The sequence below is a fragment of the Argiope bruennichi genome, chromosome 6, assembly GCF_947563725.1.
Source record: "Argiope bruennichi chromosome 6, qqArgBrue1.1, whole genome shotgun sequence".
In the NCBI taxonomy this organism is placed as follows: domain Eukaryota; kingdom Metazoa; phylum Arthropoda; class Arachnida; order Araneae; family Araneidae; genus Argiope; species Argiope bruennichi.
In genome coordinates this window covers 35,374,761-35,518,939 of record NC_079156.1, presented here as the reverse complement: position 1 = coordinate 35,518,939, position 144,179 = coordinate 35,374,761, and the positions used below count along the sequence as shown (strand labels likewise).

At 28.6% G+C, this 144,179-nt stretch overlaps 2 protein-coding genes and 1 non-coding gene across 6 annotated transcripts in view; 2 read left to right on the top strand and 1 right to left on the bottom strand.

The window, feature by feature from the left end:
- LOC129972797 (formin-1-like) overlaps positions 1 to 76,358 on the top strand; it is an 81,791-nt gene extending 5,433 nt beyond the window's left edge. Inside the window, exons 1-22 of one of the 3 annotated variants that reach the window (XM_056087068.1) lie at positions 11,660 to 11,728; positions 25,763 to 27,600; positions 54,188 to 54,363; positions 56,041 to 56,185; positions 58,865 to 58,926; positions 59,650 to 60,232; positions 63,084 to 63,584; positions 63,710 to 63,800; positions 66,134 to 66,272; positions 67,370 to 67,457; positions 67,553 to 67,614; positions 67,847 to 67,926; positions 69,206 to 69,335; positions 70,166 to 70,238; positions 71,089 to 71,162; positions 71,244 to 71,303; positions 71,564 to 71,684; positions 72,228 to 72,320; positions 73,354 to 73,405; positions 73,842 to 73,991; positions 74,796 to 74,883; positions 75,745 to 76,358. In XM_056087068.1, coding sequence (XP_055943043.1) covers positions 26,190 to 27,600; positions 54,188 to 54,363; positions 56,041 to 56,185; positions 58,865 to 58,926; positions 59,650 to 60,232; positions 63,084 to 63,584; positions 63,710 to 63,800; positions 66,134 to 66,272; positions 67,370 to 67,457; positions 67,553 to 67,614; positions 67,847 to 67,926; positions 69,206 to 69,335; positions 70,166 to 70,238; positions 71,089 to 71,162; positions 71,244 to 71,303; positions 71,564 to 71,684; positions 72,228 to 72,320; positions 73,354 to 73,405; positions 73,842 to 73,991; positions 74,796 to 74,883; positions 75,745 to 75,801 — 4,236 coding nt within the window. In that variant the 5' untranslated portion in view covers positions 11,660 to 11,728; positions 25,763 to 26,189 and the 3' untranslated portion in view covers positions 75,802 to 76,358. Of the gene's footprint in view, positions 1 to 11,659; positions 11,729 to 25,762; positions 27,601 to 54,187; positions 54,364 to 56,040; positions 56,186 to 58,864; positions 58,927 to 59,649; positions 60,233 to 63,083; positions 63,585 to 63,709; positions 63,801 to 66,133; positions 66,273 to 67,369; positions 67,458 to 67,552; positions 67,615 to 67,846; positions 67,927 to 69,205; positions 69,336 to 70,165; positions 70,239 to 71,088; positions 71,163 to 71,243; positions 71,304 to 71,563; positions 71,685 to 72,227; positions 72,321 to 73,353; positions 73,406 to 73,841; positions 73,992 to 74,795; positions 74,884 to 75,744 lie in introns of those variants that run through there. The other 2 variants (XM_056087069.1, XM_056087067.1) reach the window with 2 other exon arrangements.
- Positions 76,359 to 89,739: 13,381 nt separating this feature from the next.
- Trnar-ccg (transfer RNA arginine (anticodon CCG)) lies at positions 89,740 to 89,812 on the bottom strand. Its single transcript has one exon. It is a non-coding gene; the product is annotated as a tRNA-Arg (tRNA).
- A 15,230-nt stretch (positions 89,813 to 105,042) lies between these two features.
- Positions 105,043 to 143,113, top strand: LOC129972425 (uncharacterized). 2 transcript variants are annotated; one of them, XM_056086562.1, is made up of 3 exons: positions 105,043 to 105,400; positions 118,022 to 118,064; positions 137,422 to 143,113. In XM_056086562.1, the coding sequence occupies exon 3, from the start codon at positions 137,437 to 137,439 to the stop codon at positions 138,562 to 138,564; it is 1,128 nt and encodes a 375-aa protein (XP_055942537.1). In that variant the 5' UTR covers positions 105,043 to 105,400; positions 118,022 to 118,064; positions 137,422 to 137,436; the 3' UTR covers positions 138,565 to 143,113. The 2 variants fall into 2 exon arrangements, with proteins under 2 accessions (XP_055942537.1, XP_055942536.1); XM_056086561.1 differs by lacking the exon at positions 118,022 to 118,064.
- Positions 143,114 to 144,179: the final 1,066 nt, after the last annotated feature.

Below are 144,179 nucleotides of genomic sequence, written 5' to 3'. Positions count from 1 at the left end.
AGACCTGTTATTTGTGTTTCGTCGTTCTACTTGATATATGTAATAGACCAGAATCTACTTTGCATTTTTCTTTCTTTCTTTTTTTTTTTTTTTTTTTTTCATTATTATTTTCTCGTATACGAAATATAGAGAAAATATGGTAATTATCAAAAAATTCGAATTCGAAATTTTGACAAATCTTCACGTTTTAGACCTCCTCGAGTTCGAAAAACATATTTTTTTTATAATTATGTCTGTCTGCCTGTGAACATAACTCCAGAATGCTCTGAATTAGACGAATGAAATTTGGTGCCATTTGGCAAAATTTGCCATTTGGCGAATTTTGGTGCCATTTGGCGAAATTTGGTCCATTTGGCGAAATTAACGATCAAAGTTGTATATTCCTGTCAAATTTTGAACGGAATCCATTCAGAAGTAATCTGTCTGTCTGTTCAAGTGAACACGATAGCTTCAAAATGTAAACAACTAAAATGATAAAATTTGGTAGATAGGTTTATCATCTGACATGTAAATTCTTATAAAATTTTGAACTAGATCTGTCAGAAAAAACATCAATCTATCTGTACTCTCATATGCATGTAAACTAAATAACTCATAAGCGCGATGACTTAAATCCATGAAATTTGGTATTTATTGTTATGACTACAACTACATCAAATTTTAGATTCAATCGGTTGGGAACAAAAACATCCCAAATTTATATTTGCATGATAGATTCAATAATAATTCTGGATTCATGCTTAAGATCTATGTTTCGTTACTATAGTTCGCGAATACTATGGCACGGCATTCGTAGCGTTATCTGACATCCACAGTTTTATATGGGAGGGGGGGGGAATGGAATATTTATTGGAAAGTATGCGAGGCAGTTTCATGAAGACCTCTCCAGCTATTTTATTTACCTTTTCTACTGAAAACAATGTTTTTGCTTTCTCAAATTCAAAGTATAATTATTAATAAAATATTCGAATTTGGTTTGGTGGTATGTGATGCGCGAGGATAGAACCTGGGACCTTGTGGTTCGCAGTCCAGTAACATGACCACGATACAAAAGCAATTGCTCGTGCAGCGTAGTTGTTAACTGGCTTATATGCTATTCTCCACATTGATATGTTGACCAATCTCTATATTTCAAATCTCCCCTAGGTCTAAAAATACTTTGAGGTAAACGCATGAAATTTGTATGAGGTCTCCTCAGCAAATTTATAAATTTCTATTAAATTCTAAACGGAAGCCATTCATGCACGTGAATATGGGTAATTATAAAACGCAGAAGCTAATGGATAAAATTTGGCGCCATTTCGCCATCTAAAGTGCAGATTGGCTATTTAGAGGTGCCTATATTCGCATGCATATAAACGCGATAATTCAAAAACTCAAATTAATGAAATTTTGTACGTAAATATATATGAATATGATAAAGCAAAAAAGAGGGGATAGCTGGGATTGAATGTGTTATATGATTAAACTCTTCCAATTTTTTCATACGCTTGAATATTGAATTTCTATTTAATGCTTTTTACTTTTTCATATGCGAAGTATATTGTGATTGTCAAAAAATTCGTCTTCAATATTTTGACCACTCTCCAAGCTTCAGATCTCTCTGAGTTCTAAAAACATATTTTTAACTTTATGTCTGTCTGTCTGACTGTGAACACGATAACTCATAACGCTTTGATCTAAAATGACGAAAACCGGCATATATAGAATTTACACCCGAATTACTTTAGTTTGTAAATTTCTTTCGAATTTTTGAACGAAAACCATTCACAAAAAATCTATCTGTTCAAGTATAAGTGAAACTATGATTTAAATGTAAAGAAAAATAGATAAAATTTGCAATGCAGTTTAAGCATCTAAAACTTAAATTTGTATCTAATTTTGAGCCAAATCTGCCAAAGGGTTCACCGTTTGCCGATTTATATTTTCGATTGCATGTAAATGCTATGACTTAAATAAATCAAGCTTGCTATGTGATATTATCTCTAATATTTTAGTTCTGTGTCAAATTTCAACCGGTTAGAAAAAAAGTTGTCCGAAGTACACATTCAGTTTTCTGGTACTTCTGTATTAACCGCATGCTACTGATTATTTGTCAAGTAAATGAATTGCTTATAATTGCAAGTTAGATTCACGCCAAAGATCGATATTTCGTAACTGTTGTTCCCTAGTGCCATACAGTTGATACTCATATCCCAGTTTTCTTTACTGTACAATGAAGCATACAACTCCCACGTGTGGGATTCTGAAAATAAAAATCTGAGCACTCGCGATATTAACACTCCTGGCCTATAACTCACAGTTTTATACTTAGGGTGTGTGTGAGATAACTTTATTAGAGAGTATGCGAGAAAATTTTGAGGAGACTACTCAAGTCTTTTTCTTGCACCATAAACATTCTCTTCTAGTGAAGGCTTGAGTCAGCTATGATTCTAAAAAAGAAATAGTAATTTTTCATTTAAATTGCGGAAAATTAAATTATGTGTCTCAAAAGATAAGTAAGAGGATCATTAAGTTTTTTAACGTATATTACTATTATTTGTATTGGGTTTATTTACAATATTAATTTCATTCTGAGGCGTTTGGAATTTTTCTTGAGAATCTCTAGATATGTATTCCTTATTAGAGATAAGGATTAATTCTTTTATTATCTAGAACTGTCATTTTTATGACGAAGTTGACACTTTGTCGCCAATGCTGGAGTCACTGACCTCACAAACATTAATTATCCCTGTGAATCTAACGATGTTACTAACTTTGCAGGGAAATTATGTTACAAATAGTAACAAAACAAAGTTACAATAGTAACAAAATAGTAAATATTACAAAGTACAATTCTAGATCTGACCTTTGAATGGATTTTGTTCAAAATTTCATAGAAATCTCCGCATTTGGTCATATGTCTAATTTTATTTGTCTAGTTAAAAGCGCTTTTGAATTATCGTATTAATAGAATTTGTACTGACTAGCGCCCTCTATGTACAAACTCAAAAAAAAAAAAAAAAAAAAAAAGAAAGAAAGAAAAAGACTAGAACGAAAGAAGCTGTGATGGAATGACGTGAGGATGAGTGGTGTTATGTGGTAAGACGATGTGTGTGATGTGTTTCGTGGAATATGGTATCAGAAAACGTTTAACATACGGCCCATCTAATGCTGAAATAACTTTATATATGTGTACCTGGGATACCTGGGAATTAATTACTTATTAAAATATATTGCACTAAAAGGTTGTTGACTATTATTTGCTCTTTAGAGACGTCACAAATTACAGACGCAGTAGCAAAAATGTGTTTTCCGAGCTTGGAGAGGTTTGAAATATGAAAATTCGTCAAAATCTGGAGCTCGAATTTTTTTGAGTTTGCAATACTTCGTTAATGCTTAGAGTACGAAAATATATTTAAAAAAAAAAAAAAAAAAAAAAACTCCGAAGAAGAAATTGCAGTTTATTCTTCGTTCAGTACATGTACCGAGTGTTCATAAAGGAAAATGCTTCTTAGGGATGCCCGACTAGGTCGATCTGACTGAGTGACAGGATGCATTCATTTCTCGTAGCAGGTGGAAGGGATGACACTTCTATTCACGTATTCGCCGCACGACGCCGTCAAGGTTCAGGTGCCGGATTAAGCAATACGTGTAAAATTTTCCCTTCCACTGACTCCGCTTAAATATGGATGCCGCGCGTTTTGGGCGCAGAACTGAAGTGATCGAGTTAAGTGCTTGTGGCCACTGCCTCTAAAGCAAATTATCTTAAAAGCAGGAAAAATTTAATATTTTTTTTACCTTTCTGTAACCTCGATTTATTCAATAGATTGGTTTGTCCAAAATTCAGTGTAGATTTAAATGGCGCGAAACTATCTTTTTTTTTCCTTTTTAATTAAATATTATAATAAATATTAAATTATTCACCTAATTATTAAATTAAATTATCACCTATTGAAGATTTGTTTATACATAATACAGTATATGACATAAGGTAAAAAGTCGAGCCGGCGTCCTGGCATAGGGGTAGCGCGTCTTCCTCGTGATCTGGACGTCCTGGGTTCGAGTCCCGGTTCGGGCATAGTTGTTCTATCTGTGAGATGTGTGAATGTGCCCTCCTGTAAAAAGAGGTTGTGCAAGCGAATGAGTGATGCGTGAGTAGCAAAGTCGTGCTTTTGGTCCTAGTTGGCGCTACTAAAAAAACAAGAGACGCCCCCCCCCCCGGGCTTAAATCGCTGTCTTCGTAACAACGGGCTTGTCCATGGCAAGTGCCATAAGAAACAACAACAATAACAGATAAAAAGTCGTAATTTATTTTATTTAGCAATTTAACATTTTTACTTTCTCATACATGTAATATAGAGAAAGTATATTAATCGTCAAAAAATTCGAACTCGAGATTTTGACGAATCTCACTATTCTTAAAAAAATGTCCACCCATCTGTGACAAAAATAACCCGAAAACACTTTGAGCTAGATGGTTGAAATTTGGCATACCTAGACCAAATTTACAGATTTCCATCAAATTTTGTGCAAAATCCATTCAGAGGAAGACCGTCTGTCCACTTGTTCGAATAGAAATTAATGTGATAATTACAAAAAGAAGAGAGCTAGATAGATAAGATTCAGTACACACATTTAACATCTATAGTGTAGACACCTGTCAAATTTTCAGTCATATCCAACAACAGGTTGACTGTCTGTCGATCTGTACTTTCAGAAACATTTAAACGCGATAATTCAAAAACGCAATAACTTAAATATATGAAATTTGGTATGGGATTTTGTGACAACAAATTCAATTTTGTGTCAAATTTTTATTTCAATCGGTCGAGAAAACGTGTCTAAAACACAAATTCGATTTTTGGATGCTGTTAATCGCATGCCAAGAATTAGTCGCCAAATAATTCGCCAAGGATGACACGATAAATTCAGTAAAAATGCTAAATTCACCCGAAAAGTTAATATTTTGTAACTATTGTGTGTCAATGCTATGCAAGGCGTTCTCTGTTATGACAAGTTTATTAGATAACATGCGAGAACGTGTTTAGGAGACCAAACCCGCTGGTTTTCCCTCCATATGCTGATGCTTGATATATTTGCACTATTATGGCTGCTCTAGCAATAATAGCAGCATGGTAATAATCTGCTTAGGTATAATTATTCATTTTATTCAGATGTGTGAATAACGGATCTCTTTTCATCTTTCTGTTTCTTGAGTTAGTTATTTAATTTAGTTATTTAAAAATAAACTTCCTTTTATAAATTAATTAAAAATTTTTTAGTTAATTTATAAAAGGGGAAAAAAAAGACATTTATTAAATGATTAATTTAAACGTAACCGTTTTTTACTCTCTTTAATTCTTTTTTTTTAAATTCCAATAATCTAGCTGTTGCCATTCCTCGGTAGATATTGTCTCTAATAACAATAAATAAGTTATATTCTTCTATCAGGCATAAATAAAATATGCTTGATATCCATCATAAAAGGTAATCTAAAAAGTTATACTTTAATATTTATCTATGTTTGAAAATTACAAAATAAAATAAAATAATAATAATAAAAAAATAAAGCGAAGCAAAACTATCTATATGGGTAATTTTTAAATTTTCTTTTATTATCATTTTTGCATTTGTTTTATATTAATTTCTTGAGGGTGTTAATTCGAAGTCATACAATTCGATTACAATAAATCGAATGCTCAGTTCCTTAATATATATATATATATATATATATATATATATATATATATATATATATATATTTCTTCGAATAAATCAGAACTGAAATTTTGAGAGAATTCTGATTTTTTTTCCCTTTCTGATATCCAAATGATGAAAAGTCTCTTTTCTTTTCTTTCCTTTTACTAATTACTGAATAAACAACTCTTGCTTTTGTTTTAACTAACTCTCTAAGTCAGATAAAATCAAGTCAGCTTCCAGTTTCAGAATGCTTGGTCAATAGACATTGTCAGCGATTAGTGATGTGAAAATATTAATTGTCTTTGAAAATGCTAAATTATATGTTTTTACTTAAATGTTTTGGGATGTTTTTCCTAAATAGTTTAGAATTTAACGGATGGTTGTATTCAAGAAATGGTAATTGCTTTGTTATCTTTCTTTACGACAGATGTTCCGTAATGAAAGATGGCAGACCAATTATCGCAGTTGTTTTAAGGACATAATTTGCAATTTAAATTAATGGCGGATTGAATCGATGAATATATTATTTTCGTATGAATCATCTGCATATAAAATGAAGAACATTTCATTATTATTTTTTTTTCAAGCATCGTCGTAGTAGTCCAAAGAGTCTTCCTTGTTATAAAAAAATAATTTAAACCTATCTGTCAACATTTTACATTTACAAGGAACATGATATGTTTTTTAGTCGGACAAAACTGTAACATGATAATGTTTAAAGACTAAAAGGCAATTTGTTAATTTTTATCTGTGTAATGTATATGCATTCTTAAAAAAGTCTTTCGAAGCATTCTATTGGGAACAAACCATTAAACCAAGAGCTACCTAATTTGATTCCCAATAATTTCTTGGATAGTAGATGCGCACTAATAATTTTTTTTCAAATTTTATTTAGATTTATAATAAAAAGTTAATCAACGTTTTAGAATTTTCCTCAACAATTTCTAAGCATATTATTATATAAAATATCATTTTTACACCATGTTTAAATTGAAAAAATAAGTTTTTTATGTCACCAATTTTATTAAATCAAAAATATTTTTAAGTACATTTTAAAACAAAACTTTTCATTATTTAATTTCGGGGTTTATATTCTTACGCATTACTAGGATATTAAATACATTTTTATTTAGTATACGCGTTATCAGTGCTATATAAAGAAGAACAAATTTTAAAAATAAAAATATGCAGATTAAGGCTAAAACATTAATTATCATGCTACTAAATCGATATAAAGTTCTAATCTACTTTAAATTTCTTTTTTTAAATATAATTTCTACCATCATTATCAAATTAATGTATGAAATAAGCAAATAGTAACTACAAAAATTATTTAGAAATTCTTCTTTTTTTCTTTTTAATCTGATTTTCAATTCGTTTGGTTCTGAATATGTTACAGTGAGATCAATTTTCCATCAATAAATACTTATTTTTTCTCAAAGACTAGTCTCGATTCTTGATGATTAGGTGATTAAATCTCAGGAAAATCAGTTACGGTTGAACGTTCTTAGCACCTGGGGATAGCATTTTGGAGATGAAAGAAAATTGTTATTGAAGGCAGCTAATTAGAAATAATCAATCATAGAAGGTATTTGTCTTTTTGTAATGTTCGTCGCTAATTGACAGAACAGAAGTAGATATTTTTTCTTTTTTGCTTCGTTATCGTTTGTAATCATTTTAACTGTGATTTTTATTTTTTTTTATTGCAGACGATAATTGAACTACGTATAAAGGAAAATTAACTTTTCTCAGACAGTTCTTGCTTCACACAATAACGCAGTCGTACACCTTTTTTGCAGAGGCTCTTGTCCCATTATATGTTTTTAAATTATCAATGTTAACTTCGAATCTTGAGAATTTGTGCTGGAATTGAAAGTTGTGATTATCGTGAAGTTTTAGTTTAAGGTAAGATAAATAGAAAAAGTAATTAAGCGAATTCTCATATTCAGTTGAAACAAAGACGAGAAACTGGTAAAGTATCGATTTTCTGATAGCTTTCGCTTTCTTTCTGTTTATCTGTTGTGTGAAAAAGAATTTTCTTTAATATAACGATTTTGTTCCTTGATCATTCATTCCAGTCTAAGCCTATTCGTTTTATAATCAAGTACAATTATTCAAACATCTTTAAACCTCAACTAGAAAATTATTTTTTATACAACTTTAAAAAAATTGAAACAGTGTTATTTTTTTAATTAAAAATGTTTTAGTGTGTTATTTTTTAATATTATGCTGTAATTTCGCAATTACTGTTATATATGCATGAAGAAGTTTCATTCTATTACTGTAAAATAAAATAAATATAAAAAAAAAATACCTTTTCGAAATTTTTTTTTACAATTAAAAATAAAGTAAATTAAGGTCTTTTGCAAATTATGTGTTATTTTATAATAAGGAAATTATGATCTTGTAGATTCAAAATGCTCTCTGGCCAGAATAATTTCTACGGTTATTTGTTTATTCTTAACTTGATCTTTAAGTACCGTTCTATGTGTATTATATGAACTTGTACTGCAACTGACAATCTCGGTAAATCAAATTATTGTTTAATTTTAAAATCATTCTAACTAACGCAAAATATTAGATTGTGTATTTTGAATTTGTCAAATGAATAGAAACCGTGATAATCAATATTATTAATGAATGCAAGATCCATAATCCTCGTATTTTTTTGTTTTAATTAAGAGAAGAACAGAAAAATCTCAAATCATCCATTAGTATTTTAATGCATTTTTTTTTATTTTATCGTCTGCAAATGATGAATGAGATTTGCAGTGATTTTAAAGTGCTGATTTAAAAACATCTGCCACAGTTCTCTGTCTCAGAAATAATGTTATTCTGAAAGCATTTGGAAAAAAAATTTCATCTATCAAAACTGAAAATAAATAAATAGTTCATATTATCTAAGCGAAAACATTTTTCCTATTAAGAAGATACTATTCATGTCTTTTTTTCGGGGGGGGGTCAAAAAGTTTACTTCATCGAATTAAATGTCATTTTTAAGTAGAAAGCTCTTCTTAATTATTTTTAGAACAATTTCTACATTGAGAAACATGATCACCATAGTAAATGATGATATTAATGATAATATTTTCATTTGCATAATGTGTTTTAAAAATGTTAAGCGATAATTCACATATTACTTTTGATATTATTTTCTTTAACAAATATTCCCCCACCCCATCTAAATTGCTTTTTTTTTTACTTACCTCATGAAATCTACGAATGAATTTCACGTTAAGCTATTAACTCTGCAAACGAAATTAGAGAAAGTTATAAGTAATTAGAAAAAATAAAAAGGTTTTTATTATTGTATTTAATTACCTCACTTTATGGCCTAACTGTGGGTTAATTACTTCCTTAGTAAATTTAATTTCTCGAAAAATGTAATTTGCTTTCTTATAATAATAAAATGGCTGATTCATTAGGTAATAAATTATATTCCCAAATTGAAAATATTAATGGGATGTGTATGGGTGTTATATGAAGGTATTAACAGGTAAATAATGAAAATGATTTTAAAGTTTGATTTTAAAATAAACTTACTGAAGTTTAATAAAATTGCGAAAATTTATCCATTATTTATAAATGTATGTTTACATTATATTTGATTGTTATCAAATCTCATTTTTTAAATTTCTTTTATTTTTTTTCTTATTTTTTACTTTATTATTAATTTCACGTTTTAATTTCGTCTTCACCGTTTTCCTAGGATTATCAGTGAATTTTGTATTAAACATTGATACATTACTGTATTTGTATGCCTCTGTATCAACAAACTGAGGAAGTCTTTAATAACATGTGTTAATGCGATAAGATAAAACTTAGCGGAAATAATTTTTCAGCGTCTAGAAACTGTTCCATTAACTTAAATTTGTTTTACTAATATTTTTATTAACAGATAGATGAAATTCTTACTTTATAATGTGTTTACTAATTTTCTTCAGAGCCAAATTCTGAAAATTATTTATACTTAACAGTTTTATAATTACACATTAAAACTTCCATCTTTTAAAACTGAAAACAGCAATTTGCTGAGACATTATTATTGAAATATTGATTGATTTTTTTGCCTAGTTATTGAATTGTATGGTATCATTTCTATAAATATTGAAAGTTTCTTTTTTTAGCCTTAAACATCTTTTTCTATAATTTTCATTACAAACACTTGAATTCTGGAAATATTGCATTTAAAAAATTTCTTTGCGCATTTAAGAAAAACTTCAATAATTATGATTTTGTTAGCTCAAAGAAATACTATTTTTCTAAACAAAATGTCAAAGTTCAACATAAATAAAAGCGCTTTTGTCGTTAGCACTTAATGAAATGAATGATTTATTTTTGAATGATTTCTCATTGTTTATTATTATAGTTTCTCATAGTTCATATTGATTTTTTAAAAGAAACGCTAGTTTATTTTAATTTTTTCTTGTTTTGTATACGTAATATAGAAAAAAGTGTTGTAATCCTCAAAAGTTTCGATCTCGGGATTTTGACGAGTCTCCACAGTTTGGACTTCCCCGAGTTTGAAAAACTTTTTTGGAAAGTGTCTGTCTGTCTGTAACAAAGATAAAGATAACTCTAAAACGGCTTGAGCTAGACTGTTGAAATTTGGTGTACGGCCTTTATACCGAATTCGCAGGATTTCTATCAGATTTTGAGTAAATTCTGTTCAGAAGAAGTCAGTCTATCCGGATGTTCGAATATAAGTTAACACGATAATTACAAAATGTAGGGAGCTAGATAGATAAAATTTGGTACATCGGTTCGAGAGATTTAACATCTCGCAAATAGTGAGCCACATCCAATAGTCTGTCGTTCTGTACTTTCAGAAACATGTAAATGTGAGAACTCAATAAACGCAATGGCTTAATATATTAAATTTGGTATATGATTTTGTAACTACGAGTGCAGTTTTATATCAAACATTTGTTCCAGTCGGTTGAAAAAAGCGTGCCTAAAGCTCAAATTCGATTTATTCGAATACTATTAATATTCGAATAATTCGAATACTAGTATTCGAATAGACATTGCAAGTTTATTAGAAAATTTATGAGAAAGTTTTGTGGAGATCACCCCCGTTTGTTTTTAATGACTATTGAAAAAATTTCTCTTTCAATATTTGTAATGCAGAAAATGCGATCATCTTGCTGCACTGAAAAACACAAAAATTCTAAAAGTTATTCTTTTGAAAAATACTAATTTTTTTTATAAGCTGATGTTATCTTTAGAATCATGGCAAAATTATCGAACGCACGCACGCACGCATACACACCCAAAACGTATTTACTTTAAGTAAGAAACAAGGCAATACAGGGAATTTTTTTCAATTCAGGACAAGGAATGAAAAAATTAAGTAGGTTAATCCAGTCATTTCTGGTAGAATAAAATAAAACTCATTAGTTGTAGTGGTCAGACTTATTTTAAATTCACGCAGCAAGCTGTGTTTTAAGATTTAAAAGCTTGAAATCCGATGTAGTATTCTTTTATTTAAAAGCAGCGCACTCTTTAGTTGTTATCAACATTTCATTTTTATATAATCAGTTTTATTTAAGATTCTTTCTTTCTCCTGTTCTGGAAGTTACCGATTACCGGTATCTTCAAAAGAATTACCGCCGTCTTTTAATCAGCTAATATTGACATTTAATCTCCCGACATTCAAGAATTATTTTGCTTTGAATTGAAATAGCATCTCGTTTTATCTTTCTTTTACCCTTTTCCTTTATACCGGACGAACATCTTAATCTATTTCTTGTAATTTATGTGAATATATTAATATTTTTTTTATCAGATTTTGTAATGTCCGATCAGGTTATGTGAAGGACGCCGACGGAGATTTAAATTAGTTAAGCATATCATTTCTGGCCAGTGAATGCAATAGCTTGGTGCGTGAAGATTAAGTATTATGAGCATCACCGGTTTGATTTAAAAGGGTTAAATTAGTGACAAATTGATGTGTTTATTGAATAAAAGCTGGCAAGTTCGGAAATATTTTATTTGGATTTCTAAAAAATGGATATAAGCAAGATTCCAGTTTGGGTAATGAACGGTAAGGTTTCAATTTGTACAAATTTTGCTGTTCGTTTGAATAATTTCAAAGCAATTTGAAAATTATTTTCTTCCGAATAAAAATGACAAAGAAATCAAAGTCATTTTGAAATTTTGTTAATTACAAGAAAAAAAAATCATATCTATTTTGTATCTGACTTTTAAATAATTTTTCAAGAAAATTTTATATCGTTTGCTTATATTTTTATTGTACATTTATTTCAATGAAGTTTAGCTAAGTTTCGTTAACATAATTGCTGAGAACCTAATTGAAGTTTCTTTTAGTACTAACCTTGTAGTTTTAAACCGTGGGCAGTTGACGTTATGGCACTTCAGTAAACAACTCGCCAAATTTCCACAGCACGTCATTGGACAATTGATTGCAATGAATTTATTGTGTTACAGGCCTTGTGTGCATGGTGAATCTTTGCTGTAAACAAGTTTCGAATCTGTTAACATTGATTTCCAGACCCAATAATTATTGTGATTCTCCTACCAAAACATTCTGATAATATGTAAATGATTTATCAATGATAAAAATTTTACAGTTTAGAATCAGTACACTAGAAATAGAACCATTTGTTAGAATATACAAAAAAAAAAAAAAGTATAATGTAAATGGGGCTTTGTTTCCATGAGTTTAACAATATTAAAGTTATTGTAAGGAAATTTTCCAAAAATTTAATGTTAGTTTGAGTCAAATATTATGATATAATAATAATAACCTAAAAAAAGTGTCTACCATTAAATTTCAAACTCTGAACCGTGGATTTATATTCACACCTGAAATGATTTGTGGCTGTTCTGAATCATTCTGATTATTTATTGCTGAATTCTTATTTTAATACTGATGTCATTTTCTATTCTTTGAGAATAATGTTTTTATTTTATTATTTTATTTTACATTTTGGTAAACGAAGAACATTTGGAAAACGAACAAAGAAAGTATTTCTAACAGCAATTTGATTTCTGAACTTTTCTTGAATCTCCACTTTTTAGACCTCTTTTCAAGTCTGAGTAATCTAGATGCAAGGACTTTGATTTGCCGTACTTACATAAAAATTATGAAGCTGTACGATATGAATACTTTCGTCGCAGAAATAGATTTTATCTAAACATGTATTCGGTTATTGGCTATTAATTAATAAATAAATTTAATTTTTTAAAAGAACCCTATTTGGAAATAAAGTTTTTACCACCAATCGAGTGAAATAAAAATACTGATTGCAATTTTAATTATTAAATCTATGCATTGCTACGCGCATCCAAATAAAGTATTAAATGCACTATTATATATTGCATTTATTTTTATTCACGATTGCATTGCCACTTTAGCCAGTGAAAATATTGTATATATTTTATATTTTCGAACGAGGTCGAAGTTATTTAAAAATTAATTTGATTTTGTATTGTTTTTGAAAGTATTTAGAACATTTTGTTGCTGAAGGTTAAAAATTTGGTTCCGTATCATATCAAATTTCAATTTTGATCATTTATTTCTAGCGCTATCAGCATGCTGGAGTGTAATTTGAAAGCTGAAAGAATATTCCGGACATTAATTGCTGGGCAAAAGAAAACAAAAATAATATCTTTTAAGCCGTTCAGCTATTAGAACATGTAAGAATAATATAAATAAATGCGTAACTAATTAACAACATTACAAATCAGGTGTAATGAAGGACTATTATTTTGTTTATTTCGGAAGTAAATCATTCAAATACTCAATTACTCCTTTTTTTCCCTCCTAATACATGCATTTATACAAAATTTCATTTCTCAAAATTATGCATTTAAGAATTAATTTTCCAGATGTGATTGCAACGTAGGTGTTTTAGCTAATATTTATTCATTCCAACTACATAATTATAATATAAAATCCATAATATAGGCAAAATTAATTCTTATTATTCTTATTATGGATTTTATTTGTGGGATAACGAGTTTAGAAAATGGAGTTAAAATATGTTTTGCTTTTACATGTCACATTTTTAGAACTAAAAAACTACAGATAAAGAATTCATTCAGAAATTATTTTGTGAAATCATATTTCTATTATAATTAAACTTATTGAATTTTTCTTTCTATAATTAAATCGAAAATTTGTCTTTTTAAAGAAAACATGTTTTTAAATGATTTAAAAGATATTTTTTAAATGGTTTTAAAAGATGATTATATTCTTTTACTCTAAAAGAATATACTTTCTTTTAAATTACTTTCAGATAATGTTTGTATGATTTTTTCCACAGTTCTAAAAAAAACTATCAAAAGTGTATGTTGGTAAAACAAAAGCCAAATAAATTTTTTTTATCAAAAAAAATGTTAATAAATTAATTTTGCACGCATTTAATTGTTATTGTTCATTTACATTCTTTTCGTTTTTATTCTAAATAAAAAAGAAAGAAAATTACTTTTTTTTATGTTCACGATTTTTTTTCTTTATATTTAACAACTATACCTAAGCGCACTTGAATAGAATTACTTTTGGCTCGTTAAAAATGTGACCTAACATAGATATACATAAAAATTACTGCAAAAATAACTACATAATACAAAAAGAGAGTAAGGTTTAAAAAAATATTGAAAACGGTATTATCGTTTGTATGACTTTTTTTTAAAGAAAAATAATTCTTATACTGGAATCGTACAAAAATAAAATACGTTAAGGGAAAAAAATTGCTAAAAAAATCCTGTAAATTGAGATTATGAATGCTTTTAGTAACAGCATTTATTTTCTGAGAAGTAATTAATGCTCTTTTATTAAAATTGAATATTCTTTTTTCATCAATGGTTGGAGAAGGTAGTGTTAAAATCGTTTTGTATGAAGAAATGTTAAAAATTTGTAATCGTCATTTTATTAATTATTTTTATACCAATATTTAAATTAATTTTGTGAATATAATTTTGTTGAAGAATTTTTTAAATATAAATATTAATTACAACTTTAATAATTATCGCTAATAAACTGTTCTATTCTTTTCCGTGCCTTATTTTTTAATGTCTGTCTGAATTAATTTATTTTCGCAATATTAAACTAGTAATTTTAAGTGGGATTAAACTAAGTATCAAATAACGTGAAATATTTTTAAAGAATAATTATAAAAGTATGTATTACGAGATAAAACATTCTTTACCATTTGAGAGAAATATCAGCAACAAAATTCAACTTTCAAACACGAGTCTAGAAGAAAGGATATGCAAGTTATATAACAGGATGGTGGTAATTATAGTACAGCTACAAAGGACTTCCAGCTTTCATTAAATGAATATAATAAACACAAATTTAGCTCTCAGAGAATAAGATATATTCTATATACATTAAAACTGTGTATGTAAGATGATCAAATGCGCTTCAGATGTTACAATAGAAACGAAACCTACTCAATTCACTCACAGATTTTATTATAAGATAGAAATAATAATAATAAATGGGAAGAAGGGGCATTTGTTTAAAAAAATACGGCATTTGATTTTTAAACTAATTTAAATAATAAATAAATAAATAAAATAATTGTTACCGGGGGATATTGAAGACCGTATTCTTAACATTTCTAATTTCATAAAAAGCTTGGCCTCTATGGCTTGGTAAGGATTTGGTTTCGGGACCGAGAGGCTCCAGGTGCGAAACAGGATTCGACCAAAGAATCAGCATTGAAACTGTAAGTCTGTCAGGATCAAACGTCCTCGTATTGCTGTTATGTGGCAGTTTCGAGATGGAGATGCTAACACGGGTATCGTTCTCGTTATCTGATCACTGTTCAAATTTTGTAAGTCTCTCTCAAAAAGGCCCTAGTATTGCTTTAAAACAAGACATTAATATAATTAAATTGAACTAAGCTTCATAAAAAGCCCAGACATTCCTTAGGGCTTTGTAGAGCTAAAATGTCATTCTAGTTGAAAAAATACTAGGAAATAATTAACAGTTTTACCAATTCAATGAAAATGAATAATATCTGCATATAGAATACTCAGTTGTATGGCTTTTTATAGCTTTTATTAAAAATGAAGGAAATCTAAGGCTTTCTTCTCAATTTATTTAGAAACTCAAAAGGAAAATATTATAAAAAATTTTATTCATATTTTACCTTTTATTCGGTTTTCGGTGGCATTTTTTTTTATCATATTCTTTTATTTTCTCGTCAATCATATTTGATCACGTTTAAAAAGGCATTTTTATGAGTTAAAAAGATTTTTCAGCCAAAACATATGGTTTCCCTTAAAGAATAAATTGTTTTCTTTAGCTATTGTGATTATTTCTCTAAACTGTGCGAATGGGCGATTGTACAGTTCGGATTTTATTAAAAAAAAGTATTGAAAAAAAATAAAGAAAGAAATTAAATTTTTTTCAGAAATGTCATCAAAAAATTGTGGGGTTATTTTTCTATACATCTAATACACTGAGAAAATAAATAAGTAAATATATTATCTGAGAAATAGTTTTAAAAAGTGAAATTCATCGGAAGGTACTGCGAGCTTAAATAGCTTCCAAAGGGAATTCGTCCTTTGTAGTCCAGAAAGAAAGGGAATTCGTCCAATTAGTAGAGGTTCCAGAAAGAAATTAGAGAATATATATGTGTGTGTGTGTGTAATGATGTTTTAAAATCTAATTTAAACTTAATTTATTTCTTAATTTTTAGCTCAGTTTATCCTATATTAACTTCATTCTAAAATATTCTCTTATTTCCTGATCCAATTCCACTTTTTCTAGTTAATTAATTCAACAGAAGCTTTGTAAAATTGCTGAATCGGTTAAAGACCGACGCTTTCCCACACTTCGAGTGAAGGGATAAAATATTGCTGATATAAACAGATTCCACTAAAAGATCCATGTGTTTCTTTTTCTTATGATGGATATGTGTTAGAAATCCTTATTAAAATCTCACAGTATATATTCACAGGGATAAAATTTTCATGAATTTTCCCTCATTTTGCTCTGTGTTGTGTGCGTGCTCGTCACGTCTGCTTGTACATAATTCGTGCCTCCCCGGGATGAAATAAAACGACGTCAAAAAATCGAAAGTCTCTTCACTGTCTTCGAAATTGTCTTTTGCTTTCAAAAATTATATGCACACACACACACACACACACACACACACACACACACACACACACACATATAAAATCTTACAGCAATTATTAAAAAGAATAATTTTATGAATTAATAAAAATACTGTATTAGTTACCTTCGGATGTTTTCATTTTCATCAAAGCAGTATAAAAAATTTTTTACTCTGAAACGCGCCGTTTTTGTTTATTAAAAATATAATATAGACAGTCTAATTCAGCAAGCAAAAGAAACTATTTTAAGAAATTATAAAAATGTAGAACTTCTAGATGGACAGTGTGCTTATAGCTAGCTATACAAATAATCAATAGATTGATGCTCTTAGAATTCTCGAAAACAATTGATATACATCTAAAAAATTAATACAGTCATATGTCAAAATATAAAATGCTTACTTAAGACTATACTTATTTATATTTAAAACTATCTTATGAGGGTTATATGAATATTCACATAAAATTGTCCTTAGACAGTTCTCCTCAACGTCATTGCATTGACCACCCCCATATGCAAATATCTACTCCTTCTTTCTGAACACCTTTCGAAACCTTCCTCGATTTATTCATTTCCTCCTTCTTTCATGTTTTCATGAAATTTTATAGCTCGACTGAGATTCATATTTAAGTTATAACGGTAAACAGCCAGGTAGAAATAATGTTTAAAACAAACTTGCTTATACACGTTTCAACAAAGAAGTCACGTGATCAAATCTAAATGTGTTGATCAATCTTCCAGCTAAATATTGCGTTTTTTAGTAGCCCAATAAAAGAATTATATATATATATATATATATATATATATATATATATATATATATATATATATATATATATATACAGTGGCTCAAAAAATTGAGAGTACACCTTACGTTTACTTGATAAATGCAACTTTCAATATAACTAACACATTAACGGAAAGTGCAAGCTTGTTTTTATTTTTACACATAACAAATGGTTTAATTTAGAATAAAAATAAAGAAAAATCAACGAAAAATTTCTAAATTGAAAATTTTCAGAAGCATTTTAAATAAACATACGCAGAATTTTGCCTCAAAAAATTGAGAATACACCAATGAAATTTTTGCAATATCACGCATAGAAATAAAGTGTCACTATTAAATTGCATGTCTTTTGGCTCTTATAATGGCCTCTAAACGTCATGGTACCGATTTGACCCATTTTTGGTGGTATTTGAAGATATTTTACCCCATTTTTCTTGCACCATTTGTTTTAAATGGGTTTTGTTTTTAATTTTGTGTTTTTGAACCCCTTTTTCGGGTATGGCCCACAAATATTCAATGGCATTGATGTCGGGGTACTGTGGTGGTGTGTGTAACTGCTATTTACAATGAAAAAGACACCATATTTTGACGTTACGTGCATTCTGTTTGGGGTCGTTGTCCTGCTGGAAAATGGAATTTCCATCTAAACCCAAATTTTTAACACTTTCCTTTAGATTGCTGCGAAGTATATCCAAGTAAACCGTATCATTTATAATGCCATCTATAAAAATTAAATTTCCTACCCCGGATGAAGCCATGTAACCTCAAATCATCACGGAGTCACCATCATGTTTAACTGTAGGAGGTAAATTTTTTGGATACAAAGCAGTATTAGGCTTTCTCCATACAGTAAGATGGTTGTCACTGGCAAAAATGTTGAGGTTTCTTTCATTACTAAATATAGATTTCTTCCAAAGGTTATTGGTCTTCAATCGAAGAGTTTTTGCAAACTTCAAATGCTTTTTCTGAATTTTCAAGCTGGTGAACGGTTTCTCTCTAACAATGCGACTTTTATATCCAGCTTGTCTAATGGCATTTAGCACAGTTTCAGCACTTACACTTCTGCCTATGATTTGAAAAATTTCTGCAACAAGTTGGATGAACCATATGGCAATCTAAAGGAAAGTGTTAAAAATTTGGGTTTAGATGGAAATTCCATTTTCCAGCAGGACAACGACCCCAAACAGAATGCACGTAATATGGTGTCTTTTTCATTGTAAATAGCAGTTACACATACCACCACAGTACCCCGACATCAATGCCATTGAATATTTGTGGGCCATATCCGAAAAAGGGGTTCAAAAACACAAAATTAAAAACAAAATCCATTTAAAACAAGTGGTGCAAGAAAAATGGGATAAATTTCTTCGAATACCACCAAAAACGGGCCAAATCGGTACCATGACGTTTAGAGGCCATTATAAGAGCCAAAAGACATGCAATTTAATACTGACATTTTATTTCTATGCGTGATATTGCAAAAATTCCATTGGTGTATTCTCAATTTTTTGAGGCAAAATTCTTCGTATGTTTATTTAAAATGCTTCTGAAAATTTTCAATTTAGAAATTTTTCGTTGATTTTTCTTTATTTTTATTCTAAATTAAACCATTTGTTATGTGTAAAAATAAAAACAAGCTTGCACTTTCCGTTAATGTGTTAGTTATATTGAAAGTTGCATTTATCAAGTAAACGTAAGGTGTACTCTCAATTTTTTGAGCCACTGTATGTATATATATATATATATATATATTATAGCATAATAAACAAAAGTTTATTTAGCATAAAACTGGCACAAATAGTTCGATATTTCTCATGTTTATTATATTTTTATTTTTGTTATTTATTTTATTGTGCTTTTTCATCATTTGCATTATCACTTGCGTTTTACGACCATTTTACATCCATAAAATACACTTCATGACATTAGTAGGAAAAAAAATGTGCATAGGGCAAATGACTGTGGGCTATATTTTCGCTGAAATATTTCTTTAAATAACGGTGAACGGTGTGGCATTGCCATATATTTGACTGCAACACTTAAGTAAATCATTTGCTGAATTTTTGTATGATTTTTATACCGAAACGGATTCAGTGATCATGTCATAAGATATCCTGTTTTGATTGATTGGTTGAATGATAAGTTCTGTGGTTTCCTCTATTTAATGGCATTTTCCTGTGCCCAAAGACTTCAGAATCCTAACAACTGTTCAAATATTTTGATGCCAGATATTCGTTTCAGAAATGGAAGAGTTGACAGTTAGCCATTTTCTTTTTAGTTCTTCACTTTGAAAAATGGAGTCACATTAAACTTTTCGCAATAAACATTTTTTTGTTTTGTTATTGTTGTAAAAATATATTTATGAATTACAAAAAAAATTCTTGTACGGTGAGTAATCGATATTTCCTCCTCCATATTTTCAAGATGGACATCAGAAATTAAATATTTTTTACAAGTGTATTATTACTATTAAATGCATTGTTAACAAGATATCAATCCTTTATTTGTGATGATATATGTATTTACAGGTTGATATATCCGACGTTATTTCGGATTAAAATTCTTTCATGTATAATTTTATTGTAAAAATTAATTTTGATTAAATATTAGAAATGCAAAATCCTTTTATCGTCTAAAATCTTTATCTTCTTCTTTCATTTAAAATTAGAATATCAGTTAAACCAGACGATTTTTAAAATCCAATGCTAGCGAATTGTCTCTATTAGTTATTAAAATAAAATAATTAAATTATTGCATTAATTCTGTAAATTTTGTTCAAAAATGTTGAAGTATAAGAAAGGTTGCTTCCGTTTGATCGATTGATTTTTAAGCGTAGTTAGATTACTTTAAGAAAACAAAAAAATAAGGAAAAAGGCATATTAAAATAAAAGAGAAATTTTAAAAAGTAGTGGTAGAATAGTTCAAAGTATTAAAAAATGTTACTTTCTAATTAACTTAATATTAAATTTATTTTGTATTATGAAATGTTAACAATATTCTTTCTCATATCTTATGTAATATATGTGCAGAATTTGGTTGAATTCGTAGGAAAATGTGAAGCATTACATATATATGTACATACCCACAATTACTTTTATTTATATTGTGATATATGTATATACCCACAATGACTTTTATTTTGGCATTTGCAATTCATAATCACAAAAACACCTCGAAGGCATAGATTTAACCCTTTGGGTACATTTGACTTATCAGAACGTCCTGTATTTGAATTTATGTTTCAATTTCTTTTGTAATGCTAATTAGCTTAAATTATTTCAATATCACTCAGCAGCACATATTCTGAATAATGTGAAACAAAAGATTTTTTGCATGAAATAATATACTGCCTTTACATGTTCAAAAAACTAAATGCTCTTCAAATACATAAAAACCCTTTCAAATAAATTTGTAGTCACAGAGTTAAACTACATTTTTTTTGTGAGTGATAAAAGATTCTTCAATTTTCTTAGTTCTGAAATCTTTATTCTTTCTACAGAATTGCTATCAGTTTTTTTTTTTTTTTTTAAATCTTTTATGAAGACTAAATTACTACATCTCTTCTGCAATGAACGGGGAAATTCTTTAATTCTTTAAAAGGAAATCCCCCCCTCCTCGTAAAAAGTCCCCACAAGAAGTAATGGATTCGGAATTTTTATAGTGAACTTATTTTTACTAGCCGCCTTTGGCGACCAGCCGGTTCGCCAATCTTAATGTTCGTTTAAATTTTAATAATTAAATAGGTTGAACCGGAGTTTAACCCCCTTCTTCGCCAAGTTGCGATAACGCACCAAAGCTGGCAATTTTTATTATGCACTATAATTGAACATCTGCTTCTTTGCTTTTGAACATTTCGCAAGGCCGTTGTTTGCGATTTTTAAAAATTTCGCCAAGCAGGGGATAAAACTCCGGTCTACCATTAAACATTTTACGCAATTCCAACTTTAATAGATTCTTCAGCAAAATATTTTAAAACTTCAAATTTTGATAGTCATATAATTCACTCATAATATTATAAAGGCCTTCAGTTATAGCGTGATATATATCTCTCTAATTTTCTGTTACCCCTCGTAGAAATTATGCTTTAAATTAAAGTGCAAATGATTAATCTGCAATTAATATAATAATATTTTTTACAGAAACAAAGCATTTTTTTTAATAATATGATTACTGATAATAGAGTCACTGAGCGTTTAAACTTTATGGTCACTAAAGAATATCTTTCTTAATTTATGTAATATCTCAAGAATTTGCCAACAAAAATTTCTCAGATTCATCATGAACAGATCGATTCATTAACAATGTTTAATTTTAAATGCATCAAACACTAAGAAAATAAAATGAATCGTTTAAAATAATCCGTCGAAAACAGGTTTAAAAAAAACTACTTAAAAAACGATGTACTTAAAACTATAAGCATATACAAAAAATATATAACTAACATAAATACATTTTACTTACAAAAGCATGCAACTAACCTAAAAATAATTTAAATCGTCCGTTGGTTGTCATGCCAACAATCAGAACACAGTGCGCATGCGTGAATTTTCTTCGCCAGTTACGTTAACGCAAATGCGTAAATTTTTCTACGCCAGTTGGGGTAACGCTATGCAGATTAGACATTTTTAATTTCCTTTATTCTGTGTTATTTTAATTCAAAAGTACTTCAGAATGAATCTGAAACATGGATTAATTAACAATGTTTAATTTTAAATGCATAAAAAATTCAGAAAATAAATAGAATCGTTTGAAATAATCCGTCGAAAAATGTTAACCCTAGCCTAATTACTGTTGGGAGAAAAAAACAACTGATGCCTTACTTATTTGGCGATGGGGAAAATGGAAGATTTTTTTGGCGGAAAAGTTAGTTTTTAATTAATAATTAAAATTCTAATTAAAATTTCAAAAAAGGGACCCCAGGTGCACATTCCCGACCTCTAAGGTATACATGTACCAAATTTGATAGCTGTATGTCAAATGACCTGGCCTGTAGAGCGCCAACACACACACACACACACACATTGAGCTTTATTATAAGTATAGATGATTAACGAACCATGGTGAATCTTTTTAAGACTATGTCAAAATATTAAAAGACTGCTTTGTTTTTAAAAGAATGATAACGACAAAAATTTTTATTGCTAATTAATTTTTATGAATTCTGTATTCTTAGATTTTTTAAAACATTTTAATGATTTTCATATATTGTTTTGTTCTTAACAATATGAGAAAAAAAATTAGTCTCAAGATCTTCTGCATAAATTGTTCGCTTTTTATTCTATATATTTGTTCTATCATTATTTGAATTTATTACAACGAAAGTGATTTGTAAGGTATTCCTTTTTGGAATACTATAAATTTACTTGTTTTGATAGAATAAAACATTATAGAATTGTTTATAAAGGATCCTACTGCAGTTTTATTTAAACTATTATTTTTTATCGCACAATGTATCAGTAAGGCAAATTCGAAAGTTAAATCATTTCTGACATTCGTTTATAAATGCAATTCCTTATTTCAAATCTCAAAAGTTGCGGTTCTTTTTACAATAATTGTTTTGAAAATATGTAAAATATTTTCTCCATTGCTTTGAGAAATCTAGAGCCTTAATATATTTTGTAGCATTTTAAACATATATTGATTAAATATATTAATATAATATGTATATGTTAGTATAATGTAGTATATTAATGTACTAATATGTTGTATGGTAGTATAGTAAATCTTTTAATTCAGGTAATCGCATCTTTTATTTATTACAGAGAAATAACTAGTTTTAAAGGATTTATGTATAATCTTTTTTAAACATGGAATATGTTTTTTAGTTAGAGATGCAGACTTTCAACATTTCAATTACTTGACTGTTTTTAATATTTTTGTCATGACAGTTTACTTAAAATTACCGTGATGCAAATAAGCAATTGGTAAAAGCAAACTTTACTGTAAAGAGTTTTATAATTTGTCAAATTCACCATGCTAGTTTTCCTAAAAAAATTAGTATAAAGAATAAATCGATATTTTTTTAAAAATAAAAAAATTCTATTCTTTATTTTTATTATAAAATTAACTGATCTTTAAAATGTAATAACTAAAATTATGTCGACTTTAAAATTGGTGAAACCGAACTTTATTTTAAAGAATTTAATATAATAAAAAATTCATGATTTACGTTCTTGTGAAAAATATATTCAGTGCCTTTTTCTTGATAGCATCTTGAGGCTTTTATTTTTCATTTAATCTTTGTTTTTAATAAATGGTTTTAAAAAAATTCATTGGTTTATCAACTTTCGTATATTTTTGATGTAAAATAAAAACAGCTGTAAGATTAATTGATTTCTTTTAGGGATTTCTGTGAGGGTTTTTTTGAGGTAGACTAGTAATTCTTTTTGTGGAAATATGTAAGCAGAGAACACTTCAAATTGTTTTTCTAATGAATATTTTTTGAGGTTTTTATTTGGTTGTTTTCTATTTTTTCCCTTTAATATCTAAGCACCGTTCCAATAAAGAAATGTATTATGTAAATGTCTTGAAGTAATACACAGTATTAAATAATGTTTATAATTTAAAGTAATAATTTTTGAAAAGTATTCATTCTTTCGTTCAGTTTTATGTAGAGTGGATTGCCCCTGTTTTGAACTAACTTAAAAAAATATTGATAATAGGCCTGATGTATGATTGATATGATTTTTACTGTATTATGACAGTTATTATATGACTTATATGTTATTGAAAAAAAATTCAATAACACGTATATGATATCTCATTTCACAGCTGCTAAAGTCATTATTACACAGCTGCTGAAGGTAAGATGTTCCAGCTATAAGGATTTCTTTTTTCCGTTTTTTTTTTATGATATGTATCTTGAAATTTTTTTTTTTTTCTCTGGAGATATATTGTATCTTGAAATTTTTTTTTTCTCTGGAGATATATTGGCAATAAATTCTCTAGTGTTATGGAATATTACCTTTATTGGCTGATACTTTATTGATCTGGTACTTGAAAAACAAAATGCTTAAGTGTACTGTCAATATTTTCAATAACTTGAATGAGAATATGTTGAAATAACAATGCAATTAATAATAAATTGAAATTTAAATATTTTTTTGTAATTTTCTGTATGATTTTTAATTCAATTAATTTTATAATATTTAATTTTTTATATTTTTTAATCATATTTTTAATATAATCGAATAAAAAAATTAAGTAAAATATGTATTTAATTTTCTTGAAATAACTTTTATAAATAATGATGTTAATCTTTTAGATACATATTTCGGTTACGATATCTTTTGGGGAAAAAAAAGTTTAAAACTTAACATAAAAGTAAATTTAAAATTTATATGTATTTTTAGGTTTTTATAAAAATCATTTGTGATGTGTGTGTGTGTGTTATTAAAGATTAACTTTTCTATGATTAATTCAAAAGTTATTATAAGTAGTAACTATATAGGAGTTTCTTTTGCTAAATGCGATAAAAATTACTGGCGTTGAATATGATACTAAGAAAATTTTTTTAATAATTAAAAAAAAGACTCAAAGAATAAACCTTTAGATATAAAATATTAAATATATTTATTATTTATAATAAGAAAATTCATAATTTTTCGCCAATATTTTTATTTAAAAGATTGTGTTTTATATAAGTTTTACTTTTTTTGAGATATATTAACCCTATATTGTGCAGTTACACATTTTTGAGTCATATTTTTGTTTTGTTAGAAATTAATCTTGAATAATTTACGAATTATTTTCTAAACTAATGTACTGTTTGCTTTTTTTTTTACTTGCAGAACGGGTTTTAATTTAATATCTTTATTATAATTAAAAATTAGGTGTAATGATTTAATTTTTCCTCATGCATTTTTTTAATTCATAGTTGTATTAAACATCTACTATTGGACTATAAATAAAATTGGGTAGTTAAGATTAAATTATATACAGTACTTGTGATATTATATTGGTAAATAGCTTTATATATATTTTTTTTAAAAAATGTGTCTCTAATTCAGACAAATTTATACATGTAGAAATCCAGAGAAAGCTTATTTTTAACGTTTTTAACACTCTTAAATTTTTATTCACTTACTTTTATAAATTTTCATTTATATATTTTTGTATTGTTCTCTTTATTGTCAGTAGTCGATATTTCCCAAATACTAATGTTTTTTCCCCCGTTTTTCTTTTATTTTCAGGCTTTTTATTTAAAAACAAAATACAAGATTCACAATGATTAACTTAAATCATCATATTATAATCAAGTTTTTATCGGACACAACACTCAACTGTACTCAAAGAACTTCATTGCTAATAAGATTTTAAATTCCATTTTAATACATTTCATCCTATCAATCAAATTTTATTCTGAATTTAAATCATGCGAAATTGCACTTTTTAAATAATTATTTACACAAGATCATAATTGGCACTTTCTAAAGAAAATATTGTCTACGATTTCATCATTCATTTGTCAACTTTACTTTTCAAAATAATTCCTAAATTTGAAATAATTAATTAAAAGAAGGAAGGAGAGAAACTCAGAAAAAGGGACTTTTTCCATCTTTCGGACGCAACACCGGCGACATGGATGAGCAATGACCCGTGCTTCTGTTACCTGGCCCGATGAATACGAGCGACCAGAGTCTTCGTTCCACAATCGGACCCGACGGAACGTCGCAAAGATTCAACGGATGGCTGTTCTGGCGTTTCGAACTGCCCCCTGTCCAAGACGACGAATTCTCGACAATCCTCCAAAACATGAATGCCACTCCCGGCACACCCCGTTCCCTTGGCAACGGAGAACGACAGCACCACGCGACTGATGCGAGGTTTTCTCCCCACTCCGATAGTGGACTCCGCCAGGCATGCTTCTCAAAAATCGATGCGGCAGGAAATCAGTACGGGTGTCGCAGCAGAAGCGATCGCCCACTTTCGTTCTATGGAGAACTCCGCCTGCATCCTCAGTATGAGGGCTGGAAGTCAGACGAGGATTTACCATCGCCCGAAGAAGAGCACGTGAGCATGGGCAATCTCAGTAGCCAGCAAGGCGACAAGAAGGGGAAGGCGGGTTCCACCGATGGCGCCAAAACAGGTGCTAAATTCCGGTTCGGAAAAGGAGGAGAACCCAAACAAAAAGGCAAAAAGCCACTGCATTCTGAACCGGATCCTAATGGAGCTGCCGCCAGACCAAGGTCCGATGTCATCGTTGAATCCACGCCGAGTCCTGGCAGTTCCATGTCCAGCTCTGTATATGTGGACACTCACAGCCACTTGCCAACTCCCAATGAGGGTGGAGGAGAGGATGACTCAATACTGGATGGGGATTCCCAAGTGTTGGACGATGGTACTGCGACTCTGCAAGACGCATCGCCTGGCAGTCTCAGTGACATAACTGTTTTCTGCGATGATGCTAAACAAGACGTCATGTCCACTGTCATGAAACGTCCGACACAGTCCCTACCTTGCACGCCTGCTGCGGATACCCATTCTGAATCCGGCTTTTCCACAATGGGTTTCCCGACTATCTACGAATCCAGGTATAGGGAAGCTGAATCCTCTTCCTACAGCAGTGGCGGTCGCGATCTGAGCACCAGTTCCTCTAGTAGCAGCATGGATATTCATGATCTTAATGGACACTATAGGCAGCAGAGGGGATCAGTAGACTCCTCCACCTTACCATTTACACTGACCCAACATCGTAAGGTGGTTCTGCCCCCACACAAGTTTGTTGGACCGTCAATCTCTGCTTCACTTCCAAATGGAAAATCAGCTATGTCTGGTTCGGAGGAATGTCTGAGGCCAGCAAATCTGTACGGGAATGGTAGTGAACAACAACAACAGCAGCAGCAACAACAACATCAGGCATCCCCTGCTCGAAGACATTCTTCATATGGGGACGTGCCCCCGCTGGATGGGAACGTACTTCGGAAAGTAGCTTCGCTAACTCTCGATAAGGCTACAATCGATTCTAAGGTTAACCGACCGAAATTCGTACCGGAGAAGCTGGACTTCAGCCTGTACGAGAAATTCGAAGGTAAGTTCATTATCTACATTTCTTATCAAATGTTGATTGATTTTGAATGTACATAAACAATGCATGAGGAAAACATCTTGGAATTCATTTGTTCTAGAAATAATTTGTTATCTTACATAAATAAAATAAAAAAAAAACTCTCATTTCTAATTCGTTAATATCACCTGCTCACTTTTTTGGGTTTTATAATCAAAATCTTTATAATTAATTTTTTTCTATTGTTCAGAATGGCCCCATTATTTGTTGGACAAATAAATCTACAATGCATACATTTTTTTTTTATATCTCACAAAAACACGATGCGCTGGAGGGTTAATTTAATAGCTCCATGATTTTAATAGATTTATATGATGTTAAATTTTTAAGTGAATTTTATTCTCTGAATTTTTTATTTGTATTAAATACGTTTAGTTTAGAAATTATATATATGTATTTAGATAATGTATTTTTATTTGTAAATTAATAAATAATACACATATATTGCTGCATCTATAAAGCAGTCTATTTAAATGAACTTGTAAGAGAGCGTAAGTGCAAGTTTTGTTTTGCGGTCGAAGGTCTTGTTCTTCAATTCTGTCCCATGTATTGACATCTTTAATTTTTAAAAGTTCAAACTTTGTTATATCGTTTTGATATAGAAATCAGAAAAGTGTATACTTTCTTCATTATTTCATCGGTGCTTAAAACTTAGTTAAATATCAGTGCTTAAAAATTTCTTTTTAATTTTATATATAAAAACATGGGATTTAATTGAAAATTAAATCATTATAACGAGCTTTTGTGTTATACTGTATACTAAAACTTAACTTCTGCACAATAATATCATGAAAATGCATTAATTATTATTTTAAGCATTTGTACATTTGATTCTTCATTTTGATAAAATTTTACTTCCAATATTTTCAAAGCTTTTACTGAACACAGTTATTATGCACACATAAAAAAAGTAAAATTTTTTGCTTTTCGAATTCACTTTCATTAACTATACATTTTATTTGTTACGCAAATTTGAATTAATTCCGAACTATTGTACAATAGACTATATATAATTTTGAAAAAAAAAAAGCTATTAATTAATAATTTGTTTAAAAATAAATAATACAATAATTTTTAATAAATTTTTCATGTGTAATTAATAATTTTTCTGTAATGTTTTTCATAAATTGCTATATCTCAAAATGTGCATTTTTGAGATAGTAGTGCTTGAAATGTGTTTTGCATATTTCTCGTTGTTAATTACTTTTATTTTTTATTGTTTTTTTACCAAATATTTTATTTCCTGTTATCCTTAATAAACTTTATCTTCATTGACTCTAAGTTTCACGTTTATTTTGTTTACTTGCATTAAAGTTGATGGTAAAAGTTTTCTTTATTTCAAAAAGAATTTTTCGCCGCATAAATCTGTAGGTAAATTGTTCTATTCTTCGCCGAAATAAAATTCTACTTTTGTAAAAAAAAGGACTCGTCTTTTAGTGCAAGTCGACTAAGTAATATTTACATAATTGTGCCCGAACTAAGGCAATAAAATTGTTGAAAATATATTAATGCTTTTATTTATTTATTTTTAGAATGGCAACGTTACTTAAAAATATTTTTATTTCTCTCATTTTGCTGATGACAACTTGAAGTTCAGCTCCAAGATGGATTAAATTAGGTTAAATGTATTTCCGTTGGGAAATTGTTTTTCTTTTTTGATTTAGAAAGAGAAACGAAATGGTGATTTTTCCTTAGGCAACTTTAATAAAATTCTCTTTGATATTATCTGATAATGCATCTTATTAATTGTTGCATGAATTTTGTTTAATTCTGTCATTTTATTTGGGATTCACTCATAGTAGTAGAAAATTATGTTTTTTTAAAAGAAGACCCATCTTTTAGTGCAAGTCGATTAAATAGAATTTACATAATTATATTCAAACAAAGGCAATAAAATTAATATTATTTAATAATGCATCTTATTAATTGTTGTTCAATTTTGTTTAATTCTGTCACTTTATTTGAGATGCATTCATAGTAGTAGAAAATTATGTTTTTTTAAAAGAAGACCCATCTTTTAGTGCAAGCCGATTAAATAGAATTTACATAATTGTATTCAAACAAAGGCAATAAAATCTCTAATATTATTTAATAATGCATCTTATTAATTGTTGTTGAATTTTGTTTAATTCTGTCTCATTATTTGGGATGCACTGATAATAATAAGAAGAGAAAATATCTTTCTGCTTCTTTCTAAAACAGTATTCTATATTTTCACATCAGTGAGCAAGATCGCGTGTGAAATGAGACTAATGTACTTCTCCTGTCTACTCCACTAATGATTTTCACTGATTCTTCATGGTCGAACAAAAACAGTCATTACCCCTTGTTTTCTTTCATTCTATTCTTTTCGGGAAGTTAAATGAAAAACTTTCTTACTTTCAGTCTTATTTTCGTCTTTTTCCATACAATATCCTTTCTTTATTTTATCCATATTAGTAAAAACATTCATTTGTCTAAAAACAAGCATCGCAACCATTATTTTGAACTCGCCTCTGTATTGTATGGAAATTAAATTGCATATTTGTTAAGAAATAATAGATATTATTTGAGGAATTGATGGGCATTAGAATTTGAACAATGCCAATATAGTAGCGTCGGTTGAAGAATCGAGTATAGATTTTGGATCTCTTTTCAATCACTTAATGAGTCCGAAATTTCTTACAGATGTATGATTTTAACGTTAAAATTACAAATCGAATATCAAAATTCTCCCGCGATTCCCGCTTTGAAATGATAAGTAAGCAGATCTATTGATTTATCTGACACCACAAAAAAAGAAAAGAGAGAGAGAGAAATTTTAACGTATTAACTGCCTTTTGTTAAAATTTTTTAGCCGAATATGATATATATATGCAGAAAAAATTATGATCAATAAAATCATTTCGACAAAAAACAAGACTGAGAAAATTACAGATCTTTGTTATAACCTCTAAATTACATATTTATGTGCGATATTTCATTATAATGTAAAAATCAATCCAAAAATGCTTTCATTGTAATCCAAATCCAACACTTCAAGTCCTGTTCTGTTCAACTTACTGACGAATTTCAAATTTGGTCGCTTTTTGTAGTGAAACTAAAGCACATAATATACACTTTTTGCTAAATACAATATTGACTAATATATATATTGGTGCATGCAAAATTCCAAAATCCCCAAATGGAAATCACGGCAGCTAATGGGTTAACATGGAGATTTTATCAAAATCTTAAAATCTAATTTTTTTTATTGACTTCACTATTTTCTCTTCGAATACATCTTATACGAAAAAGTAAAATATATTTTTATAATTATCAACGACAACATAATCTTGATTGCTTGATATACCCATTTGACCTGATAATAGTGCCAGTTTCGGGACTAGAGGGTTTCAGGTTCGAAACATGATTCCATCAAAGATTTGTCGTTATGCAAACTGAGTGCATATCAAATCGGTTAGCGACAAACCCCTTCCTTCTTATGTGTTGTCGTTGTTTGGAGATGAGGATAGTTCAGGTATCGCCCTCATCATCTGACTGCGATTTAAAGCGACAAGGTTTGTCCCAATATACCTCACGTGTTGGTTCAGAATGAGACATTAATCTTATGGAGAAAATGAAAAAAATAAAAGTACCCATTTGCAAACCTTAATTAACTTATACTGATAACATTTAATGCAAAAAAATTGACTTCTAATACTTTATTTGATATCTGTAAGACCACCTTTTGCAGTATCATTCATTTTATAGCACACATAGAAAGCATGTGAATGTAAATAAGCATTTGATCTGAATTTGTAAAATTTTAAAAACTGCGTAACCACTTGAGATTTAATAATAAGTCAAGCACGTGCAGCAAATGATCGAATTTTTAAATTAGTCATGGCTAGGGTTTATACAAAAACCGACTTTTTGAAAAACCGGTTTTCGAATTCCATATTTTCAAAAAAACCAGTTTTAGCCGGTTTTCGAATTTTTGTCAAAACAGTAGAATAGGGAAAAATATTTTCTCTAAGCTATATAAAATAACAAAAAACGAAATCAATATCAAATTCAATGAAATTAAAGATTACATATACATATTATTTACACAAAATAACGAAAACTTAAACAAAAATTTCGAATAATATTTGTATTGTTTTCACTAATTTTAATTTCTCCTAAGAAAATAGAATTTTAAAAAACATAAAATATCGGCTGACGATGGCTAAATTTTAAAGCTAAGTCTAATTTTGGACACAATATTGCCTGAAATTGAAAATACTCGTTCATTAACTACTGGTTTTATAGTTTTAATGGCATCAAATAACAAATTTAAGATTTTTGTTCTTTTATCTTTGCCTCAAATAATGAAAATTCAGCTTTTAGTGTCTTTGGATTTGCAAGTTTTTTTTCAGGGTCTTCAAGAAACTTATGAATTGATTTTTCCATGGCTTCTTTTAAAAAAGCATTACTCTGACGAATAGTTTCTAAGATTTGCTCTTCATCAGAATCGGTTTCCACATAAGAATTTGGAAATAATCTAGACAATATATTTCCAGATAATTTAATAATTTCGGTTTTTGAAACTAAAGAAAGTACACTAGATTTCTCCGATGAACTAGAAGTGTGCGAGTACAGCAAAAGAGTCGCTAATTCTACTTTCTTGAATTCGTTCTTCTAAAGCATATAATAATTTGAAACTTATTTCCGTGTTCAGTTTTTTTAGTTCATTTAACAGAAATTCAAATATACCTACACTTGATAATAAATTCGCATCTCATCGCTTAAGCCCCCAGCTGCTAGACAAATCAGTTCCAACCAATACTTTTTTTTTTTCCTTGAAAAATTGGTATATCCAGGCGTTCCGGAAAACCGGTTTTCTTATTTTAAAAACCGGTTTTCGAATGTGACAAATTTACTTAAAAAACCGGGTTTGAAAAACCTCAAACCCTAGTCATGGCTGTTTATTAAATTAAGTCACTTAAAACTTAACCAGATCGAAACATTAGCATGTTCTTGAAATTTAACGCGTCATGCAATTATTTCAAGGGGTTTTCAATTATTTTATCTAATATATGTTTCGTGAAAGTGCACGTGCTTAAAAAGCAAAAACTGAAAATCCATATATCACAATACTAACTGTATGTTTTTTCTGAAATTGGAATAATTATATTGGAACTATATAGGATATGTCGATAATGCATGCTTGAAATAATTATTGTAGCAAAAATAAAGCCACAGATTAAAATCTCATAACTCAAATAAATTAATACGAATGGAGAAATTTTTATTTCGAAATGGTTGAGATGATAATTGCTTTTATAAGCAAACACTATTGATGCATTGGGAGGTTTCATTACAAATATCACTTGATACATGAACGCATTTTCTTCCAATAACCGTGCTTGTTTGTAATTTATTTTCAGTTGTAAACATTGTATTTCATATGTCTGTCAGGTGTCAAGAAAGGGGAGATTCATTAGGAGAGCTATTTGATTCATATGTGAAAAGAGAGAATAATTTTCTCCTTTTCACCAAGATAGATCTTCAATTAATTCATTCTTCAAATTATTGAATGCGCCATTTCTGACCGTAATTCAGATATATAATTTCAATTGTTACTCATAAACATATTTTGTTAAATTGTTTTTGTAATAGTTTTTAAAAGTGTGTTTATATTTTGCTTTATATCTTTAAAACCAAAGTATTTTCTTTAATATATATAAAAAAAATTTCCTAGTTTCAGTGTTTTTCAAAATTTAATGAATGACAAATAAAATACGATTACGCAAAATTCGCTATATTTGGCTATGAAAAATTGTTGTTGGAAGAATTAGTTTAGCTGTAAGCTTTTAAATTCTTCCATTATGGCAAAAAAAAAAAAAAAAAAAAAAAAGAATAAAATTCAGATTTCTTTTCATAGAGAATTTTTTTCTAATTATGTGAATTTTTTCTATTTAAATTCTATTGAAAATTAAAGATTTTTATTGAATTAATCCTTATTTTGTATTGAATAAATTGAAAATTAAACATATCCGGAAGAAATAACAAAAAATTATTGCAATATTCATTCTCACTTTGGGATTATGTTTCAATGTATCCCATTCAAATTTAAAATTATTGTTATTGAATTATTTCCCAAATTAATCATAAGAATATTTACAAACAAAACAATAATAAAAAAAAAGGATACTCATGAAAGTTGTTCAACATCTTTATTAGCGAAGCAACATAATAGGGTAGAGTGGTGGTCAAAAATAAAACAATCTCACTTTGGAATTATTTTTCAATGTATCTTATTCAATTATTTTTGTGAAATTATTTCCCATTTTTGCTGACAAGAATATTTACAGTCGAAACAATAAAAAAGTATACTCAAGTAAATCATTTAGCTTCTTTATTAAAAAGCAACAGGAAAAAAATATACCAGTGCATAAAAATAAAATAATATTTAAACTGCTTAATTTCCCTTCATAAATTCTTTCCTTTATATCCTATTCAAAATATTAATTATTTTTATAAAATTATTTTCTATTTTTCCATGAATTACGAATAATTGAATAAATACACAAAGAAAGAGCAATAAATCCAACCCATATTCTTAATTAATTCTGAAATACCAAAACAAAGTAAGGGGGGAATGAGGAGGGGGGGAGCTTTGTTCGTTTCCGTCAGCAATAATCACACAAATGGAGCAAAATCCCTTGTCGAATTAACTTTCGAGGGAAGGAGAGAAAGCCCATTTGCATTCGCGTGCGTCGACGAAGGCGACTCGGAAATAATTCATCTTCTTTTCATTCAGCCTTGCTGTGGACTTGCACTGCCATATTTAATTCATCAACATGTAACGGCTTCATTCGGGAAAATGCTTTCGCTTATACGGGGATATGAAGGTTAAGCCTTACCTGCGATTTATTTTACCTTCCCTCGGCATTGTTACGGTCGACTAAATATTGCCTTACTTTTGTTTCATTTACCAGTTAACTGTGTTTGATGTTTATATTCGTCGAGTTAAAAAAAAATGCGCTATTTACTATAAAATCTTTCAATTTTCTACAAAAATGTTGTGTATTTTTTGAAGATAAACTGGATTTTTTTTAACTAATGGTTAACCCGATATTTACAAGGAAAATTGAATTATGTGGTACTTTTTTTTCCTTCACGATGAATTTTATTTTTTATAGCAATTTTGAAATTCTTATTAACAATTTTTAGAATAGTAATTTAATAACATTTTTCTATAAGAACATTATCTTCCTTCTTTTTCTTTAATGCCGTTGTAAAAATTAATAATAGAAGCAATAAATCTACTTTAAAGATGTATGTTCATCGTCACTTGACTTTAATTAATTTACGTAAAAAGTTCTTTATAAAAAAGCAATTCTATTCCTTCTTTGAAAAGATATCTTAGATTGCCCCCCCCTTTTTTTTTTTCCAAATATGTAGTTCACCTTTTAAAAATGAAATAAAGTCTTTGTAATATTTAATTGCATATATATATATATATATATATATATATATATATATATATATATATATATATAATGTAGACAAATAATTATTTAGCAGTTTTCAAAGAGAGAAAAGACATTTTGAATTTTTAAACTTCGCTTGTATTTCATCCCGAGAGGCATAATCTATGTACAAGCAAGAAGCGAAAAGGTCTACATCATAATACAAGAGTGAAAAGAGAAAAGAGCTAACGAAATATTTATTCTAATGATTATATACTGTGAGATTCTGATAGGGATTTCTTTACACGTGTCGATTTAAGTAAGGGAATTATAGGGATCTTTTAAGAGAATTTGGATAGATCGACGAATTTTTATCCCTTCACTTGGAGTTTGGGAACTTGTCGATTTCAGCACTTTTACAGAGCTTCTGTTGAATGAATTAAATAAAAAAAGGTGGAATTGAATCAGGAAATAAGAGAACATTTTAGAATGGAGTTAATATGGACTAAATTAATATAAGAATAAATAAATTAATTAGGATTTAATTTAGGTTTAAAAATATCATTACGTAAATCACACACACAATATAGGCCGAAAAGAAGAAACTTTTGGAATTTTAACGTCCATTTATTTCAATCCATGAGGCATAATTTTTGTACAAGGAAAGAAGCGATGATAAACTGGCGTCTGTTTACATCGCGATCTAAGATTAAAGTAGCAGAAATTTTTCTCTTCACTGATTTTACATTGAGATTCTATTAGGGTTTTTTTTGCCATGTGTCGATTTAGACAAGGGAGTCTTAGGTATCTTTGAAATGTATGTGCAAGTGCTAGGAATTTTTATCCTTTCACTCAGTGTGTGAGGAAATGAGTAGTCATCAGTTTTCTAGAACGCGTGTTAAAAATAATTAAATAAAAAGTAGTTGTTGGAATGAAAAATAAAGTTAATTTGGACTAAATTAAAATAAAAAGTAGAAATGAATTAAGATTTAAAAATATCATTACATACACACACATATCAAGAAGTCTCCTCTTTTTCCTGACTTATGAATAATTTATCCGAAGAATATGGTCATCTTATTTTAGTAAATGATGGGAAATTTGTAATTGCAATTTCTTTTAGTAGAATAATTAACTTCTAATCTGCACTTCTTAATATATTCGTTCGTTTTTAAATATTGATGAGATGAGAAGTTATCTGGGGTTAGTATGATTTTTGTCTCTTTTCTCACCACCACCTATATTTAGAACTTCCGAAATTGAATCTTGAGAGTCAACCCATTTCGTTTTCATTGCGCAAATTAATTTTTCTCAAAAATTTTGCTTTGAAAAAGTTATTACCATAGCTAAAATAGCTTGCTAGATTGAAATACTGGTTCAGTTTATCAAATATATGATGCTTGCCATTTAATCTTTCAATTAAGTTTGCATAAAGGAATTCATCTCATTTTATATATAGATAATCAATTGGCTGTAAGCTAAACACAAAATTTGGAATTTTTATTTTTGACTCATTTAAATTTGTGATTTTTATTCGTTTTTGTTATAAAAAAAACTTTCTATACAAATAAGTTTAGCTTTGCTAACATCCTATTTCGAAATTACCCAAGGGCTGTTTTGGCACGACTTGGTGACCTGACAACTATTAAGAATTATGTGCAATTTCCTGTTGTATAAATATTTTTCTTGGAATAAATTCAAAAGATTAAATGTGATGGATTGTAAAATTAAAAAGTAACACTTTAAAGCTAAACTTTCTTTTGAAAACTGAACTTTTTTGTCATGAATAAGAATACACGACAAAATTTTCTGTTCAGTGAGGGTTTATTTTTGTAATTTTGAATAATATACTATCATTGCCAATAAACATCTTTTTTGGGGCACAATAGATTTGAATAGGTGAATTATTAAAAAAAATTTCATTAGAACACGACTCTTGAATTTTGAATGTATATTTTTTTCGATTATAAAAGGAAGTGTTAATTAGATGCAAACAGTTAATATTTTTTGGTATTCAATGACCCTCAAAGTCTGAATTTTAAAATGTGATATGACATTTTTTATATAATATTTTGTATTATCTGAAGTGATTTTTTTTTCGTGTCATTTGTAATAATCATAGAAAAAAATGGCATCACCATTGAATAGAAGAAACAACTTTTGTTCTAATGAAATTTGCTTTGAACGTCTGATAAAACTTCCTGAGTTTTGAGAAATTTTTAAAAAATATACTATCATTGCCAATAAACATCTTTTTTGAGGCACAATAGATTCGAATCGGAGGATTTATTTTTAAATTTTAAGAATTGAAAATAAAATTCCTACGTTAAACATTCTAATTTCATTATCTTTTCAAAAATTTTCGAGTTGGCAACATTTTTACTTAATTTAGAACAAGTACAATCGAAATTTCTTTTTTCATTAATTTTTAATTTGCTGTTAGAAGATAACTAACAGCAAATATATTTGCTGTTAGTTATTTGCTCAAATATTTTTTTTTCTCTTCTGTAAACTTACCTTCATTTTCAGTTATTTCTTTTGCTTTCTATCATCTGCAGTTCAATATGCGACCTTATTGTGCCGTAGAAAAATAATTGGGAAAAATCAATGCTATTTTATATTATTATGGTCTTTTTAATTTCTCTATCACTCGTCACGTGACGACCACCGTTGTGCGGGTATTGCTAATTGATGATAGGATAGTAAAGAAGTTGGCTTGATGCGGGCTGGAATTAGATACATTCGAATAGGTATGCTGTTAGCAAGAATTTAAATCGGAGAAATATCAACATCTTTCACTAAAAGCATTTAAAAAAACCTTCATTAAAATGAAACTTCATACTGAACAAACAAGTAAAGGCCCTGGTTAAGAATACACTTAATATAAAAGTGAAAGTAGACAAAAAATGGAAACAATAATTCGGTAAAAATTAGTATATCATAAGCTTTGCAGTGCGATGAAGATTTAAAAAAATCATTTTATAATATATAGATTTTATGTAAATTATTGTTTTGGTGCTTAGGAATTATATTTCGGTTTATAATATTAATGAGGTATCAAAATTCTACACAACTTTTGAGAAATTTTCCAAAATTAAAATATTAAATAGTTTTTTATGGCTTTCAATTTAAAATTTCTAAATTTATGACAAAAGTTATAAATACCATTTTAAGATAAAATGAAAAAAAAATGAATACAATGCATTCATAGAGAATTTAAAAATTAGAATTAATGTCATTGCTTTTATAACCCTTTAAGATGTTCTGTGAGGTGAAAACTTTTAGAAACATCTATTATTGATTTATGGAGTTACCATAAACGAATAACCGGATTTTAAAAAACTTATGTCTTCAAAACTATTACGCATAATATAAATAATGAATACATGAAAATAAAGAAAAATATCTTAAAATTGTTTTTAAATCGTTCAACAAGTGACAATTATCGAGATATTTTGGGAATATGGTTATTTCAATAGCTACATTAGGACAAAAGGAATTTTATCTTTCAATCAGATGGGACCTCATACTGTGTGGAGGTTTGGATGTTTGTAGCCTTCTTGAAACGGAGAGCTTCCACAACATTGCTTTGGACGTGCAAGTAACATAGATTTGTCTTCCTTCTTATTGGACACAAGGATATCGGTTTCTTATTTAATCTGATTTCTTTTCGTTTTTTGGATGGGTGGATGCTGTTTAAGCACTACTGATAGTGTTAAACTTCAAAACCCATGGAGCAAATTTGACTATAGATTAGATGTTTGCCTTGTTACGAAGAGTTCACGCATCGACCATTTTTAACTGAAATAATAAAAATAATAATGTAGCTTTTTTATTTTTTATTTTCATGTATCACTGGTTATATTCTGCGCAATAGTTTCGAAAATATAAATATCTAACATCCTGTTATTCATTCATGCTAACCCTGTATATCATACTCATCACTAAGCAGAGCTCATACTTTGCATATCCATATTTAAAAATATTCTTTTGTATTTGGATTTTTAGTTTAAAAAAAATATGAATCGTATTTGCAAAATTTAGAATACAAAATAAATAAATCCTATTTACGTTTATAACGTCGATTTGTCACCAGTTCATTTTTATTTCGAACAATGGGTTATGTTTATCCCAATTTCTACAAAGAGTTATTGTAAGCATTGCTCTCTGATGAGTCGCGTTCTTTTGGCGTGGTCTAAATTCTAGCTGTGACTCATATCCTGCTAAAAAAGGTTTGACGGTATTTTGTCATTTGAGTAAAAATGATCGTTTTGAAGGTTTAGTACACCCGGTTTCTTCTTAACTGCCGGTGAGTAAGTTTGCATTCCAAAATTTTGTTCTAACCTGGGTTTGAAAAAAAAAACCTATCTTAAATAATAATAATAATAATAATTATATATAGATATTAAATGTATCTCTTTACTACTATAAATATTTTTTTATTTCTTTATCTTTTAGGTTTTCTTTTAAATATACATTGTCCTTTGTAATTTAAAATAGTTGAGAAAAAAATTCTGCAAAAATAACTGAAGAATTTGATATATCTAGATTTCTTTCTCCCCCCCCCTTTTTATGCTTTATCTTTAGTTTGTTTCTTCCATTTGGATGTAGAATGCCTGTATAATGTTTCTTTTTTATTTCTGAATTTTAAACCATTGAATAGCACCGATAGATGTTAGTTTAATTAGCCAGTGATCATATAGCGCTTTAGTAAGGCATTTTAGTTTTCGAGAATCTCTTTAAAAAAAGATAAGGAATATTTCAGCTAAATTTCTAAAAATTATACTTCCGCTGATAAAAGAAGTGGCAACAAATGTATTAAGCCTTCTAATTATTTTTACGAATTCTTTTCATTGCTTGTATTACGAATTATTTTTCATTCAGATACTTGTATTATACTGCTTTAAATGCACACAAATTTTGTATATATTTTTATAAATAAGCATTAAAAAATAAAATATTACGTAATTTCTCCAAATCTTTGTATCCCAGGCTTTGAATTGATATGGTTTCATTAAAATTTTTCCTTTTGAAATTTATACTACTTTGGAATTACTTTGACTTAAGTAATTCAAAAACCCAATATGTCTTAATTCATTTTTTACAAACATATAAATGGATTCTTTTCGTAGAACTCTTCAAATGAATAATGCTAAATGTTAATTCACTATATTGCAAACAGTTATAGTAGTTAATATTTTTTTCCCTAACAAATAGTAAATTCTTGAAGCTGAAAAATGATGTTTTCCAATCAATTATTTTGTCGGCTATGTTTCAACTATTTAAACATTATTGAAGGTTTTGCAATTTTATGATATCATTAGAATTTATTTATTACAGTGCCTTGTGTCTGACATGACATTTTAAATAGAAAGTACATATATTTTCCTTACAACATCTGTAAACTTTGAAAGGTATTCTGCCCATTTTTATTTTTAAAGCTCTTTTTTGCTTTAAAAATAGATTTTCCTTCATTTTGTCAAAGTCAGTTTAGTTTAGTTTAGTTGTCTCGTTATAAAGCAACACTAGGGCTATTTTGGGATGGATCTCGTAATTTTGAGCCGCGGTCAGATGACGAGGATGACATCTCAGCTGGCACCCCCCCTCTCCACACCACACCAGCGGGAAGACAATCAAAGTCAGTAAATACAGACGTAATCATGTGTTTAAAAAAAGACGCATTATTATTCATAATTTTTTTCTTTTTTGACTTACAAAAGAAAAATTAAATATCTTGACACTCCCCTTCGCAAAATTTGATTTAAAAATGCAATATAAGTTCACTTACATATTATATTTTAAGTTTTCAAAAACTGTGTTTTTATTATTATTTATCAATATATTATTTCAGTTTGAAAAAAAAAGAGTAGAATTAAAAGCCAAAATTGTTTTATACAATTTAATTACTGATGTAATTAATGTAGTATGGTCTACATTTAAGACAACCATTTAAAAGATTGTAGCTTGATAATATTTTAGACTAGATTCGTCTTGCTTTGTTTTTAAACTTTGTTCTTGATTATATAGTAGTGATAATGGGCACATAAAATGTGTAGTTTCATGTCTTCGCAATGCATATGAATATAAATCCAGTAATTATGTAAAGTATTTTTAAGAAGTTATAAAAATAAAAGGAAAAATTGTATGGAAATTAAGATTGTTATCTTTGAAAAACTTAATTTTTTTTAGTTTAGTGGAATTTGAAACTGGTTATTATGCAATAATATGTTCCGAAATTATTGAGAATAAAAACACAAAAAATTTGATTAATTTTTAATTTAAAATTAAATTTTAAAAATACATTAATTACATCAATTTTGAAATTTTAATTAAAAATAATTTTTTAAAAATATTTTATGCGCATATATTGCTCTAGCTTGATGATACTAAATCCAATGGCTTGCCTCTTTTTAAGTGTTTAAAAAAATCATCATATATGTTGCAGTTTAAAGAACTTTATTCCAGCCTCTAAACATTATCATTCTAAAATCAACAAATAAAACTGAAAAGCTGATCGAGTTACACAGGAAGCAAATGCAAACTTTTTATTTTTTCTGCGATTTATTTAAATTTTAAAATGGACTTGATGAAACTCTTACGTCAGTCTTGCTAGTACTTTAAAATATGCTTCCGAAATATATTTTGTTATTCTTTGCTAACACTGATATCAGTGATACAACATAATGCTGATTCATTGATCACACTTCGATACAGATTAAGATTCGTTGCCAAATTTCCCAAGAAAATTCTCGACTTACTTATCGAAAAACACGTATAAACGAAACTAGTTTGAGAACTACACTATCGGAATTTAAATACTATGATTCACGGCAGAAGCTAGCGGATACATTCTATCTTGTAAGAAACCTTAGGAATGGAATTTCCATACATTATAGACGGTAAGAATTTGAAAATCGATTTCTTGGTTGCAACCCTGTACGTGTAGAAAGTTCCAAATATGTGGATTTATGGCCGAGAATTTCGATGTAACCGAAATATTTCTTTATGGTTTCCGTGATCTAGAACTTTTAGAACTTTTTGGTTTGTCAGTGAAACTGGCTTTCTTTGGATATTTTTGCTATTGTTATGTTCGTAATCTTGTATTGCGAATGTTGGTAATACTTAATTAAAAAAAATTTTTTCCTTCCAAAATCACATGAACTCTTTTTTTGCTTAACTAGACTTCATTTAATTCATTAGATATACAAAATTATAATAATATATTTTGCATTTGAAAATTCTGTGTCAAAACCAAATATATCTGATTGCAGAATGTAAATATCGTGATATTTTGATAATCATTTCATTTGTCATACTGCAATTCTGTGTATCTTTTAAAATCATTCTCAACAAAATAATATATGTAATGATAATATAAATAATATATGTCGAATGATAAAATGATTTCTAGATATGGAAGAATAAATTGATTATTAAAATTTTTTTTTTTCCTAGATGGAATTAGATTTAATTCGGAATTCAAAATTTAGTTTGAACAAAGTAGTCATTTTTAAATTTGTTCTGACGTGGATAATACTGAAAAAATATTTCAATTAAAATTAAACACTTAACGAAGCAAACATGAGCACTTTTTTGTCTGGATTCCTGAAGATATATATAAAGAATAAGTACATAGATTGTTCGATGCTAAATAATATCTGAAGCTTTGATGTGAAGAATACATTTCTCTTTATATGGAATATATATATATATATATATATATATATATATATATATATATATATATATATATATATATATATATATATATATATATATATTCCATATAAAAGTTAATGCTGCAAGATAGAGGGGAAAAAAAAGATATGTATCAGATTTTCAAAGCTTAAAAATTAAATGAAATGTAAGTAAAAATTATATAAGGTTTTGATGTTTTTTAGCCATTTTATTGAAAATATTCTCTTACAAAAATTATTTTTGCGCTATCGTAAAATTTAAAAAATCTCACTTTTTTATTATGACACTTTCTTTTTTCCTATAATTTTTCTCTAATTTTAATGATTTGTTTAAATTTAATTCGGTACATAATCTGGAACAATATTTTTGTTATTATGATGAAATTCAAACTAACTTCATTGTTCTGTAAAAACATTAGTGACAGACTTAAAATTAAGGGGAAAAAAACAAAACAATGTTTTTTTTTGGATATTGTCTTCGAAACAGAATTTTCATTTATGCTTTTATTTCGTACCATATACTTATTTTTTATTTTCACATGATGTAATTTGTAGTTGGTAGATTCCATTAAATTCAGATTTCTCAATCTTTTTAAATAATATCATGAGAATTTAAATAAATGCATTCCATATTTATAGTTTAAAAGTCAAGAAAACAAATTTTCAAAGCTGGCAAGTTGATCGCCGAAGGTAGCTAGTATATAATAAATATGATGAAAACATTTTTTATTTGTGTACTTAAAAATAAATGTTTTTAATGGTTAATTTATAATTTTTGATTTAAATTTTGATAGAATCTTGCTATCAATATTTCTTTTCAAATTAATTCCAGGTGTCATTAATCGTATGGAATCGTATTATTAAGAAATATTTCCAATTAGCTAATAGATAAGTTTTGAAAATATTAAAATAATATACTGTTATTTGGAACACGCACGTCTATATCTTTTGAATTCTTAAACTCATCAGTAAAATATCAAATATAAAATTCCATCTTTACAAATAGGAAACTAATTAAATAAAAGTAGGATTTTTTTTATACGTATATATTTTATGGTGCTTTGTCAATTCTTATATTCTGGTTTCAAAAAATATTGGAGCCATTCATTTAATTTATTGCATTATCGAACAAAAATTTAAATTTCCAACTTTTTATAAGAAGGAAGCACAGAATATAATGTAATAACAGAGGGGGGGGGGAGGATTCGAAATTTTTATGCATCTGCGTCTTTTTTGTACATTTATTCATGTTTTGTGAACTGTGAAATGAAACTAACCAAAGAAATGAATTTGAACATGAAATTATTTTCTTAACTCCCTCTTGAAATTCTTCATTTTACTAGACACGAAACTATATGATAAATATTCTTATTTACAAAGCTCACTTAATAAAGGCATTGCTATGTTCAAGGAATATTATGTGTATTTTAACTTTCTGGTATGCGAAATATACAAAGACCAAGTCAAATAAATCAATCTCTAGATTTTGACGAATCCTATGTTTCAGATTTCCCCAAATCCAAAACATACGTTTTTGGAATGATCTCTGTTTGTCTGTGAGCATGCAACTCATAAACGATTGAACTAGAAAGATGAAATTTGATATGTTTTCTTGATTTCACATTTGTAGATTTTTGCCACCTTTTGTATAAAATCCATTCGTAGAAAGTTTATCTGTCTGTTTTTCCTACTGCATGAGAACTGAATAATTTCAAAATGTGAAGAGATAATTTGATAAAATTCAGCGCACAATTTCAGCATCTAAAGTTACGAGGGATGATCCAAAAAAAAAAAAAAAAAAAAAAAGTTTACAAGCAGCAGCATTTGGAAAGTAGCAATTGTGGATGGGAATATTGTTACCCAGAGTGGAGACAGATGGCGCTAGTTTTCTTATACCGGTTCCTTGGAAAGTAGCAATTGTGAATGGGAATATTGTTACCCAGAGTGGAGACAGATGGCGCTAGTTTTTTTATACCGGTCCTTCGAGCAGATAGTGTTAGTAGTGAGACCTGGAACAGCGACAATAAGACGTCTAGAGAAATGGCTTCGCACATAGCCATGATACGATCTTTATGGTCCAAGAATGTGTCCTCATCGAACATTCACAGACAAGTCGGCTTGTACGGGGGCGAAGAAGTGTACAGGGATGAAGCAATGAGTAGACAAAGGAGGCGAAATGGTGACATTCTTTTGAAGCGGGCAGAGAGATTGCTGGAAACGTTTAGGTGGGAGGTCTGGAGCCACCCCCATACAGCCCCGATTTGGCTCCCAGTGATTATTTCCTTTTCCCGGCATTGAAGGAACACGTATCCGAAACAAAGTTCATATCAGACGGTGATGTTCAAAAAGGTACGAAAACTGGATCAATAGCCAGGGACCTGATTATTACCAAGACGAGTCAAACAAATGGGTCCAGCGCAGTGATAAATGCCTCAACAGGTTTGGTGATTATGTAGAGAAGTGACCACCTCTTAATTACCATTTGTATCCTGTGTCTATTGTTGATAAAGCATTTTTCCTTTGCCTTCTAAATTTTTTTTGGATCACCCCTAATAGATCCGTATCAAATTTTAAACCATATCCGTCTCTCCGTCTATACATTCGCACGAATGTAAATGTGATAAGTCATAAAACCCTGATGCGTAGAAAAATGAAATTTAGTGTATGATCTTGATGTTAAAATCATAGCTCTTTGTCAAATTTAATTTTAATTGGTGACATAGTTCCATAAATACAGTACATTCCCGAGTATCCGGCCTTATGTGGCGGAAGGATAGGCTGGATATCAAAAAAGCCAGATAGGTCAGAGTTTTATGAACTCATTTCTTTGCCCACCAATACCAGAAGACAAAGATTTTTACCAAAACTCACTGTTATAATGCATATTTTCTCATTTCTTATTGAATTTTAAGCCCTCCATTTATTGCAAGCCTCGTAGAATGTAAACACGGCCGCTTCCCTGTGAATTATTGAAGCAAGTTGCCAGTAACGTGTCGAGTTATAATAGAAGGCTCTGCACTGGTAGTTTATATATGTTTCTATACTGCACTGCAAGTTTCAAGAATTGTGTAGAGAAAAAGTAAGTTAAAGGATGTAAACTGTTTACTTTTTAACATAAATTCCGCAACGCCTAACTTAAAGGTAGGAAACATAAACAAACGATTAACTTAAATCGTAGGCATGATTCTTAAGAAAATTGACTCAAATTGCTTTTATTTTTCACTGATAAATGATTACAGAGATATGAAATGTAACTCTAAGATAAGATTAAAAACTCACAATTTTTTAGTTTTTGAAAAAAGTCCTTAATAGATGATTGCTTCTAAATTTTAGCCCGCTTCCAATGCCTTGGCAATGTTGCCAATGCAACGCCTTGCTTTCCTCATTTAGTAATGAGAAAAGAAATCTACGCCGGATAGTACGGAAGTCGGATAATCGTGAACCGGATACTCGGGAGTGTACTGTATTTCCATTTAGCTTTTATATTTTATTACATAACATTTCTTTCTTCTCAAAAGTGTATTTCTATGACCAATAAACGTTACCTCAGGAATTCGTAATTAAAGCGTTGTTTTCATTTACTTGAGCTCTGAAAACCAAAAACAGAAAAAGGCTGGATCAAAAACCTTTTTCATTTTCCCAGACTGGTATCATTTTATTCTTGGCTATCGATTCTTCCTGAAATAGTTCACTAATTGCTTCAAGAAAGGGACGGGGAAGGGGGTGAAAAAGAGAAATCGAGGTTTGAAGAGGCAATTGTGTAAAGTCGATTACTGAAAATTGTAAAGAGCTTAAGAACAATAAGAAATTATTTCTACCTTTAAATAGGATTTATTGCTCTTTTGAAATGAATACAAGTTTAAATGATTTACCTCTATTTTGCTGAATCCCATTTTTAGTCGACATGGAACGTTTTAATTTTCAAAAAAATTCTCAGCTGAGCTTATTTCTAAATTTCAGAAGTTTCTCTGATCTTTTACTGACGTTTTTCCCCTCTTTTTCCCCAGCTTATTTGTATAAATTTCTATGTTATTTTTTTCCATGTGTATGTGTGTTTGAAATCTCTACCTGGATTTATTTCAAAGTTCAAAGTATTTCTTGTGTTTTAGTGCTTGTTGGTGCAGTGACACTCAATGCCAATTCAAATTTCGCCATGTTTGTGACTTTGCTGCTCCTTAGATATTTGAGGCTCTTTTTTTTAAATAAATATTTTTCTTTTTTCAAATAAATTTTTTTATTTTTATCAAAAATTTCAAAATTGGTTAAAAATTGGATTCCGGGAGTGTCTTTTGGGCTTTGATAGCCTAGTTGTAAAGTGGTAATTTCGGATTCATAAACTAGAATTTCGATCCTGCCGAAAATCCGCTATGTATCCGCCGAGTTTGTTGCACATTAAACCCGCTGTTAAAGCTTTTTTTTTTGAAAAAGTACATTTAATTTTTAAAAAAAATCTTCTATTACTATCGGATAATTCAAAAATAGTAAGAAATTGTTAAGTTTCTAAAAAGTCTGTTGGGCTTTGGTGGCCTAAAGGTAGAATTGCAGCTTCGGTATTTGAGGACCGATTGCTCGTGTCCTGAAATTCCATGGAAAACTCTACTGTATATGTTTGTCTAGTGCTTTTTAAATTTGCGGTTGAGATTTTTTTTTTTTAAACAACGAATGACAATTGTTCTTTTTTATTTCTATCGAAATTTCAGCTCAAAATGGTAAAAATGCTTTTGGAAAATCTGGTCTGCGTTCGCTGCGTTTTCAAAGAGAGAAAAGACATTTTGAATTTTTAAACTTCGCTTGTATTTCATCCCGAGAGGCATAATCTATGTACAAGCAAGAAGCGAAAAGGTACGTCTACATCTCAACACAAGAGTGAAAAGAGAAAAGAGCGAACGAAATATTTATGCTAATGATTTGAGATTCTGATAGGGAAATTCTTATGCCGATTTAAGTAAGGGAATTATAGGGATCTTTTAAGAGAATTTGGATAGATCGACGAATTTTTATCCCTTCACTTGGAGTTTGGGAACTTGTCGATTTCAGCACTTTTACAGAACTTCTGTTGCATTCATTAAATAAAAAAAGGTGGAATTGAATCAAGAAATAAGAGAACATTTTAGAATGGAGTTAGTCTTTTTCATTTCTATCGAAATTTCAGCTCTAAATGGTAAAAAAATGTCTGCTTTTGGAAAATCAGGTCTGCGTTCACTTTAAGATCGCACTGTTGAGCACACATTCCTGCATATGATTATTCTGCTATGCAAGAAATGATTTGCTTCTTCTGTTATTATTTTATGAGGCTACTTCTGAATATACAAAGAATATCTGCATTCAAAAAATGTGCAAATAAATGCCTTGTATCTGAAGAATTTGACAGTACTTCCCAGTTTTAGAAATATTTGCATGTATATAAATGTCGATATAAAATGAAGTACGTTAGTTAATGTCACGAAATTAATTTACATCTTTCTTGAGCTATTTACAAAATTTAAAACTTTAAGAAATTATGACGTTTAAAAGAGTTTTTATTATTATTATTGTTACGTGTACATGAGAAATAACGGCATTAAGGTGTAGTCCAGTATTTCGGTAACTTTTGATTGTCATTTCGTTCAGAAACACCTGGAGTTTAATTTGAAATGAATGCTTCCGTCATGCTGTCAACTCAACAGCTATGCTCCATTTTTCTCCAATCAGAAACCCGAACTGAAATTGGAGAGCGATAAAGTTTAATGATATATTTTATTTTAAAACTTTGTGATAAATTCACGAATTTTTGAAATAAAAAAGAATTTTTTTTCTTTTAAATTTATGAATGCGAGCTTATATTGCTAAAGGAACTCTTTTTTTAATAAATAAAATTAAATTAAAAAACACCAGATGTAAATGGATTAGGAATAAGGTTTCAATTATTTTATTAAACATAAAAATATTTTTTCTCTTTTTCTCTTTCTCTTGCACATAAACATGCAATAAATTCAATTTATCCGTGTTCTTCAAATTAATTTTTTTTCTTTTATTTTTCTTGAATTCAAATTTCGCCTTCATACGTTTCATGGAATCAAATTTCTGTAACTTTGTCCAAGTTGGACTGCAATATCACTTCAAGTACTTAAAATAAATGCCAAATTGTAATAAAAAGCTCTTTTAAAAAGAGGTGTATAAGTTGTGAATGCCTTTCCTTTTTCATATATCGAATAACTGGACATACTTTTAAAAAATAATTTTAATTGTTTATATATATATATACATATATGTAACATGATTTAGAAAAGCAATCGTAGTATTCTTTATTTTTCATAATTTCATAGAAGTTTGATCTATTATCAAGATTCTTTGTTAAAAGCCATAACGAATTCAGCATATAGAACCAAATAGAAAGGCAGAAAGTTGGAAAGAGAGACCGCGAGTAACTATTCTGAGCTTATATAGTTTTATAAAACAATTTGACGTTTCAAATGTTTTGATTACAAAATAATAATAGTAGCTTTATAATAATAATAGCTTGCACAACTCAGAAGTTTAATTTACAATGAAACCGGGCTTCGAATGATTAAAAAATTCTGTTTAGAACTTAGATTAATTAGAAATTATCACATTAAAAGAGATGTGGGGATAGTTAGATATAGAATTAAAAGAATGAAACCTCGAATAAATTTTAATAAAACAAATTAAAAATGAATAAATTAGTGACTCGGATATTTCATTAGCTAAAAAGATAAAATAAAGATCGAGTATGTTATTGCACAAGCACATTTCCCTTTTTATTAATGTTTGTTCTTTTGGCATCTTTATTAATTCTAATTTTTTTTAAAGCTATCTTCTACTTCACTTTTTGGATCGTCGGTTTTTACATGTGTTTTTCTATATATATTTTCTAAAACAACTTTCAGTTGACTATTACACAGTTCTAAAATTTTCAATATGTTTATATTTCCTTTTCTGAAATCTATATCAGATCGATAAAAATGGCTTTTATGATAGCTATTTCATTTTTTTTTTATTAAAACAATGCCTTTTAAACGACCTTGTCTTCGACGTCCTTGTAAACGGCAGTTAATAAACCAGCAGGGAGAACTTTTCTCGAAAAATGAAATATATTTTGATGACACCACTCTATGGCTTGGTTTTCGTGCCAGCTGGTTTTCGTGATGTAATATTAAATCCTAAGGATAGAGAGAGGAGGGATTGTTGATAGTAAAAAGAATGCGAAGAATTCGAATTCCGGTATTGAAGTGAATCTTATATTTGTAGAATTTATTACTGATAAAGGATTCTGAAATACTTTGGATTTTCTTTGAACAAAAATGATATAATAGGAGAGCTTTTAAATTTTTGTCATGACTAGAACAAAAGGGTGATGTCATAAAAATATTAAACTTGGACAAAAAAAATTTTTTATTATTTTTCTGTGAGATTTTGGAACTTGAATTTCGAGAGTTTAATATCAATTTTGGTTGTCTTTGTATGCCAGTTTCAATGTTTATTTCATAAACCCAATCAGTTCTGTTGTAATCCAATTTGTAAAAGTGTACGTTTTGAAAAAAAAAAAAAGAAAAAGAGCGAGCAAATGAGATTTTTGTATCAAATAATCCTATTAAATTTATTTAATAATTTTGTTATTTCAATGTTCTATTATAAAAAAAGATCCAAATAAAATAGTGATACAAATTTTAGTATCATGATATCTTCAGCTCTTAATAGCAGCCTGGCCGTTTCTCCCATATTATAAATTCATATTTTAATTTTGTTTTTTAAATCAGAAGGTCTGTTTTAACGTTTTTGTATTTCAACTTTTATTTCTATTTCTATTAGATGTACGGTAGGTATTGAAATGTGATAGTTTACGTCGATATATTACTTTTTGTTAACTGAGCATTGAAAATAAAATTTTATTTGAAGTGACAAATAATTATTTTATAATTTGAAAAAATAACGATATTAAGTTTGGAGTGAAATCACGACTTTTATTAAAATGTTTATGTGTAATTGTTTTGTCAATTTAATTTTATACGATTTTTGTGGTTAAATAGATTTTGGCTGAAATTAACCATGTAATCGGTAAGCTTTTGTTATTAAAAATGCACATTTAAAAAAAATAGGTAAATTTTAAAGAAAGCATATTTTGGTTCTGCATGAGTTTGAATAATCACTTTGAGTTTTTAAGTGGTATATCTTGTTATAAATATTAATTTGATGATTTCAAAAATCCTTCATAAAATTAAAATCCATTTTGAGTGAAGACAATTGAATTAAAATGTTTCTCTGCTAAATATCGTTTATCAAAAAGATTAAAGAATAAAGTTTTCCTTTAATTCTGTTTTAGTTGTTTCAGAATTATATTTGAATATAACTAAGCACATTTCTGCAGCGTTTCTTCTTGCTGCTTTTGGGAATCTACTAACTCTAAATATCTTACGAACTTTTTTCTGATAGACTGCATTTTAAATGAATTATCAAAAAATAGATTTCGACTTTGCACAAATGGGCATCAAACAGGTAACTCAGATATACTGCTAATTTTAAAAAAAAAAAAAAATTACAGTCCCTTAATTGTTGATATTATTAACAAGTTTTTTTAGATATCGCCCATTTTATACCCAAAATTATTAAATGATTGATTCATGAATAATATTTAATCATTTAAGGAATCATCATTTTTCAGAATTCTTCATATAGCTTTTATTTTACGACACTTTTTGCTATCACAATTTGTTTATTGTTATAAATGAAACTTCCTACCTCAAATAAAGGGGAAAAAAACCCGAATTGCTTCAAAAAGCAATAATGCGTTGAACCAAGTTAATGCGAAACCATTTATCCCGATATTCAGCTTAATGTGAAATCAATGTATTCTACATTCAAAAGAATAAAAATTCTAGTATCAAATTATACGCTCAACAGCAAATCTGTTATGCGTAAAATCGTTTGACGCCAAGTTTTGATCTGAGTGAAAAATGATATGACAGTTTTATATGAAAGCTTCTCTTTCGGTTTCCCCCAAGTTCTTTCTCACAGAAGTCGAAGGAATTATTCAATATTCTGAAAGGGAGGGGGAAGTAACAATTTGTTTTCGAGACTGAAATTTATTCTTCGGAATGGATGAGAAATTTCCAATCTGTTCAGTTCCAAAACTATAGTTTATCACCTGACAATTCTTAACATTATAGACTATAGTCAGCGACATCTCAAGATAATAGTATGTTGAAGATTATGAAATAATCTATACTTATATAAAGCTCAATGTGTGTGTGTTGGCGCTCTACAGAAAAGACCGTTTGACCTACAGGTACCAAATTTGGTACGTGTATACCTTGGAGGTCGGGAATGTGCACCTGGGGTCCCTTTTTTTGAAATTTTAATTTGATTTTTAATTATTAATTAAAAACTAACTTTCCCGCCAAAAAAATCTTCATTTCCCCACCGCCAAATGAGTAAGGCTTCGGCATTTTTTTCCCTCGCTAATGAGGCTTAGGCTTAACATTTTTCGGCCGATTATTTCAAACGATTCTGTTTATTTTCTTAAAGTTTGCATTTAAAATTAAACCTTGTTAATTAATATATATTTAAGTTATATTTAATTATCATTATTTGTTATTGAATTTATTTAATTTAAATTCAGCATTCACTTTCAAAAATGAACAAAAACGGTTGATGTAGTTGGAATTTCTTAAGGTTCGAAATCTTTCTGTTGATGATTTTATGATATTTTGACTTCAATTTTGATGTATTGATTATTTGAATATTGTAGTTTACGACATTTTAGTTTATTTCTTAAATCAAAACGTGACTAGGATGTCATTAATAAAATTGCATTAGATTTCACTAATTTATTTTCATGCAATATAGCAATCCGCCCAGCTAGCCTAATAAATGCAAAATGATCTTCAAACTTTAATGTAAGATATTACTGAATTTGAATTCCATGATTTCCAACTAAAAAAAATTATATAAAGTTGTTTTAAATTACCTACAATAGAGTGGTAAATATGCTTACCAGTGAACATTTGGTGATATTTTTACCCTTAACGCTCAGTGACAAGAATGCTTATCATTTTCAGTATTCCCTGAACGATTTCTGGCAATGTATTTTTCAAGATAATTGTATTTAGAAAATGGCGATCTGTAAGCAAAAGACTTTAAATGAAATGTATGATGAAATGATATTAAAACAGTGAGTGTTCTCAACAATTAATAACTGTATCAATCAGCAATTCCTAAATAAATGAAGTTTAAGGAGTTTCGTACTTTTTAATCAGAAACATCGTAGCATTACAATATTTTTGATCTCATTTGTCTATTTTTATTTTGTTTTTAAAGTTTTCTCTTGATTATAAAGTAGCGATAATGTGCGCAAAAATATATTTATTATCGTCGCAATACATATAAGTATAAAAAAAAAAGCCAGTGATTATTGTAAATGTATTTAAAAATTTCAATATATTTACAATAACATTTAAAAATAAAATATTTTTAAAAATTTGTTAAAATTAGGGGACAAAATTATACGGTAATAAAATTTATATAACTGAAAAGATTTTTTTATTAATTTTAAAAATGATATAAAAGTGGTTGTTATATGATATGGTCCATAATATTTGAGGGAAAAAAGTAAACATTTTGTTTAGTTTTTATTTAAAAATTCGGAAAATCGTCTTTTAGTGAACACCTCTTACTCAAGAAGTAATTACCTATCAGATTTGGTAGCTCTAAATCCAGCCGTGTACCTTGTTTAGCATTTTGAACGATTTTAGTGTCATTCGTATCTCTTCATGCATATCTCAAAATGCAGAACGCTTGCCAACTTACAAAAATTTCGATATTAAAAATATGTAAAGATGTTTTAAATTCCAACGTATGTAGGAAGTTTTGTTAACTCCAACTGCCTTTTTTTAATCTAATGTTTCAATTCCTCGTATTTACATGTTATTAAATGACATAAATGAATGTTTATTATTTCGAATAAGATACCAAATTAGAAGAAAAAAAGAGGTTCCAATTCTTAAATTTCTGTATCATTGTACGTTATATTAGGTAGCAAGAAGAAACTCTTTCGTCATTTTGAGTCAAGATTTTCACAAGCATATTGTGTATGTAAGATAATTGATTCTTTTTTCATTTTTCATTTCTTATAATTTATTAATATAAAATTTTCAAGTAATTAGAGGGAGGGATGTTTGACAGAGAATGCCGCTGTGCTTAATGCCACTAGTTTAATAAACAATTATATTATTGTAGCAAAAGTTTTATATCTTGTTAATGATTTTTTATGAGATATCTCTTATTTGCTCACCATTTCATTTATTATTGGTATTAATAATGGCATACTAATGAAAGTTAAATGCCACTAGTAATATCAACTTGAATATTTACCATATTCGAAACAATTGATGGTAGTTCTTATTCCTTTATTTATATTTATATATTTGTTCTTTCTTATAGGTCAGATGCTTCTTCACTGGCTGTGTTCTGCCTTTCCGGATGACCATTACTTACGGTTCCTTCTTTCCAAACAAGATCTCAAAATCCTGGCTGCTCAGTTTTGTACGAACCTTTTGGCTGCGGGGGTCTTAAGGCAAATCGAAGATGAAAATGCACCCCTCGCCAATCTGTTTCGTGTAAGTTATTATTATTATTATTATTTCTTCTTCTAAATCTGTTTTTGTTTTCTTCTTATTTTTAACGATTTCTTTTAATATCGTTTTCATATAATTTTATAATAAATAATTATATCCAGATATGCATGTAATATAGGTCGCTTTTACAAACATTCTAGGGAAAAAAAAAAAAAAAGGTTTTATTTTTCAAAATCAGCATAATAGACTTGTAGCGTTAAAGATAAATGATCCGCTGTTATCTCCTCCAATCAATACCAATGAATTCAATAAAAATAACAAATTAATTAAATGTATTTAGTTAATATAATTAAAACTAAAACTCGATACAAAATATAAAATGGTTGACAATCCATTTTAAAAGAAAGAGAGAGAAGATACAAACACAATCTTTGAGTTCTTTATATAGAAGAACAGTTCGCAGGCATGCGCACAAGGCAATGGCAAAAAGAGATAATGATTATTATATAGATTGTTATAGACTATCAGTAATCCGGCATATATCAAACCAGAGCATTATCGGATTATTAAAAGTTCATTTTAAGAAATTTTTTAATTGCAAAGCTTTTATTTATTGCAGAAAATATGTACAAAACTATGCTGAAAACCATACTATTTATAATAAATATTACGTCATACGATTCAGTATTATTTATGTCTGCGCCAAGGTCACAGAAATCCGCATGCAGCGATTTATTTTCCCTTTATGCACCCCTCCCTCCTTTCTGAAAATGCCAGACTATCAGACTAGAGGGGCTGGCGCAGTGCCGGGTTTATGAGGTCTACTGCAATCTGCTATTTGAAGAATTGGCCTTGTTTCAATTTTGAATTGCCAGTATATTCACACTTTGATAAAATTTGAAATTTTGAATCCAAAATCCATAAAAGGTGATTGATTCCTGATTACATACCTACGTCCATTTATTTTAACTCCTTGGAATTTTCCATTTGGCATCCATTATGAGGTGTAATGTGTTAATGGGCTATTCAATTGGCTCGTATCATAGATAATAATAATAAAATAAACTTATCGAAGTTATAACGAAAAACAGGATGATGATATATATTTTTTAAATCTCTTGCTTTGAATCGTAATAAGAGTTATCAAAAATCAATTTGGTTCTTCTTTCTGCTAAAAATTTTTCTGATAATGTTCCCCATTCATCTCTAATCATAATAAAAATTCCTATTAAATGATGATGATAGCTAATTATGTTTGTCAGATCCCAAACGTATAATTTATTAAAATTACTTGAAAAAATATTTAGAACCTACGGTTTAATCTTATTATACACGCACTGCTTTCTTGTTTACACATTTTTATTTAACTTGTCTTGTTTTATGTTTCTAACAATGGAAATTTGTAATTGATTTTTTATTTAGTTTCTGATGTGTTAATATTCTGAAATATTGTACCCTGGTAAGCTCTCAGTGACAATACACTGTATTAATATTATCATAAATTAATTGAAAGTTTAAATTGTAACGATTTTATGCACATGGCGTCCTCTGGGGGATAATTTGAGAATAAATTGATATCCAGATTCTGCTATTTTTATAATAATGAGTTATAAATTGTAGATTAATAAATAGAAAACAATTAAAATTTTAAACATTCTCCTTTTGAATATACTAATAAAAGTCTATTTTTTAAAGTATTAAATGTATTTTTCTCTGTAGCCGGACCTCATGTATTATTGGACGCATTCTGAATCCCGAACTTCAAGTGCCCCGCCTCCTGGGAAACTGCCTCCGAGCGTGTGGCCCACGACGACGGCCTCTGATGTATCTGAAAATAAATCTGGACAAACGTTTAGCGAAGCCGGTAGGCATTACTTTATTTTCTTCCTTTCATTTTTAATTAGTGTTAAAAATTCAATTCTTCATTTTTAATTGACAAAGACATGGATATTTTGAACTTCAGAAATTGGTACTATGTATTGTATGAAGGGTTATTAAAAAAGATTTAACACTAGCTCTATTGTCAAGATACAATTTTATTTATCTGCAAGGATAGACTTTCATCTTCAAAATATAGTCTGGCTTTGATTAGTTGGCGAGTGTGACGTAAGAATTTCTTGATGCTGAAGGAATCTCTTTTGATTGGGTAAGAGACAGATGCTAATGTAAGTTTACCAGATTTAACTACGTTTCGTTCGTTTGTAGCACATGATTGGACATATATTAGTCAAAATATCAGAAAACAATGCTCTAAGTACACTTATTTATTTATTTTTACAATTCTACCATTTATCCGTGAACCATATTCTGTTTCATATTATAAGTTATCAAGTAGATGAATGGTGAATGAAATTTAATAATATTGATAATGAAAAACTACTCTTAATTACAAGAAATACGAAGCCTAGGTAACAAAAATGTATCCAAAATGGATCACAAAGAATAGCACTTGGAGCGACAAATATCACAAGCAGTCGGCAAATCTTAAATTAAATAGAAGAATAGTGCTGTTAATAGCATTCCATGTTTTTCTAGCTCTACGAATTGATTACTTTGGTATTTATACTTATTAGTCAGTATGTGATATCATATGTAATTCTTCAGAATAATCACCAGATCTCTGTTCCTATTAGAGATAGAGCCATAATTCTTGTATTTTCAAGAACTTTCAGTTTAATCGCCAAAGTCGAGGGTCATTGGCCTGATTGATATTCGTTAACAATCTCTATTGGTTCTTCCAGATATAAAACTAATATAACAAAGAAACAATATTGCAATCTCCTAACAGCATTTATTCGAAAGTCAACTGCCAACTTAACAGAGCCATGCTAGTCTCTTTGCGCCGTAGTAAAAATATAGATGCCATTTCTGAAAATTCACTTCTTGAACCATATCAAGTATCTCGTACGGTGCGTGGTGGATCTCTGTGATCTTATTTCGTTCTTTAAGCGCGTGTTCTATTTACGATACTTTGTTCGACTCATGGCTTCATCGTAAACTTGTTGAATCTTGCTCTATGTCTAGGTAATAAGTTTATCGAATCTCACACAAGATTTCAGATTCGCACGCAAAACTAGTCTCGAAATTTCTGCAAATCACTTCCTACATCATTTTATCATCTTTCATTTCCATTACTTTTCATTAGTTTCAGTCATTTAACACAATTTAAATAATCATTCGTATATCTTCAATCAAGAAAATGAAACCTTTTTTAGTACATAATAATCGCAATAAAAATATTCTCACTGTTCAAATTCCTTATCTATGAAATCGCACAATTCTCTATAAGCATTCTGGAAGTATACTGAGTATAAGCCTTTATAGTGGGTGTGTTGTGATTTTCTAAAGAACTGCCCAATTTTAAATACAATATTTTTAATCTTCACAAACACAGCTACACTACAAAATTTACAAACACACATAGAAAATTAGGTTAAAGAAAACAGTTTTGTGGAGGGATTCCACCGTTTCCAGCCGAAAGCATTCGGCGTTAGCACAAGGGTTGCGCATAGGGAAAAAGTCGACCTCAGGATGCAGGTTTCCCGTTCAACTTCTTGTCTTCTGTAAAACGCCACAAGGGGGGCGCTCTCTAAACAAGGGGAAAAAGAGGTGCTACATTTTTAGATTATGGATGTATGCAGACTCGTTTTTGTCAGTCATTTGTCTAACATGCGCAGCATATCTCAAAAGTTTGTGTAGCATACAGTGTGTCTTTCTTCAATCTTTATTAAAATTTCTTTTACACTTTTAGAAACACTTGCAATTGCATTTTTATTGATTTTTTTCCAAGAAAAGTTAATCTGTAATTAACACCTTTTTTTTTTTGTATTTGGAATTTTATTAATGAATTCATTAAATTCTTAGTCAATCGCTATATGCGCAGATATATTTTTCTTCTACCTAAGAAAAATATTTTTAATATTAAGAAAGTTGTGAACATATTTAAGATTATATACATTGCTGTTAAAATAATGGTTAATGGTTGAAATAAGGATGGTGAAAAGGGGCGAGAAGTCAGTTGAAATTAAGTGGCATGAGAGCGGCTTCGCTTCCAGAACTGAGTCTGAATGTATGTACTCTATCGATGGAACCGAATAATTTCCTCCTCCTTTTTTTCAGGTCTCCTCCTATCTATCATTTTTTGGACCCTATGGGGCAGGAAGCTTATATTAAAAAAGTGATTAGAACTTTAGACAGTATAATTTAATGAAATGATTGAAATTCTAATGCTTATAACTTCTGACAACCAGTATATGTATGTGATTTAGAATAAATTTATATAAAATTTACAAGCCAGAGCTTTAAAGTCAAGGGGGGGGGGAAGGAAAAAAATTCCAAATCAGAAAACTACATAAACGAGGATTCTCCGGGAATGGCTACCTCTGCAATGGTTCATTCCTTATAAAGGATTACGTAAACCGGCTGGTTGTGATTTTGCAGCATCTTTTGGTTATGAATAAAGTTATGTATCGAATAGTATGAAAATCATGTTACTCATTTCTTTGAGATGTATTATTTATTTTTATGAATATTTTTTTTTCAGAGGTGCAAAACATGATCTTAAATTTGAAGAAAGAACACAGGGAAACTGTGGACAGAATACAAGTAAGATTGCTTTATTTTTTTCAGTTAAAATTGTAATTACAAAAGAATACTCCTACAAGGATATATTTAACAAAAAGCGAAAAAGATTAACCCCTTTGTTCGAAAATAACATTTTAAAAATATAAGAACTGTAATTTCATAGCTTCTTGAAATGATTGCACGGCAAACCTGAAAGATATTTATTTAATTTATAGAAACACGCTCTCGATTTGAATTAATCGATGCTTAAATGATTGAAAAATGTTTGCTGTTTATAGGCTTTCGTTGAAATGTAAAACCAATATTCCTTGTTGATTAAAAGCTAAAACATGACGACGTTTAATCTGTTGCCAGTCTTTTGAAGTTGCAATTTTTTTTCACGTGTCTATAAGCAAGTGTGTACTTTCTTGCTAAATGAAGGAAAATTCGGACATATTAGCATAAAATGCCCAACAACACTGTTAAGATATTTTCACAATATTGGCCAGTATTTAGAATGTCGAAGAACTGCTTTCATTATTATATAAATGACATGTCCCTATTACACGATTGTATGATATCTTTATGATATCGTATAAAATATTGTGCTAATTGAGGCATGTCATTTATATAATAATGAGAGCAATATAAAGTGTTTTGTTCTCGAAAATGTGTAATCTTAAATAGTTGGAATTTCCTTTTATGTTCATTTTTTATTTAATTACTTGTATTATTGATGTCTAATAAACATTTTCATCCATACAGAAAGAACGAGAAATAGCACTCTTCAACCTTCGTGGCGAACAAGCATCCAAGATGAACGAGTACGAGAAAAAAGTAAGCCGTCTCCAAAGAGAGGTCGAGAAATACCAAACTCTAGCCGCTATCGAAGAACTCACTCGCAAAGCTAAACGGGATTTGGATACAAGTCCTCTTTCACCTTCATCTGACCTTAAATCATTTCTCACATCCAATAGCCAAATACCAGAATCCTTGGTGCCCAAGTCAAGGTATTGCCAAACTGAACCGTTTTACCTGATTTCCACATCAGCCCAAACAGATGTCACTGCAGTCACAGACACTGCATCTTCTCCCATCAAAGAACTGTTAAGTGGTCTGAACCAGAAGTCAGCGAAACCTCTTGTTCAGACTGTTTCACCGTTGCAACAACAGACTGTGCAAGGCGAGGACCAGTCTAAAACGGGCGAAACCGTGGCTGGAGTGGAACCATCTCCTGGCAAGACTGTTCTGTCTCCAGGTGAGGTACAACCAGTTACGACTTCTGGCATACCACCACCACCACCTCCTCCACCACCACCGCCGCCGCCTTCATTGTCATTTACTTTGGGTAATTTTTGGTTATCATTTTGATTCTTTCAAATTTACCGTTTGCACGGATTGATGGACACTTATTAATAGGATCGTCTGTCCGTTTGTTAATTGGAGCCGCCAAATAATGTCTTCTAATTTATTAACATTTAAACCTAAATAACATTGGAACAGTTAGTGATCGATCGCTGTTGGAAAGCCCATGATCTTCACGGTGATTGCTTGCTTATTATTTCCCTTTTACAACTGTTGTGTACAGTAGACTCCCGTTTATCCGCGCCTGCCGCACTATTTTTTTTTTTTTTTTTTTTTTGCTTCCAAGCAAAGAGAAAATGCTTCCAAAGCAAGAAGCAAACACAAATGACTGATTTCTTCAAAAAGGTGTCGTTTTACAGTTATGCTTTTGTAATTACATAATACATTACAGTATTAAAACAGTACATATGTATTAATTTTTCTGTATTTCTTGACGCCTCTCGTAAGTACAAAGCACTTTTCTGTTTTCATTATCAAAATGCATTTTAAGTTAGTTTTTGTGATACACTAAAATGTTACGCGTTAGTTAAACATTTCCTGCTGTTTATTTTACGTTTTATTGTACATAAAACGATTTTTCAAAGTTGGAATGACTGTTTCCTCTTTTACTATACCCGTTTTTAGCTTTTTTCGGATTATCCGCGATTTTTGTTATCCGCGGCGGCCGCGCCACCCAATTCCGCGGATAATCGAGAGTGTACTGTATTTGTTGTTTATTGGTAGGGTTGATGGGTACAAGATCTCATTGGGGGGTCGTGTGGCTTTTTGTTTCTCTCAGCAAGTGTTTTAATATATCTGTTCTAAAAATTTCCGACATCAGTTTTTGCGAAAATTTCTCGGACAACATTGTATCTAGCGATGTTTCTTTTTTCTAAATTTGAATCAAATTTATAATCGTTTGAGAATCATATTAAAATCTATTCGAACTTTACTTTTTTTATGTGATGACTAGATTGTATTTTAAGTTAAAGGTAACGCTTTGAATCTTAATTTAATTATATTAAGAGTCCTATTTTGAAACTATAGTAGTATCAATATGCTTCTGAATTCCGTAATTTTGAATCATTTGCTGATTGTGAAGATAGGTCAACCAGTATCCTGTCTGAAAATTCTATCGCAAGCCTCAAAAAAAAAAAAAAATCTTTATTAAACTAACCTATATTAGCACAAAATGCCAATCTACAAATGCCGATATCTATACGATGCTGACTGGCATTCAGAATATCGGATAACATCGTGGAGATATCGTACAATATTTTGTGCTTATAAGGTCACGAACCAGACTTTGATATTAAGCGATTTTTATTTCGAGCTATAATTGTGCCTCGACCCTGTGATTCAGATTATTATTAGACTTTGGTGGCTCCTACATTAAATTTAAAATATTCTTCTTTTTGAAAGTTTAAATTTTTAATTCGTTGTAACGTAATAAATTTTAATTTAATATATATTTATATAAATATATATATTTATTTAATATATATTTAATATTAAATAAATATATAAAAACGTGATTGATCTTGAGCCCCCAGTTGAAAATTAACTCCTTTCACTGTTTACTGCAGAATGAGGACCAAAAGGGGGACTGCTCGAATGGAATTATGAATTTAAGCATATCTAAATTTTCCGACTGGATTCTTTCTAACATAAGTATTAAAAGCTTCGCGATGTTTTTTTTTTTTTCTTATCTAATGCAAAAAACATAAGAATGCAAATTTGCATTTAACTTGTTTATTTTGAAATCAATTAAATTCGATGCTTGTTAATATGGGGAAAGAAAAAAAAAGATGACTGGAAGCAACTTAAAAACTTCCAAGTCATCTCAGAATATCAATGCAGATAAGATTGATTTTTAGTTACACTTTTTGCTTTTGGTATATGTACCACTCATTCGCCAAATCGATTTAATCTTAAAACAGAAAAGGGTGAAAAGAGTTAAGATAATATACTTTGTTTTTTTAAAATTTCATTTATATGTAAATTTAAATAAATATGGTAGAATTTATTATTATAGTTTTTATTTAATGGATTTTAAAAGTATATAAAATGATATATATTTGGAATGATCGTTATTATTATTAAAAATGTGTATATATATATATATATATATATATATATATATATATATATATATTAAAGATTTTACAATGATTATTATGATTAGTTTGGTCAGTGGTTTGTTTAAATAGCCTTAATCTTTTTATTGTTGGGGAAATGTATTATGAATATAAAAATTAGAAGTGTATCAAATATTTTGATACTAAAATATGAAAAAATTCGAAAAGCAAAACTAATCGACTTAACTTGCGAATGGCTCATATTTAGAAGGAACTATACAAATTTTATTTGGATAAAAACACATATTTCTTATTCTTAGTTTGGATTTTTCATTTCTGATCAATAGATTAAATTCAGTTGTAAGAGAATATATGAAGTAGGAAGAAAATTTTAGTTGCAGATAAATTATCAGAATGAACCTTTAACCTTTTTTTTTATGTAAAATGTCCCATTTTTTTTCCAAATTTGATAGACATTATTTTTAAATGGTTGGAAACATATCTCTTAGTATATGGAATGCTGTTAGCATATTATATCCATTTTGAGATTTAATTTCTGATGTTTATGATGCACCGAATAAACATAAATATGTGAAATACAGTAATATCAAGGTCATGGTATGAATCTTAGCAAACATTATTGTTTATGATAACAATCCAGTAAAACGTACGTTTTATTCTAACATATTATTTTATTTTCTTGAAACATAATTATGTTGAAATATTTTTTTTTGTCCAAGAATGCTTTATTAGTTTAATTTTATCACTCTTTTTCAGCAGCTGCATCAGGCATTCCTACTTCATCATCACATTCTTCATCTTGTACAGTACCACCACCACCTCCCCCTCCTCCTCTTCCTAGTGGTAGTGGAATACCGCCGCCACCACCTCCTCCACCTCTACCCAGTGGCAGTGGAATACCTCCACCACCACCTCCTCCGCCACCGCCTTGCAGTAGTGGGATTCCTCCTCCACCCCCACCACCTCCTCCTCCAAGTGGTAGTGGTATACCGCCTCCTCCCCCTCCACCACCTCCTTGTGGCAGTGGAATACCTCCACCACCACCTCCTCCGCCACCTGGTATTGGGGGAGGGCCTCCACCTCCTCCACCACCACCTGGTAGTTTTGGAATACCACCACCACCTCCCCTTCCTGGTGGAATGCCACCCCCTCCTCCACCACCTGGGTCAGCAACTACACCAACTAGTGGAATGCCAGTGTCACCATCTCCATTACCACCTCCTCCACCTGGGGGATGGTATGGGGCATATAAAACAGGTGATCAAAGTTTTTCCCTGCCTTAATTACTTTCTTAAATAACGTATATCTGTAATACAAAGTAATTCAAAAAGTATGTAGAAGAACACTTATTAAGCTTTATTTTATTCATTTCGTTATTAAAGCTCGCAAACCTCCTGTTAGCCCTAAGGTTCCCATGAAACCCCTGTACTGGACCCGAATTCAAGTTCAGGATCCACCAGCTGCTGTTCCAGAGTATGTACTCAATATAATTTTATTTCTATTTATATTGATGCTTCTGTGTAGTCCCATTCCATTGACGAACTTTTAACTTAATCCCATGCCATTGCCAAACTTTTGTCTCAGCCGATGTCATTGGCGAACCTAGTTAATAGACTAATATTACGCCTTTGGCAATTTTTTTGACGATTAATCACTGATTGCAATGAACATGACAACCTTCGCGTTTAATCGCTGCCATGCTGTTCATAGACAAAGGCCTTTAAATTTATATGTTTATTTAACTATTTGAGAGAAAATTCTTTTGCGCTGTTTTTCTCGGTCTGTCTATGTAAAGTACCTGAAAATAATACAGCATTGCTGCTTATACTTCGACTTGGTTTGATCGTTTATTATACTTTTTACACAAAGAGGACTCTAATGCCTTGGAGAGAGACTACAGCATTGCGCCAGCTGAATTGGTTCAACATTCTTCTCTGTGGATGAGAAAAATCTGCATTCATTTCCTTCTATCTAGTGTAGTCATTCTTATTTTTATCTCGTAATTTTACGTGATTCATGTGCAGTTATAGAATTAAAGAAATGTTATGTATTATAGAACTTGAAAGGAGTTTTATCGTTCTTAAATAATGTAAATGAAGACATGATAGATTTCCGCAAAAACGTGGATTTCAACGTTTTTGAAATCGAATTTTATTATTCTTAAGATAAATTAGTTTTTAATAATTCTACAATATTTTAAAAAAAATATTCGTGGCATTTTTTGTTTAAATTTAATTATTTCATTGTTCAATTTAATTATACTTTATTTCTAAGTCTTTGTATTTGACAATATTAATTATTTTATGAAATTCAACTTTTTTTAAAATTCCAAATGTGTGTTATATCTAATTATGAATTTTATCAAAATATTTATGGTTCTTGCATGAATCATTAGAAGCTTCATTAAGCTCTCTGTAGAGAAATAAAGCCACTAATGGCTGCTATACCTGAATGCTGTCATTCCTTCAAGTTTAAATTTTTATTCTACATTAGTTCATCCCCTCCTTTTTCTAGCAATAGTTGTTGTTTTTTCCCCCAGCATTTAGGAACTTTTTTCATTTTTAGATTTTGATTCAGTATTTTTCAGAATTATTTCAGTTACAAATAAATAAATTCCCTCTTTAAAAAAACGGAATTATATTGTTACGAAATTTCCGGGGTTCGTTTGGATAGTGGGAGTTATATGGTGTGGAGAACACTCACTCAGCAGTAGAAAATGAAACAACGACGTTTATTTACACGAAGACACACAGGACAGCACAAAGACGACAACTATATACAACATAGAAGACGATTATCTTCAGCCGAGACGTGCAGCATACAACAGTATACACAGCAGCTCTACTCCGTCGCTGCTCCGCTAGTCCCTGGAAGACGAGTTCTTCACCGTCGCTTCCGACTACTCTTCGACTCCACTGGTCTACGACTCAATTCACCACCGGTTTACCACTACTCGGCAGCGGCAGGACTGCTTCCTTTTATAGGCATCAGGAGGCGGGGCTAGAAGCCTCTCAACCAATCAGGAACGTTCGAGGCGTAACGCGTTTCCTACTGGACGGATCGGGAAAATTCTCTATGTTTCGGATATAATCTATTTTGGTGCCAAATTCGTCGCCAAGCTCTGTGACCTCCCATGGAACCAACTATGCTGGAAAGCCGCATCACAGATTCGTAACAATATTTTTGGTGATTTTTACTTTTTGTTTGCCGAATTGAAACGAAAATTGAATAGAAATGAATTTGTTCAGTAAAAAATAGAAGTAAACGAATTTTCTTTAAACTTATTTCAAATTTGTAAATAAATCGATCGAGTTTCCTCGCAAATTTCAAATTTGTAAATAAAAACACGTTCTTTTAAAAAAGTTTAAAAAACGAACGTAACATTTATAACCAAGTGTTCTACCACTACATAGGTGAAAATCAAAGTCTATTATGAGCATGAGATATTAATTATATATTTTTTAAATATTCCTTTATCTACTCTTAAGATACTATCTTTATCTACTTTTCAGAACTTAAGAATTCTGCATTTTTATTCGTTACCGTTTCTGGAATTCTTTACTTTTTACTGTTCTCTAAAATATGTATAAAAAGACTTTGTACTCTGAATGCAGTGTTTTGTCAAATTTTTTTAATTATGGTTCTTCCTGGTGCAGTTTTTTTGTGGTTTTCAGTTAATACAATCCCTCTCTTAGTACTTTCTTATTTAAGAATTTTTTACTAGATTAATTCTCAGTTAAATTACTAGGCAATTGGAAAGTAAATGTTGTATTTATGTTGTCTTAATGTTTATCCTTTCTCTGCAGAACAAAAACTTGTCTGTGGCAGAAACTCGAGGAAACTGCTCCAGGTGATTTGGATGAGTTTACTGAACTCTTTTCTCGACAAACACCAGAAAGAAAAACAGCATCCAAAGCAAAAACAAAAAAGGATAAAACAAAAGAGGTTGCTATTCATTATTTATTTATTGCAAATGCTCAGAAGATTGGCTATGATTCCATTAGATCTCTAGCCTTCCAATAACAAGGAAGGTGACAAAGTCATAACAGATTTGGTGTTAACCAGGGTGCACTGTGTGGAGGCCTGTTACATTGCATCCCTATTAATTATTTGATTGGCATATTCATATCATTGACATATTATTTAAATATTCATTCTAAAATCTATTTTTAAATATAAGCTAACAATTTTAATATAACCATTAAAATAAAAGCATAATGTAACATACTATTAATTTTTAACATTATTTGGATCACAATGACTGACGACACTATTATAATTTTTGTATTATGTTTATCATTAATCAGCTCAGTATATTTTAAATTATATTAACTAAAAGACAATTATTAAAGTTTTTTTAATATGCACACTTTAAAATACATATTCTCACGCGCACATACATATACTATATATATACTGGTACTTGTTCGTCTACAATAGTTTTGCAGCTACTTCGTTATATTTTTATAATATTATTTATTTCTATTCAGTTGAGCATGTTCAGACTTATCTTATTTCAAATAAAAAACATAGATCATAATGTGTCTGTCATAGATCATATAATATACTATTTGTATTACAGTGAACTGTTAATATTCTTGATTCAATGATCGTCAGATCTTATATGAATTGTTTCCTTATCATTATTGATTAAAGATTTTGCAGATCAAATGCTAACTTGCATTTTACCGTTGTCATTTAACCTAGATATAAACTAATGAAATTTGCCCCACTTTGCTCCTGGGCCTCCCTCAAAGAAAATAAAATAATGCATTGTTTCATTTTACTTTTGAAAATAATATACAATGCAGATTTAAAGCTCATTGCTTTATTTTATCCATAGATTATATGACTACATCCCAAATTTTTTTTACTGAATACTTTTTCAGTAAATATTCCATGCAATTTATTAATTTTTCTCTAACTCTATTGAAAATTAAATAAGATCTGTGAATAATGAATTATCTAATAATAAAGTGTTACTGATTTCCCATATATGTTACTGATTTATAAAAAATGTTTTTTATTATTTACTTTATTAGGTTGCAAAGCTTCTTGATCAAAAGCGATCTCAGAATGTTGGTATTCTTATATCTAGTCTGAGAATAGAAATTGCTGATGTTGAAAATGGTAATTTGTGTTTAATGCCATTGTAATTATTGTTTGATCATTCTGAGAAATTCTTTTAAATGTATATAGCATTAATAAAATTTCTTTTATTGTAGCTTTATATAACTTTGACACTTCAACTTTGGATTTGGATGCACTTCAAGCAATTTATGAAATTGTAAGTTTATTATTGAAAAGAATCCATGAACAAAATTTATTGTCTTAATTGATTTATTGGCATGTAGATTTGTAACATCAAAAATTTTTCATATAAATTATGCTCTGATTTGACATTGTTGATATTAAACTGTAATTATTTATAATTTAGTTCTATTTTTAAAATATTTAATATAAAAAGCATATTTTGTGATGAGCTGATAATGAGTAATTCAAATGGAATTTTTTTGCAGCGACCAACTCCTGAAGAATTGCAGTTAATCAAAAACCATTTAGAATCAAATAAGGATGTTCCTCTTGATAAACCAGAACAGTATGTTATTTTATTTTTAATTTGATCTTTTCTGTTTATAGACATTTGCTCTTCTATTTATTATTTTTTCATGTAAAATGACAGTTCATTACAAACTTAAGAAGTAAATATAACTATTCACTTAAAAAGTAAATATAACTTCTTTAATGTATATTATTTTGCTTTATTTTGTTTGTTTTATTATTTTAGAAATTACTCCTTTCTGATCTTATTTTGAAATTTTAACTTTAAAATTTTAAACACTAATTAATTTTATGTTAAAGGAATAAATGATTACATATTTAAATATTTAATTTCATTATATAACTTTAAAATTTCAAGCACTAATTAATTTCTTGGTTATTATTTTTCACTATGTCTATAAAGGAGTTGTTGTGTTAAAACTGTTAACAATGTAGTGCCATACAATAAACTATACCTTGTATGTATTTTGGATTTAACATTTTTTTCATGCATTTGTCATTTGAGTATACAATCTTTCAATTATTGGAATGTAATAAATAATCAAGTGATGCAATTTTGTTCTCAATTGTACAAAAATAAATAAATATTTAATTAAAGTTAATATTAAACATATTTATTAAAAGAAACATTTAAGTATGAGATATGATTCAAAATATAATAAAATATTTATTTTTGCTAAAAACTTATATGCTAGTGGAATATTTATGTAAACATACTTAAAAAGGTATGTATCAGTGAGCAAAACGATATTCTATCAACCATGTTTTACTATTATAATGTTTGAACATATGTGTAAATCAACTTCAGATAGGGATGGGAATTAGGATAAATGTTGTCTACTTTTTTTTGACATATATTCTCTGCATATTAATTGATAAAATAATTTGTAATATAATTAAAATTACAGTAAAAATGTATTGCATTCAGCTTTTATAGTACTTTTCCTATTCTTAAGATTTTATTTTTAATTTGTGAAAAATAACTGCCTTTTTAAATTCATTGATTGGAAAATATCATCAACTTAAAATATAATCACACAATATTAATACATTATTAATGTTCAGATACATTAGTAATATGATACAACTTTTTTGTTCACTATTTCTGCTTCATACTTAATTTATTATGCACTTCAATTCTATAAAAGTTGTAAGATTGTTTGTAATACATAAAATTTATATAGATCATAAAAATATCCTTGAAAACAAAGGAATAAAGTTTTACATGCATGAAGTATTGCATTTAAAAATATTCTTAATCATTATATATGTTTTATTTTAATATGTTTATCTTACAATAAAATTTATTCTTATAGATTTCTCTATGATTTAGCACAAATTCCAGAATATGCAGATCGTGTCTCATGCATTATGTTCCATTCTGCTTTCACAGAAACCATTTCATCTATTGAAAACAGGTTAAATAATTTGAAAATGACATGTGATGTGAGTTGTTATTTATTTTTAATTCTTCATGTTAAAGAAATAATGCTTTTCCTATCAATTACTTACAGTTGTCATATACACATAGCTCTTCACTACATGTAGGATTTTTTAAATCTATTCAATAGGCTGTTTATTTTATTGTAATGACATGTATTGAAACAAAAACATTGGAATTTCAAATAATTTTTATCAATGGTTATTTTCAGTCATTAATAGAAGTCATAATTTCTGGAAAATGGTTACCAATATTTTACAGAATTCAGGAAATAATATTCAATCTTTAATGCTGTGTAAATATAATTTTTTAATCTCATAAAGTCAATTTAAATTTGCTTACAAAAAATATGGATTTTATAATGCATCATTTGATTATAAAAATCTCATCAAAATTATAATAAATTTAAATAAAACTGTTGTCATTTATAGAATTAAGAGGGGAATGTATTTTCATTTTATCGAAAACATTTCCTTATTTTTAGATTTTAAATCATGTTTTTAAAGAGCCTAGGAAATACAGGAATCTACTACAGTGTTAAAAAAATATTTTGAATAGAAAATATTTTTCAATTTAAATGAATGAAAAAACATCTAAAACACAATATCAGTAACGAATTTTAGATTTAAGTCAAGATTGGTGAGGGGAAAAAAGGGTATTTATAAATTGAGGAAAATGATCCCAATGAAGTCAATAATATTTTTTTATATATTGGGAAAGTAAACTGGAGAAAATGAATTTTGTATTGCATTGACAAAAAAATGTTTTGTTTTTTTATTGACCAAATTTTTTCATTTTTAAAAATTTTTAATCTTTTCTTTTAATTTTTTTGTAGTTTTTGATGAGCGATGCTGATATACAAAAAGTGTTTGGAATCATTCTTGCTTTAGGGAATTATATGAATGGTGGTAAGTGATTATTTTATCATTCATTTCATTTTCTTTTTTACTTGCATTTTCAGTAAATATCCATTTCGCAGAAGGGAAACTTGAATAGAGGTTTATGTTATTTGATAGAGCTGTTCTCTTTATTCCTAAAAATTTCCTTTGATTAGTGAATCATTAATTGTGGTTATTATTAGTGTGAAATATTAGAATTTGTTTTTTAACTATTATAATGCTTGACCAAGCTACTAACATAAGGCTCACATTTGTTAATATTTTCCATAAGCATACATCCTTTCTTTATTTTCAAATTTAAATTTTTTTAACACACATGCTCAATTTTATTACAGCATTGTATTTTGATAATATGATATAAAACTTCCATATTTTTTCTTAAATTGGATATTTTTACCATTTCCATATAAAATGTGATGAAAAAATAATTATATATTTTCCACATCAAGGCATCCTGATATCTCACTTGCTATACTGTATCATTAGAACACAAAATTAATGAAATGTTTTTTGAAGTTGTTGTTCTTCCATGTTTGAAATATACTTTTTTTTTCTCCCCGCCCCCCCCCCTTTTTTGCATAAAACACATAATATATTTAACCTGAAATACAAATAAAAACTGTTAATTAATATTAAACTAATTTTCAACATTTAATAGTCATTATACTAAAAAATTAATTATTGATTTAAAAAATTCTGAGATAGTTTAATAATTGATACATTGAAAATTTAGGACAATTTAATTATAAGAAACAATTTCTTATAATCTATCTATTTTTTTTAAACTGGCTATATGTCTACAATGTTAGAATTCATTATAATGTTATTGTTTTTCTTTCTAAGTATTATTTTCTTTTAGGTAACAGAAATAGAGGTCAGGCTGATGGATTTGGTTTAGAAATATTACCTAAATTAAAAGATGTTAAAAGCAAAGTAAGTTTATTTAATTGCAAGATTTGATGATAATAAATAAATTTTATGTCCCTCTAATTAAATATTTTATATTTTTTCCAGGACAATTCTCTTACTCTTCTCCATTATATAGTAAGAACATATGTAAAGCTGTATCAAAAAGTTAGTATTATTAAATTCAATATTTTAGTTATCAAAAATTTATTTTTTGTAAAAATTATAGAGATTAAAAAGTTTTTCATTTCCAATAAATATCATTGTTAATTTGAATTTTATATTAAATTATTTAATTATCTATCTTCAAACTATGAATAACAATGAAGGAAATAAATAATAATGAAGGAAAATATATTTCCTTGATATATTTTAAGATTTTCATTATTTTATCCTAATAATATTATTGATATTTTTTCTCATCTTAGGACTGTGCATTAGATAAAGCAAAATTACCAGTTCCTGAACCCAGTGATGCTGAAAGAGCAAGTCTTGTAAATTTTGATGATATTGCAAATGATCTTAAGAAGTTGCATTCACAAATCAAAAGTGGGTTTAACTGTGATATACTATTCCTTTGTAAATATATCTAGGGTGCTATATAGATTCTTAAATAATTTTATTGTTTATTTTATTAAAAGCTGAAAATTTATAATCAATATATAGTAATAAATTACAAAAGTATGTTCATTACTATCGTTTATTGCTATATAATTCTTTCATGCAGATATATTTGTTTAGTAAAATTTTTTTTTCACTTTATTGCCTCAATAATAACTCTTGAAGAATTGTTAATTGTTGGTTCATTGTTATTTGAATTGATAGCTTAAACATTTTTAACAGATTTATAAAAGTTAATCACATATCCTATTTTTAATTTCTAAATTGAGAATTCTATTCACGACTATAGAATTTTGATCAAAGAAATAAAAAGAATGACAAATTTTGAATGGTGAGTAGATTATGCTTAAAAAGTTATTGGAAACTATAATTAGTATTCTATATTTTTATTATAGAGAACGCTTTTGTCTTGTTGATATTATAAATTTTATATTTGATGAGTTTTTTTTTTTTTTTTAATTTTGTTTATAGGCTGTGAATCAAAAGTTCAAAAAGTCTTGAATTCTTCTGATGAAGAGCACCAGCAACCATTTAAGGATAAAATGGATGCTTTTCTAAAAAAGGGTAAGGAATTTTATGCAAAACAATTAAATAACAATTATTCATACTTTTATTTTAAAGATAAAATATTTATTTTTGTGATTACAAATCTTTTTTATACTATTAATAAAAATATTTAATTTAAAATTTTTGCCTTCAATGAAAATTTTAATTTATTTTAGTAAACTATTAAGTTTAGTGAATAACATAAATTTTAGAAGAATTAAAAGAACTGTTATTTCTTCATGGAAAAAAATATGATTCTATATAAACTGTTTTACCATTTAATTAATTAAATTAATATAATTTATTCTCTTGCCTATGTTATTCTCTTGTAAATGTATTTTGATTTATTTACAGTTATTTAATAATTAATTAATGAAGATATTAAATGACCTCCAATTTTATCAATATTGCTTTAAGCTTTTAAAATTGATTTTTGTTAATAGTAATTGATTTAAGAAGAAATCATGATTATTAACGACTATTTTATTGGTTATTATATTGGCTTAAAGTAAACAATTTGAAAGAGTAAAAAAAAAAAAAAAAGCAAGTTAATATATTTTTTTTAATATCTTCTCTGTAAAAATTAAAATTTATGTATATCAGTATATTGTCATTATACAATATATACTATAAATATAATGATATGCATAATACTGCAATGAGACTGGCATTTTAAAACAGTAACTCATTTTTCTTTTCACTTGATCACTTTTGATAAAATTCCAACAATATGTTTCTGAAATGTATGTATATTGAACATACTAAGAAAATCACATAAGATAAAGCATTTTAAGCATAAGATAAAGCCCCATTCATTTTGTTCTATAATTATCTAGTTTTACAGTTAGTTGATTCCAATATAACTTAAATCTTTGCTTTTAAAATGTGATTGAAACATACTCTGTTCTATAACTTTATTAGTGATGTCTAAATGAATATAATAATGTAAGATTAGAATACCAAATCACATAAAATTATATCTAAATTTTCATAAAATACTTGCATTTCAAGAATTGTCTTTTGATTAAAGCAATGTTTTGAACTTAAATAGCATATGAAGAGCACAAAGAGCAAGAAGAAAATCTTGAGGAATGCAAAGCAAAGTATGCATTTTTTTTTATCATTCATTCACAAATTTTTACTCTCTAATCTTCGCTTTTATCTAAACAGCCTGTGATTATTCTAGAATGAATTTATCTGCAAGGATATTATTTCATTAAATAAAATTTGCTTTTCTATGTAAACTTTTCTTTATTAAATGAATAAGGAAAACTTTTTTTAATGCAAATATTTGTTATACTGCTTATAGTATCTTATAAAATAATCATCTACTCTATATTGCTTTTTCTTTTAATTGAGTATGCTTAGTTTAGATTTACCTATTCCCCATACGTTGATGCAGAAAAAGTTTTGTATGTGAAAAAAAAAATCTTAGTTTATTGGGGATTAAATATTAAAAAATGTGATATAAGAATTCCAGAATATGATGTTATTCCGGTTCTTAAAAGCAATAATGAATTTTATTTATTTATATTTTAGGTTCAATGAAGCTATAGCTTTCTTCAGTTGGAAAGCAAAATCAGGAAATCCATCAGAATGGCCTCAAGAATTTTTTAGTTACTGGAAATTATTTTGCAATGATTTCAAAGATATTTGGAAAAAAGAAATTCATAGAAAAGCTAAAGAAGAGTTAGTTTTTTCTTTTTTCCCTCTCTATTCCACTCCTTCTGTGTAAAAAGATTCTATTAAGATCTCCTTAAATTATATGCAATTTCTGAACTGATATTTTTCAACTATTTTACAAATAAATTTAGTTAATAAAACTTCGGATAACAGGTTAAAATATTTTAAATGTATCATTCTCTCATATTGAAATACTTGTATAAAAGCTTAGATAAATTTTTTGCATACTCAGCATTTAGTTTAATATTTAATTAATGTTGACAATTATTTTCATTGATTTATAAGAATTCAAAACACTTTTTTCTTACACTTTATAGCTAACATAGTAAATGATTTATTTTAAAAAAATTTACTTTAGATGCATATTTTTATGAAATCCTAATATTTTAGTGCTACATTTATTAAATTATTAAAAAAAATTTTTGACATACTGAATCATCATACAGATAATTTATTATTGCATGCATCCAAATAACTTCCTCGATCTTTATTTATATTTTAGTTGCCTTGATGATTCTCATTATATTTTAAAAATATGCTGTATTTGATATTATAAATAAATATTATGTATAATTGTCTGAAACTTTTACTTTGGGAGTTTAATAAATTTATATTATGTATACCAAATTAAATTTACCATGTAATACAAAGTAGCAGGGGTTATTTTTTTTTTTTTTTTTTTTTTTGTATTCTTGAATAGACTCAGAATTTTTTAAGTGTTTACTTTTCATAGCTACAAATATCAGAATACTTATTGTAATATAGTTATAAAAATAAAAGGCAGGCTTATTTTTATTTTTTTGTTTTCAGGCTTGAAAAAGTGAGGAAAAAATTACAAGATATAAAAGAGGAAAGAAAATCAACTGTTGTGAAAGTAAAAGACAAACCGCATGGCTTAGTAAGTAAAAATTTCCTACAAAAGAGCATTAATCTATTAGTGGTTATTGTTCTGTGGTAAAATATTTTTGTATGTCTAACTGGCTACAAACATTTTAATGCAAAACTTCTATTTGATGCAAACAAAACCTCTTCAATATTAATAATCATAAGTAATAAACTTTTTGTAAAGTAACTGATTCTTATTTTGTAGTTATGAAAACATTCATAACTTGTATTGTTTTTTTATATAAAAAGTACAAAATAAAAAAAAATGAATTTCTTTTAAATAAATTTAAAAATTTCAAGAATATTTTTTAAATACTACTTGGATTTGGGGATTGTATAAAAATTTAGACTTAGCATTTTTTTAGCAATACATTTACTGATTCTAATTACATAAAATATAATTTTCCTTATATCAGAGCATTTTTCTAGCTGAAAGCTTTTTATCAGTTTAAAAATTATTTACTAGGCCATTCACTGTTAAAATGTACACCTCTATATATACATACTCTCTGTATATGCATACATGTATGATTATGATGGCTTATAAGAAACATTTTTACACAAAAATATTTTTAACTAACCATCTTTGGTGAGCAGCTATTTTGTCGAGACGACTGGTTGAGTTTAGTTTTAATTAAAGTCAATCAAAAGAACACATCCCCACCTTTCAAACTAGATCTGTACCAAATTTAGTAGCTTAAGTTTTTAACAGTCTGTCTCATAAAGTATGAACACTCATCAATTAGTTGTATTATTAATAGAGAAGTTGTTGAATAAAAGTTATATTATTGATAGAGATTAAATTGTATTATTAATTTTGTGTGCTTACTGTATTAGTTTTTATTTTTACATTCCTTATGTTTCCTATTTTTAGAAAGCTAAATTAGCCAAGAGAGGAATGCTGTTAAATGATTCAACGACGGATTCATGAAAGTCTCTTCAATATCATGTAGATACCCCATCATGAAGTGCCTATATTTTGTTGTCCAGTATATACACAATAAGCAGCTGAAATTTCATTTTTGCTAGAATATATCATAGTATTTTTATAACAATCACTTTTGTGAGCCAAAAAATTCCATTGTATGTATTTACTTTTAATGTTTGAGAAACGTGCACTGCATTATGCATATTTTAATTGATTAGTGTAGCTACATCATATAGTACAAATACACTGTCTTAGCTTATATTTTCTTTTAAAGTAATGATTGGTTTGCTGTTTTATTAAATATTTTGGAGTGATTGTGATACCGAGTTAATCAAAATAATGATATTCTTATATTATGTTTATTTTTATTTTGAAACATTTTGATAAATTGATTGTTTACAAAGAAAAATTGTTTGTTTATTATTATAGCCTGAGCCTTAATTTCATAAACAACACTGGAAAGCATGCTCATTTGAATTCTTTAATGTCATATGTACCTTAATGCATATATTTTTAATATTTTAATATATGAAACATTTTCATAAGCTTTCAAAGTGGGCTCTTGCCATGTAAAATAATTTTTAAATTTAAGAATTTTTCTCATTTTTATTATAATATTAATTAATGTAAAATATACTCTTTAAAATTTTTAATACTGTTGTATTTAATTGTTACTCATTTATGTGACAATTTTTATTTGTTAGTTATAAAATTAAAAGATTTCAATTATCTATTGTTCTTGTTATTTTACTCTTTGTTAGTTGTACATGTTCTCTGTTTGTAGAGATAATATATAATTTTATGATACATGTATTAATAATAACATTCCTTGTTTCTGACATTAATTGCTATTATAAAGAAGTAATTTAAAGTTAATATATACATATTAATGGAATTTGCATCTCTTAACTAAGTGTTTTAAATATTTTGCAATTATTATGGAGCATATCAAAAGCAATGTGAATGTAAAGTATATCAATTTTCACAATAATACTTGTAATGCATGAAAAGCATCCATAATTGTTGATATATATTATCTTTTCAATATGCAATATTTTTTGCAATGCATGGTACTCAATGAAATGTATAAGTTGCTCAAGATATAGCATAATATTTTCTTTTACCTGAGGGGTTCTTTACTGCACCCTTAACATTTGTACTGCATTTTTACTGTACTTTAGCCTTCCCTTATTTTTACCATTTAATCAAGTAAAATGTAACTTATATAGAGTCTGGAGTGCTTTGAAACATGCATTTAGTGATATATGTCTAGGGATTGCAATACCGGACCAAAATTTCAATACCGGTATTCGGTATTTTTTAAATCTTAATACCGGGATACCGGTTTTAATACCGGTATTAGAAATTTTTAAAAAAGAAAGAAAACACAGGTGTTCCTTAGTTTTATTTGTCAGTTTTGTTAGAGAGTGTAAATATCACAAAAATTAATTTGTAACTTATAAATTATAACAGTATAAAATCACAAAAAAGTAAAGAAACATCTTATTTATTTAAATCACAAAAAGTATAAATATCACTATTCAGTCTGTGGTACTATTACAAATTTTTGAAATGTGATCTTAAAAAACATAATGCATCAATTTTGCTGTCATTAAGCCTGAAAAGTAATTTTGTGTAAAAACTACCAGTTGTCGAAAACGCTGTTTCGGCATATTCGCTAGTTGGTGGTACTGTTAGCAATGCGCGATATACTTTTTCCAAGTATTTACCTCTAAATCCCTCATTTTCAAATGAATCGATTTCTCGTCGGATGGTTTTGGATATAGCTGATTTCTGTATTGTATTTTGGTTCATTGAAATTTTTTTATTTATCGCTAATTCTAATTTTTGTTTCAAGAGACAATTCCTTTTCATTATCGACAGTAGTGTCATCATAATCTTCGATAATTGAACCGAATTCTTCTGAATGTGGATAGGTTTGTGGGTTAAAAATTTTAAGAAAATTTAATTCTAAACTTAATTAGATTTGAATCCGTTATTTTCTTTTCTTCTTTTTCATTTTCATTTTTAAAATCATTATAATTATGTAAATACCATAAGACATTTTCTATCTCGGAATGCCTTTCTCCTGTGCGATTTTTCAATGTAATATATAATTCTTCAGATACTAATGTGTGCTGTTCTTTCAGTGACTGCAACATGAAATTTATTGTTGTATCAGCTGTTAATAAATTAGAATCTCTTCGACGTAATGCCTCAATAGTCAGTTTTATTGGAAGTAGAGCTGATATAGTTTTGGATATTAAGTCGAATTCACTATCTGAAAAATTAAATTACAAGTTTAAGTCGATTATTGCTTTTTGGATTGGATTTCTCAGTTTCAAAAATCGTTCCATCATTAGGAGTAAACTGTTCCAACGTGTTTTAGAATCTAATATTTACATATATTCTGTTTTATTTTCAGTTAGTATATATTTTAGTAATATATCCTTTTTATAGGGGAATGTTTAAATATCTTAACAATTTTTTGAACTTTATAAATTATAGGAAGCAATTCTTGATAGGTTAATATTTCATCCTCATTAACAATATCTTCTTCAACAATTACATTGTCATTATCTTCATTGTCAATATCACTCTCACTCTTATTTTTTTTGAAAGTTGGAATCCGAAATTTCTGTATCCACAGTATTTGGATTCTTCTGTTCTTTATCTTTTTGATATAATACATCTATTACTCCTAATTGAATTCCATGTGCATAGCACAACTGCTGATTTGCACCAATCAACTTCCCAACTTTTTTCATAATTGTTGCTTCATCAGTCGTTAAGGATACAATATTTTCTTTCAGGGATAATCCATGTTTCGCTAATTTAGAATTAAGCTATTAATTAAGCCATTAATTAGCTAATTAATTTTGCCCGTTAGGGAGACATTAAGAACTAAAACGTATACTATTTTGCTATGTTCGCGCTATCTGAACATATAGTGGAGACAATTTTAAAAATTTCTAATAAATACCGAAAAACCGGTATTTAAACTTGTGAATACCGGTATTACAAAATTGTACAAATGGCTCAAAATATCGGTATTCGGTATCCCGGTATACCGGTATTGCAATCCCTATATATGTCATATCATTAAATATAAAACGAAAAAATCACATCGAGTTTTTTATTTAATAACTTAATTGAAAGAAAATACCCATTTTACTTCGAATGTATCTTTTAATGCAGAAATGATTGTAAATAATTTACAAATCAATCATATAAGTGTTAACTTTAGTGGACTCTTTCTAATCTAACACTCATCTGACACTTCTATTAGTCTGAGACACCTGTTAGAAGATGTTAGTTGCTGATGAATTTTTCCTTTCTGTTAAACCTTGAAACCCCTTCAGTCTTTCAGTATATGATTCGAATGTTTAATGTGCTCCTACTTAATGCTTTAATGTAGTACATTTTTACATAATGTTGATTCATTTCTCTCATGTAGAAGAGTGTATTGTTGTATAATTCACTGGTATCTATATGATTCTCTATAGTCTCTCAGACATTTTCTCTTGTCCAGCAGGTGTTTGGTTCCATAGGTGTCAGATTAGAAAGAGTGTTCTGTACTATTTTTTTGTTTAATTTAAGCAGCAGGCTGCTTAATTTATATGTATTTAGATTATTTTCTTGTTATGTATTGTTTTACCCAATGCATAGTTTGTTTTTCTTTATGACATTATTTATAAATTATGGCAATTAAACTTTAACACTAAATCTACAACAATTGGTCAGATGACCATTTTCCGACTGTGGCTCAGTGTTAAGTAATTCACTCTTTTTTAAGCGAGAAGAGCACCATGCTTGCCTTCCTACATTTTGAGCTTAGAAGCTTAAGTGATGATTTTTTGAATATTCTTTCTTGAGCATGTACCATGTTCTATATCAAAGTAATTTGCACTATAATACTATAGCAAGCTGGTTCTTTTACACGGCGAGAAACATTATTTTATTTATTGTATTATGTATAGAAAGTGTTTTCGTTTTGGAAGATATGAATATCTTTGGCATTTATATTATTATTTTAATGTTAATTATTTTCCATTCTTTTTTGTGGTAGTTTTTATATTTATAAACAATGAAAAATTGTAATTATATATAAATAAGTAAATGTGTAGATTAGGCAGTATCTAATGATAAAGTTTTTAGTAGATTTTACTACAAAAAAAGCAATAAGAATTGTGATTTATAACTTTAAGTTTCAATATACAGTAAAACACTGTTTTCTTATTTTACACCAGATTGATGTAAAATGGTGTATACATAAAGAAACTATAATAGAAATTTTAATAAACAATTTGGATTATTACAAATTGAATGCTACTAATGCAAATTCATTTAATTTGAATAATTTTGAAGTTATATACTTCTAATATATTACTTACATGGTATTGAAAACAATAATTAAATTTTAAAATTGAGCATTTATCTTTAGAGTGAAAACAATGATACATATCTTCATTAATTATAATTTTTTGACGGTTAATATGCCTGCAGATAAACGTTTAATTAAAACTCTTTACTCTTTCTCTGATGTCCTGATTGTTTTTGAGTATTCATTATGGCGTTATGCATCGAATTAAGCTCATTAAAGTGAATATTTTTTCATTAATATTTTGACAAACAAAATAAGTTCAAGATCATTCGTTTTTAATAGAATTTATTGTTTCTTTAAAACATGATTAAACAATTTCACCACATTCTTCTCCATCATTTTAAAATTTGTGCTAAACTATTTTGCTCCATTTAGTTAAAAAAAATGTGAATGATTCTATAGTCAGATAATCGATACTTTCGTGTATTCTTTGAAAATAGTGAAACCAACTGGAAAGGTCATGTAAAACCAAAATTTTGTGTCTTTTCAATGTTTACAAAGGAATCGAAATTTTGATAAAATTAAGTATAAATGGGAAACTTATAAACAGTGGTTTACTGTAATATATGTATAATAGAAATTTATATTTTAATTAACATTTTTGGGAATTGAATTATTTTCTTTGAAATTTTAATTTGTATAATACGATTTATTGTATATTCTGATTTGCTAATTGTTTTTTATGTTTCAAATGAACTTTTATCTCTTTTTATTTTATTTTATAAATTTTATCCTTAATGTTTTTAACTGGTTTTGTGAATTACATTTTTTTTTTCCTTCTTGTATTTTTATCAATATTGAAAAATTGCACTTTTTGTTCCTACAGTTTCCAATTTTTTCTCTCCTTTTTCTAGGTTTTGTTTTATAGTGTATTTTTAATATTTGATATTCGTGAAAAATTTAAATGTATAATTGGTTTAAATGTATAAAGTTTTGTTGGAAATTTGATTTTTCTGTTTTTATATGCTTCTACAATGTGTGATGTGAATGCGCTATCTGCGATTGCGTATAATGTTAGGAATTTTATAAAATCATGTAGAAAATTATTTGTTTATAGAAAAAGTTAAGTTTAATAAGGAAATAAATATTGTCTCTGTTTAAAAAATATTTAATTTGTAATAAGTTTTATAATTATTAAAATGTGTATTTGAGGTTTGTTTATATATGAATGAATTAGTGGAAAATTAAGATATTGGTGTATTAGTATTTGGACTAGACACACTTTTTTTACGATTTTGGTGAGGTGTTCAGGATCCCTGTATCAAATAATTGTTATATTGAATGCCATAAGTTAAAATGAACGAGTGGAGAAAATTATATTTGTCGTCAACATTATAATAGGATGAGTTCATAATTAATATTTTTTTAAAAGTTGTAGAGTCATATGAATTTCATAATATTATAGAATTTTTATTCACTACTAAAGAATACAGGAAATAATAGAACAGTTAGATTAATTAAAGAAGGAAATGGTGCACATCAGCAAATAATTTCAATACTTGAATTATTGCCAGCAATTTTTTAAATCAATTTTCAATACCTATTTTAACTTCATTTAAAAAAATAGTTCGGACAAATGCAGATCAATTTAATTTAGAATCGTATTGATTAGAAAAAAGCAAACAAACAAACATGACATATACTTTAATAAGCACAGACGCTCTTCCTTAACTATTACCATGATTATTAGATTTGATGATTAAGAAAGATTAACATCGTGTTTTGAAATTTAATGTGGATTAGTTTGAAATGAACTGTGTCTTTTTGAGCCGTGGTCAGATAAAGAGGATGGCACTTAAACTTGCTTTTTTGTCTCCAAACTCCCACTCTGTATCTGGAGTACGTCTGGCTTCATCAGATTTAATGTGTAGTCGTTTCACCAAATCGGAAAATTATGGTTTTTAGTGTGGTAGAGAAGTTTGGAAAGGGAAGTCCCTCTGCTTTGGTATTTTACTTGCCATCTGATCACTTTTCAGAATTATGAGGTCCTTCCCAAAATAATTTTGGAACAGCTTTGAAACCGGGCACTAATCTAATACAGCATAACATTTGTAAAATCGTCTCTGAAAGCTAAGACTGTAATATCTTGAAGTTCAGACTCTGACCCTGGCTTTTAATCAAGTATCTGTTTAATGAAACAAAACAGTATTTTGAAAAATTGTGTATGTTCATGTAATATACTGATTCTCTTTCATAAATATTATTATATAATTGTCTCTAAAAAGAGTGTAAATTTGTTAGAACTGTTTCAGTCTTTTATAAATTTTTATAAGTTATTATAAATTGGGTGCGTTAAAAATGATAGTGGTATATGTCGCTTTTTAAAATAAACATTTATCATGTTAACATCAGATTGCAGTTACATTCACGATATTTACAATTTCGAAGGAAAAAAAGTGACTTTAAACTGCTGCGAAGACTGCCGAAAAGTAAAGTTACGGCGCGTAATTTTACTCGTCCCATCTAATGGGAACATTGTTAACTAATCATATGTGTAGATTTTTTCTTCTTCTTTTTTTTAGAATCATTTTTTTCCCCCCATGCTTATTGAATAAATATTACTTTTCAATTTCACTAACTGATTGATATTTCAGTGCTATTCTATGTGCCAACTTCTATTTTTTAGTGTGCGAAATACTGTCATCAATTATTTGTTAATATTTTGAAATTATTAAACATTATTCATTAATGCGCGTCATTTTTCAAAAATTATTGTTGAAAATTTCATAAAGAATAAAACATCATTTCTATTTTTAAATTGCAAAAAAAATGGTGATTTTTCATCACAAAGCAAATTCTCATGTTGTGTCTACTGAATTTGATACTTTAATTATTGTTTTTATTTAATAATACATTTATGAAATCACATTTTTACCCTGGCTTCATTTCAAAATGATAAATGGTAACTAATTTTTTTTTCAGATCTAATTATGAAGATTACTTGATTTAGGTTTAATGTAATTCTGTTTCATGCGACAAGCGATTTTATGATAGCTTGTTGTTGCCATTATAACCTCGAAATACCTAAACAAATTTTCCTCAATATTTTTTATTCCAATATCACATTGGAATGTAAACCCATTTAATTCGGTAATCTAATTTCCTAATCTATTGGATTCAGAAAACTAACCTAACTTTTTACTATACAGTTTTGTTTTATACCATTTCAAATTTCATAGCTGCTATTTTGAAAAGACTTAAATCATTTTAAAATGTCACCGAATGATGTGGAAGACATTTGATCAAGAATTTCTCATTATATTGTAAAATTTTCAGGTGAGAATTAACTAAATTTTATTTATAAAATCTTATCAATTGCTGTGCTCACCAAAATTTATATCGGTGCTCTAACACTTAAGTTTTCATATCTTTGTTTTGTTAATGTACAAAAATTAATGCTTTTCTAGTAATAATGTTTTTTACACCTATACAGACACAGCATGAGAACATGCTGTTATTGATGAATACAATCTCAAGAAGTAAAATGCTCTACATGGAATGAAGCATTCATATTTCTTAGATAACTGCTGAGATGTTTATTCGTTTTTCTTTAGTTATTTATGGTGTAATTTTGTATGTAAATAATGAATGCACTGTAAAATATTGTGACTCTTTATGTATTAGTGGATAGCTGTAACCTCAGGGACCACTGGCTATAAATTTTCTACTTCCTCAGTTACAGTTAGTGTTCTGTACGAATTTGGATGTTGATATTTGTGTACTTTTCTAATTTATCTAAAAACGTATGCAATACTTCTGGAGCAAGATTTGTGATATTCTCTGTGTAGATACTGTTACTTTTGTTATTAATAAAATTAAACATTAGAACATATTTGCATCTGGAATTTTTTTCTTTCTTACAGATTTTAGAATTAGAGAACTTTGATTATCAGGATCTCTATCAACTGAAATATCAGAATCAGGAAAGCGAACAGCACAGATACCTTTTTACTTTCTCGTGTATGAGGTATACAAACAGAAAATATTGTAATCGTCGAAAATTCGAACTCGAAATTTTGATGAATGTTTCAAACCTCCTTCAGTCCGAAAAAAGCATTTTTTGAATTTTTTCTGTCCGTCTGCCTGTGAATGTCATAAATCAAAAATACTTTCAGCTAGGTAACAATTTCATGTATATTCTCTATTCCAAATTTTTAGTTTGCTATCAAGTTTTGAACAAAATCCGTTCAGAGAAATTTTGGCTGTTCGAATATAAATTAACATAATAAAAGTAAAACTAAGAGAGCTAGATAGATTAAATTTGATATCCAGATTTAGCATTTAAAGTTTCGATACATTTCAGATTTGGAACCAAATTCTTCTAGGACTTAACCGTCTGTGAGTCTGTACTTTCATAAGCACGTGAATGGGATAAATTAAAAAAGGAATGAACTCATGAAATTTGATTTTGTGACTGCAATGAAATTTAGTGCTTAATTTTCGTTTTAATTGATTAGGGAGAAAGTCATTTAAAATATACATTCCTTGTATTTGTGTATTAACCAGCTTCCAGCAATTAATCTCCAAAGATTGTATTCTAATGGACTCTTTCGTAACTATTTTTCGTCAATGGTATATGGTTAATATTACGCAAAGTACGTTTATTAAAGAATATACGAGACAGTTGCGAAAAAAACCACTTCCACTTGTTTTAAAAACAAAGTAAACGAATTTTTCAGTGTCAGAGTTGATATTAAATCCTAATTTAACTATGCAGAGGCTTATAAATGTTCGCTATCGGAAAATTGATTTTTTTTTTCAAAAAGTTAAAAAAAATTAAAATATTTTTATTCCTAAGAAGTTAAATGGGGTTGTTAGTAAATTTTATGCATTTGAATAAGAAATCATCTTTATTGTTGAGTTTTACTTTGTTGAGAGGGGGGGGATGTAATTTCTTAGAATACCCTTTAATGAATCATTGGAAAATGTAAAGAGATCAGAGAAAATTGGTAACAATAATAAATCTTGTCAGTGACGGATCTTTTAGCTTTTCCGGGATGAATTTCTAAATGGCAGCTCTAATGTGTATAGTCCTGTTCTTTTATTTCCAACGTCTTCTAGCTGGTGCTGTGTGGAAGTTTGAAGGAGGAGTGCTAACTCTAGTATCTTCTTCTGACGGCTATCCAAAATTATGGGATTGATGGTTACTAAAAATCTAAATTGTTTCCTGAATAAAATATTTTTGGTTTGCAAATTTTCATAGGTATATCATTCACAATATTTCAAAAATCTTACACCGTTCTATTCATTGTATTTGGTATTTCGATAATTTTCTATCAACATCTTTTTACAACTATTTTTATCACAGGGAAACGTAACAATGTTTAAAAATGGGTATGCTTTTAAAAAACATTTCTCTATTGCTTCATTTTCAACTTAAACCTCCTTAATGTTAAGTACAACAAAATTATTAAAAGAGTGCCTTAAATTAAGATGTATTCAACAGGAAAAATTAAGCTGAATCTTTATTTTTCTTATCACAACAACGGGAAAAAAAGCCAGCATGAAATATTAATAGTAATAATGCAAATGATTTGAGCTTCAGTTCAATAATGAACGGTAAATAAAGTACAAAGAAATGCGGAGAATTTTGATGTTATTATAAAATTATAGTGTTACGTATCTAATATTTATATAAATAATAATGAATAGCGTAATAAAAAGGTTTGTAATTTATGATACTTAATCTTAATCTTGATAAGTCTGATATATTATTTAATAAATATCTATTCTCGGTATAAGTATTTGATAATTGAAATTTAAAAAAATATCAAATTGTAGGAAACTCCTTGTCTTTTAGCCTTTTTAAAAAAACAACAGATATTCAGTTTACTGCAATGCCAATAACTTTCTGAATCTTAATACTATTCGATTGGATTTTTCAAATAAATTGCCCTATATATCTGGTTTTAAAATTATAAAATAAAAAATATGGCATATTTTGCATATGCACAGACAAAATTTATTTTCTTACAAAAAAAATCATATATTCAAGAGTATTTATAGAATTCATTTAAATTTTGTTATAATACTACAGAAATATTTTGTCTCATATTTTGTAAGTCTCGTATAATATGAATAAAACCCCCACATTTCATAAGGGAAAAAAATGGTTCCTTGGAAACAAAATGACATTTTAACACTTACATTTGGCATGAGTTTTACAGAAATGTCTGTAAATACTGCCGGTAGTATAAAAAATTATTGTGAAAGTTTCAAATCATTATTTGTGTTCTGTAAAATCGAAGAGGTCAAATTTATTTTCTTTTTCATCAGTGTTGCTCTTAAATGCCCCTGAGACCGAATCTCCGTTAATATAGCGTACCCTCAAGATTTTCATTATATGGTCAAATACAAAAATAGTTCGCCCAGTCCGTCTAGAAAAATCGATATATTCGACAGAGCCCAAATACTTTTACTCATATAATGTTTATAAATTTCTATTATTTCATCAGCTTTTGTAAATATAAACAGTGGTTTCTTCCAACCTTTCTCGCACCTTTCCTCCATTACCGCAATTGTGAACATTGAACAAGGTCATAAGAGCCACGAGTACTCAGATTTTTATTTTCAGAGTCTCGTATATGAGTTTTCTGTGATTTATTGTATGATGAAGAAAACAAAGCATGCAGTTTGAATACTTTTTCCTGGCCTATTAAAACCAAAAAGGAGTCGGAACTGTAATTCCAGTAACAAGATCATGTACCAAATTTCATTTATCTAAATCATTTATTTTTTTATTTATCTCTTTTATATGCATGTAACTATTCAGACCAATAGACTGTTAATTCTTTGCCGAATTTTGGTCTAAATTTCACACGGACCAACACTTAAGATATAAAATTGTGTAAACAAATTTTATTTATTTAATTTTTTTCACTAGCTGTTATTTTTGCGTTTACTTGAATTAGGAAAACAAAAACTCAAATATCAGGTGAACAGATTTCGTTCAAAATTTGACAGACATCTACAGATTTGATTTTAGAACCACATTCCAAATTTCATGTGTCTAGCTCAAAGCGTTTTTGATTTTTCTAGCTCACAGACAGACATAATTCCAATGGTGTTTTTGCAGCCCCAATGAGGTCTGAATAATGAAGATTTGTCAAAATCTGAAGTTCGAATATTTTAACGATTACAGTACTTTTTCTTTATATACTTTGTGCATGAGAAAGTAAAAATTAAATCAATTAGAAAACACTCTTATCAATAACTCATTTTTAGATTAAAAATTTAAAAAAAAAATAAGACTTCTTACAGTATAAGTAACACAACCAACATCCCCCCCCCGCCGATTATAGAAAAAAGAAGAAAAAACAGAGAGCAGTGTTCCTTTTAGCTAGGGAAAAAAAGAGGGGAATAAAGAAAAAAAACTTTCTTTTCCTATTGTTTATTTTTTTTTTCTGGTCTTCCACAAGCTTAAGAAAAAAATAATGCTGCTGTTTTTGTTTCAAAGAATGTAAAGGTCGTTCGCTGTGGAGGAGATTACAAATACTACTATCATCAACTAGTAGTATCTATTAGCGAGTCGCCGGCTACACGCGTTTTTTGTTGTCAATTTGGCGCCACCACAATAGCCTTCTAGGGTTGCCGCAATGTGATTTATTCTGTCAGACTTGACAAAGGCCAAGTTCCTTGAAGCAACAGTTTAAAAAGAAAATAATGAAATTTCTGGGAAAAAAATAAGGGAGGTAAATTAATAAACATACTAAAATGGTGTTTTCAATTGTTATAAATTGAAAGTTTCAGTGGTTATATAAGAAAAAAAAGAAAGAAAGAAAAGACAATGTTTATTCAAAGAATGCGAAATTTAATGAACAGCGTTTAGTTTAGTTTCAAATTTTGTAATGTCTGACTTTTTTTTCTCAAAATAGCAATGTAACATGGTTTCTGAAAACAAAAAGTAGACAAAATTAGCATGTTAAAACTCACGCACCTCTCTTTTTTTTTTTAATTATTAATTTGGTTTTCTTCAAATTTTCTTTCTTTAAAACAAAGACGAATTGCCAAATTTTGCGCCTGTAAATGAAAAGAAGAATTCTTTAGATTTTGCTGCCCGCATCTCGCCAATGTCAAAATAAAAAAAAGTGAGAGTGGTTTTCCCAAAACTTTCTCGCATACACTCTAATGAAACATCCACTCTCCCTTCAGTATTGGGCTAGTGTGGTGTGGTGTGGAGAGGGGGTGCCAGCTCAGATGTCCTACTCGTCATCTGACCGTGGTTCAAAATGACGAGGTCCGTCTCAAAATAGCTCTAATGTTGCTTCAAACGGGACATTAATATAACCAAACCAAACCCTTCATAATTGAATTTTGGGCAAAACCATGAATGACACGAGTACTTAGATTTTTAATTTAAAAGTGCCGAGCATATGAGTTTGTTCTACTTAGTTATAATACAGAAAATCAAATATTTATTTATTTTGCAACTAAACTAATAATGCAATAAAACTAAAATCTGACACAATTTTAGTAACAAGATAACATACCAAATTTCATTTATATCTGTCGTATTGTTTTTGAGTTATCGCGCTTACGTGCATTTGACAGCGCAGACCGAAAGACGGACAACCCGTATATATTTTTTCAAAATTCAATATAGGTCTAAATTTCTGATGTTAAATCTGTGTACCAAATTTTGTCTATCTGTTTCGTTTATGTTTTCGTTGTCGAGTTCACTTGTAATCGATCAGCTAGTCAGATAGTATTTTTTTAAAAATAGATTTGTTCAAAATTTGATAGGAATCTATACATTCAATACTTAGACAGCATACCAAATTCCATCCATCTAGCTCAAAACGTTTTTGAGTTATTGCATTCTCCAACAAGTACTTTGAAACATAAAAATTCGACAAAATATCAAATTTCTAATTTATTTGATGATTACAATGCTTTTTTCGTGCATACCTCGCATGCGAAAAAGTAAAAAGGCTCCTATACTGTTCATAAGGAAGTCTTTTCATACTCCCTTGATAAACCTGAAATGTATTATGGTGCTTCGATCTTTTTAATTCTTTGCTCATGTTCGAAAAATGAATAGAAATTCAGAATTTCTTAAGATAGCATATAATTGGACATTAAAAGACACAATTATTATTACAAATCAAACAAGAAACTTCGACAACATATTGCTTAACATATTTGGGATATTTTTAAGAATTCCCAATGTCTTATCCATTATGGTACAGGACTGAGAACGAGTCCCCCCTTCTTTGATTACATGGTAGAATATCAATTCTATATCAAATTTAAAGAGCAGTTTCACTATCAAGATTCGGCAATACAGTTCACGAAAGTTATATTCCATTCTACCAGAACGTAGTTACAAAATAAGATGCAAGTCCTTTGTGCAGTTGCATCCGCAATCATCGGTTCAGCCGACAGCCTCTTATCCATTAGGCCACAGGAGCGCGAACGAATTTCATTTCTTTCATTACACTATAGAATTTTAATTTCATATCAATTTTAAACAGCTATTTCACTACCAGGATTTGGTAAGATAGTTCACGAAAATTACTATTCATTCTGACAGAACATATTCTGCAAAAGAAACCGCACGCCCCTGATGGGACTTGAACCCACAATCTTCGGCTCCGGAGACCGACGCCTTATCCATTAGGCCACAGGAGCGCGAGTATGCGCTATTTCTTTTATTACGTCGTAGAATTTCACTTTACATAGCTATTTCACTACCAGGATTTGGCAAGACAGTTCACGAAATCTCACTCCATTTTGGCAAAATATAATTGTAAAAGAAGCTTGAAAGTAGCTGCATGCTCTTGGTGAGGTTTGAATCCAAAAAATGTCGCTTCCACAGAACGATACATTAATAACTGAATAACCGGCTGCCTCTATTTTTGAAATTACAATGTGGAATATCAATTATTTTTTAATCTTAGGGGAGCAGTTCTTTTGCCGGCATTCTGCAATGCGGTTCCCAGAAACCACGGTCAAGCTACAATGTGATGTTTATTTGATGATGTAGATGAGGCATAATAACTTGAGAAAATATTCCTGCTCAAAAATGATTTTAACATCGTTTCAAAGTCCAAAAGATAACCTTTTCAATGATGCCAATTTATTTGCTGTAAAATTCTTTAATATAAGAATATTTTTTTAGTATATTTCAAAACAATATTTTTGTTGCTGTAAATAAATTCAAATCGGTTATATTTATTATTTTATTGAATATTTAATAGCGTAATTTTCTTCCAAAGTTGAAGAAGGATTCTATTTAAAATCTATGTAGTTTTAGGGGACGAATAAAAATGTGAAATTACAATACCGCTAAATTTACTAAATTATTAAATTAAATACCGTAAATGAATTAGATATTTACGTTTTTTGTAACGCTATGATGTCATGGGACAGGTCTCCATTAGAAAAGTTCAAGTGCACAATAAACTGATCATACACAGGATATTCAAAATAACGCAGCTTTAATTTCCAACAATTTAGCCAAATAATGGGCACAAAATAATATGATTTAATGGAAATTAAATTTAATCAATATTTCCCGCTGGTCTCCAGAGACGACTGTGACAGCTAAATTAAAATTTCAAAGTCATTAATTTAATAAAACACTTCGTTTTAACTTTATGACAGTAACAAATGAATGTAAAAAATCTACTCTCTACATTCATCAAAACAAAAATAAAGCGAAAGAAGTTATCTTTCAAAAAAGTGTAAAAACTGTGCATAGCAACTTAAAGTATTTATTTGGAAACCGATTATATGTAAGATAATTAAATAGCACGACCATGGTGTCATGAACATGGAATTACGTTTAAACACTCAATAATCAATTTCTCTGCCGAACCAGCTTGTCAACAAAGGCGACTAATATGAAATAAAAGTTGGTGAAATCGAATGAATGTTGGTGAAGCTGATCACCTGCCTCTCATTGTTTTTCCCCTTAGAAAATGTACTGTGAAGATAGTGTTATACATATTTCTCCCAAAATATAAGAAATGGCGGGAAGAATAATTACGAAATTCGGATTAACGATTGTGTTTGAAATTACGTTCTTTGGCCTTAGCAGTTGTTTTAGACATATAGGTTTAATATTTTGTATAAAAATCTGAATTTTTCATAGCAATAATAAGAGCCAGCCTAACGTATATATCAAATTATTGTTCCAGTTGATTAAGGGTTAAATATCCAAGATGTGTTTCTTTTCACAATGTTACGAGGTGAAACTCCAAACGTGTTTAGGTTCTTAATTTTTTTTTAGCCTCTATACAGTCCCTCATGCTCAACCTCTTAAACAGCTGCGTTATGCAAATTTACTAAAAAAAGTGGGGGGTGGGACATTTCAGTTGATTCGAAATAGAATCAGAAGAACCAACTTACCAAGAAATATCATCCATTATCTCTCCGATAAGCATTGCTAAGTAAGAAATAACTCATTACGATTTATCAACATATAAAGTCAAGAACTACTATCAACACTTCAAAAAAAAAAGATAATGAATTTTCTTAATATCTCATTAAAATTGGAAGCTAGTTTAGATTTTTATTAAAAACTTCTTCCAATAAGAATTGATGAAAATCAAATCTCTTATATTTCTGTAACATAATGATGAATAAAGAAGGGAAATAAAATTTAAGGTTATTAAATGTTTGTGCAGTTGTAATGTTATCTGGGAAAATTGAACATCGATGACGTGCGGTTTCTATATACAGCGATTTATCTACTCAACTATCTGTGGTTTGTAACATGAAAATTTCTTGGAAAGTCACTGAATTCTAACTAAAACTTCGAAATCAGTGGGAAAGCTGGATGCTTGAAAAGTTGTAGAAAGCCTTTTTTACTTTCAAGAGATAAATTAATTCCCAAGATAAAGTTCCAAGATTTAGATAATGTTCCTAAGAGAATTAAAAAAAAAAAAAAATGTTGACTTGACTGTGGAAAAATAATGATTATGTCCCTTAAATATGCAAGACAAATGAACAGTATTTGCAATAACAAAGAAGAATAAGCCGTTTACTTTCTCTAATTTTTTAGAACAGCTTTTAATAACAAACTGTATAGTAAAAATTCTGCATAAAACAAAAATATCTTTACTGAGTTTGTTTTTTAAATTTTGAATGTGAGTAATATTTTCAAAATTAAAAAAAAAGAGATTTAAAATCTGGAATTATAAGAAATTGCTTTTTTTCTTCTAGATTCAAAATAAATTGAAATAATAAATAGATACTAGCATGCGAAACTAAAAGATGGAAGCTTTTTTTTTGATAACTTCAGAGGGAATCACTTGTTAGCAACAAAATTTATACACTATGGCTGTACTATTGTGTATCCAAATGTTATACAGAAATGAGATGTTGCAGACTTAAAGAGAACGGATAAAGACACAAAAACGGGGAGCATTAAAGAGAAAAAGATATTAATATAAAAATAACCTTGAAAAAACTTAAAGACCTTGAAAACCTAGTATGACTTTACTTAGCGATAATAGATGGTAGACACAAGTTTCGAAAGCTAAGAACGTTTATTGAACAGTTCTTGAAGCTATTCTTCAGTTAGTATTTGCTTTAGATATAATGTATTCGAAACTGATAAATCTGAAGAACTCTGCCATATTTGTCTGTTTTGCTTTGTTTGAGCGGATATTCGCTCAATTGTTTGTAAATTACGCGTATATCCATTGTGGAAAGCTCAGATTTTTTATCATGGATACGCCGGTGGATACGTAAGAGCAGAAAGTGAAGCATCTTAAATGCCTTAAATTGGACTGAAATTAGAAGAACACGCTGACATATTTCAATGATATTTTAAGTTTTCATTTCTCTTCCATAATATGAGCCTGGCATTATCATTTATGAAAATATGAAATTTATATAAAGACATTTAAGAATGAAACGAAATGAATTACGTAAATCGTGAAAATGAATTGCTTGCTAGTGATCGCCGGTAATAATATTTCTGCATAAATATGGTATTTAGTTTTTTTATTTACTACTAGCTGGCACCCGGCGCTGTCGCAGAAGAAATAATTTTGGAAATATCATTTGAAATTTGAAGTAGCTATCTTGTTTAATTAGGAATGATAGAAGGAATAGTATTTATTTTCTTGTCGACAATGACTACATTCATTGAATTGAATAATATATAAAAGAGAAGTATAAATAATATATTTTTTTTTACTTTAGATATAATAATTGTGCCATGCCTGTAACCTTCGCGCAAGTGCAAGCAATAGGTTGGCAAAGTTTTATCGTAATAGGATGAACGTCACGGCAGTATATTGTTACAAATCTGTAATTTTGCTATCCGGCACGGCGTGCTTAGCTTGGCGACCATTTGGCGACTTGGCGTTGAATTTGGCGAGTTTGGCGACTAAATGGGTAATACCAGAAAGTTCGAGAAGCTTCACGATCCATCCAGTAATAACCGAGATACACTCAGGTACGCCGTGATTGGTCTGAAGATCCTAGCCCCGCCTCCCGGAACTATAAAAGACGGGCACTCAGAAGCTGCAAGGAAATTGTTGTGTGTTTGGGAAGAAGAGTATGTATCGGCGGAAGTTATGTGTGTGAGTGGTCGGAGTCGCCGACAGGTAAAGAAACTGGAGGATTAGACAGCAAGCAAGCTGCTAAACTTACAATTAAATGCGCTGAGTAATTACAATTGAGTGGCGGTATTTGTTGTAGAAGAAAAAATTTTGTAACAATATAAAATACGAACAAACAAACATTCATTTTTATATGTTAGATAATGTTAGTCCACACGAGATTTCCAAGACTGACGAAACGATCTGTCTCTTGGCCATTACTGGGATGGAATCTGGTGCTTATTTGATTTCGTATCAAAAGTTCACAAACTGAGGGCTTGGATAAAATTTTAAATGCATAGGCATCATTCTACGCTTTGCAAAGATGTGATGCAGTCTTTAAATCTTTATCAAATCATATATCAGGAATTTTTTGTAACATCATATTTATTAGCAAATATTTTTTTTTACAATTTAATTTTATTTTTAGACCATATAATCATTTTTGGAAAACGTATATTGCTCTACGTTCTGGAAAATTTCAAACCCAAGGATGAGATGTTTCATAGTAATTTCAATTTCTAAACCAGCTGGAGGGGTCTCACCGAAACTTTCTCGTCTATGCACTCTCTAACAAATTTTTTTTTCCTCTCCCCCCCCCTCCCCATATAAAATTGTCTACCTTGGGTAAGGCGCGAATACCTTGCCTTAGTTTTACATTAGTGAACGAAATATACATCTTTCATGTGAATCTAACATATTTACTCTATCTATCATAAGAATATATATATTTTGGATACCTTTCTGCTGACTGATTGACAATAAGATCTGACGCTGAATTACAGTTGTAGTCACAAGGCAACATACCGAATTTCATTGACTTAGGTCATTGCATTTATATACATGCGAAAATACAGGGCGACAGATATTCAACTGTTTGATATATTTGGTTCAAAATTTGATAAAAATCAATTTTGAACAGAATTTGAATTCAGCCACTTGTATTTCAGATGATAAGTCGGAGTACCAAATTTTATCAATATAGTTCTTTACGTTTTGTAGTTATCGAGTTCATATGTATTCAAATAGCCATTATTAATACAGAAAATGATTGTTTGAGAATTACAATACTCTCTTTTTCTGTACCTCTTATAAGAGAAAGCAAAATTCAGAGTATTAAATTTGCTTGAGGGTTTTGAAATATATTTGAAATAAATGAATATTTTACTAATTTTTATTTTCAAATAAACAAATTTAATCAAATTCTTTCCATTTTTTAGTAATTGATTCACTTTCTTTGTCGTATCGATACATGTACTTCGAATTTCACAAAGCCTTTTCACGCATAAATATATCATAGCTAATTGGTAAAACCCCCGATATAATGCATTTATTTGTAATAAATAAAAGCATTAGCCTGAAATAATTATGTTTTTACATTTTATTATTTTATGTTGTCATTACTTATTAAATGTTTTAATGCGACGTCGATATAAATCTAGCCTACTGTTCTAAAATATTTATGTAATAAAATCATTTAAAACCATTCAGTGAATCCAAATCTAGACACTTTCCCTCGGTTTTGGTTAATTTCTACTATAATATAATGCAGTGAAGAAAACAAGAGATTTTGATGGCTTTCTTTTCCGAGGAATTAAATGGAATTTGATACCAAATACTTCATATCAAATTACAAATGTTCTATCTTGTTTACAAACATATAAAAAATTCCAAAAATGTGATTTTTTTGGATTTGGAGAGATACGTAACATGGAGTTTCGTCAAAAGAATTTTTTGAAGATTACAATACTTCCTCTCTGTATCTGTGAAATGAATGATTAAAATTTCATTTCCTGAATAATTCAGATTTTTATCGGATTTAAATTCGATTAACTTAAAACTGGTATATTTCTAAACATTTATGTGCAGATAAACAGTTTTGAAAAGAATTTTAAACTACGCTCTTTGAATATAAAAGGAAGACTCAAGTCTTCATTTCAAAATATTACTAATAAGTTGGTTTTTTGTTGTAGTTGTAGCTATCAAATCTTAAATTACTTTTTCCTATTAGTTGATTAGATTTTGATGTTATTTTTCTAAAGAAAGAATGTAATTAATTTTGTGTAACGAAGAAAATTTTATAAAGGATACAGTTACAAATTATAAACACCAAAACTTATTTTCCGATTCATTTAAATTGTTTCCAGGTAATTAAAATGAAATTTGTAGAAAATAATTAAGATAAATAACTTTTAAATTACGTTACAAAATTCATTTGAACCATTTCCATTTTTGTGAAGCACAAATTTCATACATTCATTTTGTGCATGTTAACTTTCGAACAGTACAAAGTTCACACAAAAAATACACTGATATAAAAGCGTTTCTTTAATGATTATTAATATTCTAAATTGCAGATTTGAATTTATAAATACTACATGACATAACATAATAAAAATAACATAATAATTCTAAAAATAATCATAATTATTAATTAGAATTATTATAATTATCCAAAAAAAATTTTAGGAAATTATTTCAATACTGATGAATTTCAATAAAACAAAAACAAAAAAAAAATCAAGAGTCGATATATAAACATATTATTTCCTCATTACTGAATTTAGTAAAATTACATCATCAGGCACAGTGTGTTTCTAAGCAACACTACAGGCGTCATTTCACTGCTTTGGCCGTTATTTTTCGTAAGATAAAGGTTAATTTATATAAAAGTCGTGAAGAAAACCCTCACGTCGTGTTTATATTAAAGCAGCTGTGAGTCATTCAGAAGGTAGATTTATGGAGAAGTCTATTATGTATCGAAAAGACATGGCTTTATGGTGTATGTTTAATTTTATAGAGGATAAATTTAGATGTTTTCTTAGAAATTATACGACTGGATTCGTAGACTTAAATTTAAGTGTGGGCAATGATGTACCTAAATTTCATCATGTGGGGTCGACGATCTGCAGAATTATTAATTTAGACACAGCGGGAAAGAATCGAGGAAGGATGATATTTATAAAAATTTAGGAGTGTTCTCTTTACTGTTTCTAGCATATATCCGCATAAAGGTTATCATGAAATCAAAATCATTTTCTCTAGTGTTCCATGCAGTTATCGCTCTCAATCGGCATAAATAGAAAAAAATTATTATAAAAGTATCTAAATTATTATGTTTCAATAATAAATAGCTACTACTACTGCTGTTTTAGAATGTCAGAATGCTGATGATTTGTATAAAAAGTAATTTTTGGAACAGCATTTGTAACATGTTTAAAAAGATTAATTTAAGTAATATAATTCAGAGATAGTCCAAATTATTAACAATTTATCCAGAATCGAAAAATTTTCTTATTTATTCTAGTTTTTCTAGAATAATCTTATCTGGAGTTATACCATTTATGGGGATGAGAAACAACCAGAATTTTGATTAGTTCTCACCACTCTGGTGGGTAATAATGGTGCGGATTTCAGTTATTAACTCTTTAGCCGATAGCTAGCCGTCCTTATACGGGAAAGGCTATACTGTAGCTGGTGATGGCCATTAGGACAAATCCGTAATTTCTGTCTCATTGTTATCTCATGGTTTGAATTCATCAATCTCCGTATATATTCGAGAATGCCGAATCAACTCTTTTTCACTTATTTGTTTCGATTCTGAATAAAAGATCTCTCATTCCCAGATTCTCAAATTTTTGTTATTATTACTAAAGCTTTCAGAAGATAGTACTCTGACTTTTTCCGTATATAATATATACATATCATAATGGTTGTCAAGGTCTGTTGGGTTATAGAAATTTTAGAATTCTAAAATTCTTCATAAGTGGTCATTACTATTACTGGGGAAAAGTGTCATTTAATTTTATAGTTACATAATAAATATACCATAAAATCTATTACAATCTTAAGAATTAACTGAGTCTTGGTTAATTGAGGAAAAAATAAAAGGAAGCAAAGAGCATTAAAATACACGAAGAGAATTAATATTTTACATTGCATTTAAATAAGATATAATCGCAAACCTATTGTGAAATAAAATAAAAATCAGCTTTTTCTCTTGTACTTTCTATCATGGCTTGAAATCTCTTAGTGAAATTGGAAAATTGATGAGTAAAGGATAGGTTTTATCCATTTGATCGGAAAAGTGAAAAAAGAATTTCCGCTCTAGTTAAAAGAGGGAAATAGTGGAAATATTAGAGATACAAAATAACATCTGGTATTGCCCATTAAAAATTTCTTCCTGTTTATACTCATCTTTCCGGTGCGGAAGGTTGTATTTCACAGTTACAATGCATTGTAGCAAGAATGTTTTACTTCTGCATTTGTTAACAATTTTTATCTCGGGGGGGAATTTTTTTAAAAAATCATTTTTTTTCCTTTTTTGGCTACCAAGTTGCGTTTTATTAATTACAAATTTGTTCTAATTTTTTTTTCTATTAACAATACGATTTCTCAAGCTATTAAAAATATTTTATTAGTATTAAAATGAATGGAAAGAGATGCTAAAACACTTTGAAATAAAATAAATAGCTGTCTTCGACGACCATTATATTATTAGTATTAGTGATCTAAGTAGTTGTATTAATTTAAAATGTTAACCAAACTTAGATGAACTACATTTTATGACACAAAATAAAAGTATTGCTTAAATTATAATTGCCGAACAAACCTAGATCATTTTAAATGGTTAAATATGCTCACAAATTAGTGAAATTAATTGGAGAAATTAATCCGATTTGTTGAAACTGTGGACTGTTTAAGGTATTATTTTGCAATTTCTCTTGAAATTTGAGGATGCAGTTCGAAGGCCCCAATTGATGACATATCTAAATATTATAAAGTTTCAAATAAAATGAAAGTGGGCGAAATCGAACCAATGGTTGAAACTGAGGAACTGGTTCTATGAATTTTATTAATTATTTTAAATGTATAGATTGGCGAAATCAGATCAGATACTAAGAATGGGGCTCTGCCAAAGACTTATTCCTCGATTCAATAGAAGTTTTAGGACGGTAGAGGTAGAGAACCAATGTTGATGTATCTATGGAACTAGAGCGTTTATATGAAACACAGATTGGAGAAATTGAGCCAACGTTTAGAGCCGTGGGACTACTTTTTTTAATTATTTTAATGTATATAGATATTATCTTATACCGAAAAACATACTAATTGCAGTATGATTTCAAAGATATTTATACTGCCTTGCTATTTTCCATAAGGAGGATAAATGAGTAATCTTACAACTGTAGGACTATTCTGGTCATTAAAAAAAATATTTTCAGGGTAATTTAATAGTGTGCTTTTATTTAATTTACAAGGACCACTGACAAATTCAAGTAAAAACCCAATTGAGATCAACTTGCATTATTTTATATATTTTTTCCTTTTTTCAAATTTCTTTGTAGATCAGGGCTGTTGAATTGTTTTCCTTATTGATTGCTGCTACTTGATGATTCCCAAATCCTCTTTCTTGGCATACTGTAATGTATCGGAGTATTTAGATTGTTATAAAAGTTATGTAATTTTTTTGCCATTTCATGTATATATAATTAAATTTAAAATACAACCTTAAAAATTATCAGAATGTATAGACCAGATACTGAAATAAGTTCTTTTGAAGATGACACACAATTCAGTACTTTGTTATTTCAGTTTGTTATAATACCTGTTATTTAAAAACTACTTTCAGAGAGATTAAATCGAAATCATCGATGTGCGATAGGGTTCAGAAATTCTTGAATTCATATTCCTGATGTCCGGACATTGCTATCATTTTGAGAAAGAGAGATAACGATATTTAAGTATCAACAAATATGGAAGGGCTTTTAAAACATTTATATTTTTATATCCTCATCATTTACACATTGATCATTAATATTGCAGAGATGCGAATACTAAATTGTAACAATTTTTTTTCTTCTTCTTATATATCGTGCTTAATACACTTTTCTTTTTTCTATGTACTCATTTATTAGCAGAGAAAAGTGTATTAAGCTCAATATATAAGAAGAAGAAAAAAAATTAAGAGATTGAGGGTGGCATCTCTGCTAATAATAATGATGAATGCGTGTGTGTGTGTGTTGGCACTCTATAAGTCAGTCCTTTTGACTTTAAGTTACTACATTTAGCGCACATATACTATGGATACTAGAGTGCGCAAATCGGAGAGATGTTTTTAAAATTTAATTCGAATTTGCATTCATTTAAAATTCTGCGAAATTTTCGCATTTTTCTATTTTATTTTCGAAAATACAGCACTTTAAAAATGTTTTTTAATTTAAACTTTAAGAATTTAACTTTTCAATGGTGCTAATTTTTTGCTTATAATATTTTTACTATTTAATATTTTAAGAGTATTTACAGGAGTGGATTATGTTGTTGAAGTGAAACTAAAATCATTTTCATTTTTGTTACTAATTCTTCATACTGGGTTTTTTTCTTTCATTTTTGATGATAAAGATATGAAGATTCAGTTTATTTTTCAGTGTTAGATGGATTTCAATACAAGACTGCTTTCAATAAAATTGTGGAAACTTTGTTGTGCAAATACAATTAAGATTTAACTTCAGAATCAAGCAATGGTGAAATTTTTAAGGTAAGTTAATTTTTAAAATTTACTACTGCTCTGTTTGATATAATTAGATGTATAAAGATATTGAGAGAAAATTAGGGAATGAACAAAAAATTTAAGCGTCGGACAAAGAACAGAAACGTCTAATGCATTAAAAGTTGAGTATGAAAAATTTTCTATCAAAAGTTTAAGCTTAACATATCTTGCTGGGGAAGCCATTAATGCCAAGTTATACAAAATATTTAATTGAAAATTTCAGCAAACGTTAATCCCGGAGAACCAATTGGTCACCAAAGGCGTAAAACTAATACAAAATCAATCAGAATATTGTGAAGCAAATGTTGAAATAAGCTATTATACACCTTTACATAAAAGAAAATTAAAAAAAAAAACCTTAAGTAATTTCAATTTTAAAACCTAGCTTTTAAAAATATTCAGTATTATTGAATCATAGAATTCGAGAGATTTATGTTATTTAAAACTTGAGCAGAAGTTTTTTTCGTAAGCAAAATCCGGTAAAAATTTTAAATAAACATAATTCGCCGTTGTATCAGCTTAGCGTCATAAAATATCTTTTAGACCAGAAATATAATTGGCCATTTAATGGCTTAGAATGTTAGAGTTTATTTGGCAACTGTTGTTCGAACTGATTAGATTTTTACGTCAGCATGCTTGCAAATTAAAGAGATCTTAATTCATTACTTGTAAAAATCACCATAAATTTAATCATTTTTAAAATTAAAAGTTACAGATATTTCACATTTATTTCGGAAATTTGATGATACCGCTAATCTGAACACCAAAAAAAAAATCAGCGTCAGCTGAGATTATTAGTTAATAGCTGGAAATATATAAATTATTTTAAAAAAATCATTTATCAGCTTCCTTTGACATCGTCATTTTTCGCCGTTTCAATTCTATATAAAAGCATTAGAATTCATATGAAAGTACTAGCCATTGTTATCATGCGAGTGGATACTTTAAGCTGCAAATAGAGTTTTATATCCGGTAGTTCAGTTAACTACCCGTCTATGCTCTTTTGTTAATAAAATCATATAAAACTCATTAATAGAAAAGTGCCATTTAAAACGAAAAAATAAAAACTCGATTTGGAATTTAAAAACTCAAATAATAATGAATACAAATTGGATAATTTTAAAAACTAAATGATAATAAAAACTAACAAATTAGATGATGTAAGTAAGTTACAAAGACCAAACAATAAAGAATCTTCACGGATTAAAATAATGCTTAACATTTTGTTATCTATTCAGTGTATGAAAATTGCAATTAGATTAAAGCGAAAGTGAAAATTCGATTTTATACGGTTTATTTTCAATTTAATTAAACTGATTGTGAAAAATTTTGATACAAGCACATTTTCTATCAAAATTCAACAAATCTTTTTATTAATGCTGCCTTTGCGAGAAAATTATACCACTTTGATTGGACATAAACGTGAAGAATGAAAGTGTTAATGGTTGAAAGAAACCTCTTATCTGATAAATAAAAGAAGTTTCAGTGTAAGTTTTATACGTCAGTTGTATAAACAGTGATTCTTTTTTAATGGAAACTTAAGGTTTATGTTAGCATTATCATTACGTTGACATCACACCAAGTCCAAGGGAAATGAAAAAAATTTTTCCCCTCATGAATTTAGAAACAAAATAAAATACAAGGCCTCAGCAGATGTAGTTAATCAAACTATTCTTTTCTTTCTATTTGGCTTGTTGGTTTGGTAGTAAGGTTTTAGATTCAATACAAGGGTTTTCCAGTTTAGCATCCCATATGAAAGATTTATCGTGTGCAAGGGCATGGTGCACGTTAAATCTGACCTCGAAGATCAAACTATCTCTCTTTGATGCATAGCGGAAATCTGGGTTAGAGATGTCGGCTCAGGTGTCGTCTACATCACCGATGATTCAAAATTGCAAGATCCATCCCTAAAAGTCTCGAAAATGTTCTCGAAGTGCAGCTGAATAGGCCTTCGAGTGGTTAATTTAATCACAAGCAAAATTGCATCAACATACGGAAATTTCAATCTTATTTAATTCCCTGAATTTAAGAACCTAAATATTAAATGAATTAAAAACAAAGATACATATTTTTATCTCATTATCATTGCATTTTATTTATTTGATAACCGGCTTTGGCGATCATGTGGCGAAACATTTCAATTAAATGTTTCGTGTTATATTTCTTAATGGCTTTCTTAGCAAAATATTTTTAAACCTCAAATTTTGATGGACATATAATTCATACTATTTTGGAAGCTGTTATAAAATTCTGCTCATTGAGCTATCCAATTACTTAATTTTATGTATGTATCTTTACACATCCATTTATATCACAGTAAAGATCAGCAGTACTTAAAAATGGGCGAAATTATAATTATAAGATTTTTGTATTTGCTTATTTCTGAAGTTAAATTTTAATTGTAAGTGCAATAAAATTTCAAACATTTTATTAGAACGTATCGTATACTAAAACCGATTCAGGTAAAAAAATATAGCCGAATCTTCAAATCTTGATCATCAATAATGGAAAAACAACACCAACATGTAGCATTACAACAACAACGAATGATTTTAGTTTAGTCTCGATATAAATTATGTTTAAAATATACTTTAAAAATAAAAATAAAATTATATGGCAAAACACTAGTATTATCGAAAAAAAAACATATTTTTGAATTTTAAGACGTTATAAAAATCCCTTTTCTATTGTTATATTTACAGAAGTATCGACTAAAAAAATCACATTTTTAACATTAATTTTTAATTAATTAAAATTTTAATTAAATTTTCAAACAATTAATTGAAATTTCACCCTCTCCCCTCCCGCTTTGAGGTGTGCATTTCCATCCACCAAAGCATATATATGCCCAATTTGATAATTCTAAGCCAAAAGGTCCGGGCTGTAGAACGACAAGCTTCAAAGATTGATTCAACCACTAATTCATTGGTTCTCAAAATGTGCACATCGACGCCTTGCGGATTCTCTATTTCATAGGGGCACTGCGATGTATTATCAAATTTTTATAATTTTATTTGCACATTTAATTCTTTGCCATTGATTCAGTTGAGTAATGCAGGCAAATAAATAAATGGGTTGCACAAATTCTACTGCATTCAAATACTTTGTTTATAAATGGACAAAATTATCTACGACAACAATTTGCAAATTATGATAACAGCTAGTTCAGATTTCGAATTCCCAACGAAAGTTTTTCAACCAACAAAAATTTTATTTCTAAATTCTTCACAAGACACAAGATCAGGTTTCTAGAATCGGTTTGTAATACGTTCTCCCACTCTGCAAGAAATCAAGTAGAAACTTTTTTTTTTCAGTATCCACTAAGTTTTAGTTGTTAATAAAAGATATATACTTCCAAATGTCGATATTCGGAGAATTTAAATTATATTTGCTGTTATTTATTTGCGCGAAGCTGGGTTTTTGGAAAATATTTTGATAAAATCAAAATATTGCTAGAAAATCAGTAAGAAAAGTGGTGATACAAAAGCAACTGAATCCAATTTAATTCCAATATTTGAGAAAATGTGCCTTGTTTAAGACCTTCACGCATCCTACTGATTATTATATTTATTTAAATATGTTTTATACATTATTTAATTTAAAAAGCGGTTTATTTATTTTTACGTAACTCATATAAAAATTATGTTACAAAAATTATTTGTCAAGAATTTTCTATGGGAAAGTTAAGAAAAATTCTATTCAGGAAATTTTAATTTCTATTAAGACTTTCATTTCCCGAAACTAATAGAAACTAAATCTCAGTTTATATTTCTGTTAGGATTCCAATTAGATTCTATTTAGAAAAGTACCCATAGTCGAAAAGTGTTAGAAAATAAGGATCTAATCAAATAAATTTTCACACCATTTCTTACTTTTTATTTATTTAAAGAGAAATTATTGTAATTGTCAAAAATTCGAACTCGATATTTCGTCGAATCTCTCCATTTCTAACCTCCCTGATGCCCCCCCCCCCTTTTTGGAATTATGTCCGTCAGTCTACTATGAACACGATAATAAAAAAATGCTTTTAACTAGTCGGATGAAATTTGATATACGATATTTGCAACTAATTTGTAGATCTTTATTACAATATAGACAAAATTCATTCGTGGGAAATTCGTCTATCTATTCGAGTATAAGTGAACACGATAAATTCAAAATTCAAAATGATAAATGAATAAAATATAGCGCATAATTTTAACATCTAAAGGGAAAGACTGTATCAAATTTTTAACCAAGTCCCTCGAGCAATTGAGCATTTGTCGGTTTGTATATTTACATGCATACAAACGCGATGACTTAATGATTTAATACGACATCCTGCCAGAAAAATAATTCGACATCAAATTTTAGTTTGAATCAATTGAAAATAAAGCTTCCTTCCACAATGCATACTCCTGTTTTTTTTCACTCTATTGTGAAACACAAGACGCTCATGTGCGGGTCTCTTAAAGATCTGAGCTAATGACGTTCAAGGCTTTGCATAACATGTAATGTTTTCATGTAATGGAGACTTTCGTTTACTCCCTTTATTAGAGAATGAACAAGAAAGATCCGGGGAGATCATTTTTTTCGCTATTTTTTTAGTAGATTCCTGTCCCTGTTTTCCAGCAAGACATGAGTTACTAACTACCGCAAATAAGTACTTTTATCTCTGTCGCCAAAACGAGCATTTCGCGCCAAAATCTGGCAGCCATATCGTTTAGTTTTCTCGTAAGGCGAGAGATGTCAGAGAGACGGAAATCTGCCGGCAATCTTCTAGGAGACATCGAGGGCGACAATTCGGTGATGCACCGCGATAATATCAAAGTAGTTTGGACCGCAGGTTCAGATGACAGCGGATAAAAAAAAGACTTTTTTTTTTTCTTTTTTATCGGAAAGGAGACCGCTTGATTGTTTTCGACATCCTCTTTTATAGTATGGCGAAATTAATGTAACTTTTTCTTTTACTGCCTTGATTGAGAGAAAAACGCATTGTTTATTTGTGGAGTTTCTGAAAGAAAAGTAGAAGAAATAAAAAATGACTCAGTTGTGGATTCGGATCCATTATGTGTTTTCTACCAGCTCTTGGAAATTCTTTAACAGTTCGAAGATGGAAAATCGTCACACAAAGTAAGTTTTGACGAGTTGATTTTCAAATATAGCTATTTATTTTAATTTGCAAAATTTTCCGTTTTGCTTTATTCTTTTCAATGTGAACGAAAGTTCGGCTCATTAGGAATATGAAAAAAAATCTTCTTTGTTTAATATTATTTTTAAAAGTTTAATACATGCTTAAATTTTATTATTTAAAATCAAGAAACTTTAAATTTTGGGGAAAAAAGAAGTTATATTTCGAAGTAAGTTGATGGTTTAAATGACCTGCCTTTTTTGTTTTAAACTTATCTATCATATTTGTGGTACAGTTTTTAATTTGCCCAAACTGATATTTTCATTCCTTTGTATGTTGATTTATTGATGCAAAAAAATGCAATGATCGCATTTGTATAGCTTTATTAAAAAACAAACAAACATGGGCTTTTAGCAGAAAACGAAACTTGAATATATTGTTTGTATAAAATAGTGTGGAAAAAATGCGCTGTTAAATCAAACGTACGAAAGAATCATATGAAGTTCTCAGGGGCGGTTCCAGTACATTTATTGTCAAATCAATGTGTATTGTTACGATCAGCAAGAGCTAACGAAATGATGTTGCCAGAAGTGTTCATTTAAAACGACATTATTATACAGATGATATTATAATCTTAAATAATCATTTAATAACAGTAATAGATAGAGAGTATAAAGTGTTCATAGTATTGAATAAAATGCTTTATAATCAACCCTCTTATAAATTGATATTAGAGGGTTAATCGAATTATATCGGAAGCCATACACAAAGGAGGCATGACAGGTAACGTTTTGTTACTACTTTCGCATTATTAAGAATTTTAACTGTTCTCGCATCGTGTATTATGAGAATCATATCATATTTCCAGGCTGTAAATGGGAAAATTATTACGGCCTTTCTGTTGCATAAAGTTGAAACCATATTAGAATTATATGTCGTTACAAATGCATTGAAAATATATAAACATTTTTTTCCGTAAATCCTTTTAAAGAATGGGAACAAACTCTTGCATAGATGAATGCGAAATCGAATATTGTCAGCTTTTGTACGAAATAAGCAGGAATGCTTAATTTATCGACATGATATTAAGTTCAAAAATTAATTAATAAGTTAAAAGTAAATTAAATATCAAGTCCAATAATAGTTGAAAGAAATGCTTTATTTACTATAATTGATCACCTAGTAAAACAAGCATTAGTAATGAAAAAACAAGACATCGTTTCCATTTTCATTCTATAAAATAACACTTCCTTAACTAATGATAAATGTTATACCGTATCATCCGATGTTGCTAAATATATCATTATTTTAAGTATTAGCTGAATAAGCAGAATATTAATTATTTAATAATATTTACTTAATATCTAAACTCATTAAATACTTGTTTAAAGATATAAGTTAAAATATGTTATTTAATATTTTCTTAATATCTTAGCTCATTAAATAATTGTTAAACATACAAATTAAAATGCGTTATTTAATAATATTTTATTAATACCTAAACTCATCAAATAAATGTTTAAACATATTATTTCACCGTCACAGTACATTGTTGAAAACATTTCATGTCTTTTGGCTCATTTTTTTAGAAGCACTAGGATTCAAACAAACATAATAAATAAGCGGAAATTATTTTTTATTCAAAAATGTAATGATACACATAGTTGCGTAGGAAATACGAGATGTGAAGGAACTTAATGGAAAGGGGGTGGAAAAGAATTTTTTCTTCTTTTTTCCCGGTTTCTCACGATTAATATACATACTTTTTTTTCTTTTCAATTTATTTAAAAAAAACATTCAACGTTTTAGGATTATGAAAACATTCTATATTTCTAAAAAGCGTATTCGATGAACAATATTTCAACTGACATAAATAAAATTAAATAGGAGATTATTCTTTGGAATTTTAGACTACGAAACAATGACGAATGAACTCAGCTCAATATATTAAGATATAAACAATTAAGCATATTTCTTAAGGCAACGTAACTTATGAATTGTTGCGTATTTAAAACGTTATAAGAAAGATTGTTACGTTTTCCTAGTAGAATTCATATTTTTATGAATTCCTAAAATGGTCTTTAAAAATCCCAGTATTCTCTCCTAGAAAGTTAAGTCCTTAGAACTTGCATTTCGGGGGAAAATATTGCCGTCATTGCTTACCAGTAGGGGAGAAGGGGGGGGGGTAAATCACATGAACAACAAATTCCACTAAAATGATTTTTGGAACGGCATTTATTTAATCTTTGTAAAAACGCTTTTTCATTTCTTAAAACGTTTTTTTTTTGTTGATATTATAATAATTTATCTAATTAAATATAATTGGTATTATTTTGTTTATCTTCTTCAACATTTATTAAGGGTGATCATTAAAATTTAATCACCAATTAGATTCAAGGCTATCATATTTTCACAAAGAAATGATTCCTCGGAAAGATATTCGAAATGTATATTATTGAGAATTATATAAGCTTTCGAAAATCAAATAGGTTGAAAATCATAAATTCTATAAATTATGTACTTTAGATAAAATTGTAATTGCGTAAACCAAATAATGTGAAAGATGCTCTTATTCGAGAAGGATGTTAATAAAGGAGTAAGAAAATCTGTAAATATTATGTTTGATGTTGATTGTTGGTGTGTTAATGATGTTTTTGATTTTCTATTTTGTAAGTAATAAAAAATGTTTCATTAAAATATTTTATAATATATTACGTTGGTTTTATTTAGTCTCCTATGGCCAAATATATTACCGCAACAAAATTGATGGCAACATTCTTTATAAAATATATTGGAAACATGTAATATAGTCTATGCTCGCTCACGTGACGCAGGACAAATGCATCACGCCAGTCATACACGCATTCAAGCTTATCATGTGGCCGTGAGATCACACGAATCATTCCTACTTTTCTGAATTCTCAAAAAGGATAAAGTTAATTAATACAGATTGCACATTAACTGCAGAGTGCACATTTTTTGCATTTATTAATCTTTATCACTTCAGCGTATAATCCAAAATATTTATGTATTGCATAATTCCGAAGATATGATGCGCTAACTTTTTCAATTATTATCTTTTTCGTTCACATAATATTGCAAATATTGTGTTAAAAATTACAAAATGCTGATCTAATCGAATATTTCGCAACATATTATTAAGAATAGTTCCTGAAATTCCTCTAAACCATCAGTTTTGATAAGATTAATTGCTTGAATGGTATTGGGAAAAAAATAGCAGCATTGTTATATTCTTAGCTTGCACAAGGAAACAGGTGATTAGACCAGTGAGAAATTTTGATTTGCTTTATTTTTAAATCAAATTTTTTAGCTCTATTCGATAATAGTGTAAAAAGCTACATTTAATTTTGTAATAAAGAGATTCTTTTTCTTAAGGGAGGAAATAGAAACAAAATATTTACGAGATATTATTAGAAATGCTTTTATATATTTTATTGACGGGAACAAAGTTTGATCTTAAATTTAACCTCTCGATACAGTATCAATAAACATTATTATCATTATTATTAAATTCTACCTATTATGATTGCTTAAGGAATTTATTTAAGTTAATATTAATTGAAATAGCAACCTACATGCCTATTAACTTAATGGAAATTAAAATTGTTTTATTTAATTTTATTGAAAGGAGTGGCAACTCACATCATATTGAAAATTCGATGTCAGTGTGCTTTCATTTTCATAATTCTTGTATTAGAATTACAAGTAGATAAAACTATGTATATAATAATGAAAATAATTTATTTCTAGATATTAGAGAGTTTAGGAAATTTAAAACTTGCCCAAATTTTTCAAAACAATTTTTGGAGTAATGCCTGTATTTGTGCCCGATAAGTTTCAACACGTGAAACGTGACAGGAAAAATGAAATTTGGTATGCGATTTTTATGGCAAAATTGTAGATCAGTATGAAATTTTGGACGAATTTCATGAACAGGAATAAATATTTTTCATAGTAAAAGCATTTAAATGTGCTTATTCATATTTCCATATTTTTTCATTGCTAGTTGCCTTTGGCGATCAGTTGGTCCGCCGGATCCATTATATTTAGTTTCATTTAAATAATTTTTAATTTTTTGGAAAGATAACTTCTTTCGCTTTATTCTTGCTTTGAGGAATATGAATATTACTTTTTACATTCAATTGGTACTGTTATAAAATTAAAAGTTATTGTTTTATTAAAAAATGTTGTTAAAATTTTAAATTAGTTGTCACCGTCGCCTCTGGCGATTAGCCGGGATTATTGATTAAATTTAATTTCATCTAAATTATTCAGATATAATTTCATGACCATGATTCCTTTAAATTGGCAGACATTAAAGGCGCGTTATTTTAATTTCATATGCTCTGTTCATTTTGTATACAAACCTTTCTTAGGGAGACTATTTTTCATAGCGCTATTAGAAACGAAAATGTGCAGTTTGTCTATCATCTAGATTTTGTGGTGTTACAGCTAGACTTTTTTATTCGTGTCGTAAACTATATTCATATTAAATAAAATTCTTCTTTAGCTTTCAACAATGTACGGAAATAACGCGGTTAAATTTCTGGTGAAACAACGTAAGTAGTTTTTTCAATTTTAAGGCAAAATTTTTATTTAATCTTAGTAAAAAAAAAATTTTAACGTCAAAATTCAGAGAAAATGTCCTCGATTATTAAATAATGTTATCAAAAATATTTTTAAAAAATTTAAAACTTAGTAAAATTTTTTGTGCAGAAATAGTTTTGGAAGTTATCGCGGGAGAACGCTAAAATTTAGAATAATTAATTATAATTTCAAAAAAAATCGCACGAAGTTGCACATTACCAATCTCTTAGGTATGTAACTACTGAAATTGGTAGCTGTAGATCAAACGGTCTGATTTATAGAGTGCTAGCACACAGACACATACTTATCCATCTATATTATTAGTAAAGATACATACTTACAAACACAAAAAGGAAATTTTTAAAGTTTTACTTAATTTATCTGCGCGTTTTTCTCTCATTTAAGAAAACATTACTTGCTTTTTCTCTTATATAGTATATAGAAAGTATTTTTCCCCTTTTGCATGCTTATTTCAGAACGAAAAAATGTAAGCAATTTATTTTAGAGGTTGCTATTGTCGCTTTAAACTACTAAAAATACTTTTATTTTAATACTTATACTTTATACAAATACTTACACTTCAAAATTTTTTAAAAACATGGATCAAGGATTAGTAAAATAATTACAGGTCACCAATGACTTACTATAGTGCTTGCTCTCTTTTTACTTACTGTAGTCTTATATCAAGTAGATGTACTTCGTTGATTAGTTTCGAGTTTAAAATCTACTGCCGGTGCAAGAGCTTGGCTAGCGCACACATGGCAAATATCGTATAACATAAATTTTTATTTTTTTATATTATTATTATCATATTGAGCATTTGATCCAGAAACTGATGTTTTTTTTTTTCTTTCTTTCTTGGGATGCTCTTTCTTTTAAATTCCAATTTTTGTTCTTTGATGCTGTCTTCAATTTTTTCAGAATTTTAATTCTTGGCAGTATAAAAAAATAGAAACTTGCATGAAGATACTTGATCGAAAAATAATCCCTGGTCATACCCCCCCCCCCTTCCTCATTTAAAATATTTAGAATCAATGGAATTATTGATCACATAGGAACCTATCTATGGAACGCGAGCCTTGAATGCAAAACACACACACACATACATAAAGGATTGATAACATGAAATATGAAGGATTAAAATGTAAATGTTATAGAATTTTGTTTTCTAATATTTGTATGGAAAAGAAAAATTATGTACATCGTAAAGCCTACTGGATAGCAGGGAAAGAAAAATGCTAGAGTTCGGTGTTAAAACAATAACGTATTTAACACCTTTCACTAATACTGAATTTTTTTACAAAAATTCTTCTGATGCGTAAATTAATCAGAAATATTGCGATAACCAGGCTTAGTACCCAGACATGAGGTTATATCTCTTCCCAGGAACCTAATTTTGTAAAACTCAGTTCCAAGAAAATCAAAAATTGCCTTTGCTTTCAAAAGTTGAATATCACAATGAGTAATAATAATTTACAATATGGAACTATTTCATCGTTGCTTTTATTTATTAACACATGGAACTATTACTTTTATGTATATAAAAAATGGAAAAAAATATAAGACCTTGCGCTTCGGTTGACTTTTCCCTAACTTAGGTTCTTAAACATTATTAATAAACTTATTTATGTGAAAAGATGGTTTGGGGTATGACAGAATGTTGTATTTAAAAATACTAGACCAAATAATCAAGACTAAAAGGAGGAAATAAAGACCGAGAAACGTTAATCCAAGTTATTTAAAAATTAAATAAAACTTTGATGGGCGAAACTTGAATATTAATTACAACAATGCAGTTAAGTGACTTTCTTTCCATTCGGTTATATAATGATTGAAATGTTAAAAAGTAATTTCATAATATTGAAATAATTTGTTTACTTTTTCTATGATATATTGTAAAAAAAATAGAGAAGGCGATTTATTTTTGTTTGTAACTTACGTTTTAAAACGAATGTGACTGAAAAGAACTGAATAGTTCTCATTCATATTATTTGTTCGTTTAGAAAATACAGTTTGAAACTCTGTAGTAAAAATTTATACCCTTATTTACAGAAAATCGTCATATTAAATAAATTATAATTAAATTGGTGAAAACAAACGTATAAAAGATGTTTAAACCGTTTCCAAAAAAAAATATTTTATTTTTATTAAAATCTCTTTAAAATATTACAAAATGATTAAAAAACCCCATTAAAACTATTTAATGATTTTAAAAAATGGAATTTTCTATATGATCCAAAATCGATTTACGTTTTGATTGTTATTTTAGAAGCACAAATAATGGCAATGAACTGGAATTTAATATGTTGACTGTGAAAGTTTAAATGCAAATTTTTCTTTTTGTTTCCAATCAGTTTGTTGAAAGCGAAGCACTTGCTTAAAAGCATTTGCCCATGTTAAAATAAACATGATTTAAAAATATGATTATCGTTCGATTCCTTAGGAGATACACGCTGCTCGAAAAATAACGAAGGCACACGCGTTTCATTCACCTCAAACTGAGTAGAAGCACTTAACCAATCAACATTTTTCATTTCTGGAGATATTTCCGGTAGATCAACCGGAAATAAAAGGAGTCTATTCAAATTCTTTTATGTTTTCTTCTCTCAGAGGTCAAATAAATTATCATACATTGGATTTTTCCAAATTGAATGCTATTTTCAGGAAATATATCTTTACTAATATAAATAAACTGCCATACTATTTTTTTACTTTTTTGGTACACATTGATATGTTTTGTTTTTCGAATGCTTTTCTTTGGAACCATTCTGCAATAGTAATCTCATTGTTTTATAATTCTTTGTTGAATAAATATATTGAATTTCGGAATTTTTCTCTTACTTTAAATTCTAAAAAACAATAAGTTTTCTTAAATAGCGTATTGTTTATTAAAAGTCGTTGATTGTTTTGAATTTTATTGGTGCAACAAATAGCAAATATAAATCAAGTGCGAAGTATATGAAAAACCAAATTTGTGTAGTTTGAAAACGGTTAAATTTTATTTATTTCTTTTTTTTTCTACTTTCGTCTTATTATTATTTAATTATCTTTATTATTATTAATCTTTATTATTTTTTAATCTTTTTCTGGTAGGAAACTACTTTTAAAAATATTTAATTTAAAAGATTAATAAAATATTTAATAAAAATATTTAATTTAAAGACTTTTAAATATAATTTAATTTAAAAGATTTTGAAATGAGAATTAAAAAATCTAACTAATTCTTGGAATATAATAGGGTTTTAATTTACTGAATTTAGGAATATTTAAACTCTAACAGACAATCAAAGTTTGAAATTGAGTGTTATTTATTAAAATTCTTTGAATATTTAAATTATAATTTCGCAAAAAATAGTAAATCGTATCCAGGTATAAATAATATCAAAAATTGAATTTCTATAGTATAATAACGGTTAAATTCTATTTCTTGCTTTTGCTTTTTTACTTTTGTCTTATCGATTAATCTTATTCAGGTAGAAAATAGACGATTCAAAAATATGTAGAATTCAAGTGATTCTAAAATAAGAATAAGGAAATGTTACTAATTAAAGAAAAACTTTTTAAATGATATGATCTGGGAGAAATCAACAAAGCTTAGCACGTGATATACTGCGTAAGAAAAAGCATTTTTAAAATTGTTCGGTTCAGAGCAAAACGTTCTATATATTTTGATTTAAATTAAATTTCTTTGATTTAAATTCTTTTTTCTTGTATTTTTTCTGGCCATACTTTGAGTATGAAAAAATAAAACTTGCTTTAAAAAGTTTCGGTATTTCATTTAACGACAATGCATTTATTAATTGTATTTGAACCATTATAATTTGTATTATTAGTTAATATATTCAATTTATTGCAAAGAATGATAGTAAACTTACTTCAAAATAACATCAACAGCAAAGCATGTATTGTGTCTTTCTATTTCTCATTATCAAACTGATAAAAAAAAATTTGTACGATGGTATTTAAAAAACCCATCTTGGACATCATTAGAGATGAAAAAAGCTACGCTTGTAGTGAAAATATCTTATTATATGATTGTATTAATAGTTCTGAACGCCTGAATTCCAAGAATATAAAAAGAACGAAGCTCATGTTTCTTTCCATGTTAAAAAAGTGATGCTTCATTTTGACTTTCTGGGTTGTCTTGTGGGGAGTATATACTTTTATAATATTTCTTCCTTTTCTTGTGAATAATGTGAAGAGTTTTTATTTTAAATTCTGAGATTTCTTTTCAACCCTCTGGACATTATAAATCATATAAGATAGAATGAATTTTTAAAAATAATCTAACCTAATGTCCGTGATGCCCATATAATGTAATATTAATTGCTGTACAGTAACGTCATGCATTTTTTTGTTCATGCAAAAATGCGTAAATGATTTCAAAATTAGTTGGTATAATGTATTTGAATATATGATTTTGATGACATGGATAAGGTTTAATTAATAAATCATTATATGCAGAAATTATTGCCATAAGAAATATCATATAATATAATAAGAGGTTATTTACATTAAAAATAAAATATTATTGAATTTTTTTAATTTAGAAAATATTGAATTTTAACTTCAAAAATGCTTTTTTAAAACGAATTATAATTGTGTAAAAGGCTAGTAAATTGAGATAAAAGATTTATTTTTTTATGAAACTTTATATTAACATTAATTCGTTACATAAAATAATGTAGTTTAATATTACATAAAATTTCGTAACAAAACATGATGAAGATATAACATATTTTACTGGAAAATATAAATGTAATGTAACCTTACCCTACTTCAGATTATAATGAAAATGGATGTCGCAATAATCTAGAATTTTCGAAGTTTCTCGAAAATATTTCTTGCAACTACCATGGATTGTTAAACATCTGTAAAAATGTGTTTAGCAACAATGTTTATTTTTAATTTCAACGACAAATGCAAATACCTTAGCTATTGCTTCGGATGATGAAGCTGTTTTTCTTAATTTGAAATAAACACAAAAGATAACTTGAAAACAACCTTTAACTGATTACAATATTGTTCGCACTTATCTAAACCGTTGCAAGAATTTTAGTAAGCTTCCAAACTAGCAATGTTTTCGATTTCTTTTATCATTGCAGTCCCCATTTCTCTTTCATTTCGTTTCTGGTAACACCCTTGTAAGAACATAGAACAATGAAGATCATTTCCGGTTGTTCGATAAGTCGCCCGTAGACTCTGGACCCGTTTTGTTGGAAGATGCCTACGTTTCTGGGTTAACGCCTTCTCGGAAAATTTTTGGCAGGTTGAATTATTATTTCTCAAAAATAGTTGAAAAGAAATTAGTCTGTTTAATGATTTGAAGGAGAGTTTATGTCAAAAGGATAGATCATCATCTGAATGGTAAATTTTATGTAATAATGTGACCAAAGAAAAAAAAATATTAAATTCAAAATTGTCTACGAAAATAGGTGGCAAAGCTACGGTGGATGAGTGAATTCCACAAATAAGCTTCAGAATGAGCGAAAAGGGACACGAATCCTTTATAATACAATAATCCTTTAACAACTTTTTTTTTATTGTAGCGAACCTACACATATAGTCATGATTTAATAAACAATAGATTTATAAAAGTTTATTGACTTAACAATGTTGCAAAAAAAAAAAAAAATGTTGCTTTGTTTTTTTTTTGTGTGTGTTAGAACAATTTTATTTAATCAACAGTTAGAGATTAACAGCCGTGGATAATTGGAAATTTAATGTATTACCTGACTTAATAATTTAATTAAGGTTAAATATATTTTTTTCGATAATCCCCAAGAAAGTAGATACTTCACCAGTTTCCTCATTTAGCACGCACGGATAGTTCTTTATTTTTTTAATAACTCTCAATTTTTTTCAAATGTTATTCCTTACTTTTTATTTGTATAACTAAATATCTGTGTTAGTTCAAATTTGAAACAAAGATAAGAATATTTAATAAATGAAGAATATTATAATATTCATTTTCATAAGAATTGCTACAGAGAAACTTAAGCAATAAATTTGTAAAATTAACTTGTTAACATTAACCACAAGTTAATGTTTGAAAGACTTTATAATTCAAGTTAGAAGCTGAATATTATGTCAGTTCTATTCCATTTATAATTTTTTACATTTCTAAGTGTGAATTTTTTTTCCGGATAAATGATGAAAACATTTTAAGGCAAGAATGAAAATTGGAGCATCAATGTGAATTAGCTAATTTTTCTAATTTTTAAATATGTGATAAGCAGTTTTTTCAAATGGCCATTTTTACAGTAAGCATTGGATTTCTCATTTCAGTATATAATATAAATATTTATTCGTGTACATCAGATTTTTTTCCATAGATATTCATTTCGTTTATAGGAGGTACGTTTAAAGAAAACTTATTAACACTTGAAAAGTTTGAAATTTCTAAATCTACGTAAGCAAAACTGAAATGTCTAAATTTCTTGTAAGCTGTAGGAAAAATATTACTAAAAAAATTAAAATATTACTGTTAAAAAGTTTGTTCACAAATTCTCTGAAATAAAAAGAAGGTTTTAGTGAAGGCTTTGGCAATTAATTAGATAAATTCTATTAATTATATTTCTATAGTGCAGATAAACAAAATGATAGCTCTCAATATTTCTTTAACAAACTGAATATAAAATAGTCAAGATATGTAAAATGAAGATATTTAGATAAAATTTCTGAATGGAAAATACAATTTTTTCGATAATGAACCTTCTGATGTATTGAATTATCTAGGATATTGATTTGAAGTTTGCGGATATTTAAATAAATTTATTCAAAACTTGACTACTTGCTTTTAACTGACGATAGAGATTTGATCAAAATAACTTTTTACTTATTCTAAATTGCAAACATATTTAAGTTCGCATTCGCAATATTTAATTAAATTTTGTACCATTTATTAATAAAAACTTTAGAAAAAATAATTGTCTGCTATTTTCAGAGGCAGTCTATTATTTTTTTGATAAGGTACTGGTTTTTAAAATTCTTCGTTTCTACAGATTTTCTAATTTAATTTAAAATGAAGTTTTATGAAATAGAAATCTTTTATGAATTATAATAATTTTTATAAAAGAATAATATACATAGCTTAAATTAATTCCAAAATTTATATATGATAATAAAAAAATGCTAAAATGATTTTTTAGTAAATAAAAATTATTTCATGCAGCTTAAAATGGTATAAAATATTTAACTAATGCTACGCTTTTAAACTTTTAAATAAATATTTATATTAAAGCTTTTGCCGGCTCTTTGGCCTAGAGGTAGCGCGACTTCTCGTTAACTTGGGCATCCCGGGTTCGAGTCCTGGTTCGGGCATGGTTGCTCTTTACTCTGTGATCTATTTGTGAGGTGTATGGAAGAGCCTTCCTGTAAAACGGGGCACATGCAAGCGAGTTTGTGTGTCATCTTCATATGAACTAGAAGTGAGACTTCTGCTTGCGGGTGCTCAGGGGTCTTTATCGTCAGCAGCTACAGCTCCCATTTTTTCGTTGCAATGTGGACATGTCATCATCATCATTTAAATTTTTTTATTTATTGCACTATTGATACTAATCATAACCCAGACTTGCTTGTAATAAATATCGTAACTAATATTAAAAGGAGGCTGTATTTGTGTCTGCGTGATGGCGCTCAATGGGACAGAGTGTTTTACTAGATCTATCAAATTTGGTACAAATATACCAAATTTGATGGATGATAATGGACGAATTTTTAAAATTTTAATTAATGAAAAATTGAGCGAAGTTTTGATATTTCTCCACTATAACAGCCGAAAAATAAAAATATTGAATTCATTAAATACTATATTATTATAGCACAAAACAAAGTTTTATTCCCTCTTAAAATTAATTAAATTATCGATTCTATAAATCAAGTTAATTGCAGTTAATTTTTTTGTCTAGATTTAAATATTTTTAAGCTTATTTTACAATAATACATTTCACTGTTGTATTCAAATTTTTTCTTTGTTCCTACAAATTTTAATTCATGGATTTTTCTTCCTTTAGTGATGACGGCTGCACGAAGTTGGGGTTTATTTTTCCATGATGAGTAGGTTCCTCTTATAAAAATATTTTTAGTAAAAGTTTGAAATTTTCCGAACATAACGGAACGTTATACCGAAAATTAAGATTTAATTTCAGAAGTATGCAATAATGAAAAATTTATAAAGTGCTCTATTTTTTCAAGAAAGTTTTAAATTTAGGAAGAAACTCTTTGTAAAAATGAAACAATATGATGTAAGTTTCTGATATAATACGTTTTATATGCATACTAAGATTTGAATTTTAAAAATTCTTTTCTGAAGAAAACTCTAAAAGCCCGCTTCATAAAATACTGAATTGAAAATATTTGCATACACTAGGCTTGCTAAATGACCACTGCTCACTAAAAAGAGCTTGTTAATAATACTTAAAGAAAATGCTGTTCTGAACTGAGGTTATTTACAAAAATAGGCCTATTGCCTTACACTAAGTATCTTGTCACTGCAACTAATTTCTAACTTATTTATAATCAGCTGCGATACTTGCTTCCAATTGATAAAAAGGGCTACAGTGACAGAGTTATATTTTGTTTCTGCAAATGTATTTCTAAAAAGTTACGGAATCAAAATTTTCATGCAATCTCTCGTCTGGTTTAATTATACGTGATAATATATTCTTGATACATTTTTTGTTATATGATCTTCGAAGAAAAATTCCATTTTTATGTGATTAAAACCAATTGAGTAATTAGGTTTTGAATATCACTATTTTAAATGCGATTGTAAAGTACTGCAACAGATTCTTCAGAGGCAATTTTATTTTAAAAAATAAAGTCGCATTATGAGTTTTTTCGTTTTTAAGAATTGTTTTTCACATAGATAAAAAAGGGAGACAAATTAGAGCAATTTGCATGAAAAAATAACAAAAAAATATTAGAAATTATTTTCAATTTTCAAGATTCAATGTCTAAAGCTGTAGTTTTCCTGTGAAGTCCTGAGATTGGGATTATTTAACAAAACAACCAAAGCTTGAGACATGTGGTATTTTAATGCCATATTTGGACTGTCAACTAGACCTAGATAGGACATTTATCGTAACCTCATCTTTATTAAATGTTTGCACAGCGGAATTGAAAATAATGCTGAAATGATGGAAATGCGGTTTATGGAAGAAAAAAATTATTTTGTTTTTGAGAATACGACACGTGAGTGCAATTATTGAACAATTGTTTACATTCAGACCTAATAATGAAATATTTTTCAAAGACTAAAAATCCCCATTCTGTTTCAAATTCAGCAGAGAATCAAAAGCAAATGAAAGCATTTGACTACAATTTACTATAGTAATATTTTTAAATGAATTAAAGATAAGGCCTGGTGTTTTTTTTTGTTTAATTATAAAAATTGCTTAAATTGGATACAAACAGTTACAAAAATTGACCTAATTAAATCAAGGAGACTAGAATTTTGGTCTAGAGAATTAGATTGAAAAGCAATTATGATAACGATAATTCTTATAAATGTATTAAACCAAAAATAATAATAATAAAGGGGCATACAAAACTCGAATGCATAACTAGGCTATACGATTTTGTATCATATTTGAAGACACAATGGAAGAAGAAATAAAGCAACGTACAAAATTTTATACTTGAATATTGAATACATGGTGATCTGAATGTGAGAATGAAGAACCGTTTATTTTTACCGTATTTTAAAGAATTGTTGCCACAGTTTAGGAAAACATTTTTTTAAAATTAAACCGATTACATAATTTTAATATGGGTATCAAAATTATTTTGTTTATATTTATTTTTTATTATTTTAAAATGATTTCTTTAAAAACTTTATAATCTTGACGATAAATTAGAAAAAAAATTCATCTATCAAAAATTACTCGAGACTTATCAAAATAATTCCTCTATTATTGTAAGTTAATAAATGCATAAGGACTCCAAATGCTTTAGCCTTCCCTTGATATCTTCATACAAACTTGTTTTACAGCTAAAATGAAAAGAACAGATTTTTTTTCTCATCGTAAGAAAAAAAAACTAAATATAGTTCCCTTCTTTACTAAGTATTTAAAGTATAATAATTTTACTATGAATACAGTGATTCGAATCTCTAATATTAAATCGTTCCTCAAGTTTTAGAAGAGTTAATATTTTTCTTTTAGTGAGTTATTTCACCCATGGGAATATGTTTTGAAAATCCACTCTAGATTATTTCAAACTTCCCGGAATCATAATATAACAAACTTAAACACCAAATTCCATATTTCAAATCTGTCATGGAATACTGTTGAATAGAACATTGAATTGGTGTTTCATTTTTGCTTCCAGGAAATTCAAACCATTGACTAATTAAACATGGAAGATTTAATTTCGTTAGATTTCGAAAACAATGTCATAAGCTGCATGTGTTATTCTGCAGTTTTTGTGCTTCCGTTGCATTTGTTGTCTCGCAATAAATGTTTCTCTCCCATGTGAGTATTTTCCTGTATTAACAATACATTTATGAAGTTTAGTATAAGTGCGAGAGAGAGCCACAGAAGATCTGATGCACATACACATGCTGTGTTAAGGTTCGTCTTAAAATTTATATATAGCTCAGCTTAAAATGACTCCGTAAGTAATGATTTTCTATAAGTAGTATACGCATGCCTTGTTTCCAGTTTTATTGTTTTAACCGTTTGAAATGTTTAGTATTTTAAATAATTTTTGATTAAAGAATTGGAGAATAAACAGAAAGAATTATTGTTTACTAGTTAACTCTTTCACTGCATTAATTCTTTCATCAAAGAATTGCTAAATGAAAAGATAATTTGGATAATTATTATAGAAAAATTTTATAATATCGCATTATTCTTTCTGAATTTTTGCAATGCATTAGCGATTTTTATTCTTAAAGAATAAAGCTACTGTAAGACAATTCACAACCAAAATGTAATTTACTTAAAACCTTGGAAATTATGGAATTCAATAGTTTCCTTTTACCCCTTTATATAGCAGCAGACAAATGATTTTACTGTTTAAAACTGCACAGTGGATCACACAATAAAAATATGGTTTACAGTTTTGTATGATAAATATTTATTCAAAAACCATATAACCTGTTTTATTCATTTAGGGATTGTTTTATTCTTGGGAGTAAACTTCGTTCTGGAATATAATTATATCTATCAATAGAATTAATGCTATTAAATAAAGATTTACGGTTATTGTAACTAAACAATTATAACATTGCTAATAATTATAAATAAAGTTGGGTACCTAGCTATATTTTTAATAAAAAAAGGAACTAATATAATGGGTGATTTATCGATTATATCTTTGATATTTTTTTCTTATATTGTTCCATTAACTTGATGAATAATTGTGATTCTTTGCCCTAGAGAAGCCGATTGGAGAAGTGCGCCATTAAAATTGAATTGTGTTCGAAAAATATGTAATATACCGTTAAATGCAATAAAATAGATAATATAAAGATTAATTAAGTTTCCAAATTAATATTCTTCATTCATTATTTCACTTTTAAATTCGCCTTATAGGTAACTGCCTTATTAGCTGAATAAAGCAGTTATCTGAAATGTTTATATGTTCTTTTAGAGAATCAGAAATATTAAATTTTAAAAAGATGTCGCCATTGTAGTTCAACACAATTGATATTTAGCAGTTTTAGAAGATAAGATACATTAATTTATTAAAGTACAAAAATTGTTGAATTTAATATTTTATACCTTTTAGTATTCGATTTAACGATAATAGGAAATGTGAGAGAATTAATTTGCTATTTTTGATTAAAAATTTGTAATAAAAGAGAAAAATTATGAATTTTATTTCCAAGTCTTACATTGAATTAATGCATTTTTTTTATTTAAAATGAATAGTAAATAATTGTATATTTCGAATTCTATTATTATATATATAATTCAAATCTGTAAAATAAAGGCTAAATAGATTTGGAAAAATAAAATTACTTATCAAGTTTTTTGCAGCGTACCAGTATAGTATGAAATAAAAAGAGAATCTGAGATAATTTGTCACTTTATAAAAGTAATAAATGCTTCTGCTGATATTTTGATAAATATATTTAATGATCCATTTGTACGTTATATGTAATACCTCTGTATATATTTGCGTTGTGAAGAAAATGTATGAAAACTTCCTAGACAGACTTTGTAGTGACTCAATAAAGCCTCCTGCTTTATCACATTTCAATGAAAAGACAGACAATAGCTTTTTGCTTTGAATATAGCCTGTTCATCTCTTGCATGAAGGAGAATAACAGCCGGATAATCGCATAGTGAGTTATTTATTTGATCCGATATCCCTTACAGTGAGTTTTTGAATAGAAATTCTACTAATCCTGTACCAAGGACAATTTTTATCTTCTATTTATTGTTTCATTATAATTATTTCTCCCATTAATTATTATTATATTTTATTTTTATATAGAAGGAACTTAGGTGATTATCACATCATTTATTTTAATTAGAAAATATTTTCCTTCAGTGCTTTATTAAAAAAAATAAAAGTATTCAAAGAATTTTTGTTTAAAACAAAATGCAGCAGTTTCAGCGCTTAACGTTTGTTAAAAAAATTAGTCACTTTTTATTATTTCCTTTTCAATACGGGTTTTTTTTGCCTTGTGATTGATTATAAATGCAAAATATATTTATATTTCTCGAAAATTTTAAGTAGTTTGTTTCTTTTTAATTTATGACAAGATCATTTGACTGAATAAAGCAAACAGCGATATTGAACTTCCAACACTGTTATCAGTTTTTATTCTGATACGAACAGCCTTCTCAAAGTCACGATATCACTGGTATATCTTTCCCTTCACACTTTGGAAAAATTCATAAGTCAGTCAAAAGAACTCTAAACCTGTGAGGAATCATATGATTTTTGTTTATCCCAAAAGAATTCCCCCTTTTTTTTATAGAATTCCTGAACTTATCTAAAATTTAATTATGAAAAATAAAAGTTATACTGCCTTCTGACTTCGATCGATTTTTTTACAAAATTAAAATTACAATTTTTTTTGCGCGGACAAACATTATCAGTTCTATAGTTAATTATATTTTTTTCATTAACTCGATTGTGTTAAGTACTTACACTGAAGAACCAGAAAAACTGGTATAGGAGGTCTTGTGCAAATAATGGAGATGTTCAACCAATAAGCAAACCGCGATGCGGTCAACAGTGTTTATTTAAGACAACAGGTGTCTCAGGATGCTATTACATCGATTCTTGCTGTTACAATGACAAGTTATGAAGATTTAAAGGATATTCAGCAGAGACTAATCGTCGGCGCACGAGAAATGGGGCACAACATTTCCGAAAGTAGCGATGAAATTTGGATTTTCGCGTACGACCATTTCATGGGTGTACCAAGAAAATTAGGTTTCCGGTAAAACTTCAAATATCCGACAGCGGTACGGCCGGAAAAAGACCTTGATAGAACGGTATCATTGACGGCTGAAAAGAATTGTTACACGAGATAGACGTTCAACACTTCCTCAAATTGCTGCGAATTTGATGCAGGCGCCCATCAATAAGTGTCACTGTGCAACGTACCCTAATTAATATGGGCTTCCGAAGTCGCAGACCATCGCGTGTACCATTGTTGATTCAGTGACACAAAGCTCTGCGTTTGGTCTCGTCTCGCCAGCACCGTCATTGGACTCTTAATGATTGGATAAACGTCGTCTGGTCTGACGAGTCACGTTTCCAATTGTATCAGGCTGATAGCCGTGTACGGATGTAGAGAAATCCCATGAATCCACGGATCCCTCATTCCTACAAGGAACTGTTCAAGCTGGTGGAGGCTTTGTGATGGTATGGGGCGTGTGCAGTTGGCATGAAATGAGACTGTTGAAACGTCTAGACTTGACCATGATAGGTCAGCGGTACGTTAACATCTTTTTTGAACACCTGCAAATGTTCTCTGTACATTCCGACGGAAGTGGACAATTCCAACAGGATAATACACTAGCCTACAGGTCTACAGTAGCTACCGAGGGGCTTGAGGAGCACTCTTCTGAATTTCTTTCCCTCTCTTGGCCACCTAATTCCCCTGACATGGACATTATCAAGCATATCTGGGATGTTTTGCAACGTGCAGTCTTTAAGAGATTTCCACCATCTCGCACTCCCATAGTTTTGTGGATTGCCCTGCAAGAATCATTGTGCGAACTGTTTACAGAATATCTTCACAAATTAGTTTAATCCATGCCACGCCATGTTGCAGCACTTCTGCGTGCTACGATATTAGATTGGTGTATCAGTTTTTCTGGCACTTCAGTGTAAAATATGCTATCAATTTTTAATATAATTATTAAATCAATAAAATTTTAAGTGACTTTGAGTTTTTTTAAACATTTCTTCACTTCTAAAGATGTTCTTTTTTAATTGTTTTTTCACGATTTGTTTTAATCTATGAAAAATTAAGCACTATTTTTCTTTTCATTAAATAAAATGAAAGACGATTTGAGACAACCAATATTTGAGCATGCATTATAAATTTTGCTAAAACACAATGTTTTGTCAGCATTAAGAAAGTAAAAGAATTGTTTCTTAACATTGCTTTTGCCAATTATATATAACGATAGTTGAGGAAAGCCACTAATGTAAATTTTGTTTCTTTTTATAATATATTAAAATTAATCCCAAATGTTTAAAAATCACGACACAGAAATTGCTAACTTATAAAAATTGAAATTTTGCCTTTAAACATATAAAAGCTTGAAACTATTTCATACAAGATGGTTAATATTAAATGATTTATAGTAAAATTAAATTGTGTGGCACTTAGAGACTCAGAGCTCCATTTATACTGCATGGATTCAAATGAAACATCACACATTAGACTACGGGGCAGAGATTTCCGACGGAAAAAAATAGTTTTTTAATTTTACTAATTAATGTCACTGTATAGCTTAAAACCATTATGCTAATTAATAATTCATTTATTTTCGCTATAAAGGCGATACGCATGGTTCAAAAAAATCACTCACTTGTAATAAACATGTCGATAACCAAGATACAAGGCACATCGATCAGGAAATTTTTTTATCAAATTACCAGCACTGCTTCAGAAATATTCCGTGCTTATCGGCTAATGAAAAACTTATTGAAATGATACATGTTCATAAACGCTGTTAAAGGTACGATACGTAAGTTTAAAGGAACCGGATCTTTGGATATTGTACTGGCAAAAGGACAACATGCAATGAAGATGTCAATTGTGGATGAAGTTGAAATTGCAACAGCTGAATGCGTCTTTTGTAAGTAGCCACTCAATAGTATGAGTACTAGATATTCAGTGGACAACCGTACGCTTGATTTTATGTAAAATTCTGAAGTGTTACTCTTACAAGATGCATGCAGTTTAAAAATTGAAATCGCAAGATTACGGTGCACATCTTGTATTTGCTTTGCGTTTTCTGGCAAGGATGAAAGCGAATGAGCACTGGTCATTGCATGTTTTAGGGACTGTCGAGACTCAATTTGAATCTAAATAAATGGCACTTTGAACACACAGAACTTCTGCACATGGCATTCCATCAATCCTAGTGCCATCCAACAACAGCCACTACATTCCCTATATGTCACGATATGGTCTGGACTCACGGTTATTTCCTTGTGGATCCATACTTCTTTGAGTAACAGTGAACAGGTTCGTTTGGTGTACAATTATCATTGACTGATACCGCAAAAACCTGAAAGATCATGTTGTACCGACATTAAGACAAACAGACTGTTTGGCAGCTATAGTGTTTATGTTAGATGGTTCAGATGTTTATACGAAGAGACGAAGTTCGCTTTCCTGATAATAGTGACATCTCACTTGCTTTTCCACTTGCCTGGATTTCACGACCACCAGATCTGAACTAATCTGGCTAAATATTGTCACGATATTATTGGAGTTACAAAGCTACATATAACAAATTTTATAAAGTTAAGTCATTGCATTTTTGAATTATCGTATTTGCATGATTGTGAAACTACAGAACGACTGAAAGTCGACTCTTTACAAACCTGGTTCCAATTCTAACGGTATCTGCACTCTAAATGTTAAATAGATGTACCAAATTTTATTCATTTAGCTCTCTTCATTTTGTATTTATTGTGATAACTTTTATTCGGACAGTCGGACAGACTGACGTTTCCTAAAAAATTATTTCAAAAAATTGATAGAAATTTATAAATGCCGTGTAAAGACCATATATCAAATTTCACCAGCATAACTCGACTCTTTTTTGAGTTAACTTTGTCACAGACAGACGGATGGACTGACATACTTAATTCCCAAAATGTGTTTTTGAACTCAGGAAGGTCCGGAATATGGAGATTCAAATTTGAATTTTTTTAAGGGTTACAAAACTTTCTCTTTATATACTTCGTATATAAGAATGTAAAAATTACCAAAATTTGGAAAACAATTTGCATGGTCAAAAAATTGAAATTAGGGAAAAAGACAATTTTTTAAATTTGAAAATTGTGCAAAGTTTATTTTTGTATTAGGATATTTTCAAAAGTTATCGTTGAAAAACGGCAAAGTTCAGCTTAATTTTTGATTAATTAAAATTTCAAAAGAATCACTCCGAAATGCGCATTCTCTCCTACCAAAGCATATATATGCCAAATTTAGTAGTTGTATTTCAAAGAATACGGTAAGTATAGCGCTAACTCTCACACACTGACAAACATATTCAACTTTATTAGTGGTAGAGAAAGATATTGAGTTATTCAAAATTCAAGTGCAATATTAAATTGCATTTAAAGACTTCATTCGAAAACTTAATTTCCTTATTTTGTATTTATTTCATTCCAAAGTTTTAGTTGCACTCCTAATTAGTCAAATTATCGAGTTATCAAAATTTAATTAATTGCTCTTCGATATAGAGTTGAAGGTTTGTCGGTATTTCACTTAATGCTTTCACATAGATCCAGCATTTCTCTAATAATTCCTTGATATTGCTGCCTTATGGAGAAAAGCAACGTGAAAAATGAAGGGGAAATGTAATCCAATACTTTTTTGAAGTAAATAGAAAAAATAAAGAAATTATGAAAAATGTGAAAAGAGATTCACAGCGATTCACTTCAACTAGAACCATTTGCTTCGCCATTCAAATCTGAATTTCTGAAAAAAAGGAGAAAAAATACCTCGGTTCTGTGTTAAAAATCATGTTTATCCGCAGTGGTTTTATTTCCACATCTTTGGTCAACATGGCTTGATCTCGTGAGATGTTTCATAATCTGAGACTACAGTACAGATGGAAGCCATATATCTTTTAAAGGTAGAAAACTACATTTCTTTATTTTTATTTTGTTTAAGAATGCCCGATAAACCTTCGTTGCTCAGTTAATATTTCTATAGAATCGATTAAATTCAAACTGAGTATCACATACTGAGTGTTTCGATTTCGATATCAATGACCTTCAGAATTGAGATCTTAAGAAAAATAGAAGTTGATCTTGATTAAAACTAACTGGGAAGCTGGGAATCTTGATTAAAACTAACTGGAATGAACTCTATTCATCATTCAACTTTATTTTGCATTACTGTAATGCTACAATAATTTAACTGCTTCTTTAAAAAAAAGCTGCCGTTATCAAAAAAAAAAAAAAAAAGCTAGCGTTAAAACTGATTATACGTAAGTGTGTTACTAAATGAGGTAACCTTGCGCTGTCAGTTGTCAGTTAAGTGTGGATAAGCCACATGTCAACGAAATTTAAAAAACAAATAAACTGGAATATAAATACGATAACGCTTCTTGATAATAACAGAAGACTTTTTATAAAATGAAATGCTGTAGCATTGAACTCAAAATTCATTTTATTTTAAGTCTAAATTTATTGAACTAAAGAATTAAAATTTTGTTTTTATTTATGTAAAAGAGTCAAACAACATATTATCTGAATAATCGCAATAGCATAAAATTTCAGATAAATCAACTGGAAAAAAATTCGAAACACATGCGACAATTTTCTATCTGTAAAGGTTGCTTCATTACTTATACATGGTTGTAGCTAAGAAACAAACTTTCAGGACTTGTATCTCTCTTGAGGCTAATGCAAATTCTGTTTTGTAAATTTCTACACTTTCATTTTGTGAATAAAATAACATGTTTTCGATCAAATAGTTATAATCGAAATTTTCTGAAAGTTAATCTTTTGAATTCATTGTCAACTATCTATTATATCGTCAATAGAAAATTATGAATTTGTGATGGAACCAAAACTTCAAAGTAACAATTAATGTCAAAGGAACAATGTAACGTCAAAGAAACAATTCTTAAAATGCAGAGATTAAATTGGTCATTCTATTGTTCACTTAACTGCACTCGCACTAAGCTGTTAACGCACGTCCTTATTTTTCTTGAAAAATAGTAAAGAATACAAGAAGGAAACGGCACCTATTACAATATCACAATAGTAAAAATCGGCATTATTCTGACATCACCTCCTATAATTAGACCTTCTGCCACAACCTACATCGATCGTTGTAGTGTTTGGTATTTAAATTAATTTTAATTCAGACGTTTAGTTTTTTTTTGAATTAGCGTGGGATCAAAACTCAAAAAAGTATGGAAAAAAATTATATTTCAGTGGAATTTTTTTTTAAATTTTAAAAAGGATTAAATGGAAGTATGAAAAAAACAATCACCTGAAAAAATGTATCTTAAATACTTAATAGAATATATTAAATATTTGAATCAAACAGAGCAGAAATGAAAATTTAGTAATTTTTTGAAGAAGAATATCACACACACCATAAATGTATCCATATCTTCAATCAATATCTGTACATCAAATGCATAAAGCATACAACATAACTACAAATTTTAAATAATGCATTGATAATAAGAATTTTTCAATAATAGGTAGAAGGTTTATTTGAAATCTAAACCAATATTTTCGGCAAACCACCTGGTTGCGTAAGGCGACTAATATATAATAAGTCAGCTATTTCCAGTGGCTCAGCATTCCAAACAAGGCTTTATGTTGTGGCGGTTAAAATTAAATAATGGTTATATTGTGAATGTTAAAATTGAACAAAGTCAAAGAAAACCAGGGAACTCAGTGTCACGAAATGTCCATTTTAGACAGATATGAGTGATTCATTTAATATAATTAATGGACAAGAAAAATAGATTTTGAAGGCATAGTTTTATCAGTATTGGTTGCATTTTCATAAATGACTTTTTTAAAAACGTAATAATTAGTTATATATTTTTTTGTTTGAGAAGAAAGAGCCCTTAACATTCTAAACTAACTTTACAGAACTATTTGATCTGTTACCACAATCAAAGAGAAATTCCACCCATCCTTCCTAGGGACTCAGATGACTTAAATGACCTTCGTTGTGACAGCATGAGAAAAATGTGATTGAGTCCCAAGTGATATTATAGGTCATACACAATCCCTCTCAAAGTAGGTACATTTCGTTTTAAGAGTGGAAGTATCTTGTTCCCCAGCACTGCTAGGCCTCCGACGAAAAACAAGAATCATGCAGGTTCTCATCCACTTGCTTTTGAAACTGTCCCTCCCCCAGCTTATTAGTCTTTGTTTTATAATATTGATTCAACGAGAAAAAAACAAAAAAATAAAAACAATTAATTTATATTAATTTATAGAGAAATGGGGTGAGAAGAGGTAATTTTCAAAAATATAACCATTTATTTATTATGAAATCATTCTATGTTTTTTTATGATTTCCGTGATGAATCCATGATAAAGTAATTGAAATGCCAGTAGTTATAAAATTACATTATTGCTAGAAAGCACTCGAAATAATTTTTTGAAATCAAACGAGAGAACAGTTCCCTCGCCCCTGCTATTTTACATACTTAAACCAGATGGTACTTAGAAGATTCATTAATCGTATCATTAACATATTTTTTAAAGAAATATGTATGGTTTCGAAACAACGTAAACATGCATATTAATAAAGGATGTTGTTAATATGAATTATCAATATAAATCTTCAGGTGTTAATATAAATCTTCAGATCGAATCGAAAAACAATAGGAAAAAAAAATGAATTCAACTACTGAAGCCATTTTTGGTTGTTATTTCATTGCTAACTTATTTATTTCTAAAGGACTAGACGCTTTCATTTAAAAATATAGAAAGGCTGTCTGCTAATCATAAATATTCCTGGTTTATTTTACGGATAGAGCAGCTCTGAAAGCAATATAATAACTGAAAAGTAAAGTTAAGTGATTTTTGATTTTCTTATGTGACCTCCTGTTTTAAAAGCTTCTTTTTAAATTCTTTTAAAATAAGCTTCTCAAATTCAGATTTTAATTTCTTTTTAAAGATTTGCCTTGTTGGGTTCGTTAGAATGAGTCTTAAATGATTTCTAGATAAATGGCATCCTCATAAAATAATTAGCTGTGTTAATTTGTGTTAGATCAGTCAAAAATAGGAATGCTAAAAGCAAGTTTAAAATTGTTGGATTAATAAAATAAATATATACTTGGAAGACTTGTGCTGATCTAGGATTTCATTAATCACTTTCAAAACAGTTTTAATTTGAAATCAGACAACGTACCATTTCAAAACTCTAACATAGGACTGATATTCGAATTTTCAAGTAGGGGATATTTTCCTTGATATTTTCCCCCCTGTGATTATTTCTGATGATTTTCTTATAAGCGTGTCTATGTTTTAAGCAACTGATATTATATGCCTAAAAATAGATAATTTTCATCATCGTTTTTTGTAACATTTTTTATTACTTCACTTCAACAGCAAAATTTCTGCACACCAAATGAAGTCGTAATAACAAATTTATTTAAAGAATGAATAACAAATTTATTATTAATTAATATTCATTATTCTGCTCTTTTCCTGTTTATATATTCGTCAAAAATGAATATGAATGAAAAATTTCGAATCAATGAGATTATTCTTTTAGGAAGTTGTATGTAAGTTGCTATATTAATAAAAATGCATTACAACAAGGTTATAGCCTTATAATGTCTTTTTCTCCGAACGTGAAAATTTGTCACTAATGTTAAAGTCATATCTTCCTAAAATAGACTTGTTCCCATTATCTTGAAAACATGCACGACTGTCGGTTTTGATGGGAATGTGACGGAAAATTCCTCTTCTCCGACAGAAAGTCTCCTATCTAAAAATAAAACACTCATCGTGATTGCAAACTGACTTTAGCACAAGCATTCCTCACAAATTAATTGACATCAAAAACAGTCGTTTTCTGGCGTTTGTTCAAAATTCTCGTGGATAAAGATTAGCCGTGAAAAAAGTTTTCAAACTTTGGTAAAAGTTCATCTTGGTTATGGTTTTAATGACGAAAAACAAAATTATTTTGCATGCAATTTATTCTTTATTATACCTATATGACTAATTTATACCGGTGAATATTTGAATCTGTGTTTAATAAGTGAATATATAATATGAAGAGAAGAAGTGCTTGATTTCTTTCTTATATTCTTTCATGATGGTTTTATCCATAAGGACTCTGGATAAAACCATCATAAACCATCATCAAAAGAAAACCTATGTGATAAAAAGATGTTTTTTTCTATTTTAAGCCCATAATTTTAGATTTAGGAGGTTGGAATAGAAGAGCACTGTATAGAAATTCATAGTAAACAAATGATTACATGCATATATATAGATATATACATAATTTTAGTAATGTCGATAGTAATAACATAGTAATATAGATATTGTATTAAAATAGATAAAATATAGATAGTAATAATACAATATAGATATATTACTTCGATTTTAAATGTAAGTTACTTAATTGGAATAATATAGCAAGCCTAGTTGGGAGAAGGATGAAAAAGGAACTGGAACAGAAAATACTTATTCCATTTCTCTAATTTATTCCATGTAAGGATATTTTTTTTTCTTTATATGATATGCACATAAAGTATTTTGCATTAACATTTTACAAAACACACACATGCATGTAATATCCAAGTAATTTGCGATATAACAACAGACCTCCAATTGCATATGATCTGTTAAAATGAGGGCCAGCTATTTTTTCACAAATCTCATGTTTGCTATTTAAGGATATTTTTCCTGCGGAACATCATTAATTTAATTAGATTTATTTTTAATGCGCATAAATTAATTCATATGTAAAATTAAATTTCTCTAAGGCAAAATTAAAAGTATTATTTTTTTTATTAAAAATTTATTTTAACCAAATTTACTTATAATTTTTAATAAGAAAACCTTAGGAAAATTTTTATTTTATGGTTTGTACGTTTACCCTTTTCTGAGCCGTCCAATGCATATCTCAAATTGTGGATAGTGCATAATACATAATAATGTTTTATAGAATAATATTATCATTCACCTCATAATAAGTCCGCAATATAATCAGGTGCACATTCTCTCGAAAACAGATTGGTAAATCTAGGTATTTCCTAAATGATATTGCTAATCTCAAGATGCTGCTCAAATTTGATATGTATTCAAACTTCCAAAAGCATGAGATGAACGTTTTAAGCTTCTAGCTAACATAAATCTAAAAATATATCCTATTTTGGTGTCGATCTTCAGAAGCAAAGTTTAAATTAATCATCAAAAAATTTCTTGAAACAGAAAAGTATCGGAAACAATGAGAAATCCAATCTTATTTTCTGAGATCGTTATTTCGACTTATTGCAGTTTGCCGTACAGATTATTATTAATTTAAATCTTGAATTCTCATCTATATTGTCAAAGAATATGAAAAGAAAAGAGAGAGAGTTGATTTCTATTTTGCTATGGTTTGAGATTCCTTTAAAGTTTGATATTTATTTTTCAGTAAAATTTATTCATTTTAATTTTGGAAACAAATTCAGTTTTTTTATAATAATAAAGAGATATGAAATAATTTTATTTATAAAGTTTGTTTTAAATATATGAAGACATTTAGTGAATGCTTAATGGCAAAAATGGACCAAAACTGTAAGGAGATATGGACATAAGAATTGTTTATAAAGAGCAATGCTTGTAAGGCTAATTCGAAGTGCGTTGTTTTAACTTGAGAACTAAATATTACTTGAATAAATAAATTAACCACTTTATGAAATATCGCAAAATTTCGTCTTTTCTAGATAGTCCAATCAAAATTATGAAAAGTTTCAAAATGGGGAAAAAATACAGAATAGTAATATTATTGGCTTAAGTACTTGAAATGTCTATTCAAAACAAGTTTTTAAGTTTGTGCGAGGATATATTTTATTTTCTAAGAAGTGGATTCGAATGGAGTGAAAGTTGGAACTCCAGCTTTTGAGTTAAAACAAAAAAAGTTACTAAGCTATGGAGAAATACTTTAAACTTTTTTATAGATATTAAAAATGCTGCGAAATCAGCTGTCGAGCGTTATAGCTTAGTTAAGTGAGGAATAAATGTTTTTTAAAAAGACCACATTTTGAAATTTTCCGCACTCATTTTTTAATTTGAGCGAAATTTTCGAAATGGAATAGAGCGAATTTTCGAAATGTGATAATGACGGGAAATTTAATGTCTTCCTTTTTGAATTATGAATTTTTAGAATTATAAAAATGTCCACAAAATAAAACTTTTTTTGTGGAATTTTTTGTAATTCTGACAATTCATAATTCAAATGAATGTAATTCATTTGATGTAATTCAATTATGAATTACATAATTCTTCCCGTCACTATCACATTACAAATTTTGATTTGCTTGTTATGTGAAGTCTAAATGCACTTTGTTTTACGCTTTCAAAAATCAATTTGCCATAATACTTCGTATAATGAGAGCATGAATTGACGCTATAGCATAGATGAATGGGATGCTATTGTAAAAATTGTTTTCTTTAAAAAACACCGTTAGAGCGATATAAAGTTAGAAATAAACCAACGGAAACGATGCCCCTGACTCTTCCTCATATATTTCCTAATTAAGGTGGTAGCTCCCATCCTGCCACATAAAAAAGAGATCTTTGGTCAAGGCCGTGTGAACGTTACAAGTGAGCATTTTTTTTAAGTGTCGCGCACATAAGCTTTTTGTACTTCGTAGTATAATTATGATCATAGTTGCAACATCATATACCAACTTCCTTGCTCTAATTTGTTGCTTACATATTATTGGCGTAGGCATTCACACGTAGATACAGACGACATACAGTAAACCAGTTGATCTGGTTCGAATTCTGGTTTTGGATGGCAGTTTTAACATCTATAGTGTATATTCGGTCATACGAATAAACAAAACTTCCTGAGAATGGGTTTTTAGTTCTAACTTTGATTGGAAAACAGATTTAGTAAAAAGACTCTATTAAATTTATCTGTCTATCTCAAAGCGTTTTTGAGTTATTGCATTCTTAGACAAGAATAATTCTCAAGATTAATTTTTAAACTCAGGGAAGTTAAGAAGTTAGAGATTCATCAAAATATTGAGATAAAATTTTATTATATCCTTCCTTTTTGTTCCTACAAACTTTTTTTTGTATATTTCGTATACGATTGCAGTGGGAATAATCTCCATTAAAAGTTTCATCGTCCTTCATAAGTATAAATTGCAGGGAAAAGTCTGCGAATGCCTTGCATGATATTGGCGAACGATAGTTGCAAATATAGATCTTTGGCTTGAATCTATTATTTTTACTAATTCTATCGTGAAAATATGTATTTCGTACAACTTTTTACCTGCTGACTGTTACCAAAATTTGACATAAAAAATTAACACAATAATATACCGAATTTTATTAAATAATTGCTTTTATGAGTTATTGTATTTACATCTCCGCTGAATTTCCAACCGACAGACAGTCAATCATTTGTTAGATTTCATTTAAAATTTGATAAATATCTGAATTTTAGACGCTGAACCTGTATACAAAATTTAATCGCTATATTTTGTACTTATCAAATTCACTTGTAATCGGACAGTCAGACTCTCCATGGATGGATTTCGTTCAAAATTTGACAAAAATTTATAATTTCATCGTGATACCATATACCAAATTTTAGCTATCTAAGTCTAAATCGTTTTAAGTAACCATGTTCAAAATTAGACACACTGATAATAAACAAAAATGGATTTTTCGGATTCAAGAAGGTCTGAAACGTGGAGATTCGGCAAAATTTTGAGTTCGAATTTTTTGAAGACTGCAGTCCTTTCATTTATATTTCGTATACGCGAAAGTAAAAATATATTATAACTATTGCTTTTACTACTACAGGTCTCTTCTAATTTAATTTATAAGTTCTTTGAGGAAATGGAGATGCAAATTTGTAATGTTGTCCGTCATTCTTGTTAAAAATGCTAATATTTTTTTTTCTTCAAGTTCTTCAAAACATAGTACTGTGAACAAATTTTTGTTCTCTTTCGCTTATATTACATCTAAATAGTATTACTTGATTAAAAATTCTTTTTTTTTTTCTGTTACAAAAAGACCAGTTTTATTGAGCATTTACTGGACCGATTTTTTTTTTTTTACCGATTTTACTGGAAGCAGAAATAGGGCAATGAATTTCGTCGGAAGAAATTTACTTTTTTATCTTTATAATAGAAATCTAAGCTTTATGAAACATAAAACGAGAGGTAGCATGAAATATTTTATAACTGTGAACAATATATATTTTATAAATTTATGATTGTAAAATTTTGTGCGGTCTTTATTTATAATTTTTCTTATAATATTACAGATGATGAATATTAGTTTTAACATTTTAAGTGAATTAACAGTACGGTCGAAGGAAGAATAAATCAATTGTCACTTCACGATATATATATATATAGTTTTTTATTAAAAACTCCATTTATAATGGCGATAAATTAAATGAAATTACCGAAAAACTCTTCTGAAAAAAGAATTTTAAACAGTAATTTAAGTAGAACCATTTTTTAAAGTTAATTCTTTAAGGAAAATATTCTAGCTCTTTAAAACAGTAAAAATGAAATCAAAACATTTTCTTCCGAAAGTGTTAGAAATTCAGTAGAATATATTTTTTTAAAAAGCACGCATCCAATGATAGTGACCGGAAATATGCACTTGTGTTTTTCCTCTTCGAATAATAATACTTTGCGGTTCACCAAAGATTTTCTTTGAATTATGTGTGTTATCTTCTGTAGGTCAAGAGCCAGTCAGCAATTTCTAGAAAAATTTAGAACTTCAGTAATGACCTCATTAAGATACCTGTCTACAACCGCAGAACTTTTTATTCTGTCAAAAAGTATTACTCCTTTACATTAGTGGCCATATAATTTTTAATAATATTTGCTTTAACATTTTAGGATATATTATTATAGACAATATTAATAAGTTTAGAATTCTTTAATGACAAGGAATTTTTAAGAAAAATTTGGGAGATTATGGCCGAAATATTCTGATGAAGATAATTTTTTGATTGTTAAGAAAGTACAAACTTTTGAACTAAGAAAATCTCGGGAAATAGTTTATATTCATAAATACTTTATTGTATAAGATATGCTCTCTTTTCTCATTTTTTTTACTGTAAAAATAATATTAAAAATGCATTACGTTTTTATTTTCATGATAAATTATTGGCTATTTTATGCCATTAGAGTATATATTGACATAACACATCAACATAAATCATTTTTAATTCGTGTTAGTTTTTTGGCAGATCCATGGCTAATATTTTTTGTAACGGATATTGAATTTAGTTACAATAATTAAAACTTCAGTAAAATTAAAAACAGCAAGTATTTTTTGTAGTTTGAGTCAAGTAAAAATGAGTTAAGCAGAACCAGAGCGATTATGAATAATTTTAGAATTCTCTTGAGCCGTGATTGCTATAAAGTGAAAAAAAATTTCAAACACTACAAACAAAAAATTATTTTGTTGAGATTTTTTATCGCGAATGAATAATTCGATTTGGTAATGAGAGAAAACTGATTTTTGTTAGGAATTCGGTTCAATTATTATGGCTTCATATATAATTAACAGTTATTCAGTTACTGCTATAAATGTAATTAATTATCTTACTTTATTTTTTTTTAAATTTATGCGTTTGATTTTTAAAAAGCCATTAATTTGAAAAGCTTGAATATGAAATAAAAAAATGCAGTCCATTGAATTTCATTTATTTGGATCGATTATAAGGCATAACAAAATTTGTTTACATTTTGTTCAATTGATATGAAAGATTAATATTAATTTTTTTAATGCTGAGAAAGATTAATTTTCATTTTCTTTTTCTTGTTGTTTCAACCTAAGGTGGTTTTTAAAAAAATTGATTTTTTTTTATCTAAGTAGTGCATGAAAACCTGCTTAATCTTTGGAATTTTTCTATTTCAGTTTAAACAATTTAAATTTCATTTAAACATATGGCTCTGAAAATTGAAAATTTTCAATTTTTTATTAAACTAACTTTAAAATTCAATAATATTTATGAAAAATATTCAATAACAATATTCTTTATTAATAAATGAATTTTTTTTCCTAGGTTTTGCTATTTGAAATGAAGACGAAGCCCTACCCGAAGGGTCGGTGGGATAATCTCATCTACGCTTTGCTTATCTCACTTCACTTCTCCGTGATTCTGTGCCGACCCGCGAGTCATGCTACTGGCGCCAAGTCACTCACAAACTTTGATTCATCGATCTCATCAGCTAAAGAACGCTCCGCAACGATTCATCATAATCCTCATCACCCAGCATCTAATTCCATACATTCCACACAGGATCTGAAAACAGACTCCATGGCTAAATTTGGCGAGAAAGACTCAAAATCCGCCAACTTTCTCATTCCCTCTTACTTGAATGACGTTTCCCAGAGAAGGGACAACAGTGCCGGAAACGATCTCATGAAAGTTCCGTTAGAGAACGCGGATTCGTTTCAAGTCAATGGTAATCATTATGGGACTGCTGGCGGCAGCCGTCTCATTCAAGGGACAAACGTATTTTTGAATCGTGACCAACACCACGACGTCATCGATGGCTCTGAAGAGGTTTACGAGGATACTGCTCGTCTTCAGACGTCATCAGTGATGGATAAGAATGAAGTGGCACCGCTCATTGATGAATCCACGCCAAACCGGAACTTGAGCCGGAAACGACGTCAACCTTTGGACACGCAGAAAGGATCCCATCGCTGGCGTCGTAAGAGGAGGAGGAGACACAGGCTCCTACTTCGCTCCAGGAACTACTTGAATCCTGGAGACTCCTCAGGTGGCCGTGACCGCTTCCTCCTTAAGGCAGACGGTCCGGGACAAGTGATCTTTGGCGCAGACGAGGTTAAGAAGGACTGGTGCAGAACAATCCCTTTTAATCAAACTGTCACATCAGGTAGGTGTAAACCCAAAGTGGTCAGGAACAATCTCTGCTATGGACAGTGTAATTCGTTTTTCATCCCTCAGTCGGAAAGGACCAGCAATAAGGTAGCATTTCAATCTTGCGCCAATTGCAAACCACAGAGGCTGAGGTGGGTGAATGTCACTCTTTCCTGTCCTGGCCAAAATCCACCGAAAGTTCAAACGACTATTCTCAAAGTTGAATCTTGCCGATGTATCGCTGCCGAGAGAGATGAAGTGAAACAAGGTATGAGATACCAGCGTAAAAAGTCAAAATCCAATTATGCTTCCCAATGATATAGAAACACTTGCCGCTTTATATGCCAAAGAATAGATGGTGCTTATTTATTGTGTGAAAGAAACTTCATTTTTAATAAGGAAGGAAAGCTTTTGGATTATCAGTATCCATTCTCTTATCCCAATACACATTTATCATTGTTTCATTTGAAAATAAAATAAAGCAAAGTCATTCGTGAAAGTTTATGAAAGAAACGTAGTGGAAAGAAAATCATATTTTCTCAAGAATTGCATAATGTTTATAAAATTAAAAAAAAAAAAGATTATTTCATTTTTAAATTTATTTTCAGTGCTTTGAAATTCATATACTTTATTATGGTAATAAATAATACCAAATTATCGTTTCACTAATGAAGACCTTGAAGGGTAGAACCTGTTAAACGTCTCAAGGCTAGATGTTTTGTTGTACCATGTAGTTGCATTGCTGCGTTCACATTACAATGACTGTTTAATTATTAGTATTAACGGACGTACTAATAAAAAACAAAGGCACATTCATTTAAAATCATTTAAATAATGAAATTTATAATAAATAAATAACGTCGAATCAATTTCATAATATTCATGTAACACAAGCAGATTAATAATTGTTATTAAAATAAAAAATATATTATGTAATATATTTCGATAAAAGTATACATCAATTAAAAATTCAGCATGTACATTCATTTTGTAAAATATTTTCACTTGACTTATTTTATTCATTAGAATATAATCTATAATAGTCCATATCCATATAATTAAAAAAAAATTCCCAGTAACGCAATTTGCTTTACATATTACAAATTAGACTAATGGAAACCTTACCAATAATTATTCTTTATTTCTATTTAGCAATTGATAGTATTTTTAATTTTTTGAAAATATTCTTAAATTATTTGTTTTCTCTACATGAGAGTTATTTATGCGTATGTTTTTTTATTTCAAATTCCCAATTTGAGGTCTCTTGTTCTATTGTGTATTTCTTAAGTTAAGTAAATTTAAATAAGGAGGTCTACCGATATAATTTAACAATTTTCAAGTGCTTTTAACAACTTTCTAGAAACGATAAATACGATTTCCATTTTCCAAATCCTAACCAACAGGTGTTTTTAAAAAAATCGAGATTATAAGCGTTTCCTTTAATCAGATCTCTCTAGCAACTTTTTTTTTGTCTTAGCCGCTTTATAATCTGAATGAAAACAATGTTTGTTTACAATGTTCCACAAACCAAATGGCCGGAGCGGCGTCGCTTTGACCGCTCTTAGCACGGAATTGCAACACAAAAGCGACGCGTGCTCGCAATCTCGCATCAATACTTATTTATCTCGACTTGGTACTTATCTGTTACCCGTTCTAAGATTTGGGAAATGGAATCGCGGTATTTTACACCTATGGTTTAGAGTCTACCGGCGAACTACAATAGAATTGAGGTGACGTGTTGCCTTGCTGAAAGCGAGGTAAATAAGATAAAAGATCTCTTTCTATTTTTTCTTTGAAGACAAGGCTTTTGTTCGCATCAAATCTAATGTTGATACGAACTTAAGTGGGATGATAATCAAGTAAAATCAGTGTGGCGTCCTTTGCAAGATAATGAGCCGAGATAGCAACAAGACAAAATACCTTGCAAAAAAAATTACGGTCGTGTCTACGGAATGCATTATCTTCTTTCCGCTGTGTTCTGGATTTTATTGGAAATTTTTATAGGCTTAATATGTAGAAAAAAGAATTAAAACGAAAAAGTATTTCATAATATTTTTTTATCAAAGTTTACCCCATCATGAAAGTTTCAAATTTGTTCTTGCAGCACTAAAAATCAACTTTAGAAAGCAGTTTAAACAGTTTTACCAGAAGAAAAATTTTACTGAATTTTACAGAATTTTTCTCCCTATATATTCTGAATTTCATTGCAATTTTTTTGTAAGGATTAATCAAGTAAAAATATAATTCAACAGTTTTCTTTTATAAAACAATTTGAAGCTATTTCTTTGAAAACTCGTGAGAAAAACTACCAAGTTGTATCCAACAGTATTTCAGATTTGTTAGCGAAATAATCAAAACAAAATTATTATTTTCTCTAAATACAACTGATTATATTACCAAAAAAAGATATATTTTCTCTGGTAGGTGACAAAGCTTTGTATTCAAAGAAAAGAAAATATTTGAATACTTAAATTTGAAAAAATTTAAAAATTTAAATTTAAAATCAAAAGAATAATATATACATGCCATTATTTTAATTTATTTAAAAAAGACTGTTTTCAGTATTATTTAGCAGAAATGATATTTTGAAAGTAAATAATAAACTTGAATGGTACATTCCATCATAACATTTTGCATCGCATGTGAAGTTAATAAATTAACTCTTTACATATGAATATTTGATAAAGGTTTATTTGTCCTTTTTAGACTTTTTATTAATTACCATTGCCCTATTTGTCATTGAAAAGAAAGCTTAAAACATAAAATTGAAAATTATTTCATTTCCAAAAATAAAATTTAACGAATAAACGCAGTTATATTAAACACATTTTGAGACATAGATATTTTTGCCAAACAATAAAAATTATAATGCGACTTCGTAATTAATTATTTTCCGAAAATAGAAATGAAGTTTGTTGCACAACGATTGGAACCTGATATATTCTGATTCCAATTAACCGTGTGCACTCAGGGACAAGTTGCATTAGCAAATCTGATATCTGTAAAATTGCAATTATTTCCCAATCCAATTAATTGTAAAAAAGCTTAAATGATACTGTCAGAAAATAATTTTCAAAAAGAAACCTTCCTATTCAACAAATTGATTTTATGTAAATAATCTAACATTAGTTTCTTTTATTCGAAATGCATTTACCCTTTAAGTACCGACTAAAAAAATCTAAAAAATACTAAATTTATTATTGAATAAAGTTAAATAAAAATTTTATTGACGTACTGAATTCGTCATCCATAATTTGGCAAAATGGTTTAAAGACGAGTCTTGGCCGTCAAATGTATCCAAGTGTTAAACTTATAATCAATGCATTTCGACAAAGTTTTTTTTATTTAATTTCACACTCCATTTTGTGGTTTAAAATTAATTTATGAATTTCCAAATTTACTGTTTACAATTTTTCAAAACTCTAACAGTATTTTTTCATCCATACAGTCCCAAAGTGTTTTATAGAATGCAATATTTTAAATAAAAATTAACTCTTTGGTCGTAATATCAAAAGATAAAAATAGAGACCTTCAAATAGATGTACTTGAAACTGCTCATAGACATTTTTGAGTCTATTAGCCTTTTATCTCATTAAATTATTTCGCTCGGTCGAAATTGAGCAAAATTTCTTTGATATACTTTGATAATGATAATGAGCTTGAAAAATATGTAATGGATTTTATCTATGATCACATTGATAAACTATAATTTTTATAATACGTTTTGAAAATATCTGACTTTTAGCAAATAAATATCATTCATTTTTCTCATCATTTGGAATCTCTTGATTTGTTCTAACCGTTTTGTGTCATCTGTGAAGTTTCGGATTAGTACACGCTCATACTTTTCATGGACCATTTGCATGAACCTAAAGCCTAAAATTATTTTGATGATATTAGATAATTCCTGATAAAGGAACATTTCTAAAACCATGTTTTATTTTTTTATTTATATTAATTTTTTTCATATGAATGTTAGTAATTAAAATTTTTAAAAAGGAAATAAATTCATGAATTGTGAAATTTTTTTTTAATAAGTCAATGAAATATTACTTCAGTTAAACATTTACATTTATTTTTATTCATTTATTTCTTCTACTATCAATACGCATTGACAAAAGTAAAATAAGTATCACTTTTAAATTTTATATTTTTCAACAAACTTCATTAGCGCAATTTTTTTCTAAAACAAGCTGCAAAAATTTGATGGCGGTCTTTTTTAAAGTATTATGACAAATATTAATAAGCCTTGATAACTTGAAAAATTTTCGCATAGAATGTCCAGTTACTTGCTATGTGCATTTGATTTTTATTACTAGTTTTCAGCTTTTGAAACTGGTAGAGAAACATATTGATGGAGGTCTTTATATTAAAAATCATATTTTCTGACAGAGTGCAGAAAATAAATAGATTTTTAGTATAAATTTTATAAAGCATATATGAAATGCGATAATTTCATAATGATATTTTTTTTCCATTTTGAGTCATATTAATGGAAATTTTCTATGCATAAAGTTATCATTGATCGTCATTTTTAAGAATTGACCCATTTCTGTTTTTTGATAAAAGGAATTTTCCTTTTTTAATGGTTATGAAAATATATACTGCATATATTTCATAATAATTTCTTACACGAGTTTAAATATATTTTGCGTATTAGTTATCTCAATCACTTTTCTGAGTTACGTCATGTGACAAGAGTATTGTGAGAAAAGAATTTTTTTTTTGTAGTATGTATGTTTTCTCATACACTTCAAATATTTTTATTGTAAAATATATTGAAGGCAAATATGATTATTTTTGTATTGGAATTTATTTCAAAATTTTATGTCATTCATCATCATGCTCATATGAATTGTAAATATTTTGTACAGTGCCAAATGTAAAATAAACTCTTGATTACTGTATCGCAATGTTTGTAGCATTTTAATTTACTACAAAAGATATTCTATTATGTTTTCTGTATGCGTTCTGAACATTCGTTTGAAAAGCTCTATACAAAAAACGTTTGATCTAGAATTACCAAATTTATCACGCAGTTACTTCTTTGTTGAATAATAAGTACTCAATAAAAAAAAGCAAAGTTTTACTTGGAATTTTAGTTAAAAATTAATCGAAATGCTAAAGTTTTCCCTAATTAATTTTGGTTTATATTATTACACAAGGACAATTTTTACATTACCTTAAAATTTAAGAAAGTTGTCTTTCATAGAAATATTATTTTATCTTTTGAAACTTTAATAAATCCTTAAAAATATTTTAAATATATTTTAAAACAATATTTTTTATTCTTTTTATTTTAACTGCTTTTATACACATGCTCCTCTCGGTGATGTTAAATGCGTTTGTTTGTACGCACATTTTCATTAATGTAACATATCGAACTTAAATTTTATCTAAACACTATAATGTTTTTAGATTTGCATACGTATGGTAAGTTTATTGATAGTTAAAAATCCATTACTCATAAAATGTAATGCTTTACTGAATAGTGCATTAAAATTCGTTCCAAAATTCGGTACCTAGTTACTTATTAAATGGTAAATACTAAAGAGAAAGGATATTACAATTTTTTTTTATTTCATTTTAAATTTATTAAAAGAATCAATAGAAATTTAATTTACTTTTTTAATATTTTGGAATATATTACCACCCCAAAATCGTTTTCACATCATTTAAAAATAAAAAAATGAAGTCTTCAGTAATTGCAGTTTTAATGTTTTGCAATCTTTTTTTCTAATTACAGTGGATTTTTCAAAATTAATTTAAAACTCAATTTCCATTTTTAAAAATAATCAAAAAATTTGTCTTTATTAACATGATTAAATTTTTAGTTTCACATTCCTTTTATAAACAAAGTTATGAAAAAGTCTCTGCCACAAATTGTAAAACTTGATACAATCAATACCGAAGTATAAAGCCTGAATAAAGCA

Coding starts and splice junctions, on each gene's coding strand:
- LOC129972425 (XM_056086561.1), top strand. CDS start 137,437: ATGAAGACGAAGCCCTACCCGAAGGGTCGGTGGGATAATCTCATCTAC.